Source organism: Leptosomus discolor, chromosome 5 (genome assembly GCF_034619465.1).
Source record: "Leptosomus discolor isolate bLepDis1 chromosome 5, bLepDis1.hap2, whole genome shotgun sequence".
NCBI lineage: Eukaryota > Metazoa > Chordata > Aves > Leptosomiformes > Leptosomidae > Leptosomus > Leptosomus discolor.
Window position 1 is genome coordinate 59,442,513 of NC_141395.1, and position 144,179 is coordinate 59,586,691.

The window sequence follows — 144,179 nt, forward strand, 5'->3', positions numbered from 1 at the left end:
CTCTTGACCCACAATCCACCTATGGTTCAATCCACTCCACTCAATCAGATAGAAACCGTTTGCAGCTATGCAAATAGTCCATCCTGCCTGTCTTGTTGGCCTTCCCTCCGCCTGACCTAATTAGTGTGGTGAGTAAATAGAGGAATGAGGTCAAATACAGGGCTAGATTTTCCTTGAAATGGCTCCAGATATGGCCAGGCCACTCGATATGGTGGTATCCAAAGAGCCTGCTCTGGGAGCAACCGCTGCAACATCTGTCCATCCAGAGGCCGGATGAACAAGAGTGGGGTGGCAGAGTTATCAGCCCCTGAAACATTGGGCTGAGGGTTAAAATAAATAAAATACCATCTGTATCCACTGATCTGTATAACAACCAATATTTCCCCCGTTTGAGCTCTGGACTTGTGCTCACGCATTCCTTTGCTTCAGATGCATTTCCAGGGCAAATTACAACATTATCTGACATGGTAGGGGCTTTTTAACACGGCATCAGGCGCCAGGTGATTTTTTTTGTAAGTATTAAGTCAAGACAGTCTGCTAGGGAGGCAGGCAAGCCCAGTCAAGTTCTCACATACTCGCTCTATGGTATGAAGCCAAACTGAGAAGTTTTCCAAGTATTTTAATGAGCATGTTTCAGACTTTTTTATTAACTTTTAATGCCTCTTTCTTTTGGCAGTTCCAACTGGTGTGCTACAGGAAAGGCCAAGCCACCCTCCAGTGCTGTTCCAGATAAATAGGCCTTAACCACAAATTAACACGTATATCTTGTACTGCTTCTGAAGTTGAAGGCCCCATGATCTGTCTGAGAATTGCTGTTTGCAGTTTCAGGTTGTGGTTTTGCACTGTGAAGCCCCAGCCGGCTGAAGATCTAGCAGAAAGGGCTCCTTCCTCCATGCCCAGGCACCATCGGCAACTCGGAGAGAAACGCAAGAACTGCAGCATCATTTGTTGGACTTGCTTGTAGGGGTTTTGGGGGCAGACTCCACTTTTGGGGGATGGAGATGGGTGGCAGGATGGGGAGGGAGAGGGGCTCATCAGAGGAGCAGCGCAGAGGATGGGAGAGAGACGCCAAGGGTCTGTCCTGCTCTGAGCCCTCTGCACATGCTGTTGTAGCCCCAGCAGAGAGCGATGCTGGAGGTGCTGCATCCCCGGGCCTCTGCTTGGTTTCTGAGCAAATCTCTTTTCTTTGCCAGTTTGCTTTTGGATTAAGAGGTGGGAGAAGGATTCAGCAGTCTTGAAGGTGGAAGGTACCATAAAACACTGCCTTGCATCTTTCAGAAATTTGTTTCCAGATCCCCTTTGGGGGTGAGCTTCAAAATTGGAATCGACGTTTGTATTTCTCTATAAAAGAGTCTGTTCCAATCCAGGCCTTTAATCACTCCCTTTTTACCTAGAAAGCAATAAGGATATAACATCTACCTCCCCAGATTGCCCCCAAGCCAGACCTCTAGACATTATTTCAACAAGTTCTTCCTACAGAGACAGGCCAGGCTGGAACTACACACATCCTGTTAAGTTTTCTGCTACTTTGCCAAACCTAGAAGATTTCCAATTATGAATAAACTGGACACACTTGAATGCAGTTGAAAGACTTTGTTGTCACCCATTGGCTTGACCCTAATCTCCTCTCCTTGGCTTCCTGCAGCAGGATGGCACGTGACTCTTGTGTTTATCTAAGAAACCTAACTATGATGAAGCAAAAGGCCATGCAAAGAAGCAGCTTTCTCTATTACACAGTGTATAGAGAACAATAATTCTGGATTTACATCAAAAAATATACGCATTTGAACATATGCTGTGATACAGATAAAGTAACATAAACCTTGCAGATGTCATTACCAGCACAGGGTTGTGCTTAATCTGCCACAACCCTTTTCCTCATTGGAGAATAAATAAGCCAGACATCCTTCTTCTGTGATCACTTTATGTGCCTAAGGCTTACAGGTACTTTGGTAAAGAAAATTACCTGCGTACCTGAGATGGTTGCACAGACATCAAGTCTATGAGTAGGATTTAGGAACAGCTTTTTATGCTAATCCAGTCCGCACACCGCTAGGGCCAACAAAACGCTTCTGTGGATTCTCATAGTAACAGTGCAAATACCAACAGGGCCCTTCCACAGGCAGTACAGGCTTTTGTGGGAAGTACTCATACCAGATGATGGCACCTAAAGTAACTCTTGCTGATGCCTCCTGCTTTGGAGAGCTGCTTGGCAGCAGTGCAGTGCTGGCCACTTCTGGTGTGGCCCTACAGGGAAAGCTGGCTTATGGCCAGGAACTGATTGTACTTCAGAAACCTGTTCCTCCTCAGTGCCGGCCCTGAGGTGCTGGACTTGCTTTGGATTCAGACCAGCATAACTGAAAGGCAGCAGAGACTCACCACAGTTTCAATCTTCTCATGGCTATGTCTTAGACATAAAGTCTCTCAGTACTCTGCATGTGACAAACACCAAACTATGTTCTTGATGTTTGCTCTTTGCTTCCTGCTAGTCTATGATGGAGTGGCACAAAAAACCAGAGCTACCTCAATATGTGTGTGGCAATCAGGAGAGGTTCCTGAAGACTGGAGGAAAGCAAATGTCACTTCTATCTTCAAGAAGAGCAAGAAGGAGGACCCAGGGAGCTATGGGCTGGTCAGCCTCACCTTGATCTCTGGGACGGTGATGGAGGAACTAATCTCTGAAACTACTTCCAGGCACATGAAGGAGAAGAAGGTGGTTTGGAGTAGTGAGCATGGATTTTTGAAGGGGAAATTGTGCTTAACCAATGTGACAGCCTTCCACAACAATGCAAGCATGCAGATGATACAAAACGGGGAGGAGTGTCTGATGCCCCAGGTGGTTGTGCTGCCATTTAGAGGGACATGGACAGGTTGGAGAAGAGGGTCAGAGAGGAACCTCCTAGAGTTCAACAAGAGGAATAGGCAAGCCTTGCCCTGGGGGAGAAATAATCTCATGCACCAGTACCTGCTGGGGGTGACCAGCAAGAAAACAGCTTAGCAGAGAAGGACCTGGGGTTACTGGTGGACACTGGGGGTCAAGGTGGCAATCAGTCAGCAATGCACCCATGCAGTGAAGAAGCCAATTTGTCCTGGGCTGCATGAGGCAGGGTGTTGAACTTGTGGGACCTGTTTGGTGTGCCGAGTTCGGTGCTCCCCAATGCAAGAGAGACAAGGACATACTGTAGTGAGTCCATTGAAGGGCTGCATAGATGATGAAGGGACTGGAGCAACTTTCATACAAGGAAAGGCTGAAAGAGCTGGGACTGTTGACCCTGGAGAAGAGAAGGCTCAGGGTGATCATATGCATAAATACCCATTGGGGAGACAAAGAAGAGGGAGTCAGCCTCTTCTCAGTGGTGCCCAGAGACAGCGCAAGAGGCAATGGCACATACAGAAATACAGAAAATTCCAATTACAGGGAACAAAACGCATTTGTACTGTGTGGGTGGTTCAACACAGGCATGGGTTGCACAGAGAGGTTGTGGAGTCTCCATCCTTGGAAGTACTCAAACCCTGACTGGACACAGCCTTGAGCAGCCTGCTCTGGCTGACCCTGCAAGAGCAAAGCTGGGCAGTCTCCAGCCATGGCTGCCAGCCTCAGCTGCGCTGACTCTGTGATTCTGTCCCATAAGGGCCTTGGGAGCCGTGACCCAGTGTTCTCCTGGTCACTGTGGTCGTGGATCTGTCCCCAATGAACTGCAAGGCTTACCCAGTTTCCATACGTGCAGAGAGGAATATAAAGAGATGCCAGTGCAGAAGTGTTTGCTTGCTGTGTTTTATCTTAGCGTGCGTTGTGCAACAACAAAATTGTCAGGGGATTTTCCAGTGGCATCTCTGAAGGCTTTGGAAAAGTTTGCTTTTTATATGTTTCTGGATTCTTGTGAAAAATTAATCCTTCTTCCTGCATATTCAAAGATCGGATAGATGATACAGATGTAGACGTTAAGTATGGACGGTCATTATGTTTTCCATTCACTTGCCGACTTACTTGCATGCAAGTCTTACAGTAGTTCCTTGTACTGGAAGTCATTCAACCCCACCCCCTAAACATCGCGCTTACATGATTGAAGCTTCAGGGTTTGAGGTGGAGCGTTTTACGGATTCTCTCCTTACCTGCCATGTCCTGGTATCCCTGTGCTACAGTTACAACCACCTCACGTCTCCAAGCCTCGTGAAATGCACAGCTCTCCAGGCTCCCTGTCAGCCTGATGGCTTTCTGTGTACGTGTTCCTCGCTTCACAGCCACAGCTCAGCGCCAATCCCCACCAGCACCGATTCGCTGGCTGGATGTTTCTAGGATTCAGATGTTCATTGCTGCTGTCTCCTTTTCTCCCTGGTATTTCAAAACACTTTTCCAGCTACATTTCAGTTTTATCAGTTTATAGGTCATTATATATTTTTAGGTAAGCTCTTTCCTAGCACTGATCTCTGGGCACCCACTGAGAGTGAAATCCCTTGTGGACTCCTCCAGCCACCCTGGGGCTCCTGAGCCGACAGTGTTTGGGGCTCAGCTCCTGCTGCAGCTCCTCCCTTGGGTTTCTACAGCTCTGATGCCCACAGATTTACTGGGCTCATGCCCTGGCTGCGCCAGCCAATGTGCTCAGTGGTTGCATGGCTGCATAGCTGCCCTTCCAGCCTGAGGACGCTCTTGCTAGGGAGAAAGGTGACTTTGGGCAATGCCATTGCCACACACCCCTACAAGGCGCACACTGCTGGTCCCTGCCCTGCCCCACGGTCTTTTAAATGCAAACACAGATGTGGCACCTGCTGACACCTCCTCTTCATAGTCCTTTTATTTGAGTTAATGTTTAAAGCAGAGGACTGCCTGAGCAAGCTGCAGGGATGCCTGGCCAGCCACAGGCACAGCAGCTCTCTGGTTGGTGCAGCAGGATGGCATCGTTAGCAGGCACACGGGCAAGGTCGCCACACTTGCTGTTTTATGAGATGCTGCTGCCTAATAAGAATTAATTACAATATTGATATTATATTTTTTCCTCCAATTAGCTACTTTTGAAGTGTTAGCACAGCCAGAAGAAGTTACAAAGCATTGTAGCAACACTGAGAATATAAGCAGCAGCACTTTGTTTAAAGGAATTAAAACTCAATAGAAAAAACACTACACAGAGCATACAAAACAAAACAGTAGAAACTGGAGATACATTAACTTTGTGCCACTTATTTTGAATTGATCCTGGTGGCGGGCTTAGATAGAAATGACAAAATAATATCACCTAGTTAAGTATTTTGCCAATGTTAAAACTCCTCTAAATTTTTTCTAGGTTTTCATGTCTATGTTACCTTTGTATTTATCTTTGTGTATTTCTATGATCAGAATTTTCTAGCTTTATTTTTGTAAGTTACTTTGTAAGTACACCTACTTCAATTAAAGCAATGCAAGCCTATTGCTTCGGTGTTGTTTGTGGTACTGCAGTTGTACGGCTCTTGCTGTCTTCTTTCCATCATCCCTGCTGTCATACAGGCAAAGACCATGGAGGTTTGTTTCCACATTTAGCTAAATCCTGCAGGGAATGCCAGCTTCATATTTCTGCATGTGACACAGGGCTGGACATGCATGGCTGTCTTTGCAATGTCATATGCAACATTATAATTTTTAACATAACTTAAAATTGCTTTATGAAACTCTCATGATAACACTGGGATTTGCCATATAATTTGTCCAGGGCTTAAAGCTGAAAGGACAATTGTGACAAATACGTCTTAGCGAGTTTTATCTTCTTGCATAGGTTATCTGGTTTCATTTTCTCTTTTATAATTTTCAAGCCAGACATTGTTTCAGAAATTCTCACCACGTACCACTACTTTGTTCTGCTCTGCCAATAACACCCTCAGTGAATTCAAGCAACTTAGTGAGGTGCCCTTATGCTCTTCTAAGTATTTCTCCAAACTGTTCTTTCAAAGAGCTTTAAGACTCTCCAGCAATGGATTGCAAACTGACTAGATGTAGCCTTGGTTTGCCCTCAGGCTGCTTTCCCCAGCACTTGCTTTTTGTTACATTTTCCAGTCCCAAGGGATTTCTCTTGAACTTCTGAAAAGGTTTGCTAAAGCGTCTCTAATTTCTTTCCCCATTTCCTTCAGCATGCCTGCATATGGCCTTTCCCTTTTACTGGTTTTACAGATCCCAGGCTTTTTATTAACTATTCCTGATCTTATCTCCTGGTTTCTTAATTCCTCATCATCTGCTCTCAGTAATCAGAATCTTGCTTAAGAAAATATCTGTTCTCTGTCAGCCAGAGATGCAAAGCAAGTGTTAATATTTTCTTTGCCTTTTTCATTTCTCTCTGACTACTCTTTAACACCCTTATGAAAGAAAATGCCTTCTCTCCTTCCTTTCTTTTTTTTGTTGCTTATGATCTTTCAGATGATCCAGGCTGATCTAAATATAGTGAAACGCATCAGTGTCTCCCCCATCAAGTGTGTTCAGCTGTGACTCAAGTGTGGTTTTGCTCTGCTGCCTTCTAAAGCACATTACAGGGACTGCTTCCACAAGTTTCCTGTGCTCATACCCTTGAATGAAGTCAGCAATAGCTAAAAACAAACCAGGCACAAAGGTCCGGCTCTGTAGGTAGTCTCGGCTTGGACTAAAAGTGGGTCCTTTGTGCCTTGCTACGTAGGAGCAATGCCCTCGGTGGAGTGCGAGCACCTCCAACTCCGTTCCTGAAAATAACTCTCGCTGTTGCACAGTACCAGCAGAGTAAGGAGCTTTGATTCATTCTTGCGAAAAGTAATGTCCATGTGTGGATTCTGTGTTTTTGTTGCAATGCCCACTTGCATAAGATGTTGCTTGATCCACATTTCAGATCTCATTGGTTGGTGATTACTAGACTCTGCAATTAGACGTTGAAAGTAAATCCTAAAGTGTTTTGACTTGTTTCCTAACAGGCCGTGTTGAGATCAGCTCCTGGCTTAGGCCAATGCAGACAGCTTTGGACACATGTTGCTCTGGCAGAGGGTACTTGAGCTTTTTGACTGTCACAGAAAGCGGATGGACTCATTTTAATGAGATTTGCATAAACATTTCTTGGTGTATCTTGGTTGTGGGTCTTGGAGATCTATCAGCTGCAGACAATGACTGGTCCTTTCCCCCTTTGTACTAAAATTATTATTTCAAGCAAGAAAACAGCTTACAGAGACACTTGCTCTGGCACTGGCAGCCCGATGGGCTCAGTGAGAGTGGCACGCAGATGGGGCAAGGCCCTTCCAGGTCTCCAGCCGGCACGTGTGAAGCTGGCTGATGTTTTTCTGCACGGTGCTTGTGAGACCAAAGCAATCAAGACCTTCCTCAAAAACGTTTTGCCAGCCTTTGCGTTCCAACTTGCTCTTGCCAGCTGTTTCATTTCTCTGGACTAAGAAACCTGGAAGTCTGCAGGGCTTTGGGCACAGCCATAAACCACAGGCAGGCAGGAAGCCGCTGAGGACCAAGTGACCTCCTCTTGTACCTACAAACTGCAGGTTGTGCCACTATCTGTGCTCTCCCTTGGGTGCCAAACCACGATTGTTCCCTGCAATCAGTCCTACAAGAGCGCAAAGATCAAAATACACCTGAATCTTATAACTGTTGTGTAGTGCCTTGATGCTGCAAAGACTGCCTGGGTTAACCTCTGTGGCTTTGCTTTTCCCAAAGAGATTAAAGCTGCCATCTTTTGCACCAGGACTGGATGAAAAGACCTGTTCGGAAGCACAATCTCTGCAGGCAGCCGACTCTTTTCTGCTGTGCAGATTATCAGCAGGGTAGAAAAATCAGTTTTCCTTCTTTGCATGTCACCTCCTCTCAACATGTAGGTGGCTGTGGAAGTCAGTTGCTCTGCTTCTCTCACTTGCATGCATTTGGGGTCCCTTTTCAATGATGCCTCTCTAGCCGCTTTGCACAGAAACTCAGCTGAAGCCAGCGGAACAGCGCAGGATGCCCACAAACTGCCGTTGATAACCCATCTGTTCCCGGTCTGTAGCCCAGTGCTGGATTTATAGCTCCCTAATTAAACCCTGCTCTGAACTCAGGACTGCCCTTCCCCTGGGCTCTGCTGTAGTGCTCTAGCCCCAAGCAGAGATGTGCCCCACAGTGAAATTGTTCTCGTAACTGTTTGTGTAAAAAAAAAAAAAAGAGTATTGCTACAGCTTTAGAAACAGAGGCACAAAAGAAGTGCACATAAGCTAGGCAGCGTCAGGAATGGGCCCAAGCAATAAGTGTTCGCAGAGTCTCGGCTCAGGCCAAAAGCACCCTCCCAGGCGGTGCCCAGGCAGAGCCTGGGGGTGGCCTGAGCAGAGGTCTACACGCTGTGGGTGCCTCCTCCATCCTGCCAGATTGCTCCCCCACTTCCTTACTTCTGAGTAAAGTTGTTCTTTGTGTTGTCATCCGAGCAGTTTTTGAAGAACAGTTTCCAATTTGTTGGGGGTTTTAAGTCCAAAAGGAAGAACCAGCCCCATTTCCCTTGGGTGACACCTTGCCAGCTTGGCCGAGGGTCACTGGCTCGGACAAATATCCACCACTGGCCAAAACCACGGGCTATCATTGCTGAGGATCCAGGTTTCTAAGAGAAATGGTTTAGGCAGTCATGTGTGAGTGTGTGTATGCATGTATGTTCGTGGGCATGTGTGTCTGGTTGTTTATCTGCCTGTCATCCCCTGCTAAGCTGTGAAGCCACTGGCTGACTCAATCAGATGTCACACATATAATTAACTCTCAATTAGTTTCACAAAAATAAGGGACCAGAGGGAGGAAAGAAACACAAAAAAATCCCAAACTGCGGAAAAAGTGGCCACAGGAGCTTGCAATTTATCACTCGCCAGAGTGTACTTACCAGTTGGCACTTACTTGGTCCTCGAAGCCAAATCGGTCATTAACGACACAAAACCCCATAGGAAATCAGGTCGGCTGTGTAGATGGGGACTGCTTTCAAGCGGCTTATAACTGTCTGGGTTTTGCTGTATTTTCACAGGCACGGGGAGGGCCACATCTCCTGTCAAGCTGCAGCAGCAATGTGAGGACATCTCAAGGGAAAGATACTTAAAACCACGTGCTCTTCCCAAGGTGAGCCTGGCCCAAGCCTCCTCTTGGAACCAGCTAACCTTTTCCACTAGTGCTGGCTAAGTCTCAAATGCATATTAGAGGTAGATAGCCAGAGGACAATTTCAGCTTAAAATGGTTGAAGTTTGGCAACGGTTATGAGGAGCAGAGAAGAGCGGGTGACACTGGGGCATATCGGACAACATGAACATGAGCCAGTGCTGTGACAGGTTCTGGGAATGGTAGCTTGGAGGGATTTTGGCCCTGGGAAGGGGCAGACCTGTGTGGGGCACTGCATCTGCACTGGACACACAAACAGGCATTGGATGGGAAGCTGGGGATGCCTCTGTTGCTACTAGTGAATAAAACAGGCCTGGGTCAGCTCTCTGGCTTGGGGACGGGTGGTTCAGCACAACTCCTGTCCATATGGTGAGGTTCCTCCCCATCCCTAAAAAACGGTGGCTTCATCGATCCCATTCTCCCCTGCACTTGGCCCAGGACAGAACTGCACCAGGGAGCGTGCAGTATGAAATCATACCCTATCGAAACTACGTGGCCAGTGACTGAGTCCATGCCCTGGCTCTCTTCAGCCTGCCAGCAGCTGTAGGGTCCAGAGGGACACCCATGCCATGCCTTCTCCGTGTTGCAAACTCCAGCTGTGGCCATCTGTCTTCTGAGGTCTTGTGCCAAAATGAAGCCCTTTTAGGTGCAAAAGATCGGGAGGAAAAACAGGGAGAGCGAGTGCTGCCAGAGGTGAGCAGGAGAGAAAGAGAGGGCTGCCATGTGTGCGTGCCTCTGCCTGACAGCAGGCTCAGCTGCTCCATCAGGGGCATGGTGGCCCAAATGCCACTGCCACCACTCGTGGGGGAAGCTGAGGAAGGGGAGAGGTCTCCCGGGGGATGGGAGGGAGCGAGTGCCATGCTGTAGCACGCAAAATCCTGCTCTGCATAACGAAGCCTGAGGAAAATTGGCAAGCGGGACGGGGCAGGAGTTAAAATGCATGTGAGCAGTGGAGGGAGGGGGGCTTGAGCAGTTATTTGGGGCATGAAGCAGTGCAAAAGTGTTTCCAGAGAAGCCCTGACACACTATGTGGTGCTGAGGTGCTTCCAGGAAAGCACATGCTGTGGCTCTGAGCAAGGGCCGCCTGCTGCGTAGTGCAGGGCGAGGCAGCCAGTGTGCCTGCAGAGACAGGCAGGCAGAGATCACCTGGAGATCGCCCTGCTGCCCGTGACGTTACAGGAACCCACGGAGGTCTCACGCTTTGCTCACTAGAAATGTTTTCAGTAGTGGGACGTGAGATCTCACCATGCTTCCCGATGCCAAAAATATGTCTGAAGACTTAAAATCCTGGCAGGCTTTGTGCAACGACCAGCGACTAATTTGACACAAAACATACCACGGTCCTGTGGCCTATCAAACTGCGCTCACAGGAGAAGGGGTGGGGATTCACCCCACAGCAGTTGGGTAGCCAACACTCATCCAGTTCACGTAACATGCTGCAGCCAAAGTCATCCTCCTCACCTCTGTCAGAGTCCAGAAGTGAAAAAAGTAACATATTTTTATTGTTGGGAGGCCCGCGTTATTTGGCAGCAACTGCAAGCTCCCTGTCCCCTTGCCAAGAGGAGCTTTGCAAACAAACGCCAGCCCTCCCAGGATACTGCCAACAACTAACACATTATTTGAAAATCAGACACGGACATGGAAGAGGCTGGTGGGTGAAGGAGCTTCCAGAGCCCTGGACAAATGGATGGGGAGCAAAGGCCAGAACCATGTTAGTGCATTTCAAACCAAATTAAGCGCAGAAACTCAGCGTGCACCGGACCATCACAACCACGTAGGAGTGTGTGAAAACAAGGAAAAAAGGACATTTGAAAGTCATGTCAGGACTGAAAGCTAACATAAATGCCAGTGGCATTTCTCACCAGCCTTGTACAGAAGCACTGGAGAAAGCAGTGACACTTGCAGCATGCACCTGAAATACAGGCAGAGCTAAGTGACAGAGCTTGCACTGGGAACAAGTGGAAACGAGGCTTATGGAGCAAAGGCAGAAGCAGATCTGAGTGAGCCAGCTGGAGAAAACATCTCGTTGTTCTAGATGATTATTCACATGAGCATCATTCATGAGTTCACACATTTGGCATGACTGGAGAATACTGCAGCTAAAAAGGAGGCGTGTGCACACAGTCCTCTTCAATCAGATGCAGCTACTTGACGTATCATGTCTGATAACTGGCCGCAGATTGATGACCACAAGTTTAGACCTGTAACTGCTTGTCCCTCAACTGCTGGGAAAGAGTGACCTGAGAGATAAGATCCATGAGGGAAGATGCAGAGTCAGACTCTGATTTGAATTTATGACTAGGTGGCACTGGCACAGCAAGAGCTGTCACCTGTGACACTGTTGTTCAGGAGAAAACTGCAAACAAGTCTGCTCAGCTTGCTGCAGGCTGAAGTCGCAGTCACTGGGGATTTACAGATTTGCAGAGGCAGACCCTCTGGGTCTTCTCTCATGACTGCAAGAAGTGGCCTCCCCATTAGTGTGCTAGTGGGGGAGTCCCACTTCAACACCAAATGCTCCCTGTGGCATCTCTAGGACAGCTCAGCTGGGCTGGGAGCTGCTGAGATGCAACTCTGAGCACTGTGACACTGATGGGCGAAAGCCCTTCAAAGGCGAGGATGATACTGGCAGAAGTATCCATAAAGAGGCAATAAAACCTTGGAAGTTGTGGGAAAGAGCTGAGAGGTGCTTTTTATAATGTCTCATGAGGTGGCTTTCATGACTTTCATTGCTCCGTGGGAGATAAGGACCCAGCTGCAGACTGCATCCAGTTGCCTCTGGCTCGCGCTCAGCCAGGGGAGAGGGTGGCTGGAGCGTCACATCCTCATCACTCCCTCTCATGGAGGTCGAGAGCTGGACGGAGCAGGAGCTGTACTGGGTGCTGCTGGTAGCTCAGATGCAGGCTCCTTCCATGACTGTGGGAGAGGTCTGCGATAAGTGCATTTTCACAGTTGACAGCAACTCAAATCAAATTTCACCACCCTTTTACCTTGAGCGATTTAGTCATCCCGAAGCGCTGTTCTAATGCAACCAGCAGCCAGCTCCTCCTCCCCTTCCCAGAGGGCAGAAACACATTCCAGCCATTGGTCTCTACCCTTACATTCCCCTAAAAATGATCACTTCTCCACTGTTGGCTAATTCTATTCAGAGATGCCATTTTCACAATCTTGAAGGTAGCACTTCAGCAGTGAGGGGATGGGAATGGATGAGGATGGACTGAAAGGCTCCAGCAGAGACCCCAGGAGAGCAAGATGGGGCTGGGGACCAGCCCCAGGCAGGGCCAAAATGCCAGCCAGATGGGCCGACAGAGCTCACGACAGCTCGGCTCCTTCTTCCAGCACATCTGCTGGGGATGCAGGGTGGAGAGCTGCTGTATCAGCAGCAGGAGGCTGTCATGTCTGTACCTCATGGAGGTTGCACCTGATGTAAGAGCTCCCTGGGGCAGCACCAGTTGTGCAATGACTCCAGAGAGCTCTCTGTGACCACAGATACGCTAAAGTAACTACAGAAGTTTGATTTACACCGTCTGTGGATCTGACCCAACTTATTTAACAAGCTCTAAAATACTCGGTCTCTGCACTGACGGTAATAAAAGTGACTAGAATCCATGTCTTTCAGAGGGTGAGCTTAAACAAGGCTGGCGAGGGATTTTATAGCTTTCAAATTGCTCCTCTGCACTCATAAATAAGTGTCAGGTATAACATTAATTGTTTGGGGCTTTTTTTATTTTTATACTGTCATAAAGCTGTAACTTACTGCATAGCAGTCCTTTCTTCCACGGTATCTATCGCACAGTTCTGGCTGTGCTTCTTGTCTACATTTAGCCCATATCCAGGGCTAAACTACAACAGTTGCTCTGTCACCCGATGACTCCTCACCAGCCAGGAACAGGAATCAGGAAAAGGAGAGGAGTTCCATGGGTTGAAGTAAAAACCGATTTCATGAAAGAGGACTAATACCAACAAAGGCGTATGAAGTTATACTCCCCCAAATGAATATGCAGCAGTCACAATTGACAGGAGAGCAGTGCTTGGGAGCAGAGAGGAGCCAGAAGAGGAGCAGGAAGAGAAACCACAGCAGGACCCCAGCCTAGGACCCCAGCAGGAACCCCACAGGAGCTCCCCTTCCTCAGCAAGCCTCCCCACTTCACAATGCCCATGACATTACGGGATGGGCTACCCCTGTAGCTAACTCAGGTCAGCTGCCCTGGCTGACCCAAAACTGCTAACGGCCTGCCCCGCATAGCTGGGCTGTGATTCTGCCCCAGCCAAACCAGGACACTCCTGGGGAAAGAGGAAGAAGGCTTGAGAACATTTGGTTTCAGATTATTTACAAAACTGGTCTGAAAAGATCTGACATTTCACTAAGAATTTTTGAATCACTAGAACATGAAGTAGGAAATTTCTTACACTGAAATAAAGGCAATCCTTTAAAAAAAGGTCCAGTCTGTGAATTTGGGAAAAAAAATTATTAAATGTTCTGGAAGTGACCTTAGCTCATTTCAGTTCTTAACAGGACATTTCTCAGGGGTAGAAAAGTGAATTTCGTTTTGACTCCCTGCTTCATTCAGCCTTTCACAGAGAGCATTTGTAAAGACCACAAGAGTTTTCACAAGCTATTACAGATAAATAGAATTGAAATGTTTTCTAGTTCATAGGTCCTAAGGCTAGTATTACACAGCAGCATCTGAGAAAGAGGAGGATTGGACTACGGAGATGTTCACCAGCATCGCATTACCATTGGCTTTGGAGTGGAGATTGAACCTGCTAACCCTGTATTGCATGTTTGGTGGGGTGCCTGGTGACATCAGGTGCTCCTGGTTTACTTCCTAATAACTCTTGGCACATAACTGTCCTTTGCAACCCCTGCCTTGGCATAGACATTGGCGCTTGGTGGGTGACAGAGAAGGAGGGTTAGAAGGGCTTGGAGATCAAGGCTCTGTAAAGAAACACACTTGGATTTTCCTCCTCAAAGTGTTTGCCATCTCCTGCATGGGCTAACCTGTGCAAAACCAGTTGTCCTCAAAAGTCAGACATCCTGGGCAAGTGTTCTCCTTCAAGTGAGTGCAAGGTGATATTCCAAGATCAGATTAAACTACTCCCCAAATCCAAAGTGCTGTAAAGGATCTCAAATATCACTCCTGCCTGTGAAGGCTGCCCATAGAGGCAATCATCCCCTGCTGTAGTTTCAGAGATAATTGTACATTTGGAGGGAGATTTTATTTAAAAGTCTGCCATGACTCTTTTAGCCACTGAAGGAAACAGGCTGGGACATGTCAGTTGTCTGCTTAGGCTTTGTAGGAGGCTTTCATCCTGCGCTGCTCAAATAAGAAAAACTATGAGATCACTGGTTGCTAAACACTTGACGTGATTTCCCAAGGTTTGCCTCTATGGTAAGTACTCTGGTAATTTGGGTAGTGTTGACAGAAGCCCGGAATATTACCCAAACCACTTGGTGATTAATTTTTCCTGCTGGCTCCAACAGCAAAGCACTAAGAAGTTCACTCCCCTTCTGGACAGAGACACTGCTATGCTGCTAATGGTTCGCAGAAAAATCCACCTTAATGTCCCAAGAGCCTTCCTGCAGGCCATGCTGCTCTGTTGCTCCTCTCACAGAGTTAGTGATGGGATGGGGTGGGACAGGACGGGGTGGGACAGGATGGGATGGGACAGAGACAGCCCTGTTTCTGGACGGGGTCAGGTAGCTCTCTTGCTGCCAGCTCAGGCTGAATTGTGCTCAGTTTCTTTAGTGATCACATCTTTAGTAGCCTAAGAACAGGACAAACTCACACCCCTAGTTCTTGGGTCAGCTCTACCTTTACATTTTTTTTAGGCTGTTATTTTTAGCTTAACGTGTGAAACATAATTTCAGGTTGCATTTTAATGTCATATTCCAAAAGTGGAGTGGTGAGATCTTTTAAAAATGCATACATCATTTAATTTTCCTTTGTGACAAGGACAAAGGAAGTCCTTTCATTAAAAATTCTGTATGGCTGAGACTCTGCAGCATTTGGTATTTGCATTCAAAAGACAGCACTGTATTAAACTTTCCTGTATGTCTTTTTATGTAGTAAATGACCAAAATTGTCCTCTCTTTATAAAGTCAAAAGCTGAAGTAATGGGAGGAAAATTATTTTACCTGTTTTTTTTATGAGAACCACCAAGGCTTCTAACGGGAGGAAGCATTTCTGCCATGGCTTACATCCAGCAGTGTTTGCCAGTGGGCTTATGCTGGCACGAGCCTGAACCAAGGGCAGGCTCCCCACCATTCTTGGAGGCAGGACTCCCAATCTTGCTGATAAATACTGAAAGGCTCCCATGGACTTCTGCGCTTGTTGAGTAGGAATCGTCACGACAGATACTAGAGAAGCCAAGCGAAAAAGGCTTGGAGGACCCTGTAGAGGTGATAGGAAGGAAAAGCAAAGCGTAGGGTGGCTGTTACCAGAACTGGAAACACTTGTGGACTTGCCTTTCCATTTTGATGGTACAGGTATTAATCTGTGATATTGTGATCCAGGCTTAAACTCTCATACAGTGTCACATACACTGCTCATAGAAGTAAAGCATTATTACTGTGTTTAACAATGACACAACAAAAATTCTCAGTTACCGATCTACTTACTACATATTGGATTGAATATTACTTTTGCCCAATGCAAAGGCTGTGTTTGTCTGTGCTCTTTGTGTAAGGCTTGAGGTGGGGAGAGGAGGGAAGAAGTGAGTAGGGCGACAGTGCGAATCCCCAATACTTTCCCTTTATTCTTACAAAGAAAGAAACATCAAGAGCAGTCCCAAGCAGCACAGCTATTACCATGACCTACACAAATCTCAAAATAAGATGGGTCTCATTAGCTTCCCTTAGGCAGCATGGGATGCTAATTAGCATGCACACCTTTGAAGGAAAACCCAGGGGACCTGCCACTTTAAAGCGAAGCTCAGGCTGAGGTTACGCTGAAGGGTTCTGGAGTGCCTCTGTCCTCGGATTTTGTTTAAACTAAGTCATTGCGGAAATTGGCAGAAAGCAGCCACAGGGGGTGGAGTTGCATAAGAACCTATCTGCGTGTTTGCTTGGGTGTGAGGACTCGTATTTGCTCTTTATTTCACAGAACTGAAAAGATTTAATAAACTATGTGTGTCAGTTGAAGTAACTAATCCTTTACAATCTAAATTCTTCCATTATAAAATACGCCTTGGGAAGACATTACTCCTTCATGTTGATCTTCCCCAGTCTGAAGGAGAGACTATATGCTGGAGTGACTGTCCGAGGGATGCTTCTTCTCATCCTTCATAACTTTTGTTATTTCTGGCAGGGAAAGAATCCCCTTTGTATCAGGACTTAATCCCTGGTGGCAGCAGATCAGCTTTGTTAAATACAGATTTTTCCTTTTTCTGTTTCTCTTTTTCTACTACTAGTATAATTAGGCCTACATGAGAGCTAACTTATTCACTGAAATAAAATAACTAAAGCTGCAGAAGACCTAGTATGGTCCTCCCTGGGTGCCCTGGAAGAGCAGTGACAACTCAAAAGTTAGGAGATGCCAAAATTGTTCAAGCAAGTGGTCTGGAAGGGCTCACGTTCCCCACTGAGCCCTGGCTCTGGGTGGTCCTGGGAGGGTCTCCCAACCAAACTGCATCCCTGAGCCCCCAAGCCCCTAGTTCTCACTGCTTCTCCTGGGGGGATCACTTCCAGTAACTCACTTCTCACCTGATTAAATGCCACCCTTTCTTTACCACCTGAAATACGTCAAAGTCCATTTGTACTCTATTGTCCTTGAGCCAGCACTGCCCTTCAGTTTAAATCATGTTTGTTTCCTGGTAGTTACTTCCTTGAGGTATTAGTACCTCCTTGCAGCCTTTGCTTTCTGTGCAGAACAGGCCTGGGACACCCCTCCTAGGGCAGAACGAGGCAGGCCATGCCCATGGGGTCACACCACTCCCTTCTGCAATGGCCTCAGCACAGCTTTTGCTGGCTGGAGGTGCCTTCCTGCAGTGGTATAGCAAGTGTTTGCTCATTGCCTGCTGTTGGCAAGGGAAGCTAACTGGGCTCTCTGCTTGTCTGCCTGCTCCAGCTGACGACCTTCTACATCTTGTACCAATACAGCACTAAGACATCCACCTACTGTTATTCTAGTTCTCCTGTTTCTTGTTGTCCCACATAAAGAGTCTAGTTCTACAACCTCCCCAGGGATGTGGTAGAGTCCCCATCACTAGAGGTCTTCAATACACAATAGGACAGGGTACTAGACAACCTTATCTAGGCTCCCCTTCCTGTGAAAGGTTGGACCAGATGATCTTTCCAGGTTCCTTCCAACCTGGGCTGTTCTAGGATTCTGCGATTCTACTGTTCAAAACAGCATCTGTCTGATGCATCTGGGAAGTGACTTTTCTGCAGTGATGCAGCTCCTGGTAGTGTAATTAGTGTCAGTAATGTTGAGATCTCTGGGCAATCCAGTACCAGGGGAAGGCAGAAAACGTGGTGGCTGAGCCAGGGAGCTACCCATAGTCATTGGTCTTGTCCAGGCTGGGTCCCCACCACAGCACTCAGCCATCACTCCCCATTGAACTCTATCAATTTCTCGAACATGAGTCCTTCCCACGGGCTGCAGTTCTTTACGAATTGCTCCAGCGTGGGTCTCTTCCACGGGGTGCAGTCCTTCAGGAATTGACTGCTCCAGCATGGGTCCCCCACGGGGTCACGAGTCCTGCCAGCAAACCTGCTCCAGTGTGGGCTCCTCTCTCCACAGGACCACAGGTCCTGCCAGGAGCCTTCTCCAGCATGGGCTCTCCACAGGGTCCCAGCCACCTTCAGGCATCCACCTGCCCCAGCGTGGGCTCCTCCACAGGCTGCAGGTGGATATCTGCTCCACCGTTAACATCCATGGGCTGCAGGGGGACAGCCTGCCTCACCATGGTCTTCACCACGGGCTGCAGGGGAACCTCTGCTTCAGCACCTGAAGCACCTCCTGCCCCTCCTTCCTCACTGACCTTGGTGTCTGCAGGGCTGTTTCTCTCACATATTCTCAATCCTCTCTCTGGCTGCAATTGCTGCCGTGCAATAACTTTTTTTGCTTTCTTAAAACACGTTATAACTGTAGCTGATTGGCTCGGCCTTGGCCAGCAGCAGGTCTGTCTTGGAGCCAGCTGGCATTGCCTGTATCAGACACAGGGGAAACTTCTAGCAGCTTCTCACAGAAGCCACCCCTGTAACACCCCCGCTACCAAACCCTTGCCGCGCAAACCCATTACACCCAGATATATTCAGCTGCTGACGTTAGCAATGCTACTGCTGAGCAAATGCGAATTTCAAAGGGATTTTTCAAAGCAGACTCCTAAAGCAGTATATTTTTCCCTTCTGCCTCTCCTGATACCATGCTAACTTTCAGCATCTTTCTCTGAAGCATGGGAATGGCAAAACTGTTCATAAATATGAAAACAACAAAATTGGACAAAATAGTGTATTTTTCTCTATCCTTACTGCCACATGCAGCAGAACCATTTTGGCTAAAAATAGATCACGTCTGGTAATGGAGAGCTGAAGCAAAGGTCTCACAATGCAGTGTTTCCTGAATACTTACCCTGGGAATTGCAGGTGACACCAGTCACCTGTGGCTGTATGAAATGATCCACAGAACTATCTGCTCTTTTCACTTGCCCAGAAAAGCTCATAAAGAGCTGCTGGGTGTAGTAATCCGTTTGCAATGTGCTGGGAGGATGAAGAAGCCTGTAAAAGTCCAGCATTGCTCCATTTAGCATTTACACACCAGGTAGAGTGAGAAGGTCTGCTACAAACAGCAACGGCCACTGTGGGTTCAGTTACGAATCATGGGAGGCACCTTTCTGTATTTGGTGACTCGGTACTATGGTGACAAAAACTCCACAAACACTTCACAGAGAATAAGGCCACGTGTCTTCCGTTCCTCCTTATGCAGTGTGGTGATGCCTGGGAATAACCTGTGGTGGTGAATTCCTTTGAGCTGGTCCTTTTCCTACATTGATTTCAGGGAATATCCTTTTCTGGGGTGAAAGACCACTTCAGATGCCATTTATGACCCACTTTAGCTAGTGGACTCTTTATTGGTAGTTACCAGTGAACAACAGAGCCCTTCTCATACTCTCCAGAGTCCCCACGTTCAGCCTGAAGTACTGCCAACCTTTTGTACAGAACTCAAATAGCAGGTGGAGTCATCCTGTCTCTTAACATGCAATGGGGTCATTCATTGTAAGCGTCATTCATTGATGGCTGGAAGCCCCTTCAAAACAGTATGTGCTTCCAAAAGGTATGTTTGATCACCATGACTGCACCGCTGAAGTGGGTGGGCTGCCTCCCAAACCATCCTCTCCATAGCTTCATCCCTCCAGGTGTCCATTTAAAAAAGTATTTGGTACAATAGCTATTCTTTCAGTCTTTCCAAGTTCTTCATATCACACTTGTTCCTGAGTCACCTTTAATTGACGCCACTCTTTAAAAGTTTACAACTGTTTTGGCTAAAGTGCTGATACAGCAGAAAGCAGTACCAAACTGAAAGGCTTGAATTCACTGTGTTCACAGAAAGCATTTAAGAAAGTGAAAGGAGAGGCAAAACTCTCTCATGAGGTCACCACTGGTAGTGCACTTCATTTCTTTTCTACCTCAATGAGTCTGGTCTCCCTCCGAGAATGAAGTTTCCCATTCCCAAGGACCAGAGGAGCACATCACTCAGCACTAACCATGGATCAGCTTCTCCATGCAGCTCCCCTTGACAGTAACAAGAGATGCTCCCAGGACTTCCTGTTTTGCTAAAATCGGGGGAACTATTTCCACTCACTTCAAGTGATGGGGTGATCAAGCCCGCACAGGGACACAAAACCTAGAGGTGGGCAGAAAGCTGCAGGAGGGAGGAGAGTTCTTCACTTGACTCCGAGGCATTTGTGCTTATGCAGCACGACTGTGCAGCACAATCGACCACGAAGTCTGGTGAAAGTGTCGCTTGGCACGCTCAGGTTGCTCCCATGCTCAGCAAGGCCGAAGCAACGGCAGGAATGTAAGGAACAGAAAGCACTGTTGCACCACTGGGCAAATCGAGAGTGCCCCAGATCTTGAGCACGGCATGCAGTTCCTGCCCTCTGTGCTGTTGCAAGGGGAGGTGATCAGAAATGTTGCAAGGTCAAAATGGCCACAGTAGGAAGACACACCAAAACACGCAGGATTTTGCAGGCTGTAGAGGTCAGCAATAAATGGGAGACAGAAGGAACAGGTTGCCCACTGTTTCACACAGTACCATAGGTGCCAAATGCCATGATCAGAAACGTGGTTTATAACAAACAAAATGATTATTTGAACTACCTCATAACTTGTGGGGCTTATGGCTGCATAACATTATGGAGGTCAAAAGTACACAGGGTGGTCAGACAGACTCATGAAACGAAGTGTTGACTCAGAGGTGCGAAACGCAGAGACGGAGATCCAAGCTCGAGCTGTGTGAGTCTGGGATGCAGAATGGAGGACGTCTGGAAGGGGAGGAGTGCTGCTCACTTCTTCCCAAAGTGCCCAGGGCAGGGCTCTCAGGGGTGCACAGTGCGGTGTACAAGCGTCTGGTCCAACCCAGGACAGATCATTGCATCTTCTTACGCAGTGGTTGGGGGCTGGGGGAAAGGGCTTGTCATGTGTTTCTCAGCACTTCCTGAGAAAGGGCTGTATTTTCTCTTCAGTTCTCCAGAGTACAGAGATGTCTCCATGCTTCTGTAGTGCTTCCTTGTGGCTCATGAGTTTGTGAGAATAAATACAGACCTCACTACTGTGTCAGCTAGCAGTCAGACTTAATGACCACTTATTGGCCCATACACTCTTGAGCAAAGAGACTCCCTCTTAATGAAGGTCATACTAAATAACAGTGTACAAATAATGCTTAATGACTCAAAGTGATGCTGGGTCCTTTAAGATCAAGGAAAATGGTCTCTAATTATATCGATTTCTTCTTCCTCAAATGACATCAACTAGTACACCAAGGATAAAGTCCCTTTGGCCAGGGAAGCTGTTTATAAGTAAAAAAAGACATGATATTTATTAAAAATACAAAATAATTTGTCATCTTAGTGAAATGAAGTTCAAAGGAATTACTTTGTGATATAAGTAAACATATATCTATAATAGCATACAGGTTTATAAGTAGCAGTATTTATCATCCGTATCTCTCATGGTTAATAATACGGGATTCACTACTTCAACTCCGCAAGTGAAAATACAGAGACCAGGAAAGAGGATGTGGCTTCTCCAAAGTCACACAATAGCTCAATTGTCAAGTATGAAACACGTAAGTGGAAATACACAAACACAGAAGCCTGTTCACGAATGGGAATAAAATGTGAAAAGAATAAGCAAACCTTTCTGTTCCTAAAAGAAAAGGGTCACCTGCTGTGGTAAAAAATAATCAAACATCTTAAAAACACCTGCAAAGTCCCTGACTGTCTGCATAATTTATACCAGATTCCCTCTAGGGACTCGATGTTGGGAGGGGCTGATGCAGGAATCTTCCCCGACTGCTGCAGGAGGTGGAAACAAACGGGGCCATTTGCCACAGATAAAGTGGTTTTATTCTATCAGCTCAGGAGGCCTGGGTTCTTGCTAATGGCAGAGTTGAGGGTAACTGCACATAAGCTGTTTAACCATTTCTAAACCAACTGATAGAGGCGTTCCCCACTTCACGTTTATACTGTGCCAAGTGAGCTTCTCTTCTCTCCTCTGCTCTACGCCGCTGTGCCTGTGCTGGGCTGCCGCTGGGGAGCAATGCACACGAAATCCTTACGGACCGTTCCTGAGCCATGCTGGCCACCCGTCCACGTAACTTTTAGACAGACGCGCACCTCTCCTCAAATCAGCTCTGTCCTACCTCAGCTTTTCCCTTCTTTTTTTATCTCCCATGGCATTGCGATCACACTGACTTCTCTGCTATGGAGATTCTCAGGTAAGAATCAAAACTCTCCTCTCTCTGGACAAGGGCAAAAAAACGGGCTGCTGCTTCTCACAGCCCTTTCCTCAGCTCCCCTTCTCTTCCACTATTTACTTTACTTCTTTACCTTGCAAACAGCTCAACGTCTTGGAGCCTGGGCTAAGCCCAGCCCTTTTGTGCCCTGCAGTCATCGCTGCATCTTTAAGGGAAAGCTGATTCCCAGGAATGCTGTGCATGCACATACCTATCTGGGCGCTGCACCCACACCTGCCCACCAGGTAACCCAGCGCCCGCTGGCCCTCGCAGCCGCATTCCAGCCGGCAGAGCTATTACTCGCTAATTGTTACCTGTCAAACAGGTAAACGAAGCTCTTGGGCCAAGTCCAAACAAGCACATATTCCCACGAAATCCTAAACCGGCAAACCTTTGACCTTTCTGCAGCCCCACTGATGATTCTCGCTGGGACTGCTTTAAAAGTATGATGGTATCTTTGACGGACGGAAAAAAGGTGGCATGTTTGGCTATTGTTTATTGTGACGAAGCTTTCTTGTACGTGTTAATACCTGCAGGAAGGCAGAGGATTACCAAAACAGGAGAGCGGAGCAGGCAGCCCAATAAACACGGTGGTGCAGCTCATGTCTCCCGACTCACGCGGGTGGGGTGGCTTTCCAAGATGTTGGCAGCGCAGTGCTGATCCAAAAGCAGTTTGTGGATGGTGAGGAATTAATATGCAAAAGCTCCTGGGGCTGAAAAAGTTAGCGCACAAAGTAGCCCGGAGCCATCTGGGAGGGCTGGAACTGGCATTTCCTCTTTGTTTCACCCCGTTCAGACTTGCTCTGCTGTGCCTAACAGGATCAGCTCCGGGAGCAGGAGGGTCTCTGCACACAGCCACAGGCAGCAGCCTGTTACCCTTGCCTGGCGAGGCTGGCTTTGCCCCCCCGTAGCGCTTTCTGAACAGGCCAGCAAGGGGAAGCAGCTCAGACCAAACTGCCTCATCATAAAGCTCGATCCTCCTGGCTAACTGCACAGAAAAGACATTCCCCCGCAGAAGCACACATGGAAAGGCAACCTGCTCTTACTGCAACATCTGTAAGATTTCATAGGCTTCTACATCAAAATGCAATAAAGTAATGGCTTTATTGAAAAAACACAGCTATAAATCACAACATTCAAAACAGCACAGATGTCCCTACTTCACTGCGACCCTCCTCCTTACAAGCTCTCTGGCTTGGAGCGAGTGCTTTGGGATGAGGACCGTGGTACCTACACATTCTCGCTGCATGTGACGCGATCCGACAACACTTCTGATTCAATAACATGATTCAGCCTCATCATAGCTTCACCCTAGGTGTTGTGTTGAGTCTCCCAGCTGTCAGAGGTTATTTCTGTAGATCTCCCAGATGTCATCTTAGACATTGAATTTTATTTTGGAATAGATGATGTTTACATTTTTTAATAGATTATTTTTTTATTATTTTGGAATATGTGACTTTTAGTTTGGAAGTTACCTGGAGAAAGCAGTTGTTGGACCATTTGCAAAGCAAACAGGCTTTTATATGTTATTTGAAGAAGCATTTCTGGTTTTAACTTAACGGAAGCTCCAGACTGAGGTTTGGGGCTTTTCTTTGGAACAGGCTAGTGCTTCAAGCTGATTTTTAGGCATTTTTAGCTGATATGAGATCAGATATGCTTGTAGAACTTCAGCTCAGTCCAGTACCTTTTCTAAATGCTGAGGGATTGGCTCAGAAACCAGAAGAAATCCTTGGATTTACAGCTGAGCTACCAGGTTTCATGGACCTGAGCACAGCTTCAGGCTCCTGCAGACCCAACATGCCATGCATAGATTGCTACGGGAATTGGAAACTCCTCTGCAGCTCCTTCTCTTTAGCTCCTTCACCCTTTTAATTCTCTTTACTGTGCAGAAAACATTGAAAGAGAAAGGATGTTTTGCAAGGGGATGAAAGAAAAAAACTCTCCAGCAGGTTGCCAGGCCTTCCCAGACCTGCCTCTCCCAGTCTGTTGAGAGGCGCAAGTGGTAGGTGGTTCCTGAGTTTCTTTATAGGAGGAACAAGCACAGGAGTTCTTCTTCTCCTGTCTTCTTCTCTTGCACACAGCCTACCGGAACCCCACAAAAGTCCTTGTCAATACAGAAACGGATCAGATGCAGCATCCGGAGATCACTCCCTCCTCCTCCGCACTCCAGGGAGATGGCTGGACTGTTTGTGCTCTGCTGACACCCACCTGCGTTATCGAGGTGCCCCTGTGACCCCAAGTGAAGAGAAGCCCATGGACCAACGACCATTACCAAGCCTTGACTTTAAATGGATGCTGTGAAGAAGCAGTTGGTGTCGGCCCCGCTGGCCCCTGCCTGGCAGCAGGAGATACCCCAAGCTCAGCAGGGAGCGGGAGGGAAGGGGAAGGGCCTGTTTCGATTTGGCCAGGAAGAAAGGCAAATGTTTTCTCTGGTGGCTCCCATGAGGAGGCAGCGTCTTGGCAGAGGCAACCTGCCCACCAGGCCATTCCTCTCAAAAGCTGTTCAGGCAAACAGTGGTCCTTTCACAAGCTCCATTCAGCTGAATATTCTTGATTTGGGATTCTTCCCCCTTTTCACTTCACACTGCAATTAAACAGATGCCTTATCTGCTCCTAGCTCCTTGCCAGGCTCCAGCGTGGAGTGTCTTTCAGCTTGTAGAACTGTCACTGAATTCCCATGCTGCATCAGTCACCACACTGACCAGCTTCCACTGGGTATCTTAATGTTACTGTCCAGGTATTTTGCTTAAGATAAGAGGGAAGGTATCTTAAAAGATGACTAACAAAAGGGTGTCCGTTTAAAAACCATCATGTGAAAACTGACAGCTGCATTACTAATACCCACCTAGAACCAGCCAGAAAAAAACTGGCCAGCAAATGCTGATTTTTCCTGTATCTCTCATTCCTGTTTTGACAAACATTTACTGAACGAAGAGCAAGGTTTCAGGAATTTGTTGCTCCACATAGGCTATTAAGATTCCTGGAGCACCTGGGCTGTCAGGGCTGCCCTGCAAACTGGCTTTATCCATGGCAGAGCTGACTGTCTGGGGCTGTCTTGTCTGTTCTTCTCTCTACAGGATTTTTGAGCATGGGCCAGAATAGCTCAAAGTTCAAGTTTTCTCTTTCAGACCTGTAGAAGAACTTATACATCTGAAAGTCTGTTAACTTTTTGCAACTACATATGCGATCAAACAAGATATTAACTCTGACGGCAAACCTTACCTCTCCCCATAGCATTACTTACAACAACATGGCTACTGTATGAAGGATGTCCTCTTTGTAGTTAACTCCTCCTGGGGAGATCTTCGGTGATTTAGCTTTTACTCAACAGCTGGAGAAGAGGGTTGACTGACTGGAGAGTTAGACTAGAAGTGCCCATGCACTGATTGCCAGAGAAGCAGACTCTACAACCACCAGCTCACGCAGTCCCAGAGCACTGCCTGTGACCACAGGCTTCTTACGTCATACCGCTTCTGACTCCAGCTTGAGCAAAACTGTGTTACCCAGAGAGCTGGTGACATGGAAAGAAAGTATTGCTACTTGATGCCTGGGTGAGGTTTAATACCAGTTAGTTTAATGGAGAGGGTGTGCAATAGGTTAAAGCTGTGTTTACACCTGTTTCAGGTTTGGAAAAGCAAATGTGGGGAAAGAAAGAAAACATGTAACTCTTCAGGGTTACAAAACAACCTTCTTTAATGAAGAAATAAATACGGGATTCTCACAAATGAATGCAAAACAATTGAGAAAAAAATAGATGTGTGCATAATCAAACAAAGCCCTGATTAGTTCAGTGGTGTCAGTGATCCATCAATGACACCAATTCCCTTAGTTTTGCATGACTCTTTTTCTAAAGGCCAACCTCTTAGATTCATACGACGGAAGTTTATTATTTAAATCTCTGATCTTTATACTGCATTTGTACACAAGGGCAATGCTTGAGAGGGAAATACCGAGACACCAACAGACAGATGAAACTTCTATTTTTTAAATGTCACGATTCTAAAACATGATGTGAGGAAGGGGGTGCCACCACCTGTACGCATTCACTTCAGAGTCTAAAGCAGGGTTTGAAGCTCAGGGCCCCCAGAGTGTCATCTGCTGCAAATGTGGGATGAAAGAGGCAGAAAGTAAAAAGTAAGATAACAAGGTTTGTGCATTTGTTAAAAAGAAAAGAGAGCTCAGCTCTCAAATGTCTGTATCTTCGCTGCGGCTCAGGACGCAGCAGCACCTAGACAGCAGTATCCCTGACACTGCTGCTGTGCATGTTGGCAGAGCCTGCGACAGCGCGGACCTATCGGTATCTTCCCATCAGCACACTGCCTGCTGGCCTCAATGGGTGCTTCATCGCTGGCATCAGGGGCAAGAATAGATTGCATGGGCCAGGCTGCCTGTTCTCAGTATGAGACAGGTGGGAGGAGTGCACTCCAGCTCCCAGTCACTAATTAGTCACTAATCTGAAGCACTAAGATTCCCACACACCATGCAGGCTTCCTTTTCAATTAGCATCATAACACCCCAAACTTTGAATGCTTTGCGTATATTTTTATCTTTTCTTCCAATTGTCAGGGCCAGCAGACAGAAATTAAACCAATTTAAGAGTATCTGCATGTCTATTATTTGGCAGCTATTAGTCTAAATTGACATAATCCTCTCCCAGCTGAGAGTCAGACACCCTTCTGTTAACCTGCGTATGACTGACTTGTATTCTTTCACAGAAAATGTGAGAAATCACGTAGGTACCACTACAAAACTGGAATTCACTCCTGTGTGCACAGGAGAAATGTCTGCCTTTATTGCACTGATGTGTCGTGTCTGGAGGTAGCTGACGCAGGTCTGCTGAACGTAGGAGAGCAAAACCAGCACCTCGATCCCAGACCGAACAGGGGCTGTACGCAGTGAATATTAAAGGAACTTCAGGAGAGGAGCAGGCATGTGGCATGGGGAGAAGAGCCTGCGAAGAAATCACTGTGTTTGATTCCTCTCTAGAACCAGAGATAAAGGCTGAGGAACCCGCTGCAGCCTCGGCATGACACAGGTAGCGGCATTCACCTGCAAACAGAGTGAACTCAACCTTACAGGCCGGATCAGCAGCTCACAAAATTAGAAAGATCCTTAGTGGCCTCCATCCACCACAGGACCAGGCTGCCTGAACAAGCAGAATAGTGCTTCGAAGGAGAAAGCGACACTTGGGCCTTAGAGAGACCTAAGGCCAGAGGAGGCTGCAGACTTACTGGGCAAGTGACCGGTCAGTAAATTGCAGGTCAAGCCATTTCCTGGGCACAAAGGCAATGACCACACATATATGTAACAAAAAAATTAAATTCATTCACACTGACATCAATGATACTGGCTGATACAGGCAAGCCTACAGACAGGTTGCTACTGGCTACTGCCTCCTCGCTGTTGGAATTTTAACTACTGTATTGTCACATCACGGCATCCAACTCCCACTCCACCCAGCACCGTTGTCATTGCCACTAAACTCTACTCAGGGGAGCCAACAGCTGCTGCTGGTGCAATTCTCTGCATTAACAGGCAATCTCTGAGCAGAGGCACTTCAAAGCACCCTCCTCAGGCTCAAAAGGTTCTCCCCATTATAGTGTGATTGGTTGTTTACACTGAGGTAATTGGTGTGTATAATTGCCCTTGTTTACACTGAAGATTTTCAGATATCCTTGGTCTCCCTTCCCCCTCCCTGCCCTGATGGAAGCTCTGGTACCCAAAGGGAATAGCACAGATCAAGGGGAAACCCCCCCTCCTGCCCCCCCATCTTGCAAGGCTGGGTTTGGAGGGCCAAAGGATCAAATTTAACCCCAGGCATCTACTGTCTAAAGCTAACAGAATTTAAGCACTAGCCAGCTGTGAGGTCACTCGAAAGCAAAGAATGGAGATGCAGTGCAAAGTGCAACTTGAATGACTGACATTGTTCATAATGCTGGCCATAAAAACCAGGCACAATACCTTCTACATGTACATCTTTCAAAGCAAAGATGGTCATTTCACCTGTGATTTACACCTTCTTGACCAGATAGCTGCACACATCCATACACTTCTATGAATTCAGAAGCTTCACTAGGTCTAGAGTGATGCTGATGCTGCAGATTGTCTTCCACTTGTAGAAATCCTCCAGTGGCTGGAGTGGTGGTGGAGAGAAAGAGATGCTGTCAGAGCTGCTGGTGATGCCACGTGTCTCTAATGCCGAGACACGTCATGCGAGCCAGCCATGTGTGGGACTCCAGGAGAAGCGGGCTGTGCAAACGCTGTAATAAATTCCCCACGGTTACACCTGGAAGGCTTTCATTCAGCCCAACAGAACAGACGGCTTTGCATGCACGTTCACAACCACTTTAACTGAAAGCTAAAGCCAGGCTGTGCCAAAAGAGGTGGGCCTGCCCTACAACCGCCATCCCCTTCCTTTTGTTGGCTCCAGCACTCCCACGGTCTGGGAATGGAGTTTTAGGGGGTCAAACCAGCCTACTTACCTGCCTGAAAACTAACCCTGTTAAAAAAACCAAAACAAAACAGTTTTCAGGAAGATGAAAGAGCAAGGCTGCTGCTGTGACACAAGAGGGCAGAAATGTATGACCTAGGGTAAGAAAGAGAGAAAGCCCCTTTGGGCAGCCACATGCTCTTCTACTGGGCTAAACCAACCAGTGGTGACTCTAATGCGTTTATCTGCTAGGAATTTCAGCAAAATATGTTTTATTCAGCTTCACCTTAAGAAGAAAGGTTGAAGTGTGCAGTTATCCCCCCTTGCCTTACAAACAAGATCCCAGGAGAGCCAGGTGACAGGACCTTCTGACATTCTCTTGTGTCCTGCTTTTTACTCTAGTTGCTGTCTGCTCATTGCTGTGACCTTGGGCGTACCACAAGAATCCCTGCTATGGGATTACTTCCTGCTCCGCTGCGTTGTGGTACCAAGCTCAGTGTCTGCCACCTGCATTTCATACACTGCACTTATGCATATAAGACAGAAAGATTTTTATCAAGAGTTCTAAAACTCTGGTGTGAATGGACTCCATCCACTCTGCCCAAGGAAAGACCTGCCTTTGAAGCCAACTATGACACCAACTACAATCGTCAGTTGTCCTGTGTGATACTGATGTCAGCTTAATCAGTGCAACATTTAAAATTCAACCTATGCTGCACATAGGCTGAACCAATTAGCTCTGATAAAATGAGATAAAGAAATTGGGGTTTAAAATCCTATGTTTCAACAGCAGTTTTCTCTATTTTGTGAGTGCAATTCACTCTGAATTGTTTTCCCCCTACAAACTCGACCTTCACCTTTGCTGGCAATTTAAACAACAACAAAAAAAAACCAAAAAAAAAGGCAAGGCTAGATTGAGAAAGGCATCTTGCACTGTCTCAGGCACTGCTGGGAGCCCACAGGAGGGCTGAGGGATTCTGCTAGGCAGCAGGTTTAACGAGCAGTTAGGCATGATGATGTTTCAGGAGCTGAGAATCCACAAGGCACTCAACACTTTGGCATGAGTTTGTCAGAACATGTAATCCCTGCCTGTGCAGTTTAAAAATAAATGTATTCTAAACTGGGCAACTCACCGGTTTCACTGGGAATACAAGAATACTTTCCAGGAGTCAGGCTGGAGCAGTCAGCAAACTACCTGTCTGCATCTGGCACCAGCCAGAGATTTGGGCAAGGGGTAATAAATTCCTGGCACATAACCTTTGGCAAGTCTGTTTCTCAAAAACCTCACGTATAAAATGGAGAGTGGCTGCACCTAGCTCCCCATGTCTGCCTCACGCACCTCCTTTGAAAGCTTCACAGGTCAGGAACTGTCTCTGGCAGTTGGTGCCTGGGCTGTGAGAGCTTGAGCAACACCAAATGTCTTTGCCTTGGCGCTAGGAGACTGCAGGGTGTCAGTCTGGCCTCCCTCTCACACAGGTTTCCTGAACCTTTGAATGTCTCCTCCTGCACCTAGCTCACTCTGGAATGCCACAGCCCAAGCATACGATTTTGCCTCCCTCCCCAAGCACCTTAACTGTGGTATTGATTATGCAGAGGAGTCATTTACACCTCCGATGATGGTAAAGCAGGGTTGGCCTTCCCCTGAGACGTCCTAGTACCCAGAGCAAAGTTTATGGTGAAACACAGAGCAACATACACCTCTCGACCCCACCCTTCCCTGCAGGGGTATTGCTCATGTGTGGGAACTAGAGAAAAAAGCAGTAAAGAAATGTAAATGTAGATCTGCCTGCTTTGCCCCTCACACCCAAACACTCCATATAAACAAACAGCCATCTCCAGGTACTGTTTTCAAGTCAGAGACAAGCAAACACTCAGCATCTCTGTCCTGGAGCCACATAAAACTTCTTCACTGCAGAATACTTTCACCTTGCTTCTTCCTGAAGCTAAGATTTCTACTTACTTGGGAACAAGGAAAAGAAACAAAAATGTAAGGAAAAACCATGGATGTTATACATCTGTTTATTCTGAGAGATTTGCTTTCTGTACTGAAAGAAAGGAAGCAAAATCTGCAGTGGAACTCCTATTTACACACATTGTCTGGAGCATGACACCGTAGGAAGTTTCTGCATCCTGAATGAATTGAGAAAACACGGATGTTTTGCCTGACCCTTCTCTTAAACAAGGGACTCAGAGAAACAAAGGTAGGGTTATAAAGCAGCATATGCTACAGCCATAGAACACAGCTAAAGGAGTTGGAATTACACAGTAACTCAAATCTGTGTTAAAAAAAACAATGAAAAAAATCAATACTGGCAGTGTAATAATGCACATAGGTAACAGAGATAACATTAAAGAAAAATGGGGTGTAAAGGGACTTGGAACCAGCACACAAAAGTGATGCACTGAGAGCTTGATTCCTGGGTCTGGCTATCCTGCAACACAGGGGCAGAATGAGAGAGTAGTTATCACATGTCCCTGGGTGTCAGGGAAGTCCTTCCAGCAGCAGAGGAACAGCAAAATCTACTTTCACAGCAGTCTGAGTAGAGATAAAGCAGGCTTGTAGGTGCATGCAGGGCATGTGCATTGTATAAACACGGTATCACTGAGATGGTGAACCCGATAGGACAGGCTGACGAAGTGGCTGCAGGGGATCTAGAACTGGGGTCTTCCCCAAGCTACAGACTAAAGGAGCACTGAGGAACCAAACCCAGGCAGTAAGAAAGGCCAAAGATTATGTCAACAAGCTCTGATCCTACATTGCCCAAAAAGCCTGATGGAGTAATATTATATACTGCCTTTATGTTTATGAATGAAACCAGTTGGAGGCTTTCTTCAGGAATACTCCTCTATTTCAAAAGAGAATAGCAACAAATAGTAGAAAGTGACACAGCTACACCTCTCTGTAAAGGTACTAAAAGCAGAGCTGACAAAGCTTAAACAGAAACAGAGACACATGGTCTAGTGACCTTTCCACAGAACAAGGCACTGCAGAGATGTCCTGGCTCCAACACTGGTTCCTTTTGTGCCACCAGACAATCCTCTTTATCCTCTGCCCTTCAAATAAAATAACATTTGCCTCCTCCTGAGGGCAGCCACGAGGATAAATGAGCAAGAGCCCAAGGGCTATCAACTCCACCTCTTATTCAGCAGATTCTGAAAGCAGCTTTTTCCATTTGCTGTGATTTCTTAAGTACCTTGCTATTTGATTACAGTATTGACCTATTTTGAGGGAAAACCACATTGATTTTAAGCAAACAGGATATGTCCACAGCTTTGTTTCCCAACTCCTGCTGCTCCTATTGGAAAATATTTCTGTGGATTCTTTGGGCTGCATTTACTCTAGTTCCTGAGTGTGGGAAAAGTAAACAAGCAATTGTTTATATGCCATCCTTCACCTTCTGCATGCCAGAATGCATCTAGTTTAGGACAGACTGTTAGAGCAAAAAAAGAAAGACACATTCATCATTGGGTTTAGAATGTGTATTATTGCAGTGTGATACTGTAGACCTGTGGAGCTTCTATATTTTTTTAAACTCTCAACATGCTTATAACCAACACAAAGACATTTGAAGCTTTCAGGTTTTCCACATGTTAATCACATCTCTATTTCAGATGCCTTTAAAATGATGCTCTCTAAGTCATAATGGTTCAAGAAGGGACTGATGAGAGTTGGGAGCAAGCAGCCTCAGTGGCAAACACAGACTTGGCCTTTCCCACTCCCCAGTGAGAGCCCTTCAGTCCCCGCCTCCGTGGAACTTAGAGAAGGCCAGCCCACCTCCCCCAGGCACCCACTGCAGTACCAAAACCAACCCTGTGTTCATTTCGTACAACTGAGGGAATTCAGTGTTACCAAGAAGAGGAGAAAAGAGAGGGGAGAAGGGGAAAAAAGAGAAGGCAGGAGAAAAGAGGAAAAAAAATATTTTTGAGAAAAAGTTGCTTTTGAACTACCACTTCCAATTCAGTTAAAAAAAAAAAAAAAGAAGAGTTCTAGTAATTAAAAGGGGAAAAAAAAAAGAAGACAATTTTGTATAAAGACAACTTTCTTCTTACATTCCCCAGGAACTGTTCACAACCTAAACAAACTAACAGCATTGTACCTTCATCCCAAAATAGTTCAAATTAGGATTACTGGAGTGTGTCCAGAGAAGGGCCATGAAGCTGGTGAAGGGTCTGGAGAACAGGTCTTGTGAGGAGCAGCTGAGGGAACTGGGGTTGTTTAGTCTGGAGAAGAGGAGGCTGAGGGGAGACCTTATCGCTCTCTACAGCTGCCTGAAAGGAGGTTGTAGTGAGGTGGGGGTCGGTTTCTTCTCCCAAATAACAAGTGACAGGACAAGAGGAAATAGCCTCAAGTTGCACCAGGGGAGGTTTAGATTGGACATTAGGAAAAATTTCTTTACTGAAAGGGTTGTCAAACATTGAAACAGGCTGCCCAGGGAAGTGGTGGAGTCACCGTCCCTGGAGGTGTTCAAAAACCGTGTAGACATGGCACTTGTCTACCATGGGACATGGTTTAGTGGGCATGGTGGTGTTAGGTCAATGGTTGGACTCGATGATCTCAGAGGTCTATTCCAACCTAACGATGCTACGAACATGTACTCAAAATGTGTCTACAAATTTGCAGTTTTGTTCTATGATGATGCAAAGATCCTGTTGATCAATGCAGGAAGCTGGACAAAACGTCTGGAAGATGCACTCTTAATATTTTTCTCACAGGTCAGGTTATTTAGAGAACAGAGCATTCTCTAGCTCTGCCCCATAATGACATCACATAATTTTAATGTCAGCTTAATTAACATATTTCCAGAGTCCCGGATCCCACATCACATTGAACTGTCTCTCAGAGATGCCTTTTTATTCCTTTTCACACTATGGTTTTACACTAAAAGCAAAATTACTGTCATTAGGTGACCTAACTGTATTTTCCCAGTGTTTCAAAATGCTTGAGTGAATCACTAAAAAACGCTATCACGTAGATCAAAGCATCTGCAGAAAAGCTATGGTTCTAAATTAAATTCTATTGAATCGGTTCCAAAACTGTGAGTAATCTTTATGCAATGGATTGGTACTTTAATGTCTGATAATCAAGTATGAACCTAATATTCCAATCTATTGTCAGACTCTGCCGCCTTCTTAGCTGTCTCAATGTCTCAATCCTGAAAGGACTTCTGTGCTGTGAGCTATTTTCACCACTGAAAATGACTTCTCCTGTTTCAAGCTGAAAACAACACTGTGTGTGCAACTCTGCCTAAGTTCAGCATTGCCAATACACAGGATAGTCATGTTATAACTTTGACATCTTTCAGAATCATGAATTCTACACTCATAGTGAGCAAAACAAAAATAAATAAAGCCCCTCCTTTTTTCCTGACGTGCTTCCATACTGCTTTGATGAATCTAAAAGAAATGCAAATCGGCATTTCAAATAGAAAGTGCCACACTCGGCTCCACACCTTACCCTGTGGCCAGGAAATGCTTGCTGTTCCATGGTCCTCCACACTGCTGAACTGCTGCTGCTGTCACACATGATGTGGAGGCACCTGAGAGCTAGAGGTTGCTCGAGGGATCCCAGCAGACCTGTTTGGGGAGCACAAATTGCAGTTTCCGGGCTGTATGACAGAAATCCAGGAGTACTTGCCATTAATCACAAAATCTTCTATCGCTACAGGACTTTTATAGTTTCATTGTGAAGCATTAGAAGTAAAATGTTATCGGGATCTTGGTTACTTAGAATTACTTTCTTAAAGCTAAGAGTGCAGAGTAATTCATTCTTAGAGCGTAAGAATGATCTGTCTGGGGTGTAGGAGAGTTGCACTGAAATCTTTCAAGCTTATTTTGATGTACATGATGGCTTCATTGAAGTCAGTTGAGGATCAAGGTCTGCACAAATTCCAATAAAAATAGTTTCATATAGAAGACAACTACAAAGGAAAGGCTACGGGGAGGATTAACAGTAAATGTTGCATATCACAAAATTAGTAGGTAGGTGGTTGTCTTTGAACTTACTGTGAGAGAGCACATTTTATATCAACAGCCATCAATGACATAGAAAGATACAAATAAAAATACGTGGTAACCGTTGCCTACTGAAAACAGTTGTTTTCAAACATCTGCTCTCTCACTGAACTGCTTTACAACACTGTTTTGACATAAATATCTCTCTAACATCTTTTATCACATAGACTCCTTTTAATAGTTTTCTGAAAGATATTTTAGGCACTTAGTGCAATTAGTAAGCCTAGTTAAGCCTTATTTGCACACTCTATTTCCTTTACCCAGTGCTGGCAAGTCCGAACAACATCAACACTCACTGCTGTGGAGTAAATAGTGTAAACACGAGGTAATGCTTTAGACAGTTGATTCTACACTGAACCCTTACGATGCCACAAAAAACCATCAGCTGCTGCACAAAGCAAAGAAGCAAGCACAGGATGAAAACAAGTAGCTTCCTATATTCAATTTTTCCTGTACGCTCCAAAGACAAGTCCTAGATTTTCAATATTTTATTGTATGACTATTTCATTTTTGCTCCACACAGCCTTTATTCTACAGGAAGCAAGACTGGTCTGGCCAGAAATAACATCAGCTGATTTTTCAATGACTACCAGATTAGTTTATAATAATCTTGTAAATCATGAAGAATGAGCACCAGGCTGGATTAGGTAGGACTTGTTTGACCTGCTCAGCTAGGGATGGACCCCGACACTCTCAATTTGATTCCAGTCTGCAGTCTGAAGCAAAAGGCTCATCCAGAAAACCATAAGCCCTATGCCTGCCTACCTACCTACTGAGTTAAGATAATTTTCAGGGCCTATTTTTCCATCTAAGCAAGTCCGAACTAAGTAACAGTTGTCATCTCCAACAACCTCAAATCAAGAGTTCATTACTCCATTTTCCACTTATATTCCTACTTTGACCTTGGAACACCACATAAGACGGTGAGCGGTAATTCAGTCTCCCGACTACCTCATTCTAAGAGAATCTCTCCTGAGAGCAGGCTGCTAAAGGCAGTTTTGTATTTGACCCAGTACTAGAACAACAAACTCCATTTCAGTTTCAGTTACAGTTTGGGTTTGGTCCAGGACTGCAGATGGCATCAAATGCAGTTTTCTTTCTTGTAAAATCACACATCAGCAGCATTTCCACCTTGGGGAAGGTGGCATTTTCCAAAGTGCTCATCACTGATCTTCCTCTCCTTCTTCCTATACATTTCATACAGAAAAAAACCCGACATCCAAAAATTAAAAAAAAGAGAAAGAGGATACCTGAATTGGCGTTAATCCTATTGATGGTGCTCAAACAGGTAACCTTTTCAGGTCTCAGTTTCTTTCAGCATAACAAATATTTGGGAGAGAAAGCTTATAATTTCTGCAGTTAACTAACTTAAACTGTTAAAGCATTCTACCACTATTTCTCCAAAACAACTCATACTATCTCACAGCAATGTGCCTGAGAGGCTCGACTTGTTTTAAGATTACATAGCAATTTTGTATTCAAAACGACTGCGTAATTTGTAATGAATAAATTACTCTTTCTCTTCTGTTTTATGAAGCCTTATGGTTTCCTCAAAATGTATTATATAAAATAATTCATGCAAGCATTGTTATAAATAATAGCCTACAAGTTCAATACCAGTATTTATTATTCAAAATTCAGGCCACATTAGCAATTTCTGACTGGATTTACAGATTGTATAATAATGTTTCTTTTCCTGCGACTGGTGGAGGAACAGAACAGCTAACTAATATCTTGTGCTCAATCAAAGTGTCATTAATCTAGCTAAAGTATTTTTCTAATTCTGTTTAGTTAAAGCAACAGAAATCTTCATAGGGCCATGTTTAAGCTGACTTAAACATGATTTATACTCAGTTGGCTTAATTTGGTTAGTTACTATGAATACAGGTAAGGCATGAGACCCAGTAAGAGACATTTGTGCCCGACTGCGATCAGGCGCAGTCCTCTCTATCCACTTCGCTCCTGCGTAACAGAGCCTTCCCCAATAAACGCCCTGTTCCAGCTTTCTCCTGCTGACAAAAAAGAGACCCTTCAGCCCCCGCAGCCCGACAGATCCACGCAGTGGGTGTCATCTTCTGGCACCCCTTCATCCCTCTGCCATGAGATGCCTTCTGCACCAAGACGTTTGTCAACGTCAACCCGGCCAGTCCCAATCGTGGGTAAGGTCAGAAAAAAAAAAGAAAAAAGTAAAAAAATCCCTGAGACCCCACAAAAAAAAAAAAAACCTAACGACGAAGCTGTCCTGCGAAGGCCAGCGCCTCCCTGAGCACGAAGCAACGACAGCCACGGGCCGGCCGCGGCAGCCAGTCCCGGCGCACGAAGCAGGCGGGCGGCAGCCCGGCCGGCGCGCTGAGGGGTGGCCCGGCCGACCCGCCCGGCTGCCCGCTCCGTCGCGCCCCGCCACACGCCAGGGCCCTCTCCTCGGCCTCAGCGGGCAACGGCCGCCCCGAGGCACCAACGGCCCTGCGCCGCGCCTCGCCTCGCCGCCTCAGCGCGGCCGGCCCACTCCGTCCGCGGCGAGGGAAGGGAGGGCTGTTTGACGGTGGAGCTGCCCGCCGCCTCAGCGCCGGCTCCCCCTCCCTCCCTCCCTCCCTCCCTCCCTCCCTCCCTCCCTTCCCCTCGGCGGCGGCCCCCGCGGCTGCCTCCCGGCGCGGCGCGGGCGCGAGGTGCGTTACCTGGAGCTCGGCGGCAGCCTTACCTGTGCGCGCCTCTTCCAATGGCAGCGCACCTGCCGGCCCGCGCTGCCCAATCAGCGGGCGGCTCGTCCCTCTGCCCCGCTCCTTTACTGAAAGAATCCAGCGCCGCTCGGGAAAGTTACCTGCGCGCGCCCGGCCCGGCCGCTCTCCGCGCCGAGCCGAGCCGAGCCGTGCCGAGCCCTGCCGTGCCTCGCCTCGCCGGCGCCCCAGCCCCAGCCCCGCCGCTCCCCACATGCGAGGGGGAGGGGGCTCTACCTGTCCTACCTCGGCGGCTGGCTGCGGAGCCGGGAGAGGGGGGGAAGGAAAGCAGAATTACCAGTAGCTCTGGTTCTGCCGTCCCGGGCGTTCACACACACCTTCACCTGCACAGACCTGAAAGTCCAGTTCCGCCAGGGAGACGGAGGCACCGGGAAAAGGGGAGAGAGTTCATTGGATCAAACATGTCACAAGAGACGGACAAGTAAGTGATCGCAGGCACGCCGCTGCTCCCGCTGCGCGGGGCTGGCCGGCCCGTCTGGCTGGTTGTGTTTCCCCCTCTCCGGTGGCGGACGCGGACCTGCCGGGACGGCGTTTCTCCCACCGTGAAACGACGCCGGACCGGGCGGCACAGCAACTCCCAGAGCGCCCCAGGACAAGGCTGCGGCTCGCCGCCCCCCACCTCGCTTTCCATCTGGCCGTGGGGCTTCGCGATTATTTTTTTTTAATTCCCCTTTTAGTTTGGGATTTTTTTTCTCCCCCTCTCTTTTTTTTTTTTTTTTTTCCCTCCCTTCACCTCGAGGGTTGCTCTTCGGCAGGGAGCTGTCCTCGCTCCAGAAGAGCGGAGCGGCCTCCGCCCGCCGAAGGTCCTGGACAAAAAGTGCTTCTTAGCTTTTTCGTTAGCGCAACAAAGGGCCTTTATCCCGAGCCGGCCACGGCCATCTTCCTCCCTTGGCCTCCCCTCGGCCGGGGCCGGGCGGGCAGAGCAGGGGGCCCGCCGCACCCCGATCCCGTCCCGCGGGAGGAAGGGCCCCGGCCGGGCCCTGCGCAGCTGCTCCCCAGCCTCGGCCGCCCCAGCCGGTGCGTGCGGCGCTTTCGGCCTCGGCGCCCTGACCTTGTTTTCCCGGCGGGACGCCCCGGCGGGCCCGCGGCTGCCCAGGGACCGGCGCCTCCGCCCCGGGTTAAAATGTAACTTTCCCAGTACCGGCGCCCGAGGAGGAAACCGCCCGCTGCCGCCCGTCCCGGGCCCGCCGCAACCCTTCTCTCGCACGGCGGCGGGGGCCGCAGGCCGTGGCGGCCCGGCCCGGGCCTGGTGGCAGCGAGGCGTACGAAACAGCCTGCCCGGAGGCGGCCGAGGCCGGGGGAAGAGCGGAGGAGGAATGGGGAGCCCCCCTTGCCTTCTGCAGGCACTGGGGGACGCTGGCCGTGGTGCCGGGCACCCCCGCGACACGCAGCAGGACCGAGACGGAGCCAGCGGTGGGCTCGGCAGGAGACGGGCCTGTCCCGGGGTTGGGAGAGGCGCCCGGAGCTGTCGTTTGGCGCCCAGGCCGCGGCGTACTCTTCTGCCACCGCAGCGTGCGTCCGATGCTATCAACGCTTCGTGCCGATCGGCCCCAAACCAGGGGTTGTTTCTAGGCAGCCCCTTCCGCGCCCGCCCTGCTAGGCCGTGGGGTAAAGCCGATGGCGGCGTTCCCGCGATGGCGGCGAGGTGGCTTGGCGTGAGGGCCGGGGCCTGGCTGGGAGCGTGGCGGCGGCCTGCTGCTGTGCGGCGCCGAGGAGCCACCGTGAGGCAGCCAGGCGGGAAGGCCATTTTACCTGCTCGGGTTATTAGTGTTTCTGCAGGAGGCGGCTGGGGAGAGTAACGGGGCAAGGAAGATGGAGGGCGGGAGATCGCAGAGGCCAAGCAGGAGACGACAGTTTTGTTTTACTGCTGCTATGGTGTAGGTAGGCGCGCCCCAGTCATGAGTGTAATCTCGGCTGCGCTTGGTGCTGCTCAGATGCCAGCCCTTGTCGGGCTCCCCAGGGCAAAGGGGGTAGAGAGGAGGAGCCTGATGTTGGAGACATTGGACTGAGAGAGGCTTGGTGACATCCTGCCTGTCAGGGAGTGAAAGAAAGAGATTGTCGGACAAAAGAAAAGAGCAGGGTTGGCTGCCCTGATAGGGAAGAAATGGGACGGTTCAGAGGGGAAAGATTAAAAAAATAGTTTTAGTCCTGGCCTTTTCAAACATCAGCTGACAGTAGTTACTGACATGAAATTAAACTGATCGTGGTAGGAGTTCGGAACAAAGTGGAGTTTGGGAGTTCATCTGATCGGGGATGGACATTAATGCCTCAGGTGTCCAGATAAGAGCAGTGAATGATTTAAGCGCAAGGAAGGGAATAAGGACAAAGCCCTGAGGGATACTGGTGCGGCTGGGAGGAGCAGCTGAAAGAGCAATCATTGAGTTGGGAGGGGAACCAGATTAACTGTGAAAGAGCTGAGAGTTGACAAGAAGCAGTGGTGGGGGGCATCCCAAAGCAACGAGCAGTTCCAGAACTGCAAGAAGGTGAAAGGGCCCATAAATTACTCCCTGGCCAAGCCTAGTTGCCAGTAATTTCAATCGAAGGGCCAGAAACCAGGCTGCAGCAGATCAAGCGCAGTTAACGGGAGCGGGAAAGGAATATGATGGGGGGGGGGGGGCAACTTCATACCACCGTCAGCTTTGAAACAGAAAAACAGTGCAGTGGAAACCTAAGTCGTGTAAGAAACTAGGGCAAAAGTGGTTCCCCTCTGGATCTAGGATGCTACTAAGCTACAGGACTATCCTTCCTTTCCAACAGGAACAGTATGGCATAGGTGTAAACTACTGAGATGGGAGCATTAATGTCTTTCATCCCCTGCTCTATGTAGTGCTGCTACTGTTACCACTGAGGAACGTAAGAGTACTGCAGAGCACGTACCCTCCAGTAACAGCACTTCCCCGTTGCAGGTATGCCCATGATCTCTTTCTGGTTAAGGCATTTAGAAAATTCATAGGTGGTAGGTAAGGGTTTGAAAGGGAAAAAAAAAGTGAAGACATTCCCTGGCCTCTCTATACAGAAGTGTAACATGAGAAGACAAATACACTTGTTTTCAGAAAAGATGACCAGGTGGAATGAGGTATTAGACTGGTGGTGGCAGTTTGCATGAGAAGGGTTTTTTTGTTGTTTGGGTTTTTTGTGTTTGGTTTGGTTTTTTTTAACGAATTAAATCCAATTAAAATCTAATCCAGAGAGTACAATGTTATTCTCCTCCACATGGCCTTTCTTTTACTTAAAAACAAGATCTTCCCTACAGGCAAGACCGGAGAGGGAAGCTCATTATTTCGAGGTCGGTTAATTTGTCGGTGTCATTGAACGTGTTTTTGTGGCTCTTGTGCTAGTGAAGTGCTGATGTAGAGGACTAAGCAGCTGAGTGGATTTAGAAAGCATGGAGGAATATGTTCCTGTCTCATCCTTCAGTGGGATTTGATGGGTTTTCTGGAGAGGTGGTACACCCCACTGCACAACGGCTCGGCAGGGCTGCCTGCTGTTTCCTTCTTTGGAGGGAGGTGCAGGGACAGGGGTGCTACCTGCACCATCAGCTCTAAGGTAGTCAGGTGAAAATGCTAAAAGAACAAGTCGTTTGATTCTCATGCTAACTGAGGAGATTATCCTTAAGATAGTGTGCATATCTCCCTGTCTTTCCCTTTAGCCTTTCTGCCTAAGCTGGGTCTTGCCTGCTTGCCTCCACAAACTCCTGTCAGTCAGAAGAGATAAGGCATGATTTCACATGCATTTTTCTGAGGTAGTACCGACTTCAGCAGGCTGTGGCCACTTGTTCCTGCTTCCATTCCACCCTCTCAGCTGTGTCAGTAGAGCTGTTTGTACAGCTAGAGAACTGGCCCAGTTGGGTTGAGAGTAGCCTGATCTCCTTTTGGAGGTTATTTTTAACATACGTTTTTTCATCGTTCTGGGTTCTTCATTTGCAGAGGGAATGCAAGCAAGTGGCAGGTGTTAAAGACAGAACTGCTCAAACTAGAACCTCTGCAGAAGGAAATGTGTATCCCTGCCTCTCCAAGAACGTTTTGGAGGTCCATGCAGTTGCTTGTTACCCAATTCCCAGAGCCATCACGAGAGGACCCTGGAGATCGAACGCAGGCCAGGGGGCATAGGGCAGGGAGGAGGGAGCATCCCCTTTGTAGGATGTAAAGATGATTCCAGGGTTCACTTCTGCATTTATAAGCTGAAAAGTTCTTCTTACCGTAGTATACAGAAAAAAATTATCACCACAGAACTCCGGATTAATGGCTCTAGTGCATTAGTGATGCGAATTGGTGACCTCCATACTTGTGAGACTTAACAGGGTTTTAGAGGTTGCCGGTAGTCCTGTAAATGGGGAGCAGCGATTGTACAACCACTTGGGATCTGCCTGGTAAATGCCACAGTTGTGTCCCTGCTGGCCCTGGTGGTGTGTAAAGTCGTGAGTCCCATGTGGGCTGGGACTGCAGTTGCACGAAGAGCAGGCTTGGTAGCAGGCCTGAGCGTGCTGGTCGCTGTGGCTGTCTTGCTAGGCAGCCAGCCACATGGCTGCCTATCAGTCAGGCTGGTCAGGATCCCAACACCTCCAGTATTTGCAAGAGCTACTTGGGACACCAGGTAGATGAGGCTGGGGCATGCTTAGACTGACCACATTAAGGAGGACCTGGGGCAGCCTGGATCTGCAGCTGAGGTGAGCCCGGAGGTGGGAATGGGTTCAGACCTGCTCCCATGTGTTCGTGGAGGCATGTTTGCATCCAGCTTGCTACTTGGTGGTGTCTGTGGCAGAAGTTGATCTTGGACTCTTCACAGGGTAATTTTGACCTGGTTTCCTATTTCTTCCTCAGTATGTAAATGTAGATGCTGCCTTTGTAATATTTAACTTACACATCTACTACTATAACAACAAAGGGCATTTATGGTTTGCAGTGTGATTCTGTGCATTGTACTTAATTTTTTTTTGAGGGCCAAACTTGTTTCCCATCAGCAGATGTTGAGTGGCAATTAGGTCCCAGTCTGCTCTCCCCTGCCCCCCCTGCCCCTGCTGGCTGTCTGGATAGGGCATCCATTGAGATGAATTTTCCAAAGTGTTACTCATCCGGGAATGAATGAAGAAACAGGAATTAGAGGTGTTTAATGCTTGTAGTTTTCAAATGTCAGACATGCTGTTGTGGAGGTTCCCCAGAAAACCATCTCTGTGCAATGAAGTTGGTGTGCAGAACCTCGCAGAACTTGCAACCATAAGCTTAACTGAGAGGAATAAGGATATCAAATGGTTACGTCCCACTGTTAACACTGCTGTGGCTCTGGTGCTGAAGTCCGAGATCAGGCTGAAGATCAAAGCAGAACAGGAGAGAGGGGATTTTCCCAGGTTGCTTACTTGATTGTAATGATCGCATAACTTCTTCCCCTTGGAAGGGTCAGCAGGGACGTCATCTTTCTCGTTCTTGCAGGGACATCTGAAGGGGAAATGATATTACACCGGTTGACATTTGTTGTCAGATATTTTCACAAATATTAATCCAGCGCAGACCATTGATGGTTACCTTAAATAGTTTTTCCCATGATTATGGAGCAGCCAATTAAGCTGCCCTTTTTTGTACACACACACATGCACATACACAAAGTAGCACTTTCAAATGCTGATCTAAGGAATTCATCCTGGGGTGAATCTTCATTAGCTTTTTAATCGGTCATTGAGACAGTAGTAGCTAATTAAAAGATAAGTAATTATTTCAGACATCCTCGCATACCAGGACACTGTCCTATTCTTTGATAGTACTAACTTCACAAAGAAGAGAACTGTTTCTCATGAAATATTTAACCAAGGAAACCGTATTAAGTGCATGTGAACTGTGGAGAAGTCAAATATTGCAACATACCTGTAGCTTGAGAATGTGTCTCCAGCCTTGAAGATTATGTATATCTGTAGATTTAATTTTCCTAAGAGTGGGAGATAATGGCATCTTCCATAACTGCGTTTTAGTTGTTCTGAAAGTATATTTTTCATTTTGTCTGCCCTTTTAAAAATATTTGTGGGAAATACTGACTTTCAGGATAGCGCAGTGTTGAAATCATGTTTTCCTTCTGACTGTGTAAAAAATTTCATATTCTGAAAAAACAGCAATCAGTGCTATCAGTGCAATAACTGTTCCATTTCCATTAACTCCATGGAAGCAATGAATGAACGAGGGCCACAGGGCCAAGGGTCAGGTTAAACTGCAGCAGGTCTGGGAAGCCTTGTCATGACCTGTTTTTAATTTTAAAGCCTACTGCTGGCTGCTTCAGGTCAGCTAGCACAACCTTGGGTGCTGCGCGCGCTGGAAGTACGCTTCTTAGCAAAACAGAGCATGGCCTGGAACAAAGCTGTTAAGCAATTGCTAATTCTGATCAACTCTGTTAGCTACTGCAATAGTGTTGTGAGCTCCAGAGTATCCTCATTTTTCGAGATGTCATTGTTTTTTTACAAATATGCTGAAACCTGCCTTTTTCGAGACTGTTTTCTGCTTGGTTTAAAAAAAAAAAAAAAGACAACAGGCTACTTGGTGCACTAATAACAAAAGATTGTCTGGTAGAAATAATACTTACTTAGAAGTGAAACAAAAAAGTCTCTGAAATCATAGGTATAAAACGTCTGTCTCAGGGTGAGTAATTGCCTACTTGAACTAGTCCTCAGTAGGCTTTTACTGTATGTATTTAATCCTTGTGTTGTATTTGTTTTTCATACTTCCACTTCGATATACTTTATAATAATTTTTTGTCAATGTTAATGAATCACCTATTTGTTTTAATCTTTTAAATCACTATTACATACTCAAGTTATTTTGGTACTGAGTAAAAATAAATAAAACTTCTAGTAGGCATCTAATTGTTGAACATCTAGTCTGTTTTGCCATTTGCTGTTTCTGCTCCCTGTATTATTTTACTTCCTCTCGGGGTGTTTTGTAAAGGTAAAATAATTTCTTTTAATCATTTGACATGTGTAATCTTGTTCAGATTTGTCTTGTGCTCAAAAAGAATAATTGTCCCAAAATTGCAAGAGTCCCAAACCTGCTTTCATTAGTAGGCAAAATTACTCAGCCTCTGTAATGGGAGGGTTTTTTTTGGTATGGACTGCTGGCTGGGCCAGAGGGCATCTTATCTTCTGGTGTCCTGGTGGTCTAAATGCTTTGGTTTTCCTTCACTCTTGAGTCATTTGTATATTTATATGCTTACTGGATTGGGCTGAGTTCGTTTTGGAGACCCCTGTGCTTCTGGGAATGATGTGATTGTCAGCTCTGAAAGACAAAACACCAAGACACAGGGGCCATAATTTTCCTGTTCGTTAAACATTTAAGCTCCTTTGTAGTTTTAACGGAACACTATTATCTAATTGAAACAACAATGTTGCTGACTTTTTAATTATACTTTTGGCAGTAAATCCTGAGGAGTCTAAACTTTTTTTTAACTAAATAAATCAAAACTTGCAGTGAGTCACCCATGTTGGGTTTGTTGTTTGTTTTTGTTTTTTTTTTTTTTTTTTAACTTGATGTCTAGGCAAAGAGTATGCTGAGGGTAGTAAAGCTGGGCTAACATTAGAATCTTTAAAAAAGCAGTAGGGCTAGCTTTGGTTTATACTTTGGGTGATGAGCAGAGACAGAAATTTATGATCTGGAATATAAAGTTTGTTAACTTACCTGGCTTCTGTGGGATCTGTCCTTAGCTGCTTTTTAAATGGTCATAGTAGTTTAATTTATGTGTGTGAATTTGTGTGTCTGTACATTAGTTGTAAGACAAATTGTGTGAACATCTGTCTAAATCTGTTTTGTAGTAGCCTTATTGCTGAACTGAGATTTGTGTAAGTGTAAAATCAACTGTGGAGCCACTGAAATGCTTGTAAATGATCACTCTGCCCTCCTTAGCTATGTCAAAAAACTGAAGTGGGAACTTCAGCTCTTTTTCCAGCTCTTGGGTGCAGCTGGAGCATGTTCCTGTGCCTTTTGTCATACCAAATGAAACACGGGCATTCTTGAAGTTCCCATTTCCTACTTTGCACTGGAGGAAAAACTAGGCAGGCAGGTCTTCTTCCCATAGTACACTCAGTCTGTGACTGAGCTTGCTTCAGCCAGGTCTCTGACCTGGACAATCAAGGGATCAGCAACCCAGGATACAGCGTGGTGCGTGGTGCATGTCTGCATGCAATACAGGAGCGGTCCCTTTGGCTAGCATCTCGTTTTAGAATTGGTGTTCCTCCCAGGGTTTCCAGATTGGAGACAGTTGCCCTGTGCACCTTCTTATCATCCAACTAAAAAGGAGCTTATGAGAAATATCCTATGGCCTTGATGTGCTGGGCTGGGAGCCAGGATGACATGAGTCTGTCTTGCCTTTTCCAGTTATTTGACTGCTGCTAAAATTTCTGTGTGCTTTATAACAGCTGTATGGACCAAAGCCTCCTCTCTCCTCTCCTGAAGGGACAGTTTGTAGAGGATGTGCGCAGGTGTGCTTGGTGCTTTTGTCTCACAGGCATGAGAACAGGCAGGCTCAGGCCTGGACGGAAACCTGGGAACGGGGATTCATCTCATTCTGCTTCCTCACACGCATTGCTGCTTGTGTTCCCGTCTGGCACCTAACCTTTGCAGGAAGAGGGCAGTTCTAATGCATTGTCAGGGGGCAAAGAAGTCTGCAGGGATACGCATGGAGCGGCTCAGCTTGATTCTTACAATTTATTTTTTTTTTTGGTAAAGTTTGTTGAAAGAACAAATGCAATGTCCAAAGAAGCAATTAAAAAAACCCCAAACAACCCAAAACAACAAACAAACAGGAAATGTCTGAGCTGGGTGCCCCTCTTTGCACTTTTAACAGTCTGCTTTGGATTTCAGGGGTGAGTTTCCTAAGCAAGGCAAAAGTTGGGGGGCAAGCTGGACAAGACTTCCTTTCCCACTAGATCAGATTGTAATGCTGAGCGTATGATGGAGGAGGGTAGGGTGCAGCTGTACTTGGTGCAGCATGTTCATCAGCCTGCTTTATGTTCAGTGGCAAATTTAGCAGAGAGGTTGAGGGCTGCATGAACTTTACAAATTCAACAGAAAGCTCTTGAGCATCAAAATTGGCTGAGACTGGCAGGCAGGACATCTTGTTTCTGAATGATAAGCAAGCTCTGATCACAAAGCTGTGGCCTTTCACCATCCTTCGTGGATGTGTGAATGGGCAGTTCTGATTCTGTGTAAACTAATGGACAAATTGCATCAAGTTGGGTGAGAATTTGCCAGTAGTAGGATCTTACAGCCCCAAGTGCTGGCTGTTGAAAGTTCATTATCTCTAATCTGAAGAAAAGCTTGAAATGCCAGCCCTTCCTGTTCAACTAATTTATTGACATTAAGTACAATGTACCTCTCCAGCTTACAGTGTTATACTGCAGTTGCTGAAATGAAATGAAGTAAGGGCAATTTTGGACATCTCTATTTATACACTACACTTGTATAGATTTTATAACATTCCATAATCTTAATTTTAAATAAGTTTAAAAATACCAGTTTACCAGATGCAGAAATCATCATAACCGCTATAATTCTGGAAAACTTATGTATATCTTTTCATACGAAGAAAGCACACAAATCATGTAAGACAGTACAAACAAAAAAATCTCTGCTAAACAGTTCGGGAAAAAAAGTTTGCAGAATAAAGGCCATCTGAAGTTTAGTCTTGACATAAACACTCAAGTGTCAGGGCAATCTAGCTCCTAAACTAAGTCATTCCTCAGAAAATACCTTTGATCCTCACACACCTCTACATTAAGATACATAACCACCTACTACTGTTTAACATAAAATAGCTGAAACATTGTGCACTCATTGGGAGCTCAACTGATAATTTGAAAGGAAACCTGTACTTTTAAGGCACAAAGTAGCCTCAGTTGTTAAGTTGTGTCTCCATGGTAATAAACTAATGGTGTGCTTTCGGCTTGTACGGGCACGTCCCTCCTAGCTGTGTTCTGGTTAGCACAGATCATGTAGAGGGTCCATGGGCTAGCCCGACTGAGAAATGGGCACGGTCAGGGTTGGGCTTCTTCTCTGCTCCTTAAGCAGGCTATTTTAGAAAAAGTGCCTGGAGCTACAGTGGGTATTTGCTGATATTGCTGGCCAGGTTGAATCTCTTCCACTTGCAGTCTTGGCCCGCCTTCCTTCCTCAAGTGAATGGTTGTCTGTGAATGCTTTTGCTCCCTCAGTAAGTTTGCAGATGACACTAAATTGGGTGGGGGTGTTGGTCTGCCTGAGGGTAGGAAGGCTTTGCAGAAGGACCTGGGCAGGCTGCATCGATGGGCTGAGGCCAGTTGTATGAGGTTTAACAAGGCCAAGTGCCGGGTCCTGCACTTCGGTCACAACAACCCCATGCAGCGCTACAGGCTTGGGGAGGAGTGGCTGGAAAGCTGCCCAGTGGAAAAGGACCTGGGTGTGCTGGTTGACAGCCAGCTGAACATGAGCCAGCAGTGTGCCCAGGTGGCCAAGCCTGGCTTGTATCAGAAATAGTGTGGCCAGCAGGAGTAGGGAAGTGATCGTCACCCTGTACTTGGCACTGGTGAGGCCACATCTCCAATACTGTGTGCAGTTCTGGGCCCCTCACTGCAAGAAAGACACTGAGATGCTGGAGCGTGTCCAGAGAAGGGCAATGAAGCTGGTGAAGGGTCTGGAGAACAGGTCTTGTGAGGAGCGGCTGAGGGAACTGGGGTTGTTTAGTCTGGAGAAGAGGAGGCTGAGGGGAGACCTTATCGCTCTCTACAGCTACCTGAAAGGAGGTTGTAGTGAGGTGGGGGTCTGTCTCTTCTCCCAAATAACAAGTGAATCGCTCTCTACAGCTACCTGAAAGGAGGTTGTAGTGAGGTGGGGGTCTGTCTCTTCTCCCAAATAACAAGTGATAGGACAAGAGGAAACAGCCTCAAGTTGCGCTGGGGGAAGGTTACATTGGATATTAGAAAAACTTCTTTACCGAAAAAGTAGTCAAACATTGGAACAGGCTGCCCAGGGAAGTGATAGAGTCACTGTCCCTGGAGGTGTTCAAAAAACGTGTAGATGTGGCACTTCAGGACATGGTTTAGTGGGCATAGTGGCGTTAAGTCAACAGTTGGACTTGATGATCTCAAAGGTCTATTCCAACTTAATGATTCTATGATCCTATGAATGCGGTCACTGATGGGTTTGCAGCTTTTGATAAGATTTGTAGATGTGTTGCTAATTGCTCCAACTGAGGCTTTTCTCACAAGTGGGGCATTCAGAGCAGTTCTCTTGAGTAGGAACTCTTACGTTTCTCGTAGGTGTCACCCTTTGTCTTCCCCATGGTCCAGGTACGACCAGAGCCACTCTGCTCCGAGCAGCTACCTGCTGTCATCAGTTACACAGATGGAATAGCTGGGGGTGCCCAAGCATGGAATGGTGCCTGATGGGATCAGGGGAGCTTGCCTGTGCAGAGTCTTGCTCAGGAGGTTGGGTGTTCTTGGCATATATTAAACTATAAAGTATTTATTTCTTCTGGTTATGGGGGAATTTGCTGCCCCTCTGTCACCTTTGGCTGAAATTGTCCAGGAGGTTCAGCGGTCGTGGAAAAGGAAAGGGAATGTGTGTGCACACAACTCTCATTTATTAAGAGAAACCCTTCCTCCCATCCAAACGACCTTAATTAATAGACAAGTTTTCTTAAAGCAAGTGCAGTTGTTTTGGCTGACTGCTTTGGTTATAATCTTTGAAACGATTGACTATGTTAAATCATGATAATTAGGTCTGACCATTAACCTCCCACAGAGCTGATTACAGTGATGGGAGTGATGAGGAAGTTTTTTATTTTTCTTAGTGCTATTGTTTCAGTCTGTTTGCAAAGTAAACACAATGAGTGTGTCGGTTGATTATGCTGCAGACCATCTTTCAAGCCAGAGAAGATGGATATTTAGTTTTTAAACAGGAAAACCTGGGTTTTAGAGAAAATGTGCTCCGGGGAGATGTTGGGGAGGCTCTAGGGCTATGCACCTGTGCCTTTCCAGCCATCCCAACTGTTTACTTACTGAGTCGCTGTTCCTAGAGCATTTATCCCCTTTACTTTAACTTCTCCCCAACGCAATTGCATGCAACACCTCTAAGGGAGAGCACTCTTCGTTGCTTTGAGATTGTCTTGACTAAGTTAGAGCAGCAGAGATTGACTCCTGCCCTCCGGCATTTCTGCAGACAAGCACAGCCCAACTCTTTAAGTGGTGTGTTTTTAAAGGGCATCTCACAGTCTGCCTCTGGTGCTCGTAAATCAGTTACGACTATCGCATGGCTGTGAGCACTCCGAGTAACAAAAGGCAGTTATTGATTGTAAGGGAAGATTGCTACAGGAAGGAGAGCGAGCGGTATTTTGTGCATTGCAATGGGCAGCCGCCCATGCAGTGAAACAGCCCGGGTTTAGCTGAAGGGGAGCTTTGTTGAGGAAGCAGAATCCTTGCCTGGAATAATTGCCTCTGAGTCAGGGAGAATTGGCTACTCCAGAGTGGGAATAGGCCCTCAGCTACCTCTGGCACAAACAGCGGGGCTGTTGCAAATCTGATTTGAGTCGCTAACAATAAGGTATTGAAAAGGCAAGTGGACCTAGCAGTTCTCTCTGGTTTTCCTTGGGCTCCTAATATCTGCTTCAGCTTCACTTGCCGAAGCAAACCTGTAACAACACAAATGGGTATGTGGAAATGAGAAGGATGAAAATCTTTAGAAGAGACAGCAAAAGGCCAGGCAGAAAGGCTGGGAGAAGAAAGGAAGCTTCTAAAACCCCAGATATTTTAGATGAAAGGAAAATATAATCTGATCTGTAATTGTTGGCTGTATTTTGTGATATGAAGCTACAAAATGCTCTGTTCCCCCCCAGAGCTCATAAAACTGTGCTCTGTGTACCAAATGGGTTATTTTGTTTTTCATCAAATAAAGAAACTTGTCAGCAGTGCTCTGTGCCATAGAGATGATAATCTCCACCACGCCTCTCCTTTCCCTCAAACCCCGGAGCAGGCGCTTTGCAGGCTGCACTCAGGCAGCAGTGGGGCTGGACGAAGCCCTGGCCTGGCGGTCACTGCAGCCTGGGGCCAGGCAAGACACACTTGTGGTGTCCTGCAGCACTTACCGTGTGGGTTCAGTTGTGCTTTTATCAAATCCGATTTCTGGAATCAAATAAAAGGCTCAGTGACACAGTGTTTGATTGCCACTCTCTGTGCAACGGTGGCAGCTGGTTGCGTTAGGTCTATGGAGCTGGCGCCACTGCAGGTAGGGGAGAGCAAAAAGAGGAGGCTGAATAATGAATGGGTTTTATGTAGAAGGTAGCAAGAAATGTTTTATGAAGGTCACTGGGAATAACTGCTATTTTTGCCAGTTAAGTCTGTATATTGAGTTATTCTGCCATCTTTGCAGCTTTCAGATTTGTCAGGTTTAATGTGTCAGAAGTTTCATCGTGATCCTTGTAACCTGAGCCACGATTCTTGACAGTGCTCTTGCAACAGGCACTCAGCAGCACACCTCTCGCTCCACTATTTCCCTGCCTAGTCTGTTTGCCTACTATCTTGTGTAACAGGAATGCAATTGTGTTGTTTTTTTTTTTTTCCTGTAGCTCTTTTATCCATAAGTTTATTGAACATTTTACAACAGCAGGGACTATTATCTTCATTTATGTTTCCATTATACTAGAAATTTCAGCTGTAGCTGTGGTGCAGCAGCTTCTCTCGTGATACACACGGGCACTGGTCAGTTTGTACCACTTCCAAGCTGGAGGAAACTGCTCTGCTGCAAATCCCACTTACTAATGGTCTTGTGTATTTTGCCATGGGTCTGTAACTAGATGTGGTGAGTGATAAAGTGAGTTGAGACCAAATATGTTGATGACTTCTGCTCTGTTCACTGGACCCATTGCTCATGTCCTGTTACAGAAAGCCTCTCTGAAATTATAAATTGCATTCTGAAGCAGAGACTAGCTCAATTATAAAGTGTACTCAGTTGTTAAATACTGAACTATACTTGGTTTAGGTGAACACTAGATTAATATTAGATACTTTTTTTTTTTTTTTTATTCATGTCTTCTTATTATAACTGATTTCAGTTGAATGTATTTTTCCCTAATTAAGTGTACGTCTAGCAAAAATACTGGGGCAAAATGTTCTTATGTTGTTACTTCCTTTTTTTCCAAATAGTTTTAAAATATTTTGATAGCTCTATCTGTATATTAGTAAAAATACATTTGAATTATTATCACAAGATCTGCACACATTTAATTTTTTTTTTTGTTAAGAACTGAGGATACCTAATACTGATAAATATTTGTGTCACCAAGTTTAATATAGAGATGCTTGCTTGATGTAGTCATATCACTTTCTTTGAGCTATGTGATATTCTATAACATGCTTTGTGAATAAAGTAATCCCTTCTGGATCACCATTTTATTCTTCCTGTCTATGCAGTAACAAGCGACTTGTGGCCTTAGTGCCAAATGACACTTCATTCAACACCAGACGAGCCTACACCAGCGAAGATGAAGCCTGGAAGTCGTATTTGGAGAATCCCCTAACAGCAGCTACCAAGGCTATGATGAGCATAAATGGTGATGAGGACAGTGCTGCTGCTCTTGGCCTATTGTATGACTATTATAAAGTAGGTAACTCCATCGTTATTCCTCCCTGCTGCACTAGCAGGGGACCGCTCTAAGAAGCATCAAAAGAGCTGATTTTCAAAACCAGAAGTCACTGCATCTTGTTTTCTCTCTGATACACAGACAAATAAACCAAAATCAGAATTCCTGTATTAAATTTGCAGCCACAATTGCTTTTTGAGCACAGCGTTCTTCCTCTTCCCTTGCAAGAGCATTGGATGAATTAGCTCCCTTTTTATTTGTGCTCGGATACTTGCAGTATTCTTTAAAAAGTGGAAAAGGGGAGGCCTCATCCATCTGTAGGTTTGTTTGCTCTTCTGGTTCATTCCACACATGTTTTAGTTTCTCTTTAACTGGAGTAGCTCTCATTTGACAGTTTCCCATGTTATTTTTATTTGTATGATGATTGCAGTAGGCTGTATATAGACATCTAGTGAGGTCTAGCCCTTGCCCTGGAAGGTTGCAGTCTGAATAGAAAGGTGGAGGACAGAAATGGAGCTGGACACAGAGACAGAGATCTAAGTCAATACACAGTGTCAGTTTATGTTAGGTTCTAAGCCCAGGGCTTTACCATTTTGATACCACCTTTCTTTTTCACGTATTTCATAGTGTTTAAGTAGAGCTGTGTTCAAGATTTCTGCTGAAATCACAGGAGAGTCCTATAGGGTGCATTGCTGCGTAATGCAGAAATTTCACTCTGAAACCCAGTCTAACCCCTTTGTGCTCTGCAAATGGAATCAGTGTTGCTCACCAAGCACTAGACTATGAAATTGTTCATTTCACTTAAACTGTCTCAGTACTCCTGAAGCCACCTATGCCTGCATTGGACAGATGATCTTCTGTGAAAACCAGCAGAACAATGCCAGCTCACCTCATAATTCATGAAGAAGTAGCAGGAATGGATGTTTAAAGTTAAAAACCTTTGCTTTTAGCATTTATTAGTATAAATGCTTTTAGAGAATGGTCTGCTCTTTTTAGTCTCTGCTACGATCATTAAATGAGTGTTCAGGAGAAGGGGTTGTAGGCAAGATGCCATATACCAACCTTATGGTTAAATATTGTTTTAATTTCCTTACTGATTATATTTCAAGAGATGTTTCTTGTTTTTGTGTGTTGTTGTCAGTAGAGAAAAGCTTTTCCTAATGAGAAAGAAGAAGGGTCATTTTCTCTACATGACAGAGTTACCACAGTGCTAGATTCTGTGAAGTTAATGTGCATTTGTAAAATTTGGATGCGTATGAACATCTGGAGTGTTGGCCTTCTGCCTTAGTAATACCTTTGTATGTAGCAGGTCATTAATCTGCTGGATTTTTAAAACAAAACCAGAGAACAGCCTTTTTCCTTCTCAAAACTTATGTTCTAAGAGACATGTCTGTTCCTTGTTCCAGGCAGTTGCAAAAGACATGAGGTTCAGATGGAATAAGCTGTGTTAATCTCAAAGCCATTTTCAGCATTCAATCATAACTATTTCTGTCTTAAACTGGGAGAAACAGATAACTCTTGTTGATGCTCTCAAACAGGAACTTAAAATCTAACTTAAACCTCTGTGCTGTAATGTGGAAGTGTAGAGGAGGACTTCCAGTGCACCAGACTCTCTTGAATTGCCCTTATTTGTCATCTGGCTCATTTGTTCTGACATGCTGGGTAATTTTTTGAAGTACTTTTTTCCGGTACTAGGAATTGTTTGAACATAACTGCATTTTTTTTTCCTTCTCCTTTTTCTAGTAGTGATGTTTACCTAAACATAGACTCTCCTTTGGGGATAGATATGTGATCTTAACAGGGGAAACAACATTTGCAAACTGTGGCTTGGATTCCACTTCTGAAATATATGAATGAGGTTTTTTAACCAACAGGATGCTTAACAGGGAGAGAGGAAGTCCCTAAGAGAAGGAAAGGCTCTGGCTAGCACTCTCTAACTCTGTTGCTGTCTTGCAGATATAGCTGATGTTCTGTACTGCACTGTAGTATTGTTTTTCCTCTAAATTCAGATAGGTCCTGATACTTCTTTAAAGTATTTAAAGATAAAAGGCACAGCTTTAGCCCATTCTTAGGTCTATTCTTACTGTTGAATCCTGAGTTAACTGCTGTGATGGGGTGGATGTACCTTCTTTGTAAAAGACAGATTAGAAGTTTTAGCTCCCAAATTGCTGATTCAGCATGAAGAATACGGTCATGGCAGCAACTTTGTCCCTGGTGATTTCCTATCTGTGCTGGTGTCAGGAAACCGGTCTGTGGGAAGACAAATATTTTAAGTCACTTGGTGTCAATTCTGAGTCTGTCAAGGGGCCAGATTTGATGGGATTTTTACTTCTCGTGGCTGTTGATGCCCTCAGCAAAGCAGAAGTCAGTGTTCTCTGATGACATGCCAGTGTGCCCTGACCTGTCTCCATGCTAGGAAAGGGAAGGATCTACAAAGTTCCCCTAGGTGTAAGTCATGCACCCTCCAGACTGCTCTCTAACAGGAGGACTTAGCTGGCGCTTGTGGTTTAATCAAGAACACTTTTTCCTCTGAGCTAAAAGGGTCTCCATGCAGAGCTCATCAAAGCATCGTGTCTCCCTTCTCCTCTCTTTATTATTCAATGAAAAGTGTGTGTGTGCTTGGGAATATAAGCTTTGATTTTGAGATAGCTTGGCCTAGCTTGATTTTGCAAAGATAAGGACATACAGAAGAGTGCTTTGCTCCAGACTGGTGTGCCCAAGAACTAAAAAAGAAAACAATCCCTACATTTTTTCACTTTGGAAATTATCTTTCTGTTCACAATCAGTCTCCCAAAGAAAAACAGCTCCTGGCATCTGTGAACTAGACAATACTGATACGGTTACATTTTTCTAGTCGTTGCAGTAGCAGTCTGAAGCTGCAAATACCTGACAGTTGCATTTACCTGACCCCATGCCTGGTGTTGTTCTCAGGTTCCCAGAGATAAAAGGCTGTTGTCTGTTAACAAAGTGAGTGATAATCAAGAAGACCAAGATAAAAGGTACAGTATTATTAAAAATCATACACCCAGCTACTAACAGTGTTGATCAGTTGTGAACTGAGGGAACTGTGCTAGCCTGAGGGTTTATGGTTTTCTTCCAAAAGATAAAAGAATGAAGACTGTTTTGGGAAGCAAACTTTACTCCCTTTTAGTTTATTAGCAAAATTGAACAGTATTATTAAACATGCAATTTGCAAAGTAGCAGAAAGTTTCCTGATTTGTTTGTGTTTTGTTCTGTTGTTTTGTGGCTGCTGAGATTAGTAAAATCAGATTATACTGACAGTTGGTTATTGGCTGCTTTCTTTCACTTTTTTTTCTTCTAGAGCAAAAAGTAGGTCGTTTCGTCTCAGTAACTTGATTTATACAGCTTTATTTAATAACTGAGGGTCTGCCCAGAAGTAAATAAAGTAACTCTCTTAAAATCATGTGCTCCAAATATTTTTCTGCTCTCAGATTTCGGCCTTCCTCTGTAGGCTAAAAGTGACTTGAAGAGTCAATGGGAGCTGACTCCTGTCTTTATTAAGACTTGTGGACAAGACAGACTGTATATTTATATAGAAAGAACTAAGTTTTTACATATAGGAAGGTATCTTCATATAAAATTGTAGTGGAGAGAAGCTACGCAAGGTTTGTTTCAATATAGCTAATTCAGGACAGCCTTAGATGGTCTCCACTAGCTGTTCAAGGTGAACGTTTAAATAGGTGGTAGTATAAATTCACTGTTCCAAAATAGAATATGAAAATTTTTTGAGGCACAGTTTTTCTTCTGCAAATGCTAGAGAAATTCCTAAGTTGAGTGTAACTGACAAAACTGGCCTTTGGTGGAAAGCCAAGCGAGAGGAACTGTAATGTCAGAACATATCTCCTGGGTTGAAAACAAAGTGGTGTGTTAAACCTCCTAAAAGTCTTATGAGTTAACAATTTTATGTCAGTGCAGCTACTATCAGCAATCAGATTGCTTTCAACAGCAACCGCAGGTAGACGTGGGAATGCTGCTGGAGGTTACCTTGCAGCTGCTGTAGTTACTGATCTACTCTGATAAAATGGGATTCCTGGGCTTGCTCTTTCAGAAGAGCACTGGTACCAGAGTTGCACAATTGGTTGTGGGCTGTCAACAGCCTGAAAGGACATGGATCAGCATATGAATTTTACTGTTGATATTCTGCATATTTCACATGCAAATTAGGTACTGTGAGTAATCCATACCTCGCCTTGCTCTTCATGCTTATTTTGTGCCTAAAGGCTATTGCCTTGGTGGATTGATTTTGCATCCAAGTTATAAGCCAAGGCAAAAGCAACCCCGAATACCCAGAGTTTATTGTAACAAGTCATACCGATTATAGGTCAAATCAAATGTATTGTCTTTCCCTAGCTGTTAAAGAGCTCTGGACCTCTCCGTTTGCCTCACAATATCTTTTGCCTAGTATTTGTTAGTGTACTATTTATTGTGGCAATGGCTTATCAGAGTTGAAAGAGCTCTTTCCTGCCATCTAAGAACATTAAGCTATTTAAGGAGGAGATTTACTCTATCAGGACAGTTCATAACAGTTTTTGGTTTTGTCTCACAGAAATTGTCTTAATACCACGGAAGCTCAGAGTAATTTAAGTGGGGGAGAGAACCGCGTGCAAGTCCTGAAGACAGTGCCGGTTAACCTTTCCTTGAACCAAGGTCCTTTGGAGTCATCCAAAAGGGAATACAACACAAATGTGTCTGGGAGCTCGACACCCATCACAGGGACTGGAGTGACTGTGATTAAAGCAGAGGAGTTCACCCCTGTTTTTATAACCCCACAAGCACACTATGCAAGAGGAGAAAACGAGGAGCAGCGAGGGGTTATCTTTGAACCGTACGAGGTGTCCAACATTGCTCCCCACACAAATTATCTCAAAGATGACCAGCGCAGTACTCCAGACAGTACATACAGCGACACCTTCAAAGATGGAGGAACAGAAGTAAGTTTTTCACCTCAAGTTAGCATCTAAGAACTCAATAAAAAAGCTGTAAACAAGATAAGGAGATTTGAGTTTGTAAACAAGATAAGGAGATTTGAGCTGCCCGCAAGAGCCATTAGAAGAACGGTGATGCTTGTTTCAACAAATTCATCTCTGCTCCTAGCTGTGTTCCTGTCAGTCTGTGCTCTGATTATAAAGGAGCATCATGAGGCATTTCAGAAGACAGTTTTAAAGTTGTTTGTTGGAAACTCTGAGAACAATAGATACTGGTCATTTGTCTTCTGGGATATTGTGTCAAGTAGAGGATAGTTGCCATTCTGAAAGCTCTGTTTTCCATTAACAAGATCTGCCTTCAGAGCCATTCATAACAGTAAGAAACAGCAGCCACTTTGTAAATGGGAAATTCTTAATGTTGTTCTGAAAGCGCAGATGAGCAGTGTCAGCCACTGCTGCTAGATAAACCCAACTAATTTATTCAGAAGCTGTCTGTTGCACTAAGCTGTACTCAGCAACATGGGCAAGTGAGAAATAGTAGGAGAATCAGGTGACCAGAGGGGAATGGAGAAGTTAAGAGGCAGGGAAAGGCTTGGGTGGGTATACATGTCTGGGGAATGAGGAGGAGGAGAGAAAAGGAGATACCTTGTAACTATGCTGAGGCAAATTAATTATACAGTCAGCTTTAATATGGTGAGTACCCTCTGGCTGCTTTTGCCTGCTGCAGAATAATGCAAACAAACCAGCAATGTAGAAAGGTAAAAATTATTTAAAGCTGACAGTATCTCTGCAAATAATTAGAGATACTATGTGGTAGAACTCTCCTCAGATTTTTCTCCTCCAATTCTATGACATTGTAAATGTAACAAAAGTACAAGGCAAGCTACATTAAGGCTGAGTTACTCTCACTGAATATATAAGAAATGTACTGTGTGTTTGTGTATATGTATTACAGAAAAGTAAATTGTGTCCACAGAAGCATCATAGATCAGGATGTCTGTAGGTGAAATCAATCTTCAGATATAGAACACATTTACGTCAACTAAATGAGTAATTAATGAATAAATCTAGCTTCCCTTTGAAAAATCAGTAAGATCAAACCTTGGATTAGAAACACTGCTCTGCATTATCAAATCACATCATTTCAGCTACTTTTCATGGTTACTGGTAAATGGCTTTTTATGGGAGTCCAGCGGTACTGTTCCCATCCCCTGGTGCTGTAGCTGAGTGATTCCGTTTGTTGGTTGGTTGTGCGACGCGCTGCTGAGAGCCACCCAAACAGTCAGTCTGTGCTGTGCAAAGTGCTGTCAAATATGCAAAGTTGTTAAACTTGGAGGTAAAAAGGGAATTTACATCTATAGGTTGGCCTTGAATCCCAGACTCCGTGTTAGGGTAATTTTGTTGCAATGGTCATATTTTCTTACATATTTTTTAAAATGATTGGTTAATAACAGGGTATGATACTTCAGGTAGGCTTTCTCTGCAGTCTGTGGAGAAAGACAGTTCAAATCTGTTTGCCAAAAGTGGGTGGAACGGTTTCCCGGGTGCATTCACTCCTCTCCATCTTCACCTCTCCTATTAATTGTACTGGGAGACTGAACAACTAACTTTAACTAGGTCCCCATCTGTAGCTGTTAGCTGAGGTCTGTGCCACTGTTAGTGGCCTTTGAGCCCCAAATGCTCACATGTGTGTGGCATGGGAGCAGAAGAGCTTTCCCGCCCTGCTGCAGCCTCACTCAACACTTAGCCTATCCCTGTGTTTTTTCTCAACTACCTAAATCCCAGGATGGGCTTCGCCCCTGTGGCACTCTGACTGCTTCTCCAGCCACGTGCTGTTGTGTAGGGACAGCTGTATGAAGCAGATGGGGAGAGACCATAAGGTAAAATGTCAAAACATACCAAAAGAGAAACTTGTGCTAAATTAGTATTTAAAGTAGGAATACAGTTGTTCTTACCAGTTTTCCTATTAATTTGGTGAGAATGGCTGGGTTTGGCTGCGGTAGATTTGCTCTAATACCTGCTCAGTTTTTAAACACATTATGAGTACGTATTCAGACATCGTTTCAAAATGTTTACTGAGTGACTTAGTTCTGTTACACTGAAGGAGTGCTGAGTTTTTATAGATCCCTGTGGTAGCAGACGCTTCAGGCCACCACTTGCTATGTTCTTTGGGTACAATTTCAACAATTATATAAATATACCTTTCTCATCTATTTCGTATCCTTATTTAGCTGTGATTAATTTATTCCTTTATAGTATAGACAACATTTTCGAGGATAGGTAAGCAAATTGAATGTTTTTTTACAATGTCAACTTCTAGCCTTCATATAAAATGTGACTAGCATGTTAATATGGGACCATCTTTATTGTAATACCCCTCAGATGTTAGATTTCTGAGCGTTTAGCTTGTCTATTCTACTGCTCATGGATCCTTGACTTTTGATCTTCGGGAAATATTCCTAACCAGTACCTAATACCTTTGAACTTAACTAGTATCTGACTGGATATTTGTTGTGGCACAGTTATGCATAAGGTAAAATTAAAAACTGTTTTCAAAATTGCCTGACTTGACACTTCTGGAAACAAAACAGCTTTTAATTGCTAACTGGTGATCACAAATCCTGGAGATTAAATGTAATGATCCATCAGTGAATCAGAGACACATCAGCAAAAACATGTTTCAGGGAAAAGGCAAGCCAAGAAGAAGCAGCAAGGCTTATGTAGTGGAGTACGAATGGGCTTATTTGCTCGGGAAGACAGTGTACAAATTGTTGCTCGGTCTGTGCAAAAAGATTTAATCTTTTCAGAATTCCACCTCTTGATGTAATTTTTTTTTTTTGATAGATGTGTTTCGTTTTTTAAAGAGTGACTGTAGGTCTCCTTTCATCTGGTAAAGTGTGCGTTTTGTTCAAACAGAATCTTCTGTTGAAGGTAAAATACTTTCTTAGCCTGCATCACTGCTCCTATTCCAGATAGATGGGATAGCAGTCTAAATTTTTGTCAGCATTTCATTGTAGGCCTTAAGGACAGCTGACCACACACATTTTTAAATGAAGCAAAAGAAAACCAAAAGTGAAGTCTCTAGGAAAACTATGATTTCATTTGAAAATCTACTCATCTTTGGGATGGGGTATATTTTTACAGGCTTGTTTTAGAATATATTAATGTGTAGGCAAGGAGTTTAATAAGGCAGAAGATGCTTTTCAGCTACATTCCTGTAGCAGTTAGGTTATGAAAATCTCTTAAAAGCTTGACGTAAATTAATTATCTCTGTTAGTTCTAGTGTAAAGACCATGAAGGGTCCACTCCAGTGTTTAGGGATTTTGAGTTTTAAATGGTTGATGGTTTCTTTTGAGGGGTCCTTAAATAAACAGAATTCTACTTTTGTTGGTATTTGCATTTTGATTGTATCAAACTATATTTAATTGTTGTTTTTATTTTTCAGAAGTATCGCAGTGTGTCAGTGGGGGCTGAGGAATATATTTACGAACAAACAAGGTACGGCATAAGCTTTGAAATGTGTTGACTGGCATCACGTAGGAATGTATCAAGCAGAGGCTGCCTGGGTCCACTTCCCACCCTCTCTTTCATCATCCTGGGGCACCTGCAGGGCTCCCTTGACGCTGCCTGGCATCACTCTCACCTTCTTCTCCTGCGCATGTTGGCTTTCATGTTTGACTAGTTTATGTCTTCATCTATTAACTTCCCTGAGCATTGTTTTAAGTTAGTAACTCCTCTGAAGCCCCCTGGAGATATGTGAGATTAAAACTATTAAAAGAGATCCCCCAGGTAACAGGGCATAGCTTTGACAGCCAGGTCATGGAAAATCTTCCCTACCTTTCAGGATGGCAGGATGCACAAGTCAGATATCCAGGATGGTTGAACTGGCTCCATCAACCTTATGGAATTCCCATCTTTATTTTTCCCTTCTGTTTTTTTCAGTTACTCCTAGTAGATTTTCTGTGAAACCCTCTGTCTTTTTACACTGCTTGTTATAGTACTTCATGTTTACCTATAAAATAATAGTATAAACAAAGTATCTATTATAAACCGTGTGGAAAAAACCCTTAGAATCCTAAAAAGTTTTTTTAAAAGTTTAGAAAATTGAAGTTTGAAAGGAATGATGTTCACCCTAAGCACAGAAAAATGCATGTGTAGAATGGGCAAACAGTGCAGAGTTGCATTAACTAATAAAGGCTGTGATCAGTAAAGTTTACAAGCTAACGCTTCATTTCATGCTTGTGAACAGTTCTGTTTATATATGAGAGATTACTCTCATTTAAGAAACAGAAACATGCCTACATATTTTTCCTGCAGTAGGCATATGACTGTTTCTGTAGTGGAGGTTCCTTACAGCTTGCTCTTTTTTCTGAGGAATATTAAAACAATCCTTAACGACAGTGAGCTCAGAACTGAGTCATCATATAGGTAGTACATATGGAACAGATACTTAGCAAAGACTGCTCACTTACTACACTGGATATTTATGAATTTGAATCCTGAGGCACTGGTATTGTTAACAGTTCTCAGACATTAAGTCTTTCATGCTATGGCCCAGGTGCACATTAGAACAAAACCTCCAAATGCTCATTAAGAAAAATGAAGTACATCTTTTCTGAAAGTTACATGGAAGTGGTAGGTGCTCAGAAATGAAAACTTCAGATTGAAAAAAAGAAGTGGTGAATATGAAAGCAATTGGAAGCCCGATAGAAAATCCCTTAACAACTACACAGGTCTTTAGTTAAGACCAATGGTGAGATTCAGAATAGTATAATAATTTGAGTGACTGCAATAAGTTTTAAGGGTGATAGTAATCCTCCTGCTATAGGGCACACTTTGATTGCCATCTGGGAACAAGAAAAAAATTCCCAAGTGATACCATACAGAGACTAAAATTGGCCAGGTGCAGTGTGTCTGGGATTTACATTTTTTGGCGTCTTTCTGAAACATACAGAATGCCAGGAAACAGAAGACCAGACCGTGGCAGACTGTCGGCAGGTCTGTTAAGACACCGTGTGTCTGACTTTGGTTCATCCTAAGCCCTTCTCAGCACACATCCTCATTAGACCTTCTCTCTGTTGGGAGGTTTTGAGGTGCATCTCCCTGGGCACTCAGTGTGCTTTGGTATGCGTCACGCAGCCGTCTTGCAGCATGCAACCTGCAGTCCCTTCGTGTGACACTAAATCAGAGAACGTGCCCCCACCGCTAATGGGCGTCAATCCATAGGACAAGCATATGCAGCAGGATGGGTGCTGGGTCCGCAGCACCAGTGGTTCTGCTTCTCCAGTCTGCTCGGATGGGGATGTACCGCTTTTCAGTGTCAACAGAGCCCCTGTTCCCCCTGCACACAGGACAGAGGGACTGCGGCAGCGCACACCACGGTGGGCGGCAGCGGAGGGGACTGCAGTCCCCTTCGTGCTGCCTTCCCACTGCATGAGAGCCTTCCTGTTGGCAGCAACTGCGTTGTTGGGAAGCACTAGTACTGCCATCACTGGGTTGGGTAGGTTAGTGTTTGCTTTTTACCTTAGTTTTGCTTTGTAACTTTTGCTTGTAACTTTTAAGCAACTAGGAAAATGACTGGATTTCCATTTATAAGCTAAGAAATACTTCATTTGATTGAATGATTGATACTAAACTAAATAATTGGTCCTAAACTGTCTGAAACTTCTTCATTTGGATGGAAAGACAGTGGATCAGGTTATTTCTTTTCTTCTGCTTTCTCTTCAAGTGGGAATTTAAATGTTATTATTATTAATGTATTTTAGTGATTCTTTTTTTCCGTTGGATAGTTAAAAATGTTTTTATTTTCCCCTTATTACCGTATTGCTATGTCAGTGTTATGATAATCCAGAATATTTGCTTGAGCTAGAAAGTTAAGGATACACTATTGTTTTGGACCAACATACCCGTCCTTTTGGTTCTACTCCAGCACTGCTTAAATATGTTGCTGAATTAGGACCTTTGTGAAAATGCTTCCCCCATACCTCCAATTTGTGAGGACATCCTACAGGTGACTCCTTGCATTAAGCTTCCTGTGGTGACCAAACGCAGTTTGAAGAGCAGGTTTTTTCTGCAAGGTTAACATTATTTTTCATTTAAGAGAATGTGATGAGCTGGAGGCATCATTTTGATTGGATTATTGTTCAAGAACGTTACTGGAGGAGGCAGCTGGAAGAGGCTCTGTGAGAACTGTGTTCAGCTACCAGTTCATTAGTTAATGGAGCTTTAACTTTTTGTGGTTTGAGAACTGTTTTAAAGGTGGAAGGTTCTCCTGTGAAGGAGGATCTTTTCTAAAATCTGACTCCCAACACAAGAGCAAACTCGCTTTTTCTCTAATTTTTATCTTTTTTTAAGGAAGTTTATTTGATTGCAGATACAACTAGATGTAGGTACTTTGTTCTGTCTGATTAATTTTGAAAAGAAGGCTTGTAAAAACCTTGATTGCATGTTGTCTTTAAACAGATGAACCTCCTGTCCCTTCTGGGGACATTTTTCTGCCCTGTGCCTTTGAAAGTAGCACTTGGACTTTCCATTCTCTGCGTCCATCTTTTGCACCAAGTTTTATTCAGGGTTGGTTGGTTTGTTTGTTTATAGTTTGTTGGTGTTTTTTTTTTTCTTTTAAAATTCCTCTTTCTGTGACACTTCTAAGTTAAATGTCTGTGGAGGTAGCTGATTTCCTGCAAATCATACTGAATTCCCTTCTGGTATTTGCCATTCTTACTGTGGGGTACGTAGTCTTGTACTTCATGATGGTTCTTTTCAGAGAAAGTAAAGATGTAGGCTTTGATTCAAGGGACTTACAGTCCAGATAGTTTTACGCTTGATTGCCAGATCTGATGAACTTGAAAAAAAAGAAAATTGCATTTTTAAATACCTGTGTGACCTTTTCCTGGAATTTTATTACTAGCTTCTTATGCCTTGCTTGTACAACGCATGAAATATGTAGTAGATGGGGACAAAGAGAAAAAGCAAAAGTGATACCGATTTTGTTTGTGTTTCTCTCCCTGTCTTTTCAGCAGCACTTTTCAGTATACGCTAGAAGCTACCAAATCTCTGCGTCAAAAGCAAGGGGAGGGGCCCATGACCTACTTGAACAAAGGACAGTTCTACGCCATCACCCTGAGTGAGACGGGTGACAACAAATGTTTCCGGCATCCCATCAGCAAAGTCAGGGTATAGTCCAGTTTCTTTCCTAGATGGGAATGGAGCTCTGCAGATAAATGCAGTTGTGGTTGGTTGGGTTTTAATTATTTTTTTTCTTGTGAGACTGGGCAGAGCAAGCTTACTCTTATGCCTAGTGTAAAGGCAGGAGAATAATATTGATGGTGGTCTCAAATATTTTGGGGTCTGTTTTTTTTCAAAGTGAGATCTTTCAGGTTTATTATATATAAATATCTGCCTCAGTTTATGGTTTGGCAGTGTGGTAATTGCACAGATGTTGCACTTGACATTGGTAAACTTTAATCATTGCCATGATTAAAGAAAAAAATTCAGAACTGCTACATCTACTATGTGAGTCCATCCTCACTCACTCATGCACTTCAGCCGCTGCCTTCCAGTGCGTTTCAGATGAAATGTGAAGAGTTGAAGCCATCCTTTGTGACATAAATTTTAAATCATTTACAGTGTGTAAGTGTGAGCTTTCACTTGATTATATTCACCCAGAACTATGACAAAATGGATGATTTGCATCTTAGATTCCACAGGGTAGAACTGGAGCTTGGGTATTCAGCAACATCTGCCTAGTGAACAGGCTTTCTGATTTCCCTGGTAATGTTTTTGAGTAAGCAAATCCTAAACCAGTAACCTTGGAATGAACAATGAGCCTCAGAGTTGCTCTGCAAATTTCACCCTGAAGCTGGAAGAGCTGCATATGTATGAGGCTGCAAAAGTTTTTCCATCCAAATAAATGAAGTACCATCAAAATGTTGTGACTTTAGTCAAAGGAACCAACAGAAGTCAACATGAGCAGTGAAGCAGGCAACAACCTATATGATTCTATCATACACGAAGTTTAGAGAGACTCTTCCTAAAGAGGCAATGATTTGTAAACCTGAATAGCAGTTAATTTTTAGCCTTGTTTCCTTAGGATGTGAGGCTGATGATAGCATTTTGTTGTTGGCTGAAGCTGATGTAAGACTTCTCTGCTGCTGAAAAGTCTCTCTCCCTGCCAGCCACCCATTCATTCCCCCTTTGTGGTGCCATCCCTAGCACTTGTACAGCTGAAACAGGAGTTAGGACCTCACTGGTCTGGCAGAAAACCAGTCCTCCTAAGTCTTGTTCACTGCATGGCCACATGAGTTTTGAAGCTGTGGTAGCAGAAGGTTGGAAACTGTGGTAGCAGAAGGTTGGAAACTGTAAAGGAGAGATGAGACCATTTCTTTTAGAGAATGTACAGTTTACAGAAGATTGTGAAACCACACGCAACTTTCATGATCACGTTCTGTTTGCCAGGCCCCCAGCCAAGCAACTGTTGAATTTATTGCCCATTCCAGAGGGGAAAGAGGTTTTGAAGGTATTAAACCTCTACAAGTTCCATGTAAGTGGTTCATAGAGGGAAAGATTAATGCAGTCTGCACTGCCAATTCTGGTTAGTGCATCAGCTGGCCAGCCAGCACATACCTGCTGGCCAGCCAGTATGCATATGCATAACTCGGGGCTCATCCGCAGCATGTACTGCCTCGTGCCCACGCAGCAGCTAGACATGGAAGACGCAGTGATGACGTTCGACTTTTATAGGTGGAATGGAGAAGGTCACAGAGCATGTGATGGGTTATGATGGTGATCATGAATCAAATGTGATCCAGCTCCTTGCCTTATGAAACAGCTTGTTGGTGTTTTTTATGAGCTTGGTGACTCAAGGTTCAAGGAAGAATGGGAACAAAAGAGGATATTTAAAAGTGAATTTTTTTCCTCTGTGATTTCTTTTCACTTCCGTTTACCTAGTATGAGCATTCTTTCATTGTTTTGTGTTTTTTGTTCTGCTTGCCTACAGCAGGGATTTTTATAAAAGCCTTTATTACTTGTGTGAAGTTTTGCATAACGTTGCGATCTGTTTTCTTTGAATCACACAGTTTAACAAAGGAGATTCAGAACTTGAACTGAAAAGCTCAGTAAATAGTCATACTGAGTTTGTCATCAAACACATGTATGCAAGAGTCCTGCTCCTCAGAAGGGTGGACTATGTACACTAGAACTGAAAATGTCTTCCCTTTAGCCAGCAAGCCTAAGCTCCAATAACAACACGTCACTTTACAGTGTAATGTCATCTTCCAGAGTGACACGGAATCTGAACTCCAGCACTTAGACTGGACTTGGATCAGGATTGGAATTGGGGATCTTCTGACTTTGAAATGACCACTTTTTACTTAAGACAACTTGGACTTCTTAAACCTAAGAATACAATTAAATTTTATCAAGAACATAATCCTAGGTCCTGCATTGTTTTAAAACTACATTTCTTCTGCCCTGAGATTTTAAGTGCATTGCAATATTGGACTGGAAAGAAAAAGAGCAATCTGCTGCAACCCGAGTACTGGGGGAGGGTGGTGACTGGATCAGCATTAGAGGCACATGGGAGATACTAATTTTTGTGTTTCTGACTGAATTACACATTAACTAACGCAAGCTCTGTTGATTTTATTAGAGCGTGGTCATGGTTGTTTTCAGTGAGGATAAAAACAGAGACGAACAGCTGAAATACTGGAAATACTGGCATTCTCGACAGCACACAGCTAAACAGAGGGTCCTCGACATTGGTGAGTGTAAGAGGATCTCCAGTTGTTTCGGGGAAGATTGCAGAATGTGAAAATCTCTGGTACCTTGCATAAGGAAGGGGTGGGATATATTGGCAATGGCTGCAACGCTTGTACCACAGATTTTAGCAATGGCTTGTCCCTGCTACGTCTGGGCTATGGGGTCTATGAGGCAGGATGGAGACCATGCAGAAGGAATGGTCCTCAGTAGTCACAAAGAAGAGCTGCGTTTTGCATATGTATTTAATAGTGTTCCACCTTCTGCTGCTAGGCTGTCGAGGTCTGCACCTCCTCAGGAGTGGCAGTGTTTGTTTCCTTTAGTTTTTCAAAGGCTGATCCACTCTTTGATCCAGTAACACTAGCAGCCCACGTAACAGTTATGTTAGCTAATCTGATGTGTAAGGGCAGCCCGAGAGTGAAGATGCCATCATTATGGTGACTGCAAAGAAGTGTGCAGGACTCCTAAACCCCCGGTTTTTGAGTCTTGTCTGTGGCAGGGAGAAGTGAGGGAGAAGGGAGCTCTGGCATGCTGTCCTGAGAGACCTGTTTACCGTTCATCCCATCTAAGGTATTTACAAGCCCATTTCAGCCACAACTGCCCTGTCCACATGCTTGGGAGATTTTAGCAGAGGAAGAACATGTACCTGCTGCCAAGGAGCATGAAGTTAAAATCTGTGGGAGTGTCTAGACATCAAGCGCTTCTCCCCTCCCACGTGCCGTTTACACACGCAGCCATCTGCAGCGGATTCCAGTCAAAGGAGTCGGCGAGACCAAAGCAGACAAAGTCGATCTTGTTTTGACCGCCTGAGGGAACTAAACCATTGAATGGCAGGAATGAGAGGGGGCAGAGAGGAGGGGCGGGGCGGGGGGGGGGGGGGGGTGGGCGCGGGGAAAGCAGGGTTGCTTGGAGAGAGCGCTGCAAATCTTCAGGGGTAATTGAACAGGGTGATCAGGGAATCGGTCCCTAAGTGGTCCTACTCCTGTAGTGGCTTTTGACTTTCAAATGCTGCAGCCTCCACTGAGGCTGGCATTATTTAAAATCAAGTGTATCGGGTCAAAGCAGCTCTTCCTGAATCTCCTCTCTGCTCTTGTCTTATCATGATAGTTCTGGCTGAATTGTTTCCCCAACTTCTTATTTATTTATTTTATTTTATTTTTTATGTTTTGTTTTGGGGTAGTTAAGGCAGTAAAACCTCCACTCCAGAACAAATGACTCCTATCATGACACATAGAAAGAGCAAGTACTCCACGTCACAGCTGTTTCTGAAGGCTGCCTGGTTTTTTGTGCTAGTCCCTACAAGCTTGCAGTGCTAATGCTCATACCTTTGAAGGTATGTGCTGAGGAGCTCGTTCCACTGCAGTGCCAACACCCTCCAACTCCACTGCACTTGTGATGTACTGTCACATTTCACTCCCCTTACCTGAACGAGTCCACTTGTGCCACATATTCTGTAAAACGGTGCTCTGCAAAACTAGTGCTGTGCGTGAGCTGTGTGTTTATCTGTGTTGTAGTGAATGCCTTTTATGTTTCTATTAGTTTGAGATGAAATAGGTCTGACTTCTGAGGCACTCTGGCATGTAGTCTTTATTTGGACTGCAAACATGAGCAAAGCACAGTGTAGTAAGACTTTTGATATAGCAGTCCCTGTCAGACGTAAGAACTGTAAGAACACAGTTCACCTCAGCGTTTTCAGAAGAAAATGTTGCTCAGTACTGTTTTCCTGAGAACAACTGAAATACGGCCTTAGCCCTTACCAAGTACAGTGTTTCTGAAGTGCATTTCATTTTCTTTGGGACTTACGATGTGGATATTTGGCTTATTAGGGCAGAATGGCTCCCAACTACATTTCCTATACAAGCATCAAGCTGCATTTAGCAAAGTCTTCCAGTTTTATCGTCAGATGATCTAATTGAGCAACTTCATCCAAACCTGAAGCTGGCCCTGCTTTGAGCGGGAGTAGGGTAGGAGTTGAAGCAGATAACCTCCAGGGGTCCCTTCCAAGCTAAATTATTGTGTGCCTCTATAAAGATTGCTCTTTTCATTAAAAAATCAGATCCTTGAAGGGGTCCTCTAAAGGAATACTGAGTTATTGTCCAGGCCCTGTGTAGTTACCAGAGAGAATTAGGTGTCTATGAGGGAGATTAGCAAATGTCAGGATACGCCCTGGAAAACCATTTAAACAGGCAGTGATAGAAGCTTGCTAAGGACAGGGGGGTGTGTCGGATTTGTCCCATCTTCAGGGGATGGTCTGGCAATCTGCTGGTAGCCCCACTTCTCTTTTATTTTGGATTTCACTCCAACTATCAACAGCATATAAGGAGTTAATCATGTGTTTGGCTCCTTTAAAACTATCTGTGAATAGCTGTAAATCTGTGTTAACTAGTTCCCTTGATGTTTATAATAATTAATATTATTTTAACTTAGTGTTTGTAGCATATGTTTAACATCTGTGAATCCTTTTTAATTGTTTATGAATGCACTTTTAATCTAGAGCATAACTTTGTCCTTAGCCGGCAGAGAATCAAATGAATTTGGGATGTTCTAGTTCTGGGGTCCAGCTATTCAGCGCTCAGATAGGGGTGACAACTCTGCTTGTGCTGCTTTCGCAGTGGTACAGATCTGTCTGCCTTCTGGTCTGCAGTTATATTCTGGAGATCAGAGGAAATAGAGGGACTTGTTCCCTCACTCTAGACATGCAGGGGTCACTGCTTTGATTTGTTTTGTGTACTGGCTGCTGCACCTCCTGGGAGGAAGGATGGTTGAATAGAATAGATGCAGTACTGGGTCTGAAGATGCATTGATATTAATAGGATAAACATGTACTTACATGTAATCAAGTCATTAGTGCTTGAGGAATAAACCTGAGGACTTGACACTTATTAAGCGAGAAGGAAAGGTGTCTTCCAGCATTTAGGCTATGTGCTGTTCCTGAAGGAGGAGGGAGGCACTGTCACTGTTTTTAACAGGAGTGAGGAAAAAAAAAAAAAGCTGACTTTTCCAAAGGGGTGTGCTGACATTGGATCACTAGCTTTTTCTTTGAAAATAATGTCAAATAAAGAATACAATACTAGATTGCAGCAAATATTGATAATTTAGAATTAGTACCATAATTTGACAAATACTGGAACAGGTTCAAATATGGACATAAGGAGTGGGTGTGGAAGCTTTAGATTGTGGTTATTTGTGCTCCAGTGTCTTGCCCATATTTTTTTGCAGGATAGTTTGTATTGTTTATGTGCACAATACAAAAACTATCACAATGGTATTAGTGACTAATGATCATTTAGCAAATGATCAGTGTTTAATGTTGAAATTTGCCATTGTTTAGTATGCAGTTTACCCAACGAAAGAGGAAATAATTCCTGTAGAGGTGTTTTCTTGAATATCGAAGAACTCCAGTTTTCTGTTTCTGGTAATGCAGAGCAGCAGAGGAGGAAAAATTGTAGTTACACTAACAACTTTTAAATATCCTTGGGTATAAATGCTTTCTTAATCAACTGAGGATCCTTCTTTAATTATCTGTGAATTGAGGGGAATAGGATGCACTTCTGCTTTTAAATAGCATGTCACATAGACACTCCATGAGATTTGTGTATGGCAATTAAGGAAGCAGAGGCATGTGTTGGGAGAAGGGAAGGGTTGGTGGAATGCGAGGTTCTGACAGCCTTTTAGGAGAAGAAAACATGTGTCTTTACAAGACATCTTGTTCATGTCTTTCCAAAGTGCACCTACACAGCATGGCCATATGCAGCAGTCAGTTGCATGAGGTGCTTTCTGGTGAATCATACATTTAAGGGGTGGGTGGATGTGTGCACATGCATATTAAACTGCTTATATGTCTTCTAATTCCTCGCATTTGCAGTTCCACACTGAATTTAGATAGTGAAGCCAATTGCTTCAGTTAGAAAGGAGATCTGAGTTCATGATGGGAATGAAAAGCCTGCTTGCCCTCTCAAGCACTGTGTTCACTTGCTGCATCACCAAGTATCTTGTACTGTTCCTGTGGTCAGAACAGTGAATTTTTGCTGCATCCAAGATAGTTCATGTATCCCAGGCGCACAGTTTCACTTGCCCAGTGAAATAACAGCATCCCCGCATTTCAGATGAGAGAAAAGTATACTGATTGCATCTCTCAAATGTAAAATAGTTCTCCTTGCAGCAATGTTTTCTTTATAAATTATTTAAAAACAATTATTACCTAGAAATTATTTTTAGAGACCAACAGTTTATTTTTAGAAGGGCAAAGGAAATGAATATTGAAACCATTTGGGCATCTGATTTATAGAATACGAAAACATCCTCTTTCTATAACTGATTACAAAGCTAAGAATCAGCATGCTTCTGAAGCACAGATTTGGGCAAACATTAGATCAAGATTGCTACATGATGTAACCTCAGCCCTCTGGCACCAAGTCCAATTACAGCCCTCGAGGGATTCCAAGGAAATTTGCATGTCCCAGAGAGTTAATCAAGCAGATACTACCTCCTTAGAAACCCAGTCATTCTCTTAATCTGTCATCAAAAAGAAGAAAAACTGGCTGACAAAGGGAGAGAAAAGGGGGGCTTGTTCCTCTTTTTGATTATAAAGAAGACCTGGAAGTTCTGTTTTAACGTGGTTTTCTGTTCTTTCTTTATTTTGGGGGGGAAGGTTGGGTCATCTTTGAAATTCAGACTTCCTCCCTATTGCTTTGCATTCCTTCTGAAATGCTAGCTTATTGATAATATTAACAGCTCTTTGGAAAGAAGTGAGAAGAGTGTGCAGATTTTGTAGTCAGACAATTTAAAAATACTTCATGTTTGTTTGCTATTTTAGTATCATACACATTGGTTCTTTGTTCTGTGGTGTTTTGGGGTTTTTTTTAATAGAGATCCAGCATCCATTGCAGTAATTCCTGGGAAGGTTGAAACGGCTGGACAAGAAATATACACTACTGATTATTTCCTCCAATGACAGCTCTTTGCCTTTTAGAAAGCTTCTTTAGGATTTACCATAATGTTGTTTATTTATGTCAAGGTTTGAACAGTCCCTTTAAATGTTTCAATAGCTTTTAGTTAATTTTCCAGTCTTGGCCATTCTTGGCCAAGCTAGTGAATGCACCCACTCATTCCCACTACAGTCACACTGATTCCTTTTTGAGAGCAAGCAGCATTTTGCAAGAACATTAGCTAGTGACATACTATGCGTAAAACTCAAGCTGCAGCATATTACCTATTTGCAATTAAGGTTTACAATTATTCAACAATACAAGAGGTATTTTTGATGCATTAGACACACCAGCTGAAAAAGCAAAGATGTACTACAAATCGTAAAAGAGAAATTTCAAGCCTTTTTCATGAGTCTCTTGTTTGTTTGTTATTTCTTACAGCTGATTACAAGGAGAGTTTTAATACCATTGGGAATATTGAAGAAATTGCATTCAATGCTGTGTCCTTTACTTGGGATGTCAATGAGGAGGCAAAGGTGAGGAAAAGCCATGCAGATGGTATCCCTTTATAAGTACCATTCACCTCTAGTCACTGTTCTACTTCTCTCCTTTTTAACAAATAATAAGGGTAGGTGGAAGTGAGCGAGCTCAGCCCCTGCAAAGCCAGGCAAACTGGGGTCTTTCACTGACCCCAGGGATTCTGGCCATCCGTAGAAGGCAAGATGGTATGTAGCGGCTGTCGGGATGTTACTGCCTTCACACTTGTGTCACTGACAAGTAGGGATGTAGTTCTGAGGAAAGCCTGCAGGGCGCTCTCGGTGTAGTTCCTTACTTGTGGCCTCTCAGTGATTTTCCATTTAAAATATCCCCAGCCTGAGAAACAGTGAAAGTTTTTTTCGTACTTGCAAAATCAGTGTAGGACACAAGGTGAACATTTTATTTCCCTAAATTATCAGCTTCCTTTCTACACTATTAACATCTCCAATAATCAGTGTTCTGTAAGCTAGACTCTGCCTTCCCTTGTGTTTGTGCCATTATTTTTTATAGTGTTGCACTGACTGTCCTTACAATTGGGAATGAATGTATTCTTGAGGACTGTTTTTGAGGACTGTTTATGTATTTTTTTTAATGCTCAAGTACCCTCAGACATGGAATTTTGCATTTGGGGATGTGCTTGCTGCAGTGGACCTATAAACCAGGAGAGAAGAGCACCTTAACAGATTTCTTATAGATAAGGTTATCCAAAGGGTGGCAGAATGTTTCAGCTGCATGGGCTAGTGTAGAAGTGAAAAGCTGACGGTAATTGTAAGAAGAAGTTGGCCCCTGGAAAACAAACAAGGGAAATAGGCTGTGTGCAATGAGTGGGGGTAATGTGGAACTGTTGGGGATGTAGAAATAATAAACAGCAAACACTGTTGAGCTTAGCAAATGCCTGATAACTGTTTTCATGTTGAATACAAAATGCCCACTGTTGAAGTGATGCTAAGGGTCTTTCAAATACAGACATCTTCATGCAGGATTCTCCACTGTATTTCTAACAGAGCATTAGAGAAATTGCATTGAGCAAGTGAGTCCTGTGAGAGATTGCATTGAGCACAGAGTGGTAGCATTAATGCTCACTGTCCTGACTGGCTGACTGAAAGTGATGAGGTTTGTAGTAACAGGGATTTTCATCTCTGATGCACATTTTAAAAAAATAAAGCGCTAAAGAAAAGACAATAGTTCTGAAAACCACCTAGCTCTTTCAAAAGCTGGCCTTGGTAAACAGAGTTGTACCTGGCCCAGTTGCTAATGGTGCTATATTTACTCATGTAACGATTACATTCTCACCTCCCCAGATACTCCTCTATTATGTGGTTCCTTTTCGAAATACAGTGGTACGTTGTCCTCTGCAGTCACAACAGATGACCGTTGTGTGTGTGTGATCGTTATTCAAGCAAATAGAGCAAATGCAGGTTTGGGATCTCCAGCGCAACGACCTTTCCCAAAGACCTTTGCAGAGGCATGGCCAGAGCTAAAGCATGGCAGCCTCGTCCCGCTGGCAACTACTATCCCCATTGCCAGGGCTGGCTGTTCCTTAACATACTTGCATTTGCAGCTGCAAGCCAGACTTAGCGAGACACCATGTTGATCTAGGAGCAGCAAAGTCACATCCACTAATGTCACGTGTTATCCCTGGGCATTTTGTTCTAATCTCACGTCATTCACATTGCTCTTACCTTGGTTGCCAGAACATTAAAAGCACAACTCTCACAATGATCAACGGGAATATAACATAGTTGGATTTTAAAATAATTACTCTTTTATTGTTGTTGGATTAAAAAAAGTGTCAGGAGTGAAATTTAAGACAGCACTTGTATTTCTGCAGGAAGTAGTCATTAAAATGCAAATTGGCTTATGCTTATTTATTTTTTGGGGGAAGTTATCAAATATCTTTTAGGAGCTTTAACTGCAGATGTATTGATAAAAGTGAGAGGATTGGTAGCATGCTTTGGTATTGGGCTATCAAGCATAAATCAGGTTGTACGTGAAAGCTTATCACCGTGCGCTGAGTTGTTTCCCTCCCTGCACACATGTACACGTACCCACATGCTTGCTCCTGTTGGAAAGTCCAATACAATAACCAGTTGCGCTGAGTCTGGGAATTCTCATAGGATGCCCCTGCGGTGTTTGAAAGCTGTGGACTCTGAGGCATGTCACTGAAGGCTGTTTTTTCTCCAGCAATTACCTCATCCAAGAAAGATGAAGAATTTGAGGGCCTAATTACAGACTCTCTTTTCTTAAGCTTTTTGAACGATGATCTTTCAACTGGCTCCATTGTTTCTGCTCAGTGTTGTTTTCCCTTTTCACCACAATTTCAAGATTAAAACTTAACCTCACAGGCACAAAGACCTTTCTCTTCCGAGTCAGACAAAAGCGGTACAGAGCAGTTCTTTCCCGGGCCTCTGAGATGTGATGTGATGAAGCGCTCTACTGGCTCGGGAAGAAATAAAGAAAGGAGACTGGTCGTTGGAAGTGCACAGGGTAGTGATCTTGAAAAATCAAACGGAAGAAGCAGAAATCGCCTAACTAAAAATAACCTACCCAAATATCCCTGTCTCTCCTGGGACACTGAATCCCACATCTAGGAAGACTTATCTGAAGCATCAGATTTCTCACTTTCCTACTCCACCTGAAGGGCAGCTGATTTAAAGCCAGGTTTCTCCTCCCACGTGCAAGCAGAGCAGTACCCTCCTCCTGGAAGCCTTCAGGATGAGGGTATAACAGCATGGGTGTGACAGCCAGAATCTGCCTGCTAACAGTGAGCCTGCTAAGGGCTTGTAAGGCAGCATTGCAGTTGGATCTTATGTAGAAGAAACAGGCATTCAAAGGGTACAGGCAGAGACCTCTCTTTGTCACCTCAGTAACATGAAGGGAACTGGAGTGTTGGCTCCAGCTCCCCATGCTCAGTCCCTCATCTTCTGACTGCTGCTTGACAAAACAAGTCAGTGGAAGAGGGAATCTTGTACAGTATGTGTTGAGCTGTGGAATAATCTCGCCGTTGCTTTCCATGGACTAAGGGAACAGCACCAAAGTCAGAACCACCACTCTGCTAGTGTTTCCTCTGCTTTATCTAGTCGACAACAGCAGTCCCCTTGCTTTCTAGCAGAGAAGACTTGGGCCCAGCACATGTTTACCATTTTCTAGAACAACATCTGCTGGGGCCGTTGTCTAGAGGTCACCGTGGGGCTTGTAGTTCAGAGCAGGATACAGGGAAATGAGGGGAAGGGTCCACAGCCATGTCAAACCCTTCCTCATGCTTCCTTGAGGCAGAAATACTGTGCAGTAAGGAAGCAGAGGTAGAAAGTGAAGAGCACTTTCTGTACGGTCCATCTTCTTTTCACTCCGTATTTACTTCTGTGTATAAATATGCAACATGTACGGGCAAGGTGATTTGTTGGCTCCCTTTGGTTGTACCTGAATGCTATGTTTGGTATTTTTAAAGGAGTTCTTTAAAGCAAGGTGAGGAAACAAACAACAATTAACAAGAACTGGCTGACTTTTTAACCATCTTTTAAAAGTCTTTCTGCGATATGTTAGAAGGTAGGTCGTTGCCTTGCTGTTGCCCTACAGAAAATTTTGCTGCAGCATCTGGCTGGCTGACAAAGTTCTGGTGGAGGCTTTTGAACAGAGAGCTCAGCTTCATTTTCGATAGACATACATCTGCCTGCTTGCAGTCTTATTGCTGACAGAAGTTAGTTTCAAGAAAGATAATTAAGAACCAGAACTCTTTTGGTCAAAGGAGAATGTCTTTGTCATAAATCACACCAACTCTTTGAGATATGCCTTCTCTCTGATTAATACTTTGCTAGTTTAAAATAGTTAGGATGATGTTACTTCTGAAACAATACATAAATTGTATATTTTTATGGAAAGTACTTTTTAACCTTAAATTCAAAGGTGTGACTTCAGGCAACAATTGCTAAAGAAAAATGTCACCTTAAAGCAGACAAGAAATACTTTTCAGTGATATCAAGAAATTACTGATTTCTGCTAAGCACTGCAACTTGGACATGGAGTAAACAGGCATGTTGGCGGAGATGTTATTCAGGCAGGTGCTGGCACATGCTTTTTGGTGTGTACAGTAGCTGTGTGCTGTGCAGTTGTTGTGTATACTTGCGTGCAATCATTGTCCTGCTATATTTAACTGAAATGTAGATCTTTAATCCAAAGCATGCTGAAGCCTCTGGGAACCTTTCCAGTTATTTAATGAGTTTTGGCATAGCTCATACAGTAATAAGCTGTTTTCAATGAGTGAGTGATTTGCAGGATTAGGTTCTTATATATTGTGGGCCAAAGTGAGCTATGATTCCAGTGGGCACAATGGTTAAGTCGAGCTTATAGAGCGGCGCAGTCTCCAGCAGTGATTTGTACTGTGACAATCTGTACTTCTTTAATATTGCTAGTGGTACTTAGGACAGGTTTTGACTAGTATAAGAATTATTTTGTTCTTAATTATTAATTTCCTTCCTAAGTTACATCAAATTTCATTTAATTAGGGAGGAAATGAACATTTTCTTTACTCTCAAAATGCAAAGGTTGGAGGAAAACTTACTTCATTTTGTGGAGTTAGTACCAGAAATTATGTAGGATTAGACTTGGAAGCTGCTTCAATAAACCATGTCTGTGTGTGCAAGCATGCATATATATGTATTATATATACACCAGCATGCACACACACATATATATATTAAAGAAGTTAAGCTGTGGTAGCAAATAATGTTGAAATTTCAGTGTATACAAATGGCTTGGTAAGTATGCATCTGGGATTCAAGGCAAATGGCAATTTTATGTAGTTGCCGGGGTGTGGTGTGGGTTGAGGAAGCTTCAAAAGAGTAGTGTAAACATTTGCTGGAGACATTTGTATTGAAATAAAACAAAGGTCTTACCTTTATATGGGATTTATAAGGTGAACGGCTGGCAGGAGAAACTATAAAACCACACTTTTTGTGTATACGAGGAATGATGGGATTGATGTTAGTCATTTGAGAGACCAGTCGTTTAACTCTTTGTTGTTACAGTCTGGAGGGATGAACCCCTTTAAAACAGGATTTTGTAAAGACCAATCACCCAGTCATAGATTCTATGTATTGCCAGTATACAGTAGAGAAATATCTTTTAAGTTTCTGATTTTGTGCTGTAACACACTCTTCCTTCTCTTCTGCCCTTGGCTTTTTCTGAGACGATGGGAGCCAGAAATGTAAATAGTAATAAAAGGCTTATATTAGAAGTTTCGTAACTGTAGACCTTTCAAGTGTATAAGCTGAGAAACTGCAGCAGGAGTCATGTTGGCTGGATTAAATGATAAAAGGGGAAATGCATTTCTGAGCCTTGCTTTCTCTTAAGGCAGGTTACTGTGTTTGTATCTTGTACATCGCTAATTATGTTGCAGTATTTAACAAACAGTCAGTAATTCACATAATAACAGCTACACCGTGGAGGAGCGGCTTCCCCAAAAGAGAGAGCTTTTTCTAGACATGCTCTATAGCAAACAGAATAGTTGTCGTTATCTTAGGCCACTTTTGAAACTTTCTCAGGCACCAAATGTTTCTCCAAATTAGTTTTTCATTGCCAATGGCATGCCTGAGCTGGAGACTAGATGGGTGGAACTCTGTCATTAATTGCTCTAATCTAAGATATGCTGACATTAAAAAAAAAAAAAAAAGACATCACTATAACGACAACCTGAACGTGTTCCTGATAGCAAAACATTGGGAAAAAAATACTTTGTAAATTAATTCAGATACAGCTATAGTCACATCCATTAAAATAGTTCTAAGTCAAGTGTAGACAGGGCCCTGGGGAAAAAAAGCGCAGTGATTTCTACTGCTGCTACTGTCATTTCTACTTAACTCTACATTTTCTAACAATGTAACTCTACTATGAAAGAGACCGGAGCAAGGAGGATCTTAAACCTGTGTGTCTTCCAAGAGAGGTAGAGCAGGACTTCATCTTTTCGTGGCTGCCCATGGGGTTGTTTTGCTCTTTGTCTCATTGAGAGTGGGAGTACCTGCATTACGGACAGGAGCTGCGAAGGAGAGGAAGATGAGGGTTGTAAAGGGCAAAGCAGGCTGTACTTGGACAGGTGGGTGAAATCATTGTTGCTCAGAACAGGCATCGTTCCTCAGCCACTGCTTTGGGGAGGCAAAGGTTTCTGGTCAGATTAGGGGCGGAGAGAAGGGGAATGTGCAGACAGTTCCCCAGGTCCTGTTCACCACAGCAGCCTGCTGCACCACGGTGTTAAAATTGGTGCAAATCTTCACACAAAGAAAAAAACCACCCTTAAAATCAATTAAGTAACAGAACTTACACCCTTTTCCCCACCCCTCTGCACGCTCCCATGTTTTCTAAATCCGAAGTCAATGTGGTGCTTTACAGGAAACCTAATAGAAGATAGTGTGGAGACAGAAAATTTTCCCCAAAATAAATGATCTGTGTTAATTCAAATCCATCTGTCTGCAAGGTACAAATGATATGACAGAAAGTATGGTACATTTCATGCACATGAACGTACAGTCGTTGCTCCTCAGAGAGATCCTGATGTATTACAGTGTCAGGGCAAGGATATTGAATCTTACAGCATCAATCTATTATTCATGCTGAATAATCTGTTATTGCTGTATGGGGACTCTTGAAACTATAAAGTCTGTCTTTCCCAGCTGCTCCTACTCTTCTCAGTGTTTCTGGAGGCAGTGGAAGAGATGACACACAGTGTATGTAGTTGATTAAGATGGGATAAGGTCTTGTTTTACTTCTTAGCTGAGCGTGCAGCAAAGGTGGAAGATGCACAAACTGCTGGGTAGATGTTAAAGCCTGCGTGTCCCCTCTCACATTTTAACATAGAGTTTGGAAAACTGCTGTGCAGAAGTATGGGCTAAAATACAGCAAGACCAGGTTCTGGTTTTTGCTAGACCTCGTTCTACTGCTCTGTGTTCACACACACTTTAAAGCACTGCCCTGACACTGTAAAGGAGTCTGAAAGTAAATGAAAATTCAGGCCGTCATATTTCAATGGCATATGCACCCTTATCCACACTTACCTTTGGAGCTGGAGGAGACTAAGTTGTAATTTGAAACAGAAATAACACTATCAGCTTCAAAATCAGAGTTTCACCTAGGGCCCTTCCCCACCTCCCTCCTCTCCCCGCAGTTAAAGTTCAACTATTTCATTTGTAAATGCAGCTCTGTGATACGATCAGAAGCAGAAGCGGAGGGGCCATTAGCTCAGTCAGGCAAACAAGCTGCTCTGGCTCCATCGTAAAAAAACCTGACTGTAATGTTAACTTCTGACATTAGGGTAAAGTACTGCCCCCCCCAGCCCTAGCAAAGCCTGTCTTTATTCTCAGCTGCCTTTCTCTTAGGGGTGCTGCATTCTGGTCACTCGAACTGTTTTGGGATTTTTTTCCCATGCTTGTGGATCGTGGAGGGGTTCCTTCATGCTCCCCCTGAATCGTCCCAGGCCCCAGGGGCCTGTTGGCCTCTCCTGTGCCTGGCGAGGTGTGCATCAGGTCTGTTTGAGACCTGTTTGAGATCTCTTCTCACTCTACTGTGGAGCAGGTTTCACGTCCTCCTGGTGCAGGAAGTACTTACTAGCAGTTTTCTCTGTCGTTTTCCTGAGTTCACAGTTTTGGTTTTGTTTGTTTGTTTTGTTGATGTTTTTTAAACTGAGGAAAAAAGAAAAGTAGAATCAGGTTAGTACATAATTGGCCCAAATTACTGTGTAATGCACATGTTCCTCACTGGGAAGAATGATTGGATTTTTAATCCAGTTTCATCTCTCAAGTTTCATGTACACTATCCTGACTGAGAGAGATCGGTGATATTTCCGTTCACAATGCTTGCTTTGCATGAGAATAGTCCTTGGGACACTTGGTGGTGGGAGATCCTTCTCCCAGGTCCTGTACAAACACATGGCAGATGACAAGCCTTGTCCCGTGGTACAGGTGGAGATTAGAGGGCAGGAGATGAAGGAAAGCACAAGATGGATCTCGGAAGCAAAGGCAGGCAGGACTTGCCAGGAACTGAGGACAGTGTCAAGTTGTGTGGGTGCTACATGGCAAAGAGGACTTTTGAGAAGAGGTAGGGTGTAGTTTTATAAGTGTTTGACAAACTCCTTCCTAGTTTGAAAGACAGAGTGAGATGCATTTTTGAAAGTGAAGAAAGACAGTGAAGAACCCTTAAACCGAAGCTTAGGAGTATCTGTTGACGGGATGGAGGAAGTGGTACTGCTGCTGAGAGTGTGAAGAAAATTTGTAAAATGAAAAAAAATGGTAGGACTTATCTTTGGCCAGACTGAATTTAAATTGTGAGCTCTCAGAAGAACAAGCCAGACCAAAAGACAGCTGGAAAGGAGTGATGCAAGATGATCTTGCTATGTCTGTGTTAACAAATAGTGCAAACATACAGAGCAAGTTTGTAGAGTGAAACAAGTCAGGGCCAAAGATCTAACATCCATGTGAGACACATTTTAGGAGGTTTTATCTCAGATTATCTTTAGTCAGTTTCCACAGGCTGAACAACTATTAGCAGCTGGAGCATGTGAGGCGTGCTCTTAGGACACATCTTTTGGTCTGGCTCTTCCAGAAAGAATCCAGCTCATGCACTCTGAGCTCTCTGCTGTGAACCAAAGCACGGTAAGTTGGGACACTCAAATGATTCACTTCAAATGTGCACTCCTGATCCAAACTGTAGTGTCGGTACATGCCTTAAAAGTTTGTCCTTCTTCCCAGCGTGGGAGCATCTTTGCTGGACATAGGACAGAAGTGGAGAATAAATGTGTGAATTGCCAGAGTGTGCATCGTAGCTGAATTATTTTTTTGGAAGGGGGGGGGGGTGGGTCTGTGTGTGTGTCTGCTTTTATTTTCCCATTTATTGTCGTGTTTTTCCCGAAGTTTAATGGTTGCACCTATTTGTGTGTTTGCACCACATTTCAGAAGTAATCTCTCTGGCACACAGATTTTCATCACAGTGAATTGCTTGAGCACAGACTTCTCCTCACAGAAAGGAGTAAAAGGGCTTCCTTTGATGATTCAGATTGATACGTACAGCTACAACAACCGCAGCAATAAACCCATCCACCGAGCCTACTGCCAGATCAAGGTTTTTTGTGACAAGGTAAGTGGAAAGCACAATTACCATGGATAGAGGAGGAACCTTGTTAGACAGTTTATATTGCTGTATTTTAGACCTCATTTATTTTTTTTTCTTTCCCTAAAGAGTTGTTTTTCATGGTAGAATTTGGAACAGCTATATCATAAATCTAACAGATTATCATGTAATTATTTTACTGCTTTGCAATCTTTTTGGCTCTGATTCCTCAGCTTGTGAGCAACAGTTGGTCTGTTTAAGGACAGCATGTTATATAGGCCATCATACAGGAATGTCAAAAAAGTAATGGAAAGCACAAATGTGAAGATCAGTGCTGACCACAGGCTTATGCAAGTGCCAGTCTGATGATGTTATCCCTTCTGGCTCTAACAGCTGGGGTAGGTAACGTGTAGACTGTGTGGAGAGGTCTCTGATAGAGAAATGCACCTTTCAGAAAGGCCTGCTAAACTCTCTTTTATGATACAGTGGAAAACACAGAGTCCCAGTGATGCACCTGATGTTTTTTTCCCCTTGCTCGATTACAAACCATTACTTTGGAGGCTTCAGTGAGACTTTTATGTTCCTAGGATTTTCTTACTGAAAGTAAACTGCAAAAATATATTAGCCATCCCCATTTTGTAGTTCAGTAACTTCTTCCCCCCCCCCTTTTTTTTTAAATTTTTTCCCTCCTCCTTTTGCAAAATTTGGTTCTTTTACAAAGGGTTTCCCCACTCCTAGGTGAGAATTGGTAATATTTTTCAGCACCAAAACATAGATCATGCCTTAATGAGCCTGTCAGTGTCATGGTCAGTTGTATATATCACCGAGTAAAAACAGTTGCTCAGGAATGTTATCTCAGTGATGATTCTTAGATGAGAGCTGACCACATTTGGGTTGTGTTTAACACCTGCCTGCTGATGACTTTAACCCTGCTGGGAAAGATCTTCCCGGGTGGGGGGGGTGGGGGGAGCTGATGCCTGGATTCTAGTCAAGGTTCAGGGATTCAGGAGCCTGCATGTATTTAAGTGACTTGGAAATTTATCCAAATGAGACTTGCCATCTTACAGGTGGGAACAGAAAGCCAAAAGGCCATGCCCCAGGCAATACGTAGCATTAACTTTTTAATGGAAGGGTAAGAGTGCAGCTGTTCCAGGTCTCTGTGCTGCTGCTCCTTCCCCTTTTTCAGTTCATTCCCTTGTTGCTGTCTTGACAACGTGATCTTGAGGGCTAATCAGTCAGTTGTGTTAGTGGAGGAAAAACTTTGAAAGTAATGAATGTAAATGTATGCATTGAGGTCTTCTTGCAGTCAAAATGTTATGCTTTTAATTGTAACTTTGAATGTCAAATATTTAGAGATTTGAAGCTACAGCTGGATGTTAAAAGCTCAGTAAATATCAAAGTAACAAGTCATTTTCATCTACCTGTCTTTGAAAAGCAATTAGAAAAATCTGAATTGTTTTAAAAAAGGAAGGAAATTCAGAGCACAAACTCATCAAGGGTGACCTGTAGACACAACTGGTGGAGATTTTGAATAATACATGTTCATTGCATCTATTGGCTTAATTGGTACTTCAAATATCCAGACTAGAAAGCAGAAAAAAATATAGAGAGTCTTCTAATCAAAACTGTCTCAAAGCAGAAGATCACAGGGGTAATTAAAGCGTTATCCACACCAAAACTGTATTGGAAGTGGGAACTGAAGGGCTCAAGGGTATCGGCAATGGGATAGATATCTGTATAATATAAATGTATACACGCATACATGCATGCAGAGCTTTTTAACTTAATGCGGGGCTGAAAATGAGTTGAATGAATGAAAATGAATGAAAATTATCGAGGTCAATTCACATGACAGTTTGTGCTAATTGGCATTTGGAAAGAGCCTGCTTCTCCCCTCACACCGCTGTATCTTTGACCGACACCCATTTGTCACGGTGCTTTTGTAAGTAAACAAATGGTTGGAGAATTTCCACTTGCTGATGGCACTGGGAGAATTCGTCAAGCTCAGAGGAATGTTGCTGGTGGGGCTGGGTACTCTCGTCTTTCCAAGATGCCAAAATAGACGGTGGCACTGGTTGGCGGTGGTGCTAAATGGAGGGTCCTGGCTCGGTTTCTCTTGCGAGTCTGTGAGTCGCCCTCTAGTGACAAAGACAGGGTTTGCTGCCTCTTTGGGAAAGGCCGTGAAGCTGACAGTTACTGCCAACCTCTCTGTCATGATCAATTAAAGTGGTATTATGGGGCTATTTTAAAAGACAACAAAAATACAATAACTTTTATGCATTTTAAAAGTGTGAATTGCACCATTATGCCCCAATCTGACAGTCCCAAAAATAAGCTGATGAGAAAAGTGCCTGTTTTATAACAATCACCTGGATCAGAGGAACTGCACAGTTCCTCCTGCCTAAGTACTGAAAAGTATCTTGGTTTGAAACGTGGAAGAAAAAAATGTTTCTGTGCCTGACAGTGTTCTTACAAATGTTTTTTTCTGCAGTGATTCGTGCCTCTTTAGGACCAGTAGATGTGTTTGTATATTAACTTAGATAAATCATAGGCAGAGGTGTTGAGTTTTTAAGAAAAACATTTGCTGATAAATTAATGTCCTCCAGCTGAAACACAGCATAGCTGTTGCAGAAAGAGTATCCCTGAAGAACTAAAACTAATTTAGCTAAGTGGTATATATTATATATATTTTAGTATTTACTCAGGCAGTTGCTTACATTTAATATTCATCTACATATAAACTAGAGAGCTACACTGACTCAGATCCAGTGCGTGCTTTGTAACATAAATGTTTGGAGATAAAAGTTGCAAAGGTTGTAATTGTGTGCTTGCTCCCTGTTCATTCTCCAGTCTCTTGTCCGTGTGTGTTTTCCAGTAGGCAATCTTCAAAGCAACTGTGACAGTCCACATCTTGTTTCCTCAATGCTGATTCTGTCTGCCCTTGCAGTCTTTTTATCATGTGTAGATCACTGGTGCTGCATTATGATAAGAGAATATAATTTTTATTCCTCAAGTAGGTTGTCAGGGAAACTTGCTACCAGGCCTATTTATATTTATGTATTGCAAGATGCTCTAGCCACTGTGTATGAAGGAACTGGGAATTCAGAGATATTTTGATTTTCTATATGTGATTAGCTTTGCTGAAAAGAAGCAGAAGCATTTGACTTGATAAATACCATAACATTGTTCCAAAATAAAATAAATTAATCCCGTTTTCTTTATTCTGAAAAACTACATGTTACTTGGAATATACACTGTTCCTGCCGCCTTGTCTTCAGTATGGATCATCAGAGAGAGGATGGATTATCGTAGGGTATTGAGCAGCTCTTATTGCCTGTTAATCTTCAGCTGTAGAAAGAAGGCGGCTGAAATCTATGGGCCTGTCCTGCCAGATGTGGAACGCTTTGGCCCTGAGCTAGAAAGAGGTGTACACGTGACCTTCATAATGGTGATGGGAGTGGTGCTTATGATGGTAAGGGCTTTGCTAGGCTGGCGCTAGAATGCAAGACATAAGCTTAAATGAGTTGAAAACTTTGAAAAAAATATTTTGAATCAGCTGAAATTCGTAGGCTGCATTTTGCTAGTGGTTAATAGCAGAAGTACTTGTTGCATTTATGCAAAGCCCAGACATCAATGAAAAACTCATTCAATTATTTGGCCGGTCAGAGCCTAATTTATAGTCCCCTATGAGCGGGTTATTTCTTCTACTGTCCTGAAGAGATGTGCAAACTCTGATTTATTAGATATGTGTCAGATGGCTCAGCTGTGAAAACTGTCCAGCAGAAATGCTCTGGTATGCAAAAATCTTATTGTGGTCCATTGCCTCAGCACCTACAACGATGACGTGCATCATGTAGGCTTGGCTGGCCCCTACACTGTGCCACGTGGGATGCTTTGAGCTTAGAAGGGCTGGCAGGGAGTTTTGTGGGTATTGCAGTTGCCACGTTTGTAAAGTGGCTGTGGCACAAATAAGCACTGGTGGGTGGGAATGGCTGCCCTGCTCAAAGACTGGCTGCACCCCAGAGGGCTTGGGGATGGCTTGCCCTGAATGAATGAAGACAAAGGTGCGAAGCTTTACCAAGTTCATAGTTTCAGAGAATATCAAAGAAAAATCATCAAAATGTATATTCTTAATTTTGTATAAAAGGCTGAGTCCTCCTCAGTTTCTGCTTTCCTGAGAGGAAATTTGCTCTCGCTGCTGTGTATGAAATCACTTTCATGGTTCATCCTGCTACCTGCGAGCAGCGGAGCGGCAGCGCTGCACGGTGGTAGGCAGGGCTGTGGCTGCCCAGCAGAGCTGCTTTGTGCAGCGTCGGGCTCTCAGGGATGTGCCTTCTGCAGGTCAGTGGCTGTGCGGCATATTTTTGCTCCTTTCTGCCAAAGAACAGGTGGCCTTTAAAGATACAAATGTACCCCTAGAAACAATTTTGATAAGGGCATGACTCTGAATCCCTTGGCTTCTGTGGTTGAGGTCGGTGACAAATGGATTGGGACCTGGGTCCGGAGGCAATGTTTCTGTTAGACACTTTTGTGTTTTTTGAAGAGCTGTTTCTTCCTCTGCCTCTTTCAACCTCTGGAAATCTATTGATAGATCACATCCAGGAGTACATCTTTCCTTGCATTCTTTTTAAACTTGGTTCATGGACTCCTATGTGAATTTTGCCATCTTGAGTGGATATTTTCAGCTTTCCTTACCTCCCTCCCCCTCCCCCCTTTCTTTTAAAAAAACTTCTAATTTTAATTTGGAAAAAATTTTAATTTTGCATACTGACTGTCTAGGACCATATGGATCTTTAATACCCTTCACAACATGACTATTTATATTTATAAATTAAATTAGGAGAACTTCAAAGGAGGTGTTGCTGCTTTTTATATCAATAACAAGTTTTATTTTCTAAACTTGTTGAGAGTTTATTTACATAACAGAAGCTTGCAACTTCCCAGGAGTTCCTGGGGCCTACTAGGACAGTGCTACATTGCTTTCCAGTTTCTGGAGGGCTTCTCCGTGTTTGAAATCCCTCTACTTTTTTGTAAGAGCCCTTGCCCTGTTGGCAAGCTGTCAGTGTACTGGCACTTCTTGCACTGGTGAATCTCAAAGGCCTCTACAAAGCTGGCCACAGTGGAGCAATGCCACCCCCAGACAAGGTGGGTGGAGGAGAGTTTAGGGAAAAGCTTAGCACAGACATGATCTAAGACAATAGCAATCCTGCAGGTGTTTTATGTCAGTACATATGCAAAGTATTTGGCCTGAGCACTCAGTCCCTTGCAGAGGCGCTGGGCTCGGGATGCCCTTTGCACAAGTTGTGGTGGCAACAGCCCTGCTACAGACTGCATGCTGCCTGAGCCGTCCATCCTGTCCCCTCCAAGCCAGAACATGGATCTGTTCCTATTGCTGTCTCCAGCTCCTGGGGGCTGCTGGATGTGCCAGCCTGAGTTTTGGGCACAGGTGATCGATCCGAAGCTGGCACATTCCCAACAATCTGGGCAGATTTATCTGTAATAGGATAACCGGTCTCTGTTTCAGCATTTCTGATGTGTTCGTCGCTGTAGTTCGGCATCGCAGGGTGTGATCCTCACAGTGGGTCCTCTTTGGATAATATCTGTGGGTTATCTTTGTTAAATCAGGGAGCGGAAAGGAAAATCCGAGATGAAGAGAGGAAGCAGAACAGGAAGAAAGGCAAAGGCCAGGCATCCCAAGCCTCGTGTAATAACTGTGAGTAAGACAGGTCTTTCTGTTTTGCAGCTAAGTCATGTTTAACATGCCTCCTCTCATAACCATGTTTCCTTGTGATCCTCCTAGCAGCTGAAGGGAAGTTGAGTGCACTCCCTCTGCAAAAAAAGAGTGATATCACCTTTTTCAAAACAATGGCTGACCTGGATTCCCAGCCAGTTCTCTTCATACCGGATGTTCACTTTGGAAACCTACAAAGGACTGGACAGGTAGGAAATGGTAATGAGACATGCTGGTGCCCACCTAACATCTGGTGCCTGTGCTCTGAGGCAGGTCTTAGGAAAATACATCTGCTGTTCCTGGGGTCTGCTTGTTTCAGCTCTTGTTTTGGTAAATGCAGCTCTTGGTGAGTCCCAAAAAAGACCTTACAAGAGACAAGAGCCTTTCCAAGTTCTGGGTGCGCAAAAGGAATTTATACTTCATTAACAACTGACTAGTTTGTGTTTGTTATTATTTTGCTATTCTTTTGCTAGGAAGTAAGAATGGAACAAATAGACATGAATTTTGAAACAGCAGGTTTATTTGTGACTGAAAGGAAGTCTGGTTTTGAATGTGCTATTTGGCTTGATGAAATGAAGTGCCACCTTGTGGTAGCAGAGATCCCCCTCCCTGTGACAGCTGAAAACAAAGACCAAGCTCGTACATATGTAAGAAGGTCCAGAGTAGGCTCACTAAACACCACTGCCTATTTTCTGTCGGCATCACCTAGAGATATGGGAATTCCTTGGAAGGAGTTCCTTTACTCCACAAAGTAAAATCTATCATGCCAATGTTAATATTCAGTTTTGACAGTCATTATCACCAATAAATGTGAGGAAGTATTTACTGACTTGACTCCCTTAAGACCTACTTTATTGCTTGCTGGGAAATTGCAAACCTGAATGGGAGGGTCAGTTCTGACAATTTTTTGAATATGAACCTGTTATTAACATCTCAGGGAGTAGAATGAGAACCTTTATGCGTGTGTTTATAAAGCCAAATAGTGGATGGGGAAATTTTATATGCCTCTTGCTGCAAAATATTAAAATAATGAAGATTAAATGACACTAAGTGTTGGAATTGTAATTTATTTTAAAGCAGTGAGAATTGTGGTAGAGCAAAGCACAAAGAGCACAGACATTGCAATCACAGCTGTCACTGACTTACTCTCCAAACTTGGAAAGACGCCCACTCACCTATCAGTGGTGGGTACCTTCTGTCCTCATGGCTTTCAAACCAGAATATGGATTTGTCTTGAAACAGAAGAAGGTGGAAGCATTCCTTGGCCTTCCAGTACTTAAAGGGGGCCTACAGGAAAGGTGGGGAGGGACTCTTTAACAGGACAAGGGTTAATGGTTTCAAACTGAAAAAGAGGAGATTTAGATTAGATCTTGGGAAGATACGTGAGGGTGGTGAGACACTGGCACAGGCTGCCCAGAGAAGCTGTGGCTGCCCCCTCCCTGGCAGTGTTCAAGGCCAGGCTGGATGGGGCTTTGAGCAACCTCGTCTGGTGGAAGGTGTCCCTGCCATGGCGGGGGGGGTTGGAACTAGATCATCTTTAAGGTCCCTTCCAACCCAAACCATTCTGTGATTCTACGATACGTAATCCTGTAAATAATTTTCTAAACTAGCTGGAAGATACCTCGGGCTGCTAGCTCTTCAGTAATGTTCAGCCCTGTCTTTTACTGCTGTATAGGTTGCAGTATCTGCATTCTTGCTATCCTGAATTTTCCAATTATTTTATACATTACTTAGTATAAGAATGATTTATTATAACAATAATTATTATTTATGACTGTTTTATTATGAAAGTGTTGCCACTCTCAGGTCCTGGTCATAGAATGACTTACAGGCCTCAGCTTTGTACACACACACGCCTGAGTTATTATCATTGTACAGGTTCAGAAGTGAAGGCTCCAAGCGAGAGCCGGGTGTGCTCTGAGTCTTGCCGGCACAAGTGCTGGAAACCTGCCTGAGATGCCTTGTTCTGCCCCAGCAGAATGCAGGGCTCCGGTGCCCTGTCCTCGCCCCATGCTCGCACAGTAACTAAGCAGCTGGAATGCTGGTACACTTGTTGGTGCGGACCCGTGGTGCAGGCACATTGTGAGGAATTTGGATGACTGTTCTGTAAAGCCTTTGACAACAGACTGTGGTTTTGTATCTCCCCTGCTACTGTTAGCTGTGTTTGCTGCTGTTGTAAGTTTGGTCCCAGTGACTGTGAGCTATACTGATTTACGCAAAACAATGTTCTGGGCTTCAGCTTCTGCCCACAGCCTGTGCAAAAAAGTTCAGCTGTACCATTAGTAATTGTGTTTCCATTAGGCCTGTAATTTAATGTTGGTCTTTATAGTTTAATTAGATTTTCAGACAGTATTAAATACATACAAAAGCTTGTGAGTGTTGTGGCTTAAATCGTATTAGGGGTAATTTAGGTGAGTAGTGATCTGATTTAGAGGATTGTAAAATAACTGGGAAAATGATCTAAACCAGGGGAGACAGCAAAGTCTGTCAAAATGCTTTGATATATTTCCACAAGATGATATTCAACAGAAGTTTTTCTAAGCCACACTTTTTCCAGATCACAATTAGAACCAGAGATGTTTGTGTTTTATAGAAGGAAAAGGATTTTTAACAGATGAAAAACTGCAATCCACTTGCTGTCTTTTCTCCCTTTTGAAGTTATTCTGTTAAGCAGGTGTCTGAGTTTTGGGAATAATTGTTGGTTTTTTTTTCCACCTTTCTAGGTTTACTATAATACAGATGATGAGAGAGAAGGGTAAGACATTTATTGTTTCACAAGCTTTGCAGTTAGCATTTCAAACTCATAGAAAGCAGGCACAAAACAAAATCAGATAAAACTGATCCCTTTTTTCCCCCTTCCCTCTAGTTCTTCCATCGCTAATGGTAGGTGGATAATATGTAGAACTGGTAGAGGGAGGTTTATTTTATGGTAACTTTCTTTTCCTTCATGTGAACTGGCTGCTTTTTATATCTATTTTTGTATTACATTTCCAAGTAAAACAGTTTAAAGCGCTATAAGGTTCAATTCAGGGACAGGACAATATATTTGATTAAAAAGTGCCTTTTATATATATAAGAGTTCTCAAATAATTTAAAAATCAGGAATTTTTTAATGAAGCACTGAACTTTACTGCGTTCGTGAAAGCTGTTTAGCAGCGCACGTGTGCTTATGCGAGAAATACAGGAACTGTAGAGAGAATGCCCAAGTGCCAGAAGAGAAAGGCAGAAAGAGAACGGGAGATCCTGGAAGGGGGGAGGGTTGGAAATGGGAGCACCTCCTATCTGGCTTTGGAGGGACTGGAAGAATTGCAGAAAGTCTCTAGTATGGTTAGAGATGTCATGAAATAAGGGCTTTCATATGTGTGGCTGAAGTTCAGACAGTGTTAACTGTAACGTGTGCAAGCCTCGTACTTCTATAAGTTGCTTGAATCCCAAGTGAGCCTCCTCAAATCTGAGAGTTTGGTGTAAGAGAGTAAGACAACTGCACTCACATAAGCCTGCAAAAAGTGGCCTGTGGTAGGGAGTGGCCAGGAACCAGCTAACTTTGAAAACACGAGGCCCTTTTTGTTTCTTTTATGAAGCTAATGTTCTTCATAAGGCTCATGGCAGAATTCAGGAAACAAGGGGGTTTATTGCACCAAGCACATTGGCTTCAGTTCAGTCCTCCAAGACTAAAAGGAGACACTAAATCCTGCCAGAGCTACACCGAGGGGAGCGGGCAGCTGTAGTGCCTTCAGCCTTCATCTTCCCAGGCAGTGTCGCAGCTTCAGGCTGGATCTGGCCCAGCATGTTATTCCTTTTGAACTTGCTGGCTTGTATGGTCTCGGACTTTAGAAATATTGCTGGTGTTTCCTGAGGCTGACTCCTTGACCCCAAAGAGGAGGTGAATCAATGTGTAGATGTGGGTTCAGCTCCTTACTTAGCTGTTTCTTCCTCCCCAACACCCTTCCCTCAATATTTAAACAGTTAAGGCCTTTGGGGTTTTCAAAGTAGTGTGTAACATTGGAGCGTATTCCTGTCACCTATCTCAGACAGTCAGTCTGGGCAATTTGAAAGGCGTAGAGAGTTCAGATAAGCATCAAAAGCTAAATCCTTGCAGTTTCTGGTCTGGTGCTACTTGCGTAGCTAGGTGGGGGTTTTGCCAGCGTACAAAGTTGAGTCATGACTGCTGCTGTTTTGTCCTGTCCTGCTGGGAGCACAGTTTCACTGTGACATGGTCCCTGTTGTGTGTTTTCTAGTAGCAGTGTCCTGGTCAAAAGGATGTTCCGGCCTGTGGAGGAGGAGTTTGGTCCGTCCCCTTTGAAACAAATAAAAGAAGAAGCCCTGAAAAGAGGTAACAGTCAATTTTTAGCAGTTAAAAATAATGCTATGGGACTCTTGCCCTCAAGCTGGGAGGGGCAGGTGTGGCTCAGACCAAGTTCACGTAGTGCAAATGTGGGGTAGATGGGAGAAGAGATCATACGCTTGCCAGTATACAAGGAGGCATTTTAACAAATGCTGGTAATAAAAGCAGAAAAAAAAAAGCAAGCACTGTGCTATCTCAAGAAGGGATCAGGACACAAGCGTATGTAAAATATAAAAGAGCTAGAAATTTGCTTGGTCCTTGGCCAAGCTACATAGTTCATAAATGTTCCAGTAGCAAATCTGTGGTTGTCTATTTTTAACTTTTGTTCATCTTTTCTGTTCTGACTGGGATCACAAGCAAATATGCAAGATGCACTGGGTCAGATACAGAGACCTTACACAGACGAGCTCCTGCTGACTGCAGACTTATATTAGCCTGAATAAAATCTCAGAAATTTCCTACCCAATTAGAAATATAGGGCATGGAGAGACATCTTGCAGCAGACCTAACTGAACTGTTTAAGAGTTTGTTTCCCTTAACTGTTTTTACTGCCCTGAGTGAATGTTTTCACAGTCACGTTTCATATGCTATACCAGTCCCACTCCTGTTTTCCAGTCTACTATAGTGAAGCCGAAGTTGAGTAACATTGAAACAATGGTTTAGGTAGAGCTGTTAAACTTTGCACTGAAGGTAAGGATGAGCAGATGGTGTTTTTGTCCACAAAATCTGCTTTGTGTACAGTCACTTCCAGTGCAGTGATATAGGTGATAACTTCCTACACTGCCACAATTAGACACCCTGGGGAATATTTGCCGTTCCTTCAGTCTGATGAGTTCTGTTGTGTAAGTTTATTGGAGGCTCCAGGCGGTTGACGAACTTATATAACTAATACTTGCAAATGTTTTGAGGTTCACCCATCAGTTTGTGAGACAACAAAGCAACAAGGTACAGAAGTAAGCTCAATTGTTCTTAGATGCACCATTTGTAAGACTCACTAGAGCTTTATAGAAACAACGTCCCATGAATCTGCATTTGGAAAGTTTCGCTATTGGTTAGGGTGGTGTGCTTAAACCGGGGGAAGCATACAAGGTTACAGGATGGAGACTGATATCTTCCTGGAATAAATGTGAACATACTCTTCTTTTAATTAAATCTTCGATTAATTATGTGAGGTCAGCACCGACCACAGACTTGCATCTTGTTGACTCAAGGCCTTGACTAAATTCACATTATCAGGGCTCCATCAAGCAGAAGGGGACAGCCATAAGGGCTACCTAAAGAATGGTCATTTCCTGCAATTTCACCTGGGTTTCCCAGCTGGAAGCCTGGAGAGTTGCCTGCAAGGAGATGTTGGTTTACTTTGATTATTCCTGTCCTTTGCTGTGGTAAGTTGTTTTAATATCATCCAGGACTTGCAACCATTTCAAGGGGAAGATTTGAAAGGGAAAAAAAGAAGTTTTTCAACTGGTGGCAAAACTATGTTAAATAATTACGTCCAGGAGAGGCATGGAACCAGAGAAGCTGAGGGATGCTCTCTTCACATCCCCTTCCTGTTCAGTGTTTCTTGCAACTTGGACTATGCTGGCTGGAGGCCAAGCCTCTTCCAGCGTGGCCTTTGCTCTGGCGGACTTCCTACAATCGGGAACCCTGCATCTGGGATTGTGCTGATGAGCGCGGCTCAGCTGAATCTGCCCGTTTGAAAATACTGTCTTTGCCACAGGAGTCACCGGGTATTAAAATGTTCTACTGTTTTTCCCAGGCTTAGCCATACGAGAAGCTTTTTTTCTGCCAGGCTTATTTGGTACAGCAATCAGTAACTCCTAGAGAACAGGTATAGATGGGGCAGTGGTGTAGTGGTTGAGAGAGAGCAGGTCTGATATGTGAAAATATGCATTAAAAGCGAGGTAATCCCAAGGTGGCTCATTATCAGAGCAGGTAAGTAAGCAGGTAAGTAGCACCCAGTGAGGGGTCCAAGCCCAGCTGAAGAACTGAAGTGACAGTGTGTGGCCTAACCTCAGCCTGATGGATCTAATTGTAATACTGTCCAGTGGAAGCAAAGTATTAAGGGGCAGCCTTCAAGAGAACAGGTCTGAAGGTGTTTGCAAACCATCAGTAAAACAAGGTTCATGTTCTCACACAGGTAGCTGTGTCTTTGTGAGTTATTCTTTCATCTCATTGACATCTAAGGGAGGTACAGGTGCCCACCACAGAAATGTAAAGTATGTTAATCTGTACCAAGTGTGCAGTGCAGCTGGTTACTTGGCTAGACTTGTGGCCTTTTCCTGTTTTGAGTTCTCGGTAAGAGTTTTCAAATCACTTTCCCTTTCAGATCTCATGGGGAATTTCCCCTTGATTATAAATCCAGCAGCTGTGTTACAGATCAGCAAGATTTCCAGTCCTGTAGTTCTCAGCTTGAAGAAAGTCATATTTTTGTCTGGATTTTGTCTCTCAGGAAAGTCATGTTAAACTACTCTGAAACATTTTGGATTCATAACAATCAGGGGTTTGTGAACCGTCGCTGTGGAGGACAGCATTCACTCTGTCACCTAGGGAATTTATGCCTGGGCAATTAGTGAAAACTCCAAATGTGGGAAAGGAAAGCCAGGTCACAGCTACCGGCCCTACTTTCCTTGACTAAAATGTGCCACAGCTCTATCCAGAGACCACAAAGGCAGTAGTCATTGCTCATAGGGTGTCAGTCAGAACGTCAGTAATGCCTGGGCTCAGAGCTTCTTAGTGGCCCAGGTCTTACTGTCCCATCATGTCCTTAGTTTCATTTTTGCCACATGTCTTTTGCTTGTCTTCTGCCTTGGCAGATTTGCCAATGGAGAGCCAAGCTGTTAACACTTTTTAAAGAGGCATCTAACATTGTTCTTCTGCGTTCACACTTAAATTCTCAGTTCGGTGGCCAGGCTTCCAAAAATCTTCCAGGTGCCACAACCTTCCGAGCCTTCAGCAAAGGCTGGTTGCCATTCCTCAATTTTGTGAATCAGGGCTATTTCTTAAGTAACTAAAGATAAATTTATTACCCCCATCTTTTGCAATTCCTTTTAACATCTAAAGAGCATTAGGGATTGCAGTGGCTTTCCATGCTGGTAAGAAGGTTAAGAACTGAGGCCAGGTAGTGTGCGGGTCAGACAAATTTGAATTTATATTTTAACTTTCAGTCAAAAATAGCTCATTGGCTGGTACAAGATGCTCCCCCCACCCCAATATTGCAATCTGTACTAGTAAAGTGAGCCCATCTAGGTGCCGTGAGCACAATGACAGCAGGATCAGAGGGCATAAGTACAAGCTGTGTCACATCGATACAGTCATGGCTTGGCATTCAGTGGCAATGCTGCTGAGCCCAATGGAGCCTTTTGCAGCCCCTTTCCCTCTGCCCTGGCTGTGTGTCCTGCTGCGGAGCCGGCCTTCTTTCTGTGGTTATGCCAGCATGAAGGCTTGTGGGGCGGCATTGTACGCCGAAGCAGGGACCTGATCTGTGTGAAGAACAACTCAGAAAAAAGGTGGGTTTTTTCACCCTCTTCTGCTGTTTGAGAGAGTTCATCATCCAGGAAAATTCATTGAGATGAGCCAGAGTAACAGAGCCATAAGGGTGGGGATGAGACAGGGGGTTCTTAAGGCATCACTGTCACCAGAAGTCATTTATGGAAAAATGCCCTAGTGAATCAAAGCCAAGTTTTTCACACCTGTCAGGGGAAAGAAAAAAAACGAACCCCCCATATGTTTACTAATCCTGGCTCTCTGTGTGTATAACAGTGATTCAAGTTCCCCATTATCCTTGTAATGGATCCTTCATTCAGCGTAATGTTGCCTGGCATATCAAGCACAACAGAGAGATTTAAAGCTCAGCACTTGGATTGTATAATGTCCCCAACTTTAACCTCGGACTGAGTGATTTTTCCTCCTTTCAGATACGTTTGTAATTATTAATGCTGGCAGAGGTCCAGGTGTTTGAAAAGCCGGGAGTTACAGGGCAGCCCTCTAGTCAGAAGAAAAGAATTATTGAATTAATAAAAGTGTTAGTACCGGTAAAATTAGCACTTTGAGTGAGTGCTTGCTCATGTAAGTGAATGTATCAAACTTAAGAAAGTTTAACTACTGCCGTGCATTTTTTTTGTTCTCTTGCATTCTGACAGTTATTTAGGTTGTGACCCAAAGTTATCTCAGCTTCTGAGTCCTTTAAAAGGGCGCTCTCGGGCAGGTCCCAAAGAATTACCAAAATGTAGGTGAAAAGGATGTGGTTCTATGTGCCTGTGGTAGCAGTTTTGTGGCTCATACTTCTGAATTACAGATGCAAAAACCCACCATTGTCCTGCTCATCTGGTTTGTAGACAAAGACAGGGGACTGATCTGCCCATGCTTTAAATCTCTTTTTCAATCATTTCAAAACCTGGGCAAAGAAGGTACAGTTCTCTGCAAATGGGCCTGTGTCCGCTCTGCTACAGTCTTGACCCAAGAATTAGCTTCTAAATAATTGCTTCTGTATGAAAACCACCATCATCTCTGTTGGTTCATCTGCAAGTCATCTATTGAGTTGCCTGGTGAAGGTATCTTTTGGACCACAAGGACTAGCAGTTTCAAAAGATATCTTTCTGTCTACCAAAAAGAAAAAAAAAAGATTATTACCAATGTAGTTTGTCACACAGACATAAAATACCTAGCAGTTCATGTGTATTTGTACCTAAAGTGCAGTGTTGCTATTTGAAAAGGCAGTTTATTTAAGGAACAAAATACATTGCGGAACATTTTATTTAACCTGCTACTTTATCGGAGTCATGTGAGGTTATGCCTAAAACACGTCTAGTGTTTATGTTTATTTGCTTTGTAGCTCTCTGCTTTGCTTTTGCTGTGTAACAGCAAGTTTCCTCTTTTACCTGTACAAGTCAGAGAGGGGAGAACAAGAGCTAGAGAGGGCAGGACACTGTGCCTATGAACCACTAAGACCTGGCAGGACATCTGAGGGAGGAAGAGGAGATTTTCAGGAGTACAAATGGCATTTGGGTACCTGAGCAGGGGTGGGCACGCAGGTAAATGCCTGTCTGCCAGCTGTGCTTTTGAATATCTCCCCTGTAAAGTCTCAAATGACTTTGGACTTGTTCTTTCCAGTGTTTATTTTCAGACTGGCCAGGCCCATTTGCAGTCATCCACATGGTAATGTGGGAGAGAACTATTGCTTTTCCTTTTTGTTGTTTTTGCCTTCAAAGGCACAGCTAAAGACAAACCAGACTTGCCTTTTCTGAATGTCCTTTCCCAGCCTTTTGGATGAAGCCTGGAGATGTGCAAGCCGAGACACAGGTTTAGGAAGACCTAGCTTGTGTGTTTTCTCCTATGACCCAGGGACAGAGCCCCAGTGCTTTCTAGCTTCTTTTATTTCAGTAAATGGAGGTTTAAATTCTTGAAAATACAGAGTCCTCGCACTAAATGAAATTTGCTGAATTTTCTTTGTGTGTTTTCAAAGCAACTATGATGTGTCTTCCATGTTTAGATCACTGATGATATGAGAGTATTTTTTTTAAAGTGTAAACTATCTTCAGCACTTCATTTTATCTGTCATGGATTAATATTTGTTTTTCTACTCAGTGTGGGGTGTTTCATCTGTTCAATTGACTGAACCTGCTCCAAGTTTGACTTTTTTTTCTGTTTCAGTGCTTTTGTATGTGAGGAAGGAGACAGATGAGGTGTTTGATGCTTTGATGCTGAAATCACCCACAGTAAAGGGGCTAATGGAAGCGGTAAGTATCCAATGTCCTCACATTGTTTGTCTTTCTTGGCAAGAAAGTCTTGAGGCTTTCAGTGTATTATTGAGATAAAACATAATATAAAGATGAAGTTATTCTCAAATACATTTAAGGCATTTCATGAAGGCTTTCTGGAGCATGGCTCTGAAATGCTGGCATGTTCCAAATTCAGTGCTGTCAGCAGGTTGCTGGGATTAAATAGTGTTGCAGAGCTGATTTATTGGAGAGCTGAGCCTTGAGGAATGGTGGTAATTAACCAGTGTCAGGGAAGCAGAGAGGTGCAGGCTCCATTTTCCAAAATGCTTCTTTCTGAACTGGTGATTCAGAGCCTGTTGGAATCTTCTCCTGCAATGCCCGTTGGTGTGCCCACATCCGTCTTTTAAAAAAGAGGCCCCAGGATGCACGGTTTCTGTGTGAATTTCATATGGCTTTTGTGCAACTGCTGTTCCAGCATGTAAGAGGCAGTTGCTGAGCCAATGCAGTCTAGTCATTCCTATCTCCAGTTTCATATTCCTTCTCTAGCCCTCACTCCCAGAGTGAGCTACCTACCAGCCTGCCTCTTTGGTGCTTTTTTGACTTGTTTTTTTTTCTTGTTAACCATTAGCTGTGATCATGAGTGGCTGTTTCAACATTTAATCCTGTTTATATGAGCTGATGGCTAGTAGATGTGTAGATGTGAAATTTGTTGAGGGAAGAGTTAAGAAGCAACCACATGTCTCACTGCTTCGAGGGGACTAATGTGAGATTGACAGGTGGGATGCTGAGTTGATTTCTAGCCTTGGTTACACGTAGGAGAGAAGATGGGAATGGATGAAAGTGTCCCTAGAGAGCTCAGCTGAGTGCTAGAAGTGTGTATATTCATACTCTCCTAAAACTGTCTCAGTGTCTGGTTGCATGTACCGGACCCTTCAAATGCAGAAAAGATTAAGTTACTTGGTCAATATTTGGCCAGTAGCAGAAGGCAAAAAAGGATTTGTGGGTTAGAGAAGTTGTTTAAAGCACCTGTTCAAATTAAGGTATCTCTGGGGAGAGTCAGCTGCATTCTAAGGATGTCCTAACTGTGCTTTTGCTGGTACTGTTTGTTAGCTGTGACTGCAGCTCAGTTGTTAGGCAGAACACACATGTATAATAAAAGCCAGGCCTCACTTGAAGAGGCTGCAGTCTGATTCATGATAAACAGTAACGCGATTTCATTTCGTCTTTGTGTGGAAGTTAAAAGTATGTTATAATCCTTCTATAACCCTTCAAGCTAACAGGAATATTTTATCTCCAGTAGTCTGTGCCTCTTCATGCCTGTTCTCCAGCCACCAAGTAATAATAAAAACAAAGCTGGTGCAGAAGCAGGAGAGATTTCTGCATTCCTCTGTCAGCACAGCTGCTCGCTCAGTGGCATGTTTTCGGCACCAGAGAAATCTGATCTGTTGTAAAGTGTCCCAGTTCACTGGAAGGAACACATTCAGAAAATTTTAATTCTCTTTGGTAGGATATTGTGGATACATCAATGTCAAAAAGCTGTCAAACTGCATATTCTTGAATATTTTCTCTACAGTCATTTCAGCAAATCATATAATTCTGTAATTATGCACATCCTAAATGCTCAATTCTAAACTTGTTACTAAGAACTTAGAAACTTGGGCTTTAAATATTATAAAGCCCTAGATCTAAAGACAGCACCAACGATCCTGAATCATACCCTACTTCTGTTTATGGATTTCACTTTTTTTGTTAATCCGTATTCCTAGTCTTTGGCTTTCTACTAATTTTCAAATGATTAATGATATTGTTTTCCCAGATGCTATGTTTATTTTATTCTATTCTTTCGTATACCCCTATTCCAGTTAGATTTCTTCTCAGATTTCTTTCTTCTGGCAAATACGTAGAGGTTGCAGATTTCAGAGATACAGGACATCTCAGAAAGTGATGCAAATGTTTGATTTTTAAGATGTTTGCATCCTACACTAGTCAGTCTTGATCAACAGAAAATAGTGAAAACAATTGCTTATCACAGAACATCACACACATGTGGTGACTGACCAGCTCTAAATCCTGCTCTCAGCCTGATTCAAAATCATGTTAACTCTGTGGATCTCAGGAGGTACCCCAGTCTTACATTGTGCAGAATCATATATTTGTTCAAATTACAGAAGGTGATCTAAATTGGGAAATTCAAACATCTCCCAAAGTCTTTCTAAAATTAAAAGCTAACAGCTGAGCTCAGTAGAGCTTGCTTAGACCAAAGTTCATTAGATACCTGTCTATGTATGTGTCCTTCCATCCAATGTAGGGCAACAGACTAGGCCATTCCATAGAAATACATTGGCAAAGTTGTTTTCCTACGTGCCTTGACGAGCCTGGATGTTGCCCTTTCTGTCTTACTGACTCTGGCAGAGAAAGCATTTCTGGTGGCAATCAGATATGTGCTGCAGACAAGGTTGCCGTGCCAGGGGACTGCAGCCCAAAGGGTAACCCAGACAGTTATTTCAGTGCCACTCTGAAGGCTGTCCCACTGCTTCAGGCCTCCTAAGGGAAGGAAAGAATTCTCTGCTCAGAAGATTGAAAAATGAACAATGGAGATGATAAAGGAAAATATTCTTCCAAATAAAGATATCTTTTTAAAATTTACTATAGCCTGCTTGGGGTCAGGTGAGAAATCCTGTTGTTTTATATGGAAGTTGGCGGTAGTGGTGTTCCCCTAGAGTTGGCAACAAACGTGTTTCCGAAGAGGGTGTTAAGTGAGATGCCCTAGCAGATGCTAGCGCTCTGCTTTCTCGGATTCTGCAGCAGGACTTAGCACATTTGCATTGGAGACTTGTTTTCTGAGCCTGTGAGGGGGAGGCTCTACCCGCACTTCGAGCCTTGCTTCCACAGCTCGCTGTTTGGTATAATTGGTTGAATCCTTAGGGGTTCCTGAGAAATGTGCTTATTCAGTCAGCTGGAAGTCTGTTGCAAAGCTCACTAATCCCTGCATGTTATATGAATCCTACACCTGTCATAGGCAGTGTGACAGGCAAGGCTTTCTCAGCCCTACCTCTCATAGCTTATGTAGGAAGTGTGTCCCAGAGTCCCAAACCACTTTAAGCAACATTTGGAATGTGTGAGTGTTAGGTATCCCAAATATCCTAGGGAAGTTTTGTGCTGGAACGTGCAGAATGCTGTATATTAGCTGCTATTAAACCTCCTTGGCACAAGAATGTTTCTTCCTGCTTGTTTATTTGCGTGGAGTCAGTGAAAAGTGTCTTCAAGTACTGATCTTTACACTATCACTAGGCTTCAGAGTTAACAACCCAGAGAGGAAGATAGATCGTTTCCTCATGTTTGCACCGTTGTGATGTTTTCTGCAGTTTCAGGTTGCAGTTTGTAAAGGATTTTTTCAACAATCTGATGAAAAGGAGCCATTTTTAGTATTGCTTTACGTGAAAGCTTAAATTCAGGGGTACAACAAACCCACAGATAAAAAAGTTCATCACCAGATTGCTTATCTGACGTTGTTCTATTCATGGTAAGCAAAGCTAGAGGATAAGAAAGAATAAAAGGAGAACAGGGAAGTTTCTCTGGAAACTTCTCTAAGACAGTCAAGATTTGCCCCCACAGTGTGGCACCTGGGTACCCCAGAGGAGTCACCAGCCTCAGGTCAGGCAGCTGCCCTCCATGGGCAGCACAGGATGGGGCATTGAAGGAAGGGAGGCTTGGAAAGCTGGTGGTAGGCAGGGGTAGAGTGGGGCAAGGTATGGGTACCTGCACAAGTGCTTCTGGGTGATTCCTTCTACCTGGGATCCTGCCTGTGGGTTTATGTGCGTAGGCTGGGTCAGGCGTTCACGAAGGCTGGGTGGGGCAGCCTGTCCCGTCTGCTCTGGAGAGTAGCTAGAGAGTAGCAGGGATAGGTTAGGACATTCTACACAGGGATACAGCAAACCCTGGGTTCAAATCACCCTTGTTCTGCCCTGTTGGAGAAAAGACTTGGACTTGCTCCAGATAAGACGAGCATGTTACAGAACTTCTTTGCAGGATGCATTTCCACCCTGCGCATGTGGTTACATAGCTTTTCCGTAGGCTACATGGAGCCTTTAGCACAGGCTACATAGAGCTCAGAGTGAAAAAGGTGGGGTTTATAGTCTGATAGTGCGGATGCTTATGGGAGATATAGACAAGTGGGGTGAAGCTTCTCTTCTCATGAGTGTAGGAAGCGGACCACTCTCCACAGCAGGGAGAGTGTGACCGTACAGCATATGAGCTTGCGCAGCCTTGATGCTGAATTAGGCCTCTCCCAAGGCAGGTGAGAACATGGAACCAGGACTACCACCAGTGTCTCCAGCCCCATATCCAAAAGGGCAATGAAACATGCTGGTGCAGGTAAAATTGAAGTAGCAAATACAACCCACAATTTAATTTGTATTTTGTTCTCTGCTAGGTGCAAAACTTAGGGAGTGTCTGGGTCCAGTGTACCTTACCAGTTACTCCTTATTGACCCTTGTTGGTTCTTCCAAGTCTTGGAATTACACTATACGCTTCAAGTACAAAATTGTATCTTAGGTAAGAAGACAATTATGCAAGTATAGGTGATGTAGGCAAGTGTAGGCTAATTAATTCTCTCAGGGAATCCTGGCTGTCTGAATGGGAGCCATGCTTGGGGTTCAGCCTGTGGCTGTTGAGTCTGCCCTTGGTGCTGAGTTTATCCATTGCTTTTATTCCATTTTCTGTTTCATGATAATTGCTTTAATTTACTTCTCTAAAATACCACTTTTTCTCAGTGGAAGTCTGAATGCAAACACAAAGAAAGGATTTTACAGTGACTGATGTTTGGCAGTCGTTAAATGGATTTATAATTGTGCATTTGAGTTCTCTAATGCAGAAGATAAATAGTCAGCTGTTTAGCTGCAACTTCATTTCACCTGAGAAGAGCAGAAAATTTACTTTGGTTGGCAGTAGAGTACCACAGAACATTAATCACTGGCAAAAAGTCATTTTTCCATTAACTGTTTTGCCTTTTGGGACAATCCTTTTCTAAAGTATGAGCTGAGAGACCTGTTCCCTCAAAAAAGAATCATAATTTGGAAAGGAAACCTGGCTCAGGTGGAGTGCTCAGGGGCACCATCTCCATGAGGACACCACAGGCTCGCTGCAGAATGGATGTCCAAAAAAGTTACTAATACTCTGCTGCAAAGCAATGCCAAAGTGAAGTGCTTGTTAGTGTTGGTCATTCGTCAGCTAAGTAGTTAAAAAGTTTTCCTATATTTTCTGCTTTATCGTTTGGGTAGCTGTCAAGAGGTTTATTTTAGAAGTCCTTCACCTTGTTAACACACTTCTCTGCGGCATCTTGTCTTGTTATCTGTACATTTAGATGATGCTTTGTGAGCCAAATAGTGTTCTCATTTTGCCACCCTAGTAACTAGACTGAGTCACCCCCCCAACAATACAGAAGCTTCCTAATCCTGTGTGTAGCATGTTTATAGCCTTCTCACAATAAAAGGTACCTTGAGGATACTTTTCAGACAAAAGAAGTACCATGGAGGGTCCTGTTAGCTTAACAAACCTTGAAATGCCATTGAGAAATAGAAGTGTGCACAGTTTTTTTGTTGATCCATCAGTCCATCAGCTCCTGTTGTGTTGCTATTCATCTGCCTTTTCGCCAGTGGAAGAAGCCTTTGCTTCCATGAGCCCAGAAAATCAGTATAAGGAATGACAGAAAAGCGGCTGATCAGATTGAAATTCCCTGGTAAAATCTGAGGCTGGGAAGAGTGCTGACTCCTTGAGCAGAGCATTAGGAGATGCTGAGGCAGTTTTGATGACTCACACCCTATGAAAACTATAGGCTCCAAGTTTCTGGATGGAAACAGTTGTGATTGTTTGATCAAGATGTTTAGGATAATTCCTCCCCGAATCATCCTTAAATGAAGCTATGGTATGGTTGTGAGTGACTTTTCTGTATAGCTATCCTGTCAAAGTTAGCAGAGATAGTGTTTTAATGCCTTATGTAAAGTGAGAGGTGATAATTTTATATTTCTCATTAGTCTTTAATGATATTTCTTTTATTTTTATGATTTCAGATCTCCGAGAAATATGGGCTGCCAGCTGAAAAGATTGCAAAACTTTATAAGAAGAGCAAAAAGGGGTAAGTAAGCTAACTAACTAGGAGCTATTGCAGGATCCTTTAGACATACTCAGAGATCCCAACTATGCTTGGGGCCTCAGCTTGCTGGGCAGTATAAACACTTTTACGAGACATGCCCACATGCTTTAAATCCTAATGTCTGTGGAGACAGCAAGGGGTGGCAGAGGAGGAAACATGAATCTTCAGTCTATATTCATAGGCTTACTGTAAAGAAATAGAGTTTGTGTTTGGAAAACATATTTGGATAGAGTCCGTTTTGTAGACTATATGCTTAATAACATCATGGAGCACTAGCATGGGAGAGGTGCAGCCTTTGCTGTGAATGCAGTGTGGAGTTTCCCTGCAGTGTTAGGAAGAAGTAGGCCACTGTCCGAATCTGAAAGGCAGGCAGGCAATGTTTGCTGCAGGGTTTCAGCTGAGTAAATTTAGACATGAGCATCACAGCTGTGATTTTAGAGTAGCTAGGCTACTACTCCTTGCCATAAAACTAAATCTAAATCTCTCCACTTTAACTTCTTTTTACTTCTAAATAACCACAATATAGTAATGATATTTTAAATCAATCATATATTTTCATCTGTAATTTTAGTTTATGGCATTGTTGTGTCTGGGGATTTCTTTAGCTTTTGAGAAGACAGGTAACACTTCTATTGTTTTGCTTCTTTCTAACACTGTTTCTAAGTGACGTGTTTGTTGAAACACTTTACCATAAAGAGTGAGAAAAACATTCGTATACACTTCTAATAGTTGTGGTCGGTATTCTCACGTCCAAGCTGAGTTCTAGGCTTGTGAGCTGTGTGCAAAGTACATACTACACTGCTTCCCTGTGTTAGCACTTGCACCACAGCGGTGCAGCAGCTCGCGCAAGGTGGTGGAGGAGTGACACGGAGGTGTACCTGGGAGGGTCAGCACCAGGCACGGGAAACACCAGCTAGCTAGGTCTGCCAGGGATCTGGAGTGCAGCTCCCCGTGTAGGCAGCTTAAGCGGGTTAACATCCCAGCACTGGCATGTCCCTCACCGTAACTACTTTGGCAAGGGGCAGCCTCCAATCCAAAGACGATAAGGGACAATGGGGCAGATCTTGATGATGATTCCCACTATTGTTCCTGAGCTGGCATGTGCTGGAGACTGGTTTTGCATTGTAGTGAAGCAAGCGCGTGCGGTGGAGTGCATGGCTTTCCCTTTCAGTGTCCTGGTACATAAAAATGCTGATTTTTGCCTTTGTCACCAGTATCTTGGTAAACATGGATGACAACATTATTGAGCACTACTCCAATGAGGACACGTTCATCCTGCACATGGAGAGCATGGTCGAAGGCTTCAAGATCACACTGACAGAGATCTAGCCTCAGGCAGAGCCTTTTTGTAAGGAACCACAGCATTTCATCCTTCTTGGAAAGCAGAAGATTCCCCGGGAACTTGACAGACATTAATCAGAGAAACTGTTACAAGACTGCTTTGAAAATACTGTCCATTCTGCACTTGTGCAGCCACTGCATATAGACTTGAGTTTGTCAAGCACAAGGCCACTCATGTTAACCTGGTCCCTTATTTATTGTTCCCCACTCTCTAGTGTACAAGCAGTTACCAGCCCCCAGATTTGTAACCAGATGACTCACTGCAAATGTGAAATGCAGCATTTTAATCCATGCTTTAGTGTGGACAAGCTCATTCTAAAACATATTAAGGAACCATGCTGGTCTAGTTTCAGAAATCTGGTGTAAGTCACTTTACCAGTAATTTTCTCTTGCTAAAAAACTGTTGCAGTGCTAAAGTTGGGGAAAGTGGCTGGCAGCGCTCACTTGCTCAGACTGATCCGTATCTCTCTATAGTGTATAGTCTTGCCAAATACCTCTGGTAGTTCTCAGCATGTAGCAATGAGGACTTGTAAGTAAGGCATTCAGCTACAAATGTCATTTGTAAGTAAATGGTAAAGAAACCATTTTAACCTTGTATATAATGTTTATAATATGCAATAATATATTTTAACTACTGTATGTGGGCATGTTTACTGCCACTATGTTTTTGTATGTATTTGGTTTAGGGTTTAACAGAATCTTTCCTAGAGGATTAGGTTGCTGCAATCTGTTAAGGAGTGTGTACTGAGAAGCTGATAACTGCATCTGCACCTGTGTGCTCCACCCTTGTCCACCCAGTTTTACACTGAAATATTGGAGCAAACCATGCTGCAGGGTCTGGAGTGCTCTGGCACAATGGGACCCACCTTAGGTGCCCAAGTCCCAGCTGTAGATACCTGAGTGTCCCATCCAGCTGTCACCAAATCCAAGAGGCACCATGTGTCTGCTGCCTCGTGTACCTAGTGGTACAGAAGGAACTTCTGCCTGTTCTGTTGATGAAGTGGAGGCTCTCAAAGTGGGCTTTTGTCAAGCCTGTCGAGGGAAAGGTGCTTTCCGCAGCGGCCTGCTCATTAAAGCATTCCTCTAGACTGTAAGAAAAAGGACTTCAAACTCTTCTTCTTAAGGGTACTTGCTCTTGTATCTCCGTTGAATGATTCTGTTTTGATTCCTAGGACAGTTGGGTGAGGTATAAACCTGGGCTTGATGTAAATATTTTATCAAAACTGGAACAACTTTACCAATGGAGACTGAGTATCCTCAGCTGAGGTGTGGAGATAGGTCTCTCTCACAAGGGCTGGATCTGAACCCAAGTTGAACTACAAGGTTATCCCATCAAATTCTACCTGTCTCATGAATTCTGCGACGAGAGAAAGTTGCAGGCTAAAATCATACCAGGAAAGGGGTTCAAGGCCTGAATGTTCCTCGTGCGCCGAAACCCAGCGCCTCTCTCCTTTCCAGCTCCCCTAGCTATCGCAGATCTCTCCTCGCTCAGCATACAATCCTGTGGGTTTCAGCTGCAAGCGTTCTGTTCTCTGTGCACTGTATGTGGATCCCATGCAACAGACAGAAATGTGGGTCCTTTCCTACATACAGCCTTTAGAGGTTCTTTATTTTTTTCCTTCTGAAATATTTTTTTCATTTAGTCACAGAGTCTTTTTTTATTAGGTGGTTAAGGGCATAAAGAAATACCGCCTAGTTTAACAGGGCTCATTCTGTAGTGTTTTGAGCTGTATGGAGCTGTTTACATTCGAACAAAGTAGCTGGGATAGCTGACCAGTCTGATTTGGTCACGTTTGTGCATGAATTGTCCTGCAAGCTCTTGCGCACTTTCTTAACTTCATTAGCAATAGCATCCCATTAAAATCTGTACTTCCAATAGAAATGCCAGGTACCTGTCAAAGTTTCTGTGGGACCAGAACCTCTGAAAGGTTCAGGCTGTTAGCATCAGGGCTAACATACCCAGAATCCGCGTATGTCTGTTCTGTCGTCTTCCCTCCCTCCCTCCCTCCCTCCCTCCCTCCCTCCCTCCCTCCCTCCCTCTTCCTTTGTCATGCGCTCTTTCTCCTTCTGATGCAGAGTTTTGTAGTAATTCCCTTATCTTTTTATAAATATACTTTTGCTGCCCTGATCAAGAGAAGGCATCCTGGGAATACAAGGGATTTATGGTGGCTCAGTTCGTTTCTACTTGACTCAGGCTCAGATAAAAAGTCTATGCTGACTTAGCCCAGGTACATTTTTCCTAAAGAAAAAAAGAGGACAGTTTTGGAAGGTGGCATTAGGAACTGAGACCATCACACAAGACTGGTGAGGACTGGTGTTAGTTCTTGTATTTCTCTGTTGTTTGATGGTGTTGGGGATCCTAAGGATATTAGCTGGCCATGGTGTCTGGGCAGAAGCTGCAGGTGAAGCATAGGAGTAAATGTACGCAGGAGTTGAGCCCTGGTTCTGCCCCCAACAAACCTGCCGTCCAAGCTCTCTTACTTGCAGGGAATGCCTGGGGCTGGCCCGAGTTGGGATATACTGCATTAAGAGAGGAGAGTGAGAATTTGGGGTTGACAGAGAAGGACAGGGCTGTCATGGCAGCACCAGCACTCAGATTAATGGGACGTTCATGTCTTACACGTGGGTGGAGATGAGCTGGGATCTGTTGGATGCTGCAGCATTCTGAGCCAAGGAGCAGTGTAGGATCAGCTAGAAGTGCAATGCTCCAGGAAACACTGCGGCTTAAGGAACTATCTTTCCATTGCCATTTTAGAAGCTTCTGGTCAGACACTGTCCAGAGAAGGAAAGTTACTTCCAAGATTCCAACTGAAAACTTTAAGTGTATGAATTCCTGATGCAAGAAAGTTCATACTCCTGCCTTTACTTCCTTCTTAAGTCTCAGTGAAGGTAGCCAGGTTGAGGAGGATGAGTAGGATTTACCCTGATTGTAAGATTATTTCAAACCAGCAACTAGAGCTAGTTAAGGGTGATCTCCCTTAACTTTATCTGCCAGGGTCTGAGGCCCGTTTCTCTGCTCCAGATGCAGATGCATCACAAACACCTAAGACATTACAAAGAGCACATTGCCCTGCAACCCTTCAGTTGTAGTTGCAGCATCGGCTGCTGGAGGAGCACTGAACCTTCGATGCTGGTCGTGGCAAGCTACAAGCTCTCAGGGTTTACCTTGTTGGTCAAAAGCAGGCTATCAAAGTGATGGGGAAGGGCCAGTACGAGTAATACAAACTTCTGAAGCAGTGGCCTGCCTCATGTCCTGCTTGAGTCAGAGGTCTCAAGGAGTACAAAGTGCTTGCGTGTGTATTGTTTAAAATATACATGTTGCTTTTGTTTAATGAAAAATATTGATTAACACTTTATCTTCCAAATATTATGAGTTAAATGGAAGTAAGATTTGGCTGCTGTTCAGCAGGGGACAGGAATATCTGCCTTGCCTCCTTTTGTCTCTGTGCCACTGCTGTGGTTGTTTATTTAAAGGAACAAAACTCATTTCCTTTCCTTCTTCAAGACAGCAGTCTTGAATCTTAACTAGTGCAGCCTGAAGGGTGACTTGCTGCTCAACTCCTTTTCCCTGTGAAGAATTAGAGCAGTGCAGTGTCTGCAGGTGTTGTGTTTCGAAAGACTTTGTAAGAGATGTGCGAAAGGAGAATAGTCTTCTAAGCTCTAGTTTTGGTTCCCACTACAGATTTGGCACTGTGTCCGTCCATTTGATGTTTTATTATGAAACCACCAAATCTCAAATTTTAGTTTCTTTCTACACAGTCAGGTGCTGATATCCCCAAAATAAAGTGCATCCTCGCAGTGGAGCTTTGTTGATGTATGGTGATATTCCCATCAAGACATTTTAGAGGATTTTTACCATTGAATATAAATGACAAAGAAAAGAACTTCTTTTTCCTGTGTGTCCTCTCTCATGAAGTTTTTGGTCAATGGAATTCAGAGATCAAGTGTCTTCTTGTATATTTTCCTCTTTCAATCTATGGATTGTTTAAATGTTGTAAACTAATTCAAACGATTAGTAAAAACTAAACTCTGCAGCTGTCAGAGATGCTGTATATTGATTGATATGGAACTGGAAAGGAGTAGCTTATGACTTTTAAAATGTAAAGGTTATGAAACGTTTATATGCTCTTCCATTTCCTATGAATTGAGACAAGATACAAACAAGAATGTTTGTGCCAAAGTTTATGACAAGCCCTCTTTCTGGCAAGCAAGGAAACTTTATGTATAAATAGTGTGCTTTTATATTAAGAAAATAGCTTATGTAACTTAATAGTGTTGCAGCTGGGAGAGGGGTTTGATAAACTGTAAATACAGTTATTTTATTTTTTTGTACATTTTTAAGAAGGAAAAAAATAAATATTCCTATGTATGAGATTTCTCTTGCTGTGGTGTGTATTACTACATGCTGGGGATTGAGTTCCTACTTCTCAGCCTAGAAAACTTTTCAAAAAGAATAAAAGAGAAATTCGTTCTACCGAGAAAACAAGAAGAGTCTGAAAAAAATAATCACCAAAACACGGGTTCAATGACTGGCCTGGTAAACAATGGGGAAAGCAGTGGATATTGTCTGCCCGGACTTCAGTAAGGCCTTTGACACTGTCTCCCAGGAGATCCTCACAGGGAAGCTCATGAAGTATGGATGCATGAGCAGACAGTGAGGTGAACCGAACACTGGCTGAACGGCTGGGCCCAGGGGGTGGTGATCAGCAGCACGAAGTCTAGCTGGAGACCAGTGACTACCGGTGTACCCCAGGGGTCATTACCAGCTCCAGTCCTGTTCAACACCTTCATTAACGATCTGGATGAGGGGGCAGAGCGTACCCTCAGCAGGCTTGGCGATGACACCAAACTGGGAGGAGTGGCTGATATGCCAGAGGATCCAGAGGAACCTCAACAGGCTGGAGAAATGGGCTGACAGGAACCTCATGAAGTTCAACAAGGGGAAGTGCGAAGTCCTGTACCTGGGAAGGAACCACTCCATGCTCCAGTATATGCTGGGGGCCACCCAGCTGGAAAGCAGCTTGGCAGAAAAGGACCTGAGAGTCCTGGTGGACACTAGCTAGAACCAATATGCCCTTGCAGCAAAGAAGGCTGATGGTATCCTGGGAAAGCATTTGCCTTGGCAAAGGGAGGCTGCCCAAGCAGTGGCAGAGCAGCCCTATCTTACTGTGGGGTGAAGCTCAGTGCTGCTGCCGAGGGCAAGTCCTGAGTGGGACAAGCTGCCATGCAAGAGCCAGCCCCTGAGATCTCCTCTCTTGTGTCAGGCAGAGACCACACCTGGACAATGAGGAAAGAGGTTAGTTCACCTGAAATGTTTTGGCCAGTGGAGTGTTGGCTTCAAAAGCTCAGCTTCCTCCAGCCCTTCCCCATCCAAGAAAAACTCATCCAGTTATGTCCAGCTCTAAGAGCCTTTTCACAGCCACCAAAGGTTTTTAAAAAAGGCTTTCCCTGTGTGCTTGGCATTTTCTGATAATTTTGAAAGGTGTTCATCAGCTGTTTGTGATACAGCAGGAGAGCTAGGCACCAAGGGATCCGTAGCTTGGCGAGTACGACCAACTCACCACAAGCTTAAGAGATCTTTGCAGATGCACCAGAAACCAGAGACCCGTTCCCCTCCCGCCACATGCTGCCTGCCCTTTGTCTCCAGTGCAGCCTGTGCTCCCCCACAAGCCCATCTGCAGTTGGCACCTGAGCTACAGCAGAAACCAAAAGCCATTTGAATATAATGCTGTGCATATGTGTATATATGACGGCAGTTGTATATGATGGCATGGACTGGCTGCAGTTTGCTGGTGCTGGTAGCCCCCATGGATGAGCTCACAGCCCAAGGTGCTGCCCCTGCTGCTGTGGTTCCTCAGCCCAGCAGGTTTGGGGAGTTTCTTGGGGGCTTTGCCAGGCCCCGGGGATGCTATCTGGATGACTAGTGAGGGGTGAGCCAGGACCAGCTCCCATGGAGCTCTTTAAAGTAATCAGTTACCTGGGCACTGCCTGCAATAGATGTTTAATCATGTTTTATAGAAAGTCATCCACTGAGTGGCTCTTCAAATGGGAATGCTTTAACAGTGGAGTGGTTGGAAATGTTCTGTCTTTGAGGCCATGGAGGAGCGAGGAGCAGCATGTTGGCTAATGGGAAATACTGCACCCATGGTTTGCTCAAAGGTTGGTCCATTTCTGGCATGGCTGAGCAAGGGTTTAGCAAGGTGACTCACAAGGTCTTTGAGAAAAAATGACCCTGTCCTAGGAGAGGGGAGCGAAACACCCCTCCCCTAGCTCTTGACCAAATCTTTAGGGGACTCAGTAGGGCAGCAAAGCTATGTTTACCAGCACCTTCCAAAGCTTTCGTCTCAATTCATGCTGCCAAAAACAGTGATTGACTCCAGAATGTGCTTTTTCCCAGATGGGGCCAGCTCTAGGGCTCACAAGCCGTTGAGCTGCAGGGTCTTGGGCCACCTCCTACCCAAGGCTGTGGGAGACACAGTCCAGGGCTGCTGGGGTGCAGTGTGTGCTCAAGTAAGTGCCTGGTGGTGGTCATCACCTGAATCTGGGCTCTGTGCTGGGAGCCTGTCCACATTCCTGTCCTGGGACAGGAGCCTTGGGCTTTGCACAGCAAGATGCATGGGCCAGCAAAGGTAGCAAGTGGAGGATTTTAGTATCTCTATGCAAATAAACACCTCCTTACACCCCTGCCTTGTTTATGCCTTAATGCTAAATCATATTATGGCCCTAATGGGAGGGTGAGGAGAATGTACATCACAGGGAGTCTGGCACACTGGAAGCTTGTGTAATAAAGCTGGTTTGAAGGTGTACTGAGCCCACAGGGTGCCTGAATGATGTGACTGATGCTGTATCCAGGCTCCAACCTGTTCCAAGCCCATATTAATGTGCAGTTCCACAAATAGCCTGTTATTTTTTTTTCTAATCTGAAGAGGAAATAGGCATTGGTTTCAGTTACCTTCCAGCTGGATTTAAACTACTTTTAGCACCCTGGTGCTAATCCCAGCTCCAAATTTAACCTATGTAAAACTTTAAGGAGTGTGCAGAGGAGCATCAGACAACCACCTCCAGAGCCCAGCTGGGGCTGGATGCTGCAATGGGCTCTGCTGCCACCCCATGAGCCATGTCTTAGAGTGACTAATCACAGCCACCACCCTACCAACCCGTGGTCCCTCCCCACATCCTGCCCCCTTGCTGGTGTGCTAGATATCTGGGGACAAAACCATGCCCTAAACCCGGAGGGGGATTTATCTATGGCAGGGAAAGCTTCCATCAGCCAGCTAAGCTGGCCTTTCCAGTTACGGAGGTCCAGGGCTCTCAGTCTTATGCTGTCCTTCCTTTGCTTTTATAAACTCCTCTGTGTTATCTCGCCCCATGCCTGGCTGCTGGCTTTGGCTGCTGGAGGAAAACCTGTATTAGCAGCGGAGAGCCCAGCTGGCTGCAACGTGCCAGCACAGCGCCCATGCACGGCTTAAGCCCTCGCTAAGCCCTCCAAATTGGCTTGCCTGGCTGCTGCCCCTTTGCCCGCAGAGGTGAGCAGGCTGGAGGCTGTGAGGACAGCAAGTAAAGGCTTCTCCGAGGTTTGCTCACCCGGACCATGGGACTACATGAGGCTTTAAGGCTCTGGTGTGAAAGGAGTAACAGCACATGACACATCATAGCTAGCTGCAGCAGAATGTTTATTAGTAGGAAAGAACATTTAGGGGATTTCAGTAGGAGAATTTGTTTGAACCATTGGTATCCACCATACATTGGTTTTCATCAAGATTGCTCAAGGTTACATATTTAGATAAGAAAACAAAATAATTCATATTTAGGTGCAATCAGTAATTCCAGTATGAAAAAGCACCATGTCACAAAACAGTTTACAATACAAAAGTCTTCAAAATCTAACATTTAAAAACAATATTTGTTCAACAGCAATAACAATACAGTAAAAAATTCTTATTTCCCTTCAAACAATACTGCTTATATATTTTGGCACTGAAAAAGAAACTATCACAAACTTGCCTTTTTAACCACACAATGCTGTTTTGTGAGTGTCTATATAACAAGGAAAAACATGCTTTTGAAGTCAGTCATTTTGCCAGGTGCAGTTTGAACTGCTTTCCCCATTGAAAAGAAAAAATTAAAAGAAAAAAGCTCCTAAGCTGCAGCATGTCTGCTCTTTTGGCCCAGGACATGATCTGGAGAAGCGTATCTCTCAGACTCAATCTATTGAGTCAGCTCTGCCTGAAAGGCTGGATCTGAGCCCCTCTTCCCTCTCCAAACCCAACAGGAAATGTAGACCTAACCCCCCCTCCAAACAGTCCTGTCTTTTAGGGACTGACTCCAAGTTCTATATTAAGCACCCCAACAAGATTCTGACTCCAAACTTGTCACTCAGGCTCTTCTTTTCCTTAATTGCTTAATTCCTCAAAATTTTAGTTAATTAATTTTAAAGCCACTTGCACAAATGGTCTTAAAATGTGAACCCGTCGGTTTTGTCCTGGTATAGCCAGCAGTCCTAAGGAAAACCGAGTGTGCACGCAGGTGAGCTAAGGGAAGCCTGACGCTGGGGCCAGCGGGGTGCCCCGGCTTAGTGGATCCTCTTCCCGGGTCTCTTCCTGGGGCTGGGACTGGCGCACAGCGCAGGAGGGGGAAGCTTCAGTCTGAGAGATGGAAAGACAGGAAACTAGACTTTTCTGGAAGAATTCGTTTCCACCCAAAACTGACCCCTATTAAAATGAGAACGCAGGTCCTATGCTCTGGGTGAAACACTGGTACCTGTGCACAGCTATGATGGCCCTTGAAAGGCTGATTCTAGTGAACATGCAGTCCTTGGTGCTATCTCTAAAAGCCAAACAATAACAAAAAAAAATTTAAATAGTTTTTACATCTTACACCAAAGATGCCACTACGAAAACACAATAGTTTCACACATTAATTAATACAGTCTTAAAAATGCAAACCAACACTGGTAAGACTCCCATACATTCTGTATATCGTATGTACAGAAGAGAACAGCTTCTCGAGAGGAGAGGACAGTCGTAGAGAGATAATCTTCTGTTTTTTCTGGGTACGTTGCATAATACAAATACATTATCAGCATAAGAAAACTACTCTGACACTAAGAGTTCAAGAAAGGTCCTAACTGGAAGTTAATAGAAGGGGGAACGGTGCACGTGCTGGGGGGCACAAAACACATACACAACCCTCCGCCAAATTCTCCGTCTCCTCCGGTGGCCTGATCATCTACTTCCATTTTGCTGGGTAGATTTAACATATTGCTCTGCGGGTACACGCCCTGAAAGCAACAGCACAGGGCCAAATCCTGAGACCTGCCCTCAGTCTTCCTGAAAGCAGCTCACCTCTAGATGTCTTTTCCATGGGCTTTGCCTGGCTGAGAACTGGCTGGAGACTCAGAATATCACCAGAACAGCTTACAACAAAACCGAGGGGAAAAATTAACACATCACAATAGCTATAGGCAACTACACGCAGGACACTAGCAATTCTAGACAGCCATAAGAAAAATATGCAGACCAAATTCATTTAATTCATAGTCGTCCCTCTCCTTTCAGAGTTGTAAAAGTCTTCCTTAGGATATGTAGGTTTGCTTACAAACCATTCATCTAGAGAGGTATCTAATTTTGCCAAGACACAGGATATGCTGAACTCCATGCTGCTGCAGTTAGTCTGTCCGTGGTAGCTTATGTGAAATTAGATTTGGTATCTCTACTCTACACTGCAATGTGAAAACAGCTTGAGGGAACAGAGATGAGAAAGCTCTCCCTGTGGAATGGTCGTGGACTTAAATGGGAACTGGAAACTTGGATCAAATCAGCTTTTGGCCATGGTTTATCTCAATTTATTAGTCTCTATAGCATCAAAAATATCTGCCCAAATTTACGCAAAGAAATGTATAACTATTTACTTTTGCATCCATCACGTCACTCACTCAGCAATATTTAAAAATGAAAAGCTATCAAGTACTTCTGTCAGAAGAGGCCAATATCGGTCACCTTGGGTTAAAGAGCGAAACAGAACTGAATATACAAATATTACGTACAAGATTGCTTGGACGGAATTGAAGTGAGCAAGTGGAAGAGATAAGCATATTGAAATGTGGCTCAATCTGTCTCCTTGCAGCAAATGTGTAGACAAAAATAATCCCTAACGTGAATAAGCACTTCATTTTTACTAGGCACAGTGAGCCCACCTTGCTAATAATTGCTCAGTCAGCTCTGCTCTTGGGGTCATCAGAACTTTTGACAGCATATGAGCTAAACGACCAACAGGGCTGAATCTAAGAGCATCCAAAATAAATAAATAAATCATGAACACAAGTAAAACACAAATAAGGAAATTAAACACAAAATACCAAAGAAACATGATCTTGTAGAGCATTCATATGACTAACAGGGAGCACAGTATCTTCAGTAAGATTCCTTAGATCCTTATCAGATTGAAACTCTGGTTCTGTTTTTTCTTTTTCTCCCAGATAAGAATAAAATCTATTTGGTTGCCCTGGAAATGGGAATAAGCTAATGACAGGAAATAAAAAGGTGGTGGTGGCAAGGAACTGTGAGTTCTCCCCCAAACAACATAGGACCCATTAATCTTCCCTCTGAGAGCAGCCAATTAACAGCACAAACGAAGCTTAGAATTTAAGAGGATTTTCTCAGGTGGGTTTACTAATCATCGTCGTGCCATTCGTTGGGGGAACATGAGGCCAACCCTGAATACCACTGAAACCCCTGTCCCCAGGGAGAAGAAAACCAGAGGTCACACCCTCGGCACGTGTTTTTGGCAGATGGCAGGAAGAGTTTCCGCCAGACATTACTGTGCCAAAATTATCCTTGGTCCCCAGCATCTGGGTGCTCCAGGCAGCGTTGGGGCACCGCAAGCTGAATGGTGATGCATAGGAAGATACTGCTTCTGTCTGGAAGAAATCAGCTCTCTGTGGAATAAACCATGGGAGCAGAGAGCGAGCACTGGTCAGGTTCAATCTGCGATGCATCAACAAACGCATACACGATAATGAAAACCACAATGTTCCAGAGGTTCAGTGTGTTCTTGAAAGGTTTAATACTGCCATTACTTAATAATAGGAAATAAATAGTGTAGTTGGCAAGGTACACACAGGAGGGCCAAAGGCTGGGAATGAAATCAGAAGTTGTTCAATGTAAGCGCATCAAGCCTGGCTCCTCCAGATACTAAAGGCTGGTGTTTGTTATTCATTCACCCAGAGGGTAGGGATGGCAACCGGGAGGTGGACGCAAAGCCTCGGAGAGATGGACACCCTGAGCGCCTGCCCTGGAAAGGTGAGAACATCTTTGGTATAAGGTCAGGGCAAGAGGGGAAGATCTAAGACATGTGTCAGCTGCACAATAAGTGAACACTACGGAGAGGGTGGCCATCACATGCTTTGAGATCTGGGAAGCACTTAACAGTCTGAACAAGCTCAGATGACTCTCTCTGTGGCAGGACCCAGAGTCCCCAGCCTCAGCACAGAATGATGTGGGGACAAAGCAGACCAGGACATCCCACGGACTGGGCTGGCACAGAGGAGCTATTCTGCGCTGACTGTTGCTAAGGGTGTTTCACCTTGCAAATTCAGACCCTGACCTAAAGGCAGTGATGTCTCTTACAGCTTTTCATTTCTCTAAGTCTTTTCACATTGTTCACTACAACACAAGCTCTTTTTTTCCTTGTTTATTGTGCGTTAGTCAGCATTTTACACGTGATAGCTTAGTCCCAACTATACATATTAAAATAACTCTTAATGACCTGTGGGAGCAATGAGGAGATCAAATCTGTACATTGCAGTAAGCCCCTCACATCTGGCCTTTCCAGCTGTTGATGTTAAGATATGGAGATTATATCTGAAAAGCATTATATGTTATCCCGTGAAAATCCCCACCCCTGAAACATCTTCTCAGTACGGATGATTTGAAAGCAACAGCAGCAAAAGCCAGCCTGGAATAAGGGGTGCTGCTAACTGAGACACCCGTGGTAGCCAGGGACAGTTTCTGCAAGGGATGAGGAGTCTGACTTTGCATCTGACCGATCATTCTCCTGCTCTGAATGCCAGAGGCACCTAAAGGCCTCTGCAGCCCCTCAACGATGGTCCTCATTTCTAGTGTCACTGCTTTCCATGCTAATTTACAAACCCTGCTGCTTTTTTCCTCCATGTGCTTATAAAACAGCTGTTCTTCTCACCTTCTCCAGCCTGCAAAATGGCACCTGGGCTTCAAGACTCAAACAAAGCTTTCTCTTCTTGTCTACCACGATGGGGAAGAAAGCTCCTGCAGGCAACATTTTGACCTCAGTTACACTTAGGAAATGCCTTATGCTCCTCCTGGGAGCTGTTTGCTTGACTCTGAACTGGGGCACGGGGAATGGCTTTGTTGCTTATATATAAGAAAGAGCAGAGTCATTCTACTCCTACAGCTGCATGTTCATGCTGAAGGTATTTAGAAGTGTATTTTGTCAGCGCCTCTCACTGAATACACAGCAGACAGAGCTGCTCAGCTAGAAGGTGCCACTTCTGATCTAGCCATATCTCAGAGCACATCACACCACGAGTCTGCCATATCACTGCTTTCTATCTTATCTGCCTACTGCACAGTCAATGGAAAACTCCGCATGCAGCTCCGAGAGTTGCTTGGCCGTCGGGTGCTTGCCAAGTTTCTCTGCGTTTGTAAGCACAAGTTCTGCCTGCGATACCAAGGAAACTGACTTCCCCCACTTTAAGACTCCTATGTGAGATCCCACCCAGTAAAACACAGAGCAAAGAATGAGTCCAAATGCTGGTGAAAAAGGGCAGGTGAAACACCCTTCTCCACCAATCTTGACCGGTTACCTGACACCTAGCTCCTGAGCCCAAGGACCGCCTCGCCAGGAAACCGAGGGAGCACCATGAGAAAGGCAAAAGGAGGTGCTGGCGTAGCGGGTGTTCAGGAGGTCTTGTCCAGCCCTTCCCTCCTCTTATTTCACTTGGCGCTTGTGCACTAGGCTTCAAAAGGAAACTCTTTTGAGGGATGCCTCCTTTATCCTGATCGTGCTATATTGCTATCATGTTGTATCTTCACCAGTGTTGCTAAAAAAAAAAAAAGACAGTTTTAAAAAAGGGGAGACAGCTGAGCTCAGGGCATTCATTCTGAGGCAGGAGATCCCCTCCCCACCGCCACGTGTCCCCAGGGACCTGCCAGTTGTCACCGTGTTCCCCGGTTCACATGTACTGAGAGATGTATGGCCCCGGCCATGTTCTCATCTCGGCTTAGTCTGCGGATTAGGGCTCAACATCATGTTACCACAGTTCACCAAGTTTCCATGAGTCAGCTGAGCCAAGATTTCTGCCCATGTGTGCGCTTCCAGCCCACAGCAAACGCAAGGTAATGCGACTTAGCCTGGTTTGCAGTGAAAGAAAATTAAGCTAAGCTGCATTATTGCACGTTTGCCATCAGGGAAGACAGCACACTCTGAAAAGTCCTGAGGCTCATCCCCCAGGGGCAGTTGTTAAACCATGAGGACTTGGTCGTGTACGACCATTTCTTGTGCTGGTACGCAATACTTCTGCACATAGAGCTCATCCGGCTACAGAAGTTAGACAGTTCTGGCTTACTGTTTTAAGCAGCAGTGTCTAGAAAATGTGGAGGTCATGCTTTATAACAAAGGACAAAATGCCCGAACAATAAGATAAAAAACCTACAAGCTCCTAACAGCAAGATGAACAGCACAACTCCATGTACCTCAGGTACATCCACTGCTGTGAACTCACAGGGCTTCAAATAATGTGGAAATACAGATCTTTCTTCCATCCCTCTCAAACCGTAAGTGCTCACAAAAACACATGCATGCTGTTGCCTTTTCCTTTTCCAAAGCACCCTACAACAAACACAGGCTGCTGCAGATCACACAAGCCATAGTCCTCACTTCACGTCTTCTGGCCCAGAGTTCAGAAAGCTGGCTGGGAATGCTGGATAAAGGGGACTGGCATTTTCCATGGATTCAGCCTGCATGCAGGAGATACTCATTAATTCATTTGGACAACACGTGAGCAAAGGTTACCTCTTTCACATATAACTCATACTGGAGAATGGATCTACGAAACTGAGAGGTGATGTGAAATAGCATGTGCTGCCTGCCATCCTTCCTGCACGGAAATATTGCTAATTGATCGCTTGAAAGGGTCTGATTTGCTGTGCTATTTTATACAGGATTCATTGTTTTGTCTTCAAAAGTTTTATGAAGGCAGTTACGATTGCAAATGTGAATGGCAGCAAAGCAGAAAATTCCAGTCCGAGGCGCAGCACGCGATTGCTGTCCTGCTGGTCTGAGGTCTGCAGATGCTCCTATCACAACTCCAGCTATGGATCACTTTTAAAGTACATGCAGAGGTGGAGGAAGAAAGTGGTAATTAATAATTTAAAACAATACCAATCATCAGTGGTGGTGAAGTAAAAGAATAACCTTCATTCACTCTGTAAATGTTTATACAATATTCTTATCTACAGCTACCTCTTTGGCAGCAGTAGGCTAGTTCTTATTCTTCCAGATTTTGTGAACTGTGGGAAGAATTACATCTCTGCTGGCCTGGGGTCGTGTTGCTGGTTGTGTTTTCAAACATGTGTTGTGCAGTATTAATACATGAAGCAAGCCTGGCCCCAAAGCCCCAAAACTGCTAAGCAAAAACAAATTGAGAGATTAGGTTCTAGGCCAGAAATATCTTATAAAACTAAAAAGAGATGGAATGGAGTCGCTTAAATAAAAGGAAACATTTTTAAAATTTCAGTCGCATGCAACTGCTTTCGCTATGTTAAGAAGATGCAACTGTAGAAGGTGTCCAAGTTGACCTTCAGTAAATGCCAGCTTCTGTAGGTCTGGGCTGGTTTGAATCTGGGTGCCTGCACTGAGCCAGTAGGTTAGAAATTCAGCAGGGTTCCGCTGACATTGGCTAGTCCTGCCCATGCAGTGGTCGTGATGGAGCACCCCGGGTGCGGCTGGGGCGGCGGGACTGGTTGTTCCTGTCTGACAGGGGGTGTGTTGACCACCGCATGTCCACTGACCTTCCTGCAGCAATCCCTAACAGTCTGGCCAGGCTTGTCCTGCTGAAAAACAGCCCCCAAAGCACTCAAGAGGGAACATGGCTCTCAATACACATGAAGTGGTGGGTAAGGGAGAGAGGGTCAGAACCTCTCCAGATAAAGCAGAAAGTTACCTTGAAGAAGTTAGGCACAGCCTCTCCTTTGAAGGGTTAGATTTGTGCACAGGATGTCTAATGAAGGTCAGGGAGAAAGAGATATGGAACAATTCCATCAACTGGAAGAAATGGTGCAAAATTTGCCAGTGATGCTTGTAACAGCTAAAAGTGCTAGTTATTGAAATTTGTATGTGTCTGTGATTGGGCCTCTTCTGCTTTCTCATTTTCGCACACACACCTCTGCTCAGTATTTTGGTCAGTACAATAGGAATGTATCATCAGCTGGATTTTGGTGATCATTTGATGTGTGTGCCTGAAGACATTTATTGAGTGTAATTAGCCACTCATGATAATTTTAGTACAACTGATTAGCAATGTTATTTTCAATTTATTTTTATTTTATTTTAATATGCTCTGCACTTCACACCTGGCAAAGCAAATGGTATGGAAAAAATTAAGTGTAGGATTTTTTCTCTCTGTTATTGTACATGCTAGCTAGTGTTCAACAAAAAATTACTCATACTCAGCTACTTATTCATGACTTCTAATTAGTACTTAGCTAATCATTGTCTGCAAAGCAGACTTATTTTACTTAGTTTATTTTAAATTAAGGCTACTGGGGATTAGCATCTACAAGGTCACTTGACAAAACGCCAACCTTGCCTGTCAGACAAAGGTCACTCTAACGAGCTCATGAATTCCCAACTCTGTGCACTGCCTACATGGGTACCTCTCCAACAGGATCACAGAGCAGACTTTAGCTAATGACAGATTAATGCCAATTTAGTCAGCATAATGCCTCCTGTCGCTAAAGCTTTTCCGTTGCAGCAGCGCTTGTAAAGTCCCTAAGAAATCCCACGTATGTGTACTACCTTTGCACACAGCAACTTTGACCAAAGCGTAAAGTTTTGCAGCAGCAAATTTCAGAACTCCTGCATCTAGGTGAAAAGATAAACATTCAACATTTCTCTCAGGAGCTGATCTTTTTTTTTGTTTTAATTTTTATATATATAAATATACCATAAAGCGTACCATTTCCTCATTTCAGTACAGATTTTTTGAACTTTACTAAAATAAATGAAATATAAATGCTACAATTTTATGTTTAAAACAAGTTTTGATGACAGCCTTCCCCTAAGAGCAGGCCCAGAAACTCCATTAGCTATGTGGAGAGAGACAAAAACACCCCCAAAACTTCATACTGTGCAAGAGCATTCAGAACAACAAATGTGCCTCAGCTGGAGCTGCTTGCAGGTGTCCATGAGTTCCTCACGTGAATGCCCACTCTCCTCAGCAGAAACTGCTTCGTTACTAACCTGAAAATTTCACATTCAACATGTATCATCTCCCTTAAATTTGTTGTCAAGACCCAGTTTTCCATATCTGCCTGCCTTTGCTGATCCCAAATAGCAAGAGGTATTGTCAGTTGTGGATTTGGGGATCAGGATTGCAAACTGCTGAGTTTTCAGATAAAACCATGTGAAATCAACCACTGTAAACCTAGTAAAAATGTCAACCTTTTTTTTTTTTCCCCTTCTCCTTCACAACCTGGAAAATGTTCACAGCATTGAAACAATGAGGCATAGGAGCAGGGGTGTGGATGACACACCCCGCACATGTTTTGCGCTTTCATACTTCTTCCCAATCCTGTCTTTGACCTTAATGGGTGCCTCCTGGACAGGAGAGGATGTTCCAGGTGAATCCTACTCCACCCTTTGGTTCAACCTCTACTATGCTTTCGGGTCCTGTGGGTGAATACTTAGCTACTAAAGCAGCAATCTAAAATCTGTCAGTGTGTCTTGCTGCCAAGAGTTTTGTTGTTGGTTTACTCCTTCTCAATGTGTACTTTCCAAAACAGACATTTTAAAACAAAAATAAAAAACAACAACAAAACGAAATCTTTGAAACAATGATAACACCACAATATCTGTTTAAAACAGTACTGCCCGTGCTCTGGACAAATTGTTAAGAGCAATTCAGCATTCTTATAATTAATCCACAACAAAAGAAGCTATAAGATGCCACAAATGAAGGCATAATTGGCCGTACAGAGGCAACACTACCATGAATGTTGTTTGGCAAGGAAAAAAAAAAGCAGATACATAATTCATCCAAAGAATGGGTTCAGAACTGCCCGGCGCTGCTGGGATCACACTGCAGGAGACGGACTATGGATGGATCACTCTTGGCTCCTCGGATGAACTCTTCCAGAGACAGCTTTCCTAGAAAAGAAACACATTTTCTTAGCGCACATGGTGGGTTGCAGCACACCTGCCCGGCCTCCAGAGAAGCACAGTGGAAGGAAGCTGGGGAACCCCAAGGAAAATCCCTGGGAAAGCAACCTGCAAGGTAAAGCCCTGCCTGCCTGCACCCAGGTGGCTGTGGATGGCGGTGGCTTTGCCTTGGCGGTCAAAGGAGGAGTGGTGGGTTTGGGGGGTTGTCCTGTGCGGGCAGGGCACCCCAGCCACCCAGCATGGGGGGCAGAGGTGGCTGCCCCAGCATCTGGAGGATACCTACCATCACGGTTAGTGTCCATCTGGCGGAAGATCTTCTCTGTCCTCTTCTCTGGTGTTGACTCGTCTTCTGGCATCTTCATTACTGAAGAAACCATCTTATAGATTGCCTGTGTGACATGACAGGAGCAAAGAGCTGGTAAGAAACACATTATCTTAATGCAGAGGTATGATTATCTCCTAGTGACAGAAACAGGCAGAAAATGTCCCGAGAACATCATCTGGAACCTGTTCTCTGGATGCTGGAGGGAGCTGAGTAGCACCGGTACATGTAGCTGCCCTCTTCAGTGGGACAATCATTTATGAAATGCTGTGTTTCCTTATTTAGTGATGGTCAAACACAACCTGGCTTTGGATGGAGGTTACATTTTTCCTAATTGAAACAGTCTTCAGATGAATTTATCACTTGTACAGCATGTTAGGCACTGGCAGCTCCTAGTGCTTGTGGGAATGGTAAGCCCACCAAGGTCTTGCCCCACGCTGTGGTGTTTCTCCATGCTTTGACCACATGGGCTCTGTCCTCACCACTCCTGTCCCCTCACCCTGCCTTTGCTTCCCTCCATCTCCTTGGTTGTCTGGGGGAGGGCAGTGACTCACTCACTGCTTTTGCCATGTCTCACAGATAATGAAGACTTGACCAGTAAGGAGGCGGCCTTTTCCTTGGGGATTGGTGTGTGTACACAGATCAAAACCCCATTCACCATTTGTTCCGCGGAGAGCAGATGTTCTGGTCCCACATGGCACTGGTGCCACCCACAGCTATTCTCTGCACAGACAAATCCATTAGTCATGTATGGTACTAGCCGCCCCTAAAAGGGAGGTAATGTTAATTTTAAAAAAAGGATGAGTAGTTGTCTCTGAACGGGTTATCCAATTGTTGCCTGCAAATGTGGGCATGCAGTACCAGTAAACAAGTATTTTTTGCATTAGATATCTTTACGGTGCCACACAGCTGGGAGAACAGCAGCAGCTGGACAGCTGCAGGGTGGTGGCCTTGGGGAAGCCTCCCTGACATTTGGAGAGGCAGCACATCCCAACCCAAGGCAGTGTTGCCCTGGTCTGACCAGCTCCTTCTGCTTCCTGTTGTGGCTCATTGGCCTCTGGCTGACGGGTGCTGCACTGGGCAGTCACTTTGCCCTCCAGCCCTGGTCTGTAGATGTGGGTCACTTCCACTGATTCAAATTCTTGTTTCCTCCCCCCAACACAGTGTCTGCAGCAGTCAGTTGAAAAGTTACTACAGACATGATTGCTTTAGCTATTTGTTCTTTGCTTCCTTCTGCTCTGGGAGGGGGGGTGCTTGGCACAAGCCCAGGATTGCTCACTAAATCTCCCTTTTTCCCATTCATGAAGGCACTCTGCCTAGCACGCTCCCATCATCTGGCCCAGGGTCCCCAAGGGCTAGCTCCGGGAACATGACTGAACAGATTCACCAGCTGGAGGATGCTGCTAAGCAGTGCAGATATTTTACACTCAGACTGGGGAGCTCCCACTTCCTTGGCCATCTTGCTGGCTTCTCTGCCAGCAGCTCACCTTTCACATCTCCTGGCCTTTAAATAACTTAGAGTTACACCCTGAGAAGGGCATTTGTCTGCTTAATTAATTATTCATTGCTTATGTTTAGCACATTCGAACACCTGTGCCCTCAGCTATGTCACCAACACCGTGGCTGTGGAATTCTTGGTCTAGCCTCTGGTAAGTCTGTAATGCTGGCTATGGACCCGAGCAGGGGAACAGAGGAGAACATTTCAGCCTGAACAGCTGTTGGCTGAACGGAGAAGTTGTGGGCAACATTTTCATCATCATCGTTGTCATCATCATCATCATCATCATCGATTTGCGCTGTGGGAGTGCCCAAAGGCTCCCAAGAGAATTGGGGTGCCAAGGTATTGGGCAGAGCCTCAGTACAGGCAGGGATGCTGTCCACACAACTATGATCACCTGATAACCAGGAGAATAGAAGAAAGGAACAACATGCAAGCAGATGAACATAGGGGTGAAGGAGGTGGAGGAAGGAGACAACAGGGGAAGAAAAAAAAAGTAGAGGGTGAACAGTAAGAATTTACACCTTCCCCATCCTCTCAGCATGCAAGGCTCGCATGGGTCAGAGCAGAGATGAGGTTTATAAATCTGCCAGTGTTTAATCATCTTAAGCTGTCTGGCTTTTGTCTGGGGTAGGAAGAGAGGTGGAGGGGTCACTCCCTCACTCTGGGTGAGAGGATGGCAAGGCAGAGAATCTGTATTGAAAGTGTGGGAGGAATGCCCCAAACTGGGAGTGCAGACGTGTTTGCCCTGATCAAAGTAACCATAGTAAGAATATGCAGATTTTTAGGACAAAAAAAACACACTTCAAGATGACTTCATCTTACAGGGTCCTTTTCACAGAGGCGTGTGAAGAGAATAACAGATGAGATATTCTAGGAAAGCCAGATGGGAATAACATAGTAAGCGTTCCTTTCATGCTGAAAATGGTTACTCTGGACAAATTCTTATGTCCTTACTCAGAAATTCAGTGGGAAGTTTTCCCAAAGTAAAAGCCAGCTAAAGCTGATTAAGAATCTTGAGACTTGCCCCATATTAATTCAATGTGGCTACACAGAGCTATTTATCGTGTGCTTGAAAGAGCAAGCTTTGAAAGGAAGCTGGTTTCATGTGATAAATGCGTGGAGCTGGGCTGTACCAGCTGTGGGCTGTAACCTGGGACTGAAAGACTGCAGGGGCTCCACTCCACTTGTAGTACAGCTCCTTGGCCTCGCAGTACTTGGGCTGAAAGCCATTGGTAGCATTCAGCCTGAGAAGGTTTGGAGGTGGTTATCTGTCAGCCACCTGAGTCAGGGTAGATTTTGCAGGTGAACTTCTGTCAGGAGGGCTCCTTACAGATCTCTGGTGCCCCTAAATGCCACCAAGAAATTGTGCCTCCAGAGCCCTGTGTGCATCACTGGAGTGAGCACAGGCTCCAGCTTCATCTGAACTGGCTGGTTCCTCACTGAACTCTCCCCTTTGATTTTACGTTTGCATGTGGATGTGTGGCGATGGGTGATTTAGGGCAAATCTTATCCCTTTGCCCATTCGCACAGGTTTTGCTCCCAGTCACTGGCTGCCACTGCTGCACTTGGGCCAGAAACCTTGGTGGAGGGCTGCAGTTTCCTGCTGTATTTGGCAAAGTGTCAAAGAGCTCCTTACGGTGGTGGCAGCAACGACAGCAAGAATTTTCAGTCAATCCTTTGTACTCTGTTGAAATAAATTTTGACAGCTAAAAGTCTCATGAAGTGAATAATCAGCCTGAAAAAATTGCTTTCCTCTCAGTCTCATGGGGATTTTTGACACTGTCTTTACTGAGAGCCATATCAGCTTCTGCTTCTTCGCCTACCAGCTTCTGTTTCTTCCTGGCTTACAAATAAGCTAGCCCGGCAACTGAAATGTGTGCTGTTTGTATTAAACTGAAAGCATTGTTCTCGTTTCTCAGCTCAGTATTCTTAAGATGCCTCATGACTCCATACGGTGAAAAAATGCACCCTTAGATCAAGGTTTCCATCTCTTATTTGAACTCTTATTTTAAGAGACTCTCACAAAATATGTCCCATTTCAGCAAGGGGAACAAACACAAATCTTCCAGCTGGTTTGCAGCTATTTTTGAGTGGACTGGGCTATTTAGATTATAGGTAAACATATGGGAGACATGAAAAGCATTTCTGGAGCAGGAGAATCTGAGAAGATCTGTGGTGAGGTCTGTCAAGAGGGCAGGCTATGAAGCATCTTCCCACAGTTCTTTGCAGATGTGCTGTGCCTGGTAGGTGTAGCAGTGTCCCATGGACCTTCTTTCATTAGGCTCTGCAATCATCAATCCACCACTGAAGTCATTCAAGTTATGTGATCCTCCGAACTGTGCAGTCAGCTCCACGTGGATGGCTCATGTCTCTAAGCAGGGCTTTTTGGAGACTTGTCTAGGGGAAGCTCATGGCAGGTGTGGTGAGCGTGTGTAAGGCTACGTGTACGTGATTAACAGCACTATGGTAAACGGAGCTTAAAGGAATGCAGGTGCTTTGCCCACCAGCCCGTTGTTTTGCAGAGAAAATGGGCTTCAAAAAGCTGTTACAGGCCATTCACGTTCATCTCCTTGGCAGCTGGCCAGTTACTAGGGCTCTTGTGGGACGTGAGCCACGTAACCAGTAGCTCTGCTGTTTCACTGCTGCTGCTCCTACCACTGTTACCACAAGCACCTTCTTGCAATGCTGAGCAACAGGGCAATGCCTACAGAGGTGTTAGACTAGGCCAGAGCATGTGAAAGGAAATGCAAGTAACCATCAGCATAACAGTGAAAATCACTACGGAAAGAGGACTTTCAAAGCACAAAGAAAAGCAGTCTGAAAAAGAAAAAAGGCATGCCTTGCCCCTATGTTTTATAATATACGGTAATCCCACAGTAAAAGGGGCAGTATTTTTCTGTGAAATTAAGACTTTTAGATTGATGGTGTTTCTTTTAGCATTCGTTTTGACACATTGTCTCATGAAAACATAATAAATCCTGCTATATAAATATGCAAATGTATGCTAGATAAGGGACTTGTAATAGGTTCCTCTGAGACATATATCAGAGATATAACAGAGTTCTGTTTTTCACTATCAGAAAGATTGTGATGGCTGAGGCCCCCCCCCGGAAGACATTTGATACAGAATCTTGTCTTTCCATATTAAAAAAATAGCCATCTTTTGTAAATGAAAGAAAGAGTGGTTAGCTGTTTTCTTTTTGTAAGTTTAATCACTCTACATCAAAGGAACCTCTCAATAAAGCAAGAAAATGTGCTCGTCTACTTCAGTTTCACCTATCAGACTAACATGCTTCTGGAGACTATGCAACAAATCCTATCCCTCCGGGAGGAGCGATGAGTGACCAGTGCAATACAGCGAGATCACTGTGACCATAAAAAACTGGAAGAAGAGAATGGGGTGAGATCTACAAGCACGTTGCCTCATGGGAAGCTCCATTAGAGAAAGGGCAGCTTTTCTGATTGGAAAACTGCTGATGGTCTGATGGTCCACAGTGCAGAGGTGACTGTTGCTCAGGCTTATTAGACTGTTTATTTCCTAACTGCTTTTTGTGTCGTCCCTCAAAATGTAGGGTGACAGTAAATGAAAGAAAGCATCGCTAAATTGAGTTTCAGGAGTGATCTGAAAGAAGGAGAGAGCCAAACCTCCCAAGAAGTGCAGTGGGAGGGCTGGAGTGCCAGGCTGAGGGCTGTATACAATCAAAGTGTTGCTCTGTGTTGGATGTACAAATTGTCAAAATGTCTCTGTACACTGATTCCTAAGCTGCAGTTTCATTTGATGATAGCATCATGGTTGTAAAGGACAATGCTACGGCTTGGTACAAAGATTGCTGTGAAGAGGAGGCAGAGCTTTTCGGCTTCTAAATGCGCTGGTGAGAAGATATGGGGTAACTGAAAAAAGCTGCTGGCTTGATTGACTTGCTACAGAGAATCCAGCCACTGATGTTTTTATTAAATTTGACATGAACACATTTGTGGCTTTGTTCTACTTGTTTCTAAATCTTCTGGTCTGGGGGGCTTGTGCTGCTGCTGAGCTCTGAGGCCTTCCCGGGCTACTCGACAGCAGCAAGGGGTCCTGTGGTCCCTACGGCGTCTCCTCCTCCTGAGGAGCAGGTGCTTTCTCGGGTTTGGCTCCTTGTGTTTGCTTTGTACTTTGTTAGTTCTTTTGGGTTTCTCTTTGTTCTCTTATGAGGAGAAATGCAGCTAGAAAAACAATAGTTGACAGTCTGTTTACCCTACCTGGGGGAGAGGAAGATTTGTAAGGAACAGAGTATCTTCTAATGCAAATATTACATGGGGTTTGTCATGGCACAGAGACAGGGAGGTCTCTGTGTCTGAATGCAATCCTGCCCTTTAACTCAGACCCAGGAACACCAAACAGAATGAGTGAAAAATGACACCACAACCCTACATTTGCAGCTGACCTCTGTATCTTGCCTTGCTGAAGCAGTGCAAGTGCAGGTGTTGGCTACTGTTTGGAGGACATGAGAAGAGCCCTGGAGAAAGACAAGGGCACCGTGTGTTAGGCTTACTCTGTACACGCAGTTTGCCATCACAGCCTGTAATTTGTGTGCATTCCTTTCCCTTGATTTCCAGCACAAATGTAAGTCTGAATAGTACAGTACATAGTTAGCACTTCAGAATTTCCAGGGAAAGAAACGATCTTGATAACAGCCTTTTTTTTTTTTTTTTCCTAAACAGTGCTGCATTATACAGATTCAAGCTGTGTAAATATACTACCATATCAAAAATGTTTTAAAGCTTTCAGTAGAGTGATGTGCCTCGAGGGTAAAAACATGTTAGAGGAAGCCAAAGTGAGATGGGACTCCTACTAACACCACAAGAAAATGTGTCCAAAGAAGCTGTATATGGAATCATCATCTACCCAGATAAGGTTTATCTGTACTGGCAACTTAATACGAAGACAGCTAGTATGAAATTAAGTATCCAGACCTCACTGGAATTAGGCAGACATTCACCTTTTGAAATATGTGAACTGGTTCTTCATAACAGTATGATTTCAAAGTAAATCTGTTTCTTATTGTGGAGGGAAATTGCCTTCCTTAAAAGTAGAATACTTGGTTGATCTAAGACACCTACTTGATCCAGCTGTAATTAATTGACAGTGATTTCCCAGAGGACAAAATCACATTTATCAGCAGGTTACTTGCTGTGCTCCAGCCCAACAGAACTCCCAAGGGAGAACTTCCCACACAATGTTGCTCAGGAAAGACTTGCAATGGATATCAAATGTTGTAGTTTGAATTATGACACGACCTTTGCCAAATGAAATAACATTTTATATTCAAGCTGTTATACAGAGAACCAAGATCATAAACCCCCAAATGCTGCCAGAGATTTTCATTCAGTGTCTCATTGCAACATTGCTTCATAATTTGGCAGTAAGGAGGGAGGCCAAGGGGTGCCTCCAAGCAGCACATACCTGCACAATTTCCAGCATCTCTGACTTACTGATGTAGCCATTCCCGTCAAGGTCATACATGCTGAACGCCCACTTCAGCTTTTGCTCCAGTTTACCTCTCGACGTTACGCTCAAGGCTATGATGAATTCTCTGAAATCTATTGTTCCATCTCCATTGGCGTCAAAAGTGCGGAATACATGTTCCGCAAACTTAGAAGCGTCCCCATAAGGGAAGAAGTTCCCATATATTTTTTTAAACTCCTCCATAGATAAATGTCCACTCGGACAGTCTCTCAAGAAGCCTTTGTACCACTCCTGGATCTCGTGTTCTGTAAAGTCTGTACTTTCTAGCAAATCTTGCATAACTTCAGGGCGTAGTTTGCTGTTTTGCTTTCCCATATTGGTGTCAAAATATTACCTGCAGAGGACAAAGAAACACATATGAATTATGATTATGAATGATTAATAACTATTAGCTTGGAAGCTGTGGAAGAACAATATGCTGGATGTTGAGTTTTCTGATGACAAGTCACTCTTGGGAATCAACTGAAACTTTGGGCAGCATCTAGTACTATGAGATTAACAAGCCTAATTTACGTGTTGAATACATTGTCTTTTCACGGTCTGGAGAACTGTAATTGCATTGAATTTATTGCCATCCTACTTTGACTTCGAAATCATGAGGTAAGCAATGGATGTTGCAAGGTGTAGCTGACTAGTAGCTGTGTGTTGCAGCACACTCCCCATCACAGTCACCCAACTGTCTTGAGGAACTAACCTGAATGAGATACATTTTTTGTACCTCTGGTAGAAAACAGCTTGCTACAAAGGACTATGTTTCCTCAGTCTTGCTCCAAAATGGGATCAAGGTGCATCTGCAGTGTACACTGAAACCAGGAGCTCCAAAACTCTTCTAGATATATCTTTATAGGCAGAATCTAACAGAGCAACCCAGAAGTTGCCTCTCTTGTTTGGCATGGACCAGTTCCCATTTTAGTTCAAAATGCAGATAAAATCTGAAAAGATTTTATTAATGGTGGATTCCCCTACCCCAAATTATTAGTGTGCTTCTTAATTCTCCTTGTAGCCAGAAATTGGATCTACTACTGAGTAATAGTAATCTGGGTGGTCATGGCTCTTTGGAAAAAATCTCTTTAAAAAAAAAGGGGGAGAAAAAAAAGTACCCAGGCAAAAAATTGAGAAATTCGTTTCCCTTAAATTAACCATTAATAAATATTATTTGATACAGCTTCTGTTAAATCACCTTAATTATATTTTATTTAAGGCAAGTTGCTACATAGCACATTGTGCAGCAGATTTACTAATGACTGATGCCCTTTGGGTTTTAAATTTTGGAGCCTGAGTGTGTTGGCTCCAAAAGGCAACATCATCAGTTTTGCTGGAAGTTTAGCATTATACCTGAATTGTGGGAAGATATTCTCTACTGACAGAAACCTGCCTGAGAATTTGTCATGCAGATGACAGTCACAACTGAAATTGCAAAATAATTTATACAAGACTTCCACACTGTTGTCAGAATGGAGTCTCTGGGCCACAGAGATGGATTTATGAATGGTGTCTGGAGTGGCTAATAAGCATTCACTAAAATGTCCTTCTAGACCAAGGTAATACTTCTAAAAAATAAAGAATAACACAGTGTCATTTCATGTCAGAAGCAGCTATTGAGAAATGTACCACCACAGGAAGCTGATCTACTGTCTCTTCTATTTGGCACCGGGAAGAAGAAATTGAGGCTCCCCTTGCTGATGCCGTTTCCTGTGGTGAGAAACCCCTTCTCCCCAAGGTGAATTTGAACTCCCCAAGGCAGCTAGAGGACTGACTCCTTAATCTCCTGTGTTCTTGGATCAGAATGACCAAAAAGCTTTCTTTCTCAAGGGTAAAATGGTGGTATCCATCCTAGATCTGTCTGTGTCTCCACAGGATCCACTGTTGGCTGTTTAGTAACTAGCTATCTAGTCATTGCCTACACAGTTCACAGAGAGGAGGCTGAAAGGGTTGAGGAGTCCTGCCCAATGGGACCCTTTCAGTCCCCTGACCATTTCAGGGGCCGAGGTGACTATCTTGATTCAAACAATGTCTTCTTTTCCAACGTATCTTCAAAACACTTGGAAAGTGGAAGATGCCATCTCAAAGGAAATTTTTTCTATTGCCTTTCGTCCTTTCATCCTGATCAAAACATACTGTACAGTTTTAAAGTAATTCTAGCTCTTAATACCCTGAAAATAGCAAAAAAGTCCCTGTTTTATAGGCCCAGTCCAACAGCTGCCGAGGCAGCTGAAGGTTGCATTGCCTTCAGCGGGTGTTGGATGGGATCCATAATAAACAACCTGTGAGTTAGCTGAGTGAACGGATTACATTAGGGCAGCCAGACCGGTTTATGTCAGGCAAAACAACAGCGAGCAGGGTCTGCCAGCAGGATGGAAAAGCAACCGGACAAGTGAGGTGGCCAGACTTAGTTTAGAGTGGCACAAGTTTAATAAAAAACAAACCAGTAAAATCCACAGAGTAGGTAGCAGCTACACACCCCCATGGTCGGCAGCTATTCCACAGCCCCAGAGGCTGCACAATTTTCAGACCATCAGAGCAGAAAGGGAAGATCTCTGACGCGCAAGCCAGCTGCGGTAGGAGTGAGCTGGCATTAGCGATATAATCCCTTGCTGCTTTTTAATATCTCAAACATTTGAAAATGCAAAACTCAGCCTGCAGAATTCTAATTCAGAGTCTTTTGAAAAATAAAATAGTGAGGTAACATGCGGGCAGTGGCCTTCAAGAGGTAGCCAATAAGAATGTGTTTCAGTCCAAAAAATTATGCCTTTATAGCTACATATGGCTGCAGGTGCAACATATTTTTATCAAACAGTAAAACCCACAGAATAGCAGAACGCACTGCATTGCATTGGTAGATGCAAAACAACACAATCAGAAACATCTATGTTCTCCAGGCAGAAAGGAAGAGCTAACCATGTGTGACTTGCAGTAAGGGTTGGAAATCCACAGCCGCTGTGATGCTAGGCAACGCAGTCAAAACTGGTAGGATTATTTCTGAGTCCACTTCTGATGAATTTGTATCATGTTCTTTGCCCTCCAGATTGTTCCTTATTAATAGGTGATATTCTAGGAACTGTAACGATGGGATTTATTGTGCCCATTCTATCAACATTGGATAAAAATCCTTTTGCAATCCAAGTACAGAAAATCCTTGAAGACACTTAAGGTCCTTATAATCACTTCGTACGCTGCTGCCTGACTCTTCAGGATAGATGAGATTATGGGCAGAATACAGTGAGCTAAGAGAATGTCAGCTAACAATACAATGTCAGCTAACAGCAATAACTGCACAGAATGAAATAAAATTGAATCTGATTTTAGGCATTTTTTCACACATTATCGCTTCTGTAAATCTTTCACATTTCTAATAAATGATTAAATGCTAAAAATACAGCAAGTAAACAGTAAATGGCAATCGCAGTGTCAAAGTAAAATATTGACAATACTGAGAAATGGATGTTGTAGGTACGCAAAACAAAGACAAAATAAGTGGTTTTGTATACTGTATAATTTGATTATGTTTAATCACATTTCTACAGTTTCTTCCTCTGATACAATGGTGTTAGACATAATATATATGAATGACTTCTGATATGGGACAACATGACATATAAAAATACTAATGTCTTAATTCTGAAGGCAATATTGTTTGGTAAAAGGATGTGATGTGTTTATGGCTTGAAGGGCTGATACCATTTCAGCCAACAACTACAGAAGATCAGAAAGGAAAGTATCGCTAGTGTGTGGTTGCTATGGAAAGAATCTCTGTTCAGTGACTATTTAGGGAAATGTCATAGGTGCTGCTCCACAAAGTCAATACTTAGAGCTTGCTTTAATCAGGTCTAAGTGTGGAGTTTTTAAGACAAGACTGATGATAGAGCTCTTTGACAGACAAGAGGCTGTGACAATTCAGCATCTAAGAGAATAAATAAAGTAGTGACTGACACTACACTGACGGACTTTCCCCACAGTGCAGTATATTGTGTGCAGACAGGACATCGATGCTGTTACAGCCTTCTCCTCAAACAGGGAGAACTGACTTGACAGAAAGGCAATGAACACTTATTCTATCACGTGCCTCTTGTCAGCAGTTTGCTGCTGCTCGTTTACAGTTGTTACCTCAGTCTGAAACCTCAGGGTAAGGCAAACATATTGGCTGCTTAAGCAATGGCCTCGCAGGAGCTGAGAAGCTGCAGCAAAGAGCATACAGCTATCACATTTCTGTGTGAATGCAATGCAAGCATCTAAACATATTTCCTTAAAAGAAATCAAATTTCTTTTTTTCAGTTAGGCATTTGCTATAATAAGGAAGTGCTAGCAACACTTTTCTGACAATGCTCTTGTTCTTCAAACTTGACATCCACCATATAAAGACAACCCTTTTCTTTAATTAAGCAAGATGTCTTAATTTTGATTTAGGCTTAAATCTGAAGGAAAGTCCACTGCTGAGATAAAGTATGATGATGAGAAAGGGGCACTTGTCCAGGGAAGTGTTGCTCTAAAAATGGAGAATTTAGAATATTGAGTACTTCGTAGCTAACAGGGTACAAGGCACCTGAAAGGTATAAAGAATCAGTTTGAAGACAAGTCCTGCCTGATATATTTCCAGCGGGGATAGCAAGGCATTTCACACCATAGACTTGGCTACAGAGACCAACTGTGTAAAACTGAAGGCAGAAAACTTTCCAGAAAGAAGCAACGAAAGCTCTATTTTTTTATTTCAGTGCTATTCCACAATTTAAAATTAGAAAGCACTAGATAACAAAACATGAGCTTTAGGAAATGATCTTTCAATGGCAGAGAAATAACACTGGACAATGCACGAAGCCTCTTACACAGCCGGTTTATACACCCCTAAAGCCACAGGATGCACACAGAGGCAATTCTGGAGCATGGATGGAGAAAGTTTCAGTAACACACCACTAAAGCGAGAAGGACACTTCTCCAGCATAGCTGAGAGACAGCTGGATGATAGACATTACAGTAACAGCTTACTTGACTAATAGTATGGCTCAGTAATATTACAGAAAACAGAGGAACCACCTCATTATTGTCTGTCTTCAGAAAAGGTTGTTTCTTGGTTTCTTATACACAGGATCTGACTGGTTTCCAAGAAATAATACACTTGTGGGGGCACTGCTGTCTTTACCATTTCTAACACATAATTGAGAATTTCCCTGAAACTCGCAAGCGTGGGATTTCAATCTCTGCCACACAGCTGAAGAAGTTCCTGATGACTGCTGGAATGAACCAAAGGCTGAGCAGGACAACAGCATCACTCTGAACCAGCGCTGCTACCTGACAGTCTCGAGAAAACCGGGCACCAGAAAGAGTCAGTCCCCTGTGGCAACACCTAATGACTTGTCTGCAGTACAAATGCTTTCTACAGACCCCATGATTCTCCGCTCACTGCCACTGCTGTCGTTTTTCCTCTAGAGCAATGATTGATCATTACCAGAAACATGGACAAGTGACAAGTGGACTCAAAACACACCATCTCTATCTCTCAAACTGTCTACACATCTGGATACAGCAGGGATCTCACCTTCTTGAATGTCCTACCCACCAGTATTCATCTCCTGTCACTACATACCAGCCTCCACAGAGCATAATATAGGGCTCCTCTAAGCTAAATTCTCCTGCCACCACTTTCTGCCTCTGCCACTCCTTCCAGTTATTTCTCTGCCTGTCACTGTGCAATTCCACTATGTCACAAGCTCAAAGAAGGGGTGCTGCTTTGTCCTGGCTGATGAAACCTCTGGTTGACCAAACCTTGCAGCATGGCATCCCCTTACCCTGAGATAAGGGGTGAACGTCAGGGGCAGACTGCAGTGCATCTCAGAGCGCGACACTTTCTCTGGGGATGTTTCCCCAGGGCTTCCAGGCCAAAACTTTGCCATGTTCTCAACGCTTCACAGAGTTAGAACTACTCTCTTCCTTCTCCTCTGCCAGCTGCTATCATTGCTTGGTAAAGCTTCAGATACCAAATGTCAGTTCACCAACTGCAGTGCATGGCAGTCTCTGCAGATTCTGCTGTAATTTGTGATCCAACGTACACATATTTCCAGATGCACTTCTGGTTCCTCTTTGTCCACGCTCTTTCAGAATGGGGGAAGGTATGTGCATTTACAAAAGCCAAGGCCTTGGTGAACACATTCTGGTATAAAAGCCAAGTTTCCTTCAAAAGGTCAGTTATTCCTCCAGGCTGTAATACTGCTAACTGCTGTACAAGCTATATAATGAGATGGTTCAAAGCAGCAGCTATCTCAAATGACACATTCTCCTCCAGTCTATGTATGCTACTTCCCTGTGGCTGGAACACCAACGTTGCCATGGCCTGATCATGAATGCAAACCCAACAGTAAATGTGGGCAATGTACTATCTGTCATCTTGTAGCTCTCCAGTGAGATTCAGGTGAGCAAGGCAGGAACATGTGTGCTCAGTGATCTCTGCTGTGACCCAGCACTGGGAAACTCCACATCATTCACTGAGCTCCTGACGAGCAGGTCAGGCAGAGCACTCTTCTTTCTCATTGTTTTGCCCTTCTGATGTTCACAACCTCAGAGACACCTCCAGCACTGCTCTCCACTTTCCTGTTGGAAATTTCAGTGCCAGTGCAGGATCCCACTCGTGGGACATAGTGCTTTTGGTTACACTAGCAGCAGCGCTGGGAAGAATATGTTCTTGGGTTTGAGCTTCCTTTAATGAAGCACAAGTGCTACCTGGTCAACAGATTTTTTTTCTTCTCAGTCCTACAGAAAACTACCCTGCAGGCTCTTAGAAGCAGCTACTTTGTTTCCTTCTGGCCATTTCTAGTTTGTTTTCACATGTTCATTTTAGTAACCAGTCTGGCAATGCTTGCCAAGAAAGGCTTTTGTTTAACTTTTTTAAAAACATCATCTTGAAACATATTTTTGAAAGAAAACCAAACTTATTAAATATCACAGAGGGACTTAGCAAAAAAATAAATACATACAGAATAAAATGTTGAGCCTTGCCATCCTCAATTTATCTGCTTATACTGGCAAACAGCAAAAAATGGATAAAACTCATGAGCAGTAATTCATTTAAAAAATCTGACATTCCCTTATCAATATTCACAAGAAACAGCAGTAAAGAGATCTGCAGTGCAGTATAACAAGTACCCAATGCCTGGAACATATAGCATGGAGCAAAGCTTCTGGCTAAAACTATAGCTGACATTAAAGACCAGGAAGGAAAAATATGAAGAAATGAAAAAAAAAAAAAAAAACAACCCAACAGAGGAATAGCTGTGGTTGGGATCATCATTCAGTTTTTATGCTTTATTTGTCAATAGAAGGAACATGGGACACATGTGCCATCCAGTTACCCATTACCATAACCTTTTCATCACAATAAATCTCACTCATTTTGTATTAGGCTTTTAGTCTGAACCCAGGATCCTGATGTTTTCATTGCTGTAAGTTACTGCTTTGTTTTATGTCACCTTTCCTCTCCTTCAGCTCCACTACTGGGGATCCTTCCCCCACAAAAGGTGTCCCTAACTGCTCCTTTGACAGTAACTGTTCTGTGCTTTCCTGCTACAGCCGCCGGGAGAAACCCAAGACAAGAAATAGAAGAAAAAATCTTTGTAACTCTGTGTTTTAGTTGAGGTGTACAGTCCAAGCAGGAGCAGCTGCACAGATTTCGTGTGTTTCAAACTTGGAGGCGCTTATGGATATCGAACATCAGAAGCCCAGGCTCTTATCCTTTCAGATCTGCCCTTGCAGAGAAATGCCACTTGTACTCTGTGTTATCTCCCCTTTCTCTTTATTGTAATTCCTTTGTACATTTTAGCAATGAGGGCTGGTGGTGGAGGAGGGAGAAGCAGCAGAAAGGCAGTACCCCTGTCAATAAATGCTAGTACATTACTATCAGGGTCTTCAGCATCAGTGGGTTAACTAGGTAACAGCCTGATGCTTATCATGTTACTCTCAGCAATGCCCACAGTCTTGGCTGAAATTGTTTTGAGATCAATAAGCTGTGTTTCAGACTCAAGCAGTGAAAGGGATGATGCCCTCACACCCCCTCACCTCTGCATCAGCTTCAGCATCACTGGGCCTTCCAGAGGAGGCCTCTGTTTCTAAAGTGTTTCCTGTAAGGCTGAGTATGTGGTACCAGAAAAATGACTAGGTGTGAGTGTTTCTAGTATTGGGAGTCAGGGGAAAAAAGCACATTATGTGGATTTGCACAGCATGGCATATTGTGCAATGACTCCTCTTACATTCACGGTTGGTCACTCTTTCCATCTTAAAGGCTTGCATTTAGGTCTCAGAACTTTTCTGTCAAACCGCTCCTAATTGAAACTTGGTGTACGCCTGTTCATCAAAGAGGAGCGTGTTTGTATTTACTCATGTAATAGACTCTGTTAGCTCCGCCTCCGCCCATCAGGTTTTGCTTTTGTGGGGGCATTAACCAGGTCTGTTCTTAACCTACTGGTAATCAGCTACTTGCTGCTGCTGCACCGAGAGCCTGGCCTTTACTCAGGGGAGGTGGACCTCACTTGCCTTAGCACAAAATCTCTGCCACTTCACACAGAGTGCACCTAAGCATCTTTAGGAAGGTTTTCTGCTCAATTAAGGTATAACCTCTGTCCCCACGTAGGGGTAGACAGGCAGTGAAGAAAGCCAGAAGAGGGACTGCTGGAGCTACACATAGATCAATGTTCCCAAATCCTACAGTGACCCTCCACGGTGTAAATGGGTGTAAATGGGGACCCTGTGCTCCCCTGTGCACATGGTGGGGAGTCTGTCCCTCCAGCCTTTCTCAGCACCCTGGGCTTTGTCTGGAGTGCTTTGGGAAGTGATGCAGAGGACCACCACTGCATGAAATGTGTGAAAAATGATGCTGTAAGTTTTGGTTAGTCATTCCCCAGGGCCCACCAGCAAAAGCCTCACCCACTCAGAACAGCTTGAAAGTCATGTTTTCCCTGCTTAATGACAAATAAGGAAATAAAAAAGAAAACAGAAACCAAACAAAGGGGGAAAACTCACAGATATGGTTAAGCCCTCTTCCCAGACTCCCAAGGGGTCTCACTGTTTAATTTAATTTCATTTCATTTCTTCGACATTCTTTAAGTGTTCACAACAATAAAAATCATGCCAATATTTACGTGCTTTTTTGGTTCATAATAATTCATTTGTGAAATATTGAGGAACGACAGTTTACCATAGGCTTTGTAAGGAAAAAATCCACGACATTTTTCTTCAACCCTGGGTAGAACCATCTAAGGTCTTCGAAATAACTAACTCTTTGTCTTGGCGGATTTCAGATGACTCTTTTGGGAATTAGATATATATTTATGTATTTGATTTCTTCAAACTCTATGGAAATAGTATTTTTGTAAAAGTATGTTTGCCTTTGCCTAATTTTGTATGATAAAGGGCAAGAGAGTCTTTGCTAACAGAGTACATCCACCCTCAGGAGGCTACTTTTCCAGATTTTGCTGCATTCAACTGTTTCACTAAGCACAGGACATTTGCAGTATTTATAAACACGGGTGTTAAGCTAACAGCAGGGGAGCTGGTAAAATCTCTCAGCCTGTTCCAGCTGGAGGTGACTTTATCTAGCTGTATTGTTTCAAAAGGAGACCGTATATCACGATCCAAATGACGGATATTTTCTGCAGTTATTGTGTCTCCTATCACAAGAGCAACTTGTGAGCCTAAAGTCTCTTTGTTTAACAATTCCTTTCTGGACCACATTTCACAAAATGCTCAAGGTCACATTTTTCAAGTGCTCAGCACCCACAATTAAACTCAGGCTCCTCAAAAGAAACACATCTTCCATTTGGGCACCTGTGCAATAGGCAGCTTCTCAAAAAGCATCTGTAACCAGAAAACTGAGATCTCCCAGAAAATAACACTACTTATTTTGGTACCAGAGGGCCAGAGTTCTTTAGAAAAGCTAGCCTTCCTACACATCTGCGTCACTGCAATTCGTCTTTATCCTGATACTCCCATCTCCAACCACGTCAAATTTGGCTTACTCTCCTTTTTTCTGAAGTGCTTCTCTCCTTTGTGTAAGGCACTTAACAGTAGTAACGTAATCTTCCCCAAAGCACCCAAGCGCACCACTCATCAAACTCATCTAGCAGCAACTTTATCAGGTTTCTAATCTGTCCTACATCTTGTTCGGTCCTTTTCTGTAACCATATATGCAATACCTTGGTGGAGGGTAGTGGAAACTAAAGCAGGAAGCTACTGTTGCACAAAGTAACATGAGAAGCTGATGTGAATTCATGAACTTGATTTTTTTTATCTTTGTAAATAAATAGCATGTGATTCCCAAAAAGCAACATTTGTGCTTACTCTGCTCTTAAAAACATTGTTAACAGATGGTCTCCTATCCCACAGCAGAGACTTGGTGTTGACAGATAAAATGAAAGCATGCTATTGGAAAAAAACGAGCCATTAACTGGCAAACTAGATATTTTAAAAGATTTTCTTGTGATGGGGAAAGGAATGATGGTTGAGATTCCTACCTGGAGAGTAACTGTGAGTTTTTGTTCCATGTGGAAGAAATTTAGTGGAACTTTCTCTGGGAAAGTAGGCAACAGGACAGTGGGAGTGGGAGGTTCTGGCAGCCAGGACCAGAATTTTGCTAAGGAGATAGAAACAAGAAGAACTAAGATAATGTCAGAGTTCACAAGTTCATAAATATGAAGGTCCACACCAGGGATGACTTTTCCAGCACCTAGCACTGTCAAGTGTGCCTGAACACAAGCGGCCTAATGTAAGAGGTGATATGGATTACTAAAGGAATTTTGTAAGATTTGTAGGAATTTTTTAAAGCAGTTTTCAAAGAAGTTTCTAAACTGCAGATAAAGTGTTAATTTCCTCTTTGTGTGTGTCTTATTTCACAGAATAGTGAAGGCCCCAGGAGAATGGCACTGGGTGAATGTTTTTTTTTTTTCAGTAGAACCCATTTCCATCAGGTAATGCAGCCTAGCTGAAATGAAAATGTTTTGTGGAAATGTGTCACTTTCAGGAAAACAAATTCTGAGAAAATGTCAGAATTTATCATTTCAACTTTATACTTTCCTTTTAACAAAGCAAAAAGTTTCAGTATGACTTTGTCTTTTTATTAATTTTGGCATTTATATTAGATGTTAATTTTAGCATTACTGTGGTTTTGACATTATTGAGAAAACAGTTCATTGCCAATGAAGTGAAATAACTTGGTGCTTCCAGATCATTTTTAACATCCACCCCACCAGGAAATTTTGATGTTTTGTTCCAATTTGCAGTGAAAACAAATATAAATGTCAAAATTTCTTTTGGAATGGGAATTTCAGATTCTAACCAGCTCTAATCAACAACAAAGCCATCTGCTTTGTATTAATGACTTAGGGCACCATGTAACGCTGCGGAACAGGGTGATATTCTACTGTTCAGCATTGCTGATGGAAGTCAATGACATATGGCAAGTTTGTAGCTCCTAGTTATCTAAGGAAGTTTGAGGCTAGCCACTTTTATTTTATTCTTCATGCTGTCTTGCCAAATTGACAGAATTAATCATTCAAACCCAAGATTTTCCTGTGAATGTATGAGAATACATCCTCACAGTGACATATGGCACAGCCTACAGCCCCGACATCTGAAAGGAACTCATAATTCCCAAATTACAGTGCAGTAAGCGACTTTCATTTACGAAGAATTTTAATTGATAATTTAAATAAAATCTTTGTTCTATGATAAATGGCTATTTTTGAACATTAATAGGAAGATAAATCTACTTCTTTTCAAAAGATAACTTTATCCAGACAAGTCATAATTTGAATCTTATTTGAGAAGTCATATTGACATGAAGGATTTTAGCACAACAAAACAAAGTAACATTTTAATTGTGTTTTAAGACAATGCCTTTGTTATTTTTCCTGAAAGCTCTCCTCTGTCTTCACAGATATATTCTTCATGCTGCAGATAAGGTACAGGAAAACTGCATAATTGCCCCCAAGGAGGTCCAGCAATTCAGTCTGCTTGTTAAGCTCAGCTATGGACCCCAGTTCAGGCACTTTGCTGCGCCCCCCGAAAAGTTTCCTGTGGACAAGCATGCTGCTAGCTCTGGTGATGACAGCATCTCCTCTTTTTCCTAACAATCTGATGATTACTCAAGCCACCTCAGGGGACTTGCTTCTCCCCACTCTACATGGGCAGCTGACCTGGGAGGGCTGGATGTCAGGGTGTACAACAATCTCAGGCATTTAATGTGGAGATGCTGCTTTCTGTTCCCTCTGAGCACCATTTTGTATTAACTTGATGGGAAACTTAGCTTGGTTATAATCTATAAGGTTACCGGAAGAAGGTTTTGATTTATATTCATTTTGAAAGTCAGAATGACATCCAGTCCTGACAGCCCACTGTGAAAAATGCAGACCCGTGTCTTACCCAAATGCTATTTCATGCATAACACAGTGTGCTGCCTGATTTTAGAAATTACTCAACGGGAATGAATTTGGGAGTTTGAACAACATGGTAAAGGTCGGTAAGCAAACTCCCTTAAGAGGCATAGAAAAACATTTTACAAATTAAGTGCAAAAAAAATTTACTGTGCTTCTCTGCCCGTCTCACACACACATATAAACAAAGGCTTGTATAATCCTTATGTTCTTACTACTACTTGTTGTCAACAAACAAAACCCCAGCAGTTCTCAATATTAAGTGTAGGTAGTAACCACTCATATAAACAATACTGTTTTACACAGGAAGCTTTGTAAGGGCATCTATCACACAGTCATAATATGGACTGTAGTGAAAAATATAAATTGCAAGAGATCAACAAAAATTATTTACATGTTCATAGTATTACGCAAACTGCAGTAAGAAATACTCTATAAAAACTAGGACTGAATCTAGACTGAAAAATCTGGTTTGAAACTTTTCTGCCATCACTGAAAATTTTCTATAAATTCAACTAAGACCAGCTCTTCCACAAATGAATGGGTTAACAGCATTTCTTCCTTCACTATTAACATCCCCAAGGAAGTAAACAAAGTTCATCAGATAACTGTTTTCAGACAAGCAAACTATTTTTTTTTCTCATGTGAACAACAAAGAATTTGTATTATTGTTGTAGAAAAGTAGAAGTGGTACAACCAGAAAACATCTTTCCAAAGCTTAATTTTAGTAAAACCAGATTTCATCTAATGTGGAATAAAATGCCACTTTTCACCGCTTCCTAGTGACTGTAAATAAATAGAAGTGCTGATCCTATTACATTTTTAGGCCTGTTTACTTTTGCCTCTTTGCTGTTCTCAAGATGTCGGCTTCTCTGAGATTTCTCGTATGTGACTTTTAGTGCCTCTCCCCATTTTTCACTTCCTAGGACTATAATTTATTGTGTCATTGTATATAATTTTGTTCTTTCTTTGATATTTTATTTCTTTTCCCCTTGTCTTTTACTTTTCACTGCTTTTTCTTAGCTCTCTAGAACAAACACCATCTTTCTTACTTTTTCTATTATCTTTGACACAGTCCATGTCATATAATTTATCTTAAATTTTTCTCTATTTGTTCTGTATTTCTGTTCCTACTATTAGCGTTTCCAAGAACTGGCGTTTCCCACACCATACACTGTGTCAAAACAGTATCCTGACAATGAAATATATTATGACCAAAGCAGCAGGGTGTGGAAACCTTGGAAGGAGACCATCTATGGCTTAATCTCTGTGTTCCTTTCTCTAATTATATCATCCAAAACAAATAGGTAGGGAAGACTTACTCTGTATCTAATTCCTAGCAAATTGTTACCATTTCATCCACTGTAGTTTTGCCTTGCTGCTTTTGTCTTTACGGTAGAATACCAGTGCTGCTATTACTAAGAGCAGTTTCTGAACTCTGAAGAGCATCATCACCAACATTTGCTTAGATATTCAGATTTTGATGATCTGATTCCTTTTCCTGGGAAACAATACTTTTCAGACATTGAAAGGAGTGGAAAGGTATGCGAGTGTGTGAGATGCCTACTCTAATCAGAATTTTTTGCCTGTGGCAAAATTCACTAAAAGATTCACGAGTAACATGATGGCCAATATTTCAGATCTGTTCAGAGATGTATGCTTTTACGTAATCATAATCTCTCCGATAGAGATCTCTCTGGCAATATTTGTTGCAGTTTCTTTTTTTGCTCTGTATGCCCCGTGTGCCCCATTCTTTCTACAGTAACCTGTAACCTCTTGCATTCTCAGTATCATGCCTTATAAAAATGAAGGCCTTGTACTTTAAATGTCTCCCTCACACTCTTTGCTGTGTATATGTTTTAAGATGTCCTTGAAATATCTTCATCTGACAATTCTCTCTTCCACATCATCTTCACCAGTAAGTTCTGTCCCAACCCACTCCCTGGACACTCCATGCTTTCTCTCACTTCATGCATCAAATATTTCCTAATGCTCTCCTTTGCTACCAATGTTATGAAAACCAGTTAAGCTCCACCACTTAGAGACAGGATGAATACTAAAGAATCAGCCCACTGTTTGTAAAGTGTCATATAAAATCACCATACAAATCACTTATTCAGTAATAAAAGCACATCCTGTTCCACCAAACATGTCTCATACCTTAATGTTCTAACAAATTCACTGCAAAGTCACTTAAATCAGTGAGCAACACAGGGATCCTCCTGTGAATTGCCAAAGGAATCCTCCAAGAAAGATTAAGAAATTGATAACTGTGCAAATATATATATATATAAAACTTCTGATTTCCTACTTGCTTTTTCTTCATTAGAAGAAGGATGTTCCGCATAAGGCTTACTGCTTTTTAATAAATGTTCCAGGAAAGGGAGCCGTTAATGAAGAAACAGTATATGTTTTGTTGCAAGGTGCTCTAAAATCTGTCACTCGGTTAATAAGGATGTGTTCGCATTAGTCTCCACAGGATGATAAAACAGTCACTTATCAACAATTTACCACCCAGCACTCGGTAAGATTCATTTGATCTCAATCTAAATGAAAGATGTAGCTATCATCGTGTCAGGAACACAGTTCAAACCCACACATCATTCATTCATTTGTGATCAGATGGGAACCTGTTTCAGTGATCTCACTGATTTCTGAAACCTCCTATCACAATATCTTGTCATTCCTTTGGTT

At 43.9% G+C, this 144,179-nt stretch overlaps 2 protein-coding genes across 2 annotated transcripts; one reads left to right on the forward strand and one right to left on the reverse strand.

Annotated features, from left to right (window-relative positions):
- Positions 1-38,849: 38,849 nt before the first annotated feature.
- On the forward strand, positions 38,850-104,322 carry GRHL2 (grainyhead like transcription factor 2). Its single transcript, XM_086466023.1, has 16 exons — positions 38,850-39,010; positions 51,623-51,812; positions 54,724-54,791; positions 56,360-56,744; positions 60,184-60,236; positions 63,755-63,911; positions 66,385-66,496; positions 71,861-71,955; positions 80,915-81,073; positions 86,672-86,759; positions 86,847-86,986; positions 89,501-89,532; positions 91,016-91,110; positions 96,775-96,860; positions 102,911-102,975; positions 104,208-104,322. The coding sequence occupies exons 1-16, from the start codon at positions 38,850-38,852 to the stop codon at positions 104,320-104,322; spliced, it is 2,001 nt and encodes a 666-aa protein (XP_086322149.1).
- Positions 104,323-121,639: 17,317 nt separating this feature from the next.
- NCALD (neurocalcin delta) lies at positions 121,640-129,393 on the reverse strand. Its single transcript, XM_009952083.2, has 3 exons — positions 129,016-129,393; positions 122,033-122,138; positions 121,640-121,737 (listed from the first exon to the last, which is right to left on the reverse strand). The coding sequence occupies exons 1-3, from the start codon at positions 129,391-129,393 to the stop codon at positions 121,640-121,642; spliced, it is 582 nt and encodes a 193-aa protein (XP_009950385.1).
- Between the last annotated feature and the right edge of the window lie 14,786 nt (positions 129,394-144,179).

What these genes read in the sequence shown, in the direction of transcription:
- GRHL2 (XM_086466023.1), top strand. Translation starts at nt 38,850, where the DNA reads ATGGCGGCGAGGTGGCTTGGCGTGAGGGCCGGGGCCTGGCTGGGAGCG. An exon ending in TCAAGGTTTTTTGTGACAAG is followed by an intron (nt 81,074 to 86,671) that starts GTAAGTGGAAAG and finishes TTGTTAAATCAG; the next exon opens with GGAGCGGAAAGGAAAATCCG. An exon ending in TATAAGAAGAGCAAAAAGGG is followed by an intron (nt 102,976 to 104,207) that starts GTAAGTAAGCTA and finishes CTTTGTCACCAG; the next exon opens with TATCTTGGTAAACATGGATG.
- NCALD (XM_009952083.2), bottom strand. Translation starts at nt 129,393, where the DNA reads ATGGGAAAGCAAAACAGCAAACTACGCCCTGAAGTTATGCAAGATTTG. An exon ending in AGATGCTGGAAATTGTGCAG is followed by an intron (nt 122,139 to 129,015) that starts GTATGTGCTGCT and finishes CATGTCACACAG; the next exon opens with GCAATCTATAAGATGGTTTC. An exon ending in GATGGACACTAACCGTGATG is followed by an intron (nt 121,738 to 122,032) that starts GTAGGTATCCTC and finishes TTTCTTTTCTAG; the next exon opens with GAAAGCTGTCTCTGGAAGAG.